This window comes from Aedes albopictus, chromosome 3 (genome assembly GCF_035046485.1).
Source record: "Aedes albopictus strain Foshan chromosome 3, AalbF5, whole genome shotgun sequence".
NCBI lineage: Eukaryota > Metazoa > Arthropoda > Insecta > Diptera > Culicidae > Aedes > Aedes albopictus.
In genome coordinates this window covers 371300774-371424213 of record NC_085138.1, presented here as the reverse complement: position 1 = coordinate 371424213, position 123440 = coordinate 371300774, and the positions used below count along the sequence as shown (strand labels likewise).

The 123440-nt window shown below is 39.3% G+C and overlaps 2 protein-coding genes across 2 annotated transcripts; both read right to left on the bottom strand.

Moving 5' to 3' along the window:
- Positions 1-2810: 2810 nt before the first annotated feature.
- On the bottom strand, positions 2811-69106 carry LOC109397120 (uncharacterized; the record flags this gene model as incomplete). The annotated part of the gene is given in 3 exon segments (XM_062855593.1): positions 2811-3154; positions 42881-44948; positions 69069-69106. Coding segments are annotated over 2 exon segments (1066 nt in total), but the record flags the coding sequence as incomplete, so codon positions are not given.
- A 4180-nt stretch (positions 69107-73286) lies between these two features.
- Positions 73287-73859, bottom strand: LOC134290929 (uncharacterized). The gene has a single exon (XM_062858160.1). The coding sequence runs from the start codon at positions 73857-73859 to the stop codon at positions 73287-73289; it is 573 nt and encodes a 190-aa protein (XP_062714144.1).
- Between the last annotated feature and the right edge of the window lie 49581 nt (positions 73860-123440).

Genomic DNA, 123440 nt, shown 5'->3' with positions numbered 1-123440 from the left:
AGTTTTGTTTTTGAATTATTATTCATAACATAGAAAGTTCAAAATATGTTATTGAAATACTTTTATATTCATTATTATTAAGTTGTTATTGAAACCAACAAAACATGTTATCAAATTGGTCTTTCAGAAACATTTTTTTGTTATGATTTTTGTTATTTTGCCGCTTATGACAGACAAGTTAATAACATAATATATTATGTTAATAACATAAAAATAACTGTCTCCATTGCTCAGTTATTTTGCCAAAATAACGCATTTTATTATGGAGTTGTTATTTCCTTCTGCTCGGGCCAAAAGAAGGCATACCAGCATAGCCGACTCACGTAACGCCACTCAAGCATGGTTTTGCAGCCTGAAGAGAACCGGATTTGAAAGTTTTTAGAGTGTTGCCATTACCAGATTTCTGGAGATTGACCATACATTCCAGAAGAAACGCATCATGTGTAGGAACTCTAGAAGGAACTTCTTGAAAGACATCTTTGAAAAACTTCTTGATGTAAATTGGAGGATCCCTTGAAAAAAGATCAAAAGGAATTCTTGAAACTTGAAAAACTCATAGAGGGATTGTTCGAGGGATTGTTGCATTGCTAAAAATAAAGTGTGGTGAAATTTTAAGAAGAAACTACACTTTACAAATTACTAAAAATTCGAATAAGGACTCTTGGAGGATATACCCAGAAAATCTGGAGAAGTTTATAACACGATTCTTAAGGCGAAACTGGAAGCATTTCCTCACTTTTTGGTTTTTGATTTTTTATTAAATAACGAAGCAATATTTTCAAAATCGGTTTTCGTGCACATGTTGAGTATGGATCAAGGTATCTTCTGAATTTTTTTTGTAGTGGAAAATGTTTTTCGTTTTTGCAGAAACCATTTTTGAACAAAATTCCACAAAAAACTGGTTTCTGCAAAAATGGAAAACCTTTTCAACCTCAAAAAAAATCAGAAGATACCTTGATCCATACTCCACATGTGCACGAAAACCGATTTTGAAAATATTGCTTCGTTATTTAATAAAAAATCAAAAACCGAAAAAATGAGAAAATGCTTCCAGTTTCGCCTTAAAGGCTATATGCACCAGAAATTAGTTCATTACCAATTTGAACTATGAAATTGGATGGTTCATAGAAATTAAACCCCAAAGAACCGAGGCTGTACACGCGTGGTTGTAGAGCAAGACAATGCTTAGCATGTTTGGTTTGGAAATGTCCTTGACTTCCTTGATCATAGAGTATTTTTCAGCCAATAAGAAGGGGAGGAATTTGAATCGAAAATTCGAACTACGGTAACACATGACAAAGTACCAAACTCCACACTTTATTACATAACTCCATGACCTTTCCTGATGTGTGTAGTGAACCGTAGTCCAAAAGCACAAGCAATAGCAGCAGCTGCTACTGCTGCTGCTCCTGCTATATTGACAGCAAGACAGACAACGGCGAACAACGGACGCGTTAACGAACAACAACAGCAATTAAGGATATTGGCAGTAGTACGACGTACGACGGCATCGGCAGCGTCATCCGATACCCGAAGCCCACCATCGCACCCGCCAACAACGAACGGAACGGCAACCTGACGACAACAATCGAAGCAATAAACTATAGCCAAAGAAATTGAAACGTTCCGAAGCGAATTGGATTTTTTTCTCTTCAGTTCTGTTCATTCAACCTGCTTCTTACGCCACCCGAAAGACCCCACGTATTCACACATGACATGGACGCGACTCCATCCGCGCCCGTCAGCCATCGTCGTCGGAACCATCGACGACGTCGACGACGGTGTGGCCTCAACGATGGCGGCGACAGCGACATCAGGTTGAATGATGCGAGGGTCGTGTGACGAATAACAATGACGGGGGCGAAAGTGTTGAGTTTTTTTTTTCGTTTTGGTTTGGTTGGCTTCGGTGGGAGCTTTGGATCAAAAGTGAAATTGATTAATTCTGGTGAATGTCGAGTTTTTTTCGGGCATGGCGCCTAAAATTCTCATTTTTCATGCACACGTGCCAGGCTGGCGATATTGGAAAACTGTTCATCTAGGTGGTTGATATTTGATTAGCTTTTTTTGTATATATATGAACATACCAGAAAAAAACACTGCTATGCAGGGACGTTCATTAAAAATCACATTACGTCAAATATTAATTACCTCTGCATTAATGGTATCACAAACATGGTGGCTGATATCTAATAACTCAATTTGTACTGAAAGTCATAGCTTCGCAAAATGATAACAAATGCAAAACTTAGACATAACATGGAATGAGCTCACCAATCTGTTCGAACATGGTACATACACAATATTAGCAAGTACACAAGAAATCGATTTTGATCCACACCACTATTCAGGAATGATTTCTTTGGTAGAGGTGTTTTGTCGTTAATTTTGTGTAGGATGTTTGACCAGATTGGTGAGCTCATTCCACGTTATTTTCATCCTGCTCAAAACAAAGAATTGAAGCACTGTTTCTATTCTGTAGATTTTTATGTGATTTGTAAGTTAAGGCCAAAAAGAGGTATGAAACAGTGATGTACATGGCATCTTTTGTTTCAAACGGGATGAACATGGACAGGATTGCAAATCCATAGTGATATTTAGGTATCTTGATGTGCATTAAGATTCAAATTTTAGCCCGGCAATCAAGAATTCAACTCAGCAGCGGGAAATTTCCTTTGATCTTTATCCGCGATATGGAACTACACTTTGTACTCCCACACTATAACCCAACTTATAGTCATACTAAAAGATCATTCCCGAAAGCTTTCGCCCAAATCGGGACGCTTTCAGTTCACAGTAGCTACTCTACTCACCATGTGGATACGGCGTCGAGTTGGAGTGCCGATGCCGGTCGTGTCCGTGATGCCGATTCGGATTCGGATACGTCGGGTTGCTGTTGCTCTTGAGGATCTCCGCATTCGGTGCGGACGTGGGCAGCACATGGTCCCGCTCCAGATCCAGTTCGTAGTTCCGATGGTTGGCACTGATCTGCTGCTGGTTGTAGTGTGGATCTCGGCCCAGACCAGGGCCGATGCCGCCTCCCACGCCGACCGGCCCGAATCCCTCACTTCCCAGCAGTCCACCGGCTCCACTTCCGCTGCCACCGCCGCCACCGATTCCGCCTAAGCCGAGCGGGTCCTTGTCCTTTTCTCGGTACCTGAGGGGAAAGAGAGAGGAAAAATACGAACATTGTTAGTATTTTATTACCTGCCAAACAGATGTTACGGCTCGTTATGAATATTGCGGGACTCCGGTTGAAGAAGGACGGGAGCAAAGAGTGAGCGAATAGCTTTGTTGGCGTGACCCGAGCAGGAGGATGTACTGAATAGTACTATGAAATAATACTGCCAAATATGTTAAATTTCATTATTCGACGCAACGAATATTTGGCCGGAGATTCGATCACATACTCGATCGATTTTGTTCTTAAAAACTACATAAAATAAGTACATAGGGTTTTTATCTGATTTCCGTTTGGCTAAGCACCGATCAATAATGATCGATTTTATTCGTGCATCTCGCCTGATGACCAATCTAGTTTCAATCACTATTTTATAAATTAGCTCCCATATCCTTAACGTTGAACAATTCGTCATTGAAATCATCGTCATCATCAAACATTTAAAAGCAGTTTTTTCGTTCAAATCAATCATTTTTTCACATGACGAATAGAATACAGTGAATACATTTACAGCGAAAAAAACTGCTTTTCTATTTCCGAAAAATGATGACGGATGTTTGAGTCTTAAGGACAAGGTATTTGGAGTACATTGCTCAAAATTTCTAGAGCACCGTATTTTAGAACCGTTGAACGGATTTGGATTAAAATGCATCACGCTGTTGACAACCACTGAACAATTAGCGTGATGCATTTTCATCCAAATCCGTTCAACGGTTCTAAAATACGGTGCTCTAGAAATTTTGAGCAATGTACTCCAAATGCCTTGTCCTAAAATAACAAGATTGAATAATTCAAGTTCTGTACCCGTCTCGTCCACGTCGATTTCGGGCTAAGCTGATTCCATTTCCGTCACAGCACACTTTCTACGTGACACTATGGTACATAGGATGGCCAAAGATTATTATTAGATCATAGGTGTTTATTCGGGAAGTCGAATTCTTCGCAATCCAAACCGAATCATGTTTTCAAAGAACGATTGACCAGAAAGCTTTAAGACTGAAATGGATGAAAGCTACAGAATAACGATCAAAATATTTCGATTAAGTCTGACCACTCAATCAAAATTCATGAGAATCTATCTGTTCTACATGTCATCTGACATAAGCCTACCAAGTTATAATCCTCCTCGTGTACACTTCACTAATGACAGTTCCTCTGTTAAATAAGATCTGTCCATGAAACAAGCTATTCATGGAATATCAGATCAACTTCAATGTATATCTATTCCTCGCATTTTTAACGAAAAGTACCGAGATTCTTCACTGATGGATCTCGCATAAATGGATTCACTGGTTTCGGTGTCTTCAATGAAAATTTCACTACCTTCCGCAAACTTCAGGAACCTTGTTCGGTTTATGTTGCTGAGCTGGTAGCAATCACCTTCGCTTTGGGGATGATTTCCAACATGCCCGTAGACCATTTCTTCATCTTTTCGGATAGCCTTAGTTCGATTGAGGCACTCCGGTCGATGAAACCTGTAAAGCATGCATCTTACTCTCTTACAAAAATAAGAGAGCAGATGTGTGCACTGGTCGAAAGATCATACAAGATTACCGGTTATGATGACATCGACCACGTAGTTTGGCAATGCCCGGATAATGACGCCTCCAGAGCACTACTTTTGGATACCCTTGAGGCCCGAGGTAGACAACCTATTGTTCTTGTGAGAGACGTGCTGGGGACCCGCGATGTCACATACATGGGATGTATTTTCGTCTTTCTACGCTCTGCTGGTATAAAAGTTTAATTCGCTTGTGCTTTGTTCTCCAGTTTTTTTTATCTTTGTGTTACCAAGCTGCTCCTGGCCATCCGGAAGACCAAGTCCCACAACAAGTTGGTACCAACACCACAACGCGTCGAATACGCTAGCATGATGCGATTGTTGCAACAATAAGCATTTGTTTTCCGTTACAGATCAGGACATTTTGTCCCATCAATGTTTTTAGTATTAGTTAGCAAATAATTTAGTTTAAAATGTGAGTGTAGAATTAGCATTTAAGTTAAAATACACATTAATAAAAACAAAAAAAAATGTAAAATGTAAAAATATTGTACAAAAAAACATGATTTCGGCTCAGTTATGCCCATGAGGCGCCCGAACCTTCCAAATAATCGAATAAGTAAAAAAATAAATAAGCGTTTGTATATTCACTAAACCCAGTATGTTTAGTCCATCACTTTAAGTAACAGCGTTTGGCTGCTTGAAAAAAATCTTGGAAAAATTCCGAAAGAAATTGTGGTAGAGATCTCTGAAAAGAACCTCTAAAATTCCTAAAATTTCAAGAGAGAGTCTTTTGGCTTGCCATAGAGGAATTGAAACACGTAGAGGAATTATTTGAGGAACTTCTCAAGAAATGCCATAAAAGCTAACGGATAAAAATATAATGAATCTCTTTGAGAAACTTTTGACGACACCCCTTTGAGATTTCTTGGCGAAAAATTTTAGAGAACTCCTAGGTCCTAGCATAAAAAGGTAACTTAAAAATAACTAAATTTGGCCTTCATATCTACATATATATGAACTTCAAGTAGCCCCTTAAAGGTAATCCTTGAAAGTACTTCTTGGGGTACACCTGGGACTCAGAGGGAATATTTGATGATCCTCTGAAAACTATTTCAACATTTCAAAAGGAAATAACTGGGTTTTGGAGAAAAGTACCTCGTAATAAAGCTGCGGACCTTTCTTGATTTTTCCACTACTGGGATTAGATAGCGAGGGAGGGGTGAAATACGATCCATGGAAGCCATTGTTTCCAAAAGCAGTAACTCCTTTGCAAATGTTGGTTCCGAATTACTGAAAGAATTTTTGAAGGGTGCCTGTAGAAATTCCTGGAACTATTGCAGACTTCCTGTTGGAAACATGAGAAAACATTTTTGAGGAGCACCTGGTTAAACTGTAAATGAAACACTTGGAAAACAGGAAGTAATTGTTTTAAAACTTCAATGGTTTTCAACCTTTGACTCCAAGGTATCCTTTCAAACCATCATCCTATTTTTCTGTATTCCCATCTGCATATTTTCAAATTTTGAAAGTTTCTATATTATCCTATCATCATATCTTCTTATTTTCCATTTTTCTTATTGTTCTGCCTATCTTCCTATCACCCTACCTTTTAATTTTCCTACTTTCTAATCGTGTTCCCTTTCTCTCTACTGAATTGCCTTACTCTACATCTCGTGTTCTTTCCATCTTGCTCTGCTCCTATCTGTCCAATTTTTCATCTCCATCTCCTTATCAGCTTCTTTATCTTCTTATCTTACTACTTTTATTTCCAACTATTTTTTTATCACCTTTTCTTCCCACCTTCTTGTGTTCTTATTTTATTATATTCCTGTTTTAGTATAACCTTTTCATCCAATCTTTCTAGCTACCTAGATTCCTATCTGCCAATATTTCTATTCTCATATTTGTTAATTTTTCTATGTACCTTCCAATTTCCCTAGTTACTTATTCTTTTCTGTCCTCTTTTTCCAACTTTCTTTTCTTCCTGCCGTCCTGTTTTCCAAATTCCTCGTCTTCCTAGCTTGTTAGTTTCCTACTTTTCTATCTTCCTACTTATCTTTCTATAGTTATTATTATTTTTAGTATGTTGTTCTTTTCATCTTCCTATCTTCCTACCTTGCTATTTTACGAACTTTCCATCTTCCTGTCGTCCTATCTCTTAATCTACCTTTCCACCATATATTCTTGCCATTCCATTTTAAATTTTCATGTCTTCGTATTATATTTTTTTTTATCTTCTCACTCTCCTATTTTCTATTTTGTTATGTTACTATCTTCCTTTCTTGCTATCTTTATATCTATCTACCTTTATTCCTATTTTGCCATCGTCTGGTTTTTTCACAACGTGTTGTACAAAATACAAAAGTGCGATCGCTCGAGGGTTAAAAATTTTGGTCACGGTTTGCTGGGTAAGTAACTCCAAAGACTTTACTTTGGACGAAGCTTTGCGAACTAAAATGTCAACACATTTTTACTTCATTTCTGAAAAATTGTATTAAAAACCAGCATGTAGAAAATTGCCATGTTTTGTGTAGGTAGAGCCTCGTAGCCGTGCGGTTAGGGTCATCAAGCCTCTTATCGCACCATGCTCTGGGGTGAGGGTTCGATTCCCGCTCCGGGCGATGAAACTTTTCGTGTGAATTGTTTTTTCTCCGTATCCACTGGTGCATGATCCGTGTGTCCGTTGTCTAGTGTTATGTTTCGTTCAGTCTGTACAGCCTCTGGCTGAAGACGCTGTCCGTGTCTTTTGTCTTTTTAAGAAGTTTCTGGTAAAATTCGTGTAGAAATGAGCAAAAATATTGTCGACATAAATGTCAGGTTAAATTTTTATCAAAATTCTTTTGTAAAATCCTGCCAAAATTCAGAAATCGTAATGCCATAAGGAATTAATAGGATATTTTCAGGAAAAGCATTATAAGAAAATAAACTTCCATTTATCACATTTTAGTAAGGGTTTATTACATTTTGATTGAATAGATTCTTTGCGAAATGGGGATTGTATTGTGATACAATCAGACGTAATTCCGGCTGTAAGAAAAAAAAATCAAAATTAAGAAAAACCTTCAAAATTTAGATATTTTGAAAATTTTGCCAAATTATTACCAAGTTTCCACCAAAAAATTGCGAAGCGTTTCCGACACAGGTTTGTTGTAATTATCAAGGACATTAGTTGCCAAGAAATTAGTAGTTCGCAATTTATCCACATAGGTGGCGCCACCATCTAACTTTTGAGTTTTACGTCCTAGAGACTTCGTGTCTTCGACAAAGTTGTTCATTTTGACAAAATACACAACTCTTTCCTAGACGTCGAAATTCCACAGTCTACTGTTAAGGACTTATTGTAAAAAGAAAATCGGGATAAGTACTGTTCCTTTTAATTCCACTAAGAACTCTGGACGAACATTTGAAAAGGGCCTATCTGCTTTTTGTAAACAAACATGTTTCTGTCTCTGTAGGGCCCATCTGCATCCACCCACGCACATCAACACCCTTAACAGATAGCTTGAAGAACACTCTTTCTGATAAGGGTGTTGATGTGCGTGGGTGGATGCAGATGGGCCCTACAGAGACAAAAACATGTTTGTTTACACAAAGCAGATAGGCCCTTTTCAAATGTTCGTCTAGAACTTGCATCCTTTGACAGATACGTATTTCGACCTCAACTGTAAGATCGTCTTCAGTGTGTTGTACATGACTCGAGTCGAGTCGTATCCGTCGAAGGATGCAAGTTCTTAGTGGAATTATAAGGAGCAGTACTTAACCCGATTTTCTTTTTACCTGCAGGTATTCCACTAACAATCCCAGGTTCATCATCATCAGTTATTTGAGCTTATTTTGGTGTTTTTACGAGAAAATATGTGAATTTAAAACATTTTCTGATGCAGTTGAGTCAAATAATAACTTTCGAACAGAAAAATGAAATGGTGTTTGTATGTCACGAATAGGCTCGGGAACGAGCCAACGAATCCACACCATTCTTTCAGTGTTTCATTCGTGCAGCACTCCGAAGGGTTCATACGAAAAATAATTGGGAAAATCGACCGGGAAGGCACCGAAAACGAGAAAGTTTGAAAATCCATTTTTTTTCCAAAGTGCTGCATGCCAAAAAAATACAGTAGGCAGGCTATAGTTCACATTAAAAATTGAGGGGTATTCACTAAGCATATTAAGCGTAAGCCATTATTATCTGTTGAGATGCTTCATGAAATTTCGAATGAAATAGTCAAAGATTGCCTTGGTGATTGCGTCGTTTCATCACTTTAATGACTATACGCTGTTTAGTGAATCCCCTGAATATCTCATATACTATCAAAAATTTTGAGAGATATATAACTGATGTTTTTTGAAATATTTAATCTTTTGTAATAATATTAGAAAAGGTGGTGCCAGCGTCTAACTTTTGACCCTGACACTATAGAGAATTGGATTCTTCGAGAAAGTTGTTTGTTTTGACAAAATAAATAACTCTGTCATAGACGTCGAAATTCCATGGCCAAATACCTCACTTTACTTCGAACGTTTCAAAAGTAAATTGAAAAAAAAAAAACCATCAAGAAAAACTTGTTCCTTTCAATTCCACTACTTGTGCTCAACTTCGAACAGATAGGCCTATTTTATCTGCGACTCACAGGCTTATTCGGCGTCGAAGACATTATCTTGAAAGGATGCAAGCCCATTCTACCAAGATTTCCACTTTTTTTAGTATTTTTTCTACACTGTTTTTTTCAGGAAAATCTTCAAAAAATGACGTAATTCCCCCAATGAGACAGACCGGACTCGATTATCCAGACACTCAAAACGGGACATGCCACAAAAGTTCAGCATATTGGACGCAGTGGCTTAATTTCCCCAACAGGGGGGTGATATTCTTTTAAATATTTTGATGCAGACATTTTCAATCATTAAGTATAATAATACAAACTACACAATGAACAAATCTCGCCTTATAGGGTGACGAAGGGTATTAACGGCAGGTTTGTTCTCTTCGTCATGGAGGGTTTTTGTGGGTCGAATCGCCTGAAATTTAGGCATATAACTCAGCTTGGTTGGAAAGTATTTGAGACCAGCAAGTTTCAAAAAACCCCCATGACGAAGAGAAAAAAAAACTGCCGAAATTTGAAATCGACAAAACCAATTTTAAATCTCGTTGTAGCTCAAAATATACAAGGTTTTCATTTGGAGCTCCTCAAACTCCAGCTGGGATTCTTCCAGATATTTTCCGAAGATTTTTTTTTATAGAAATTGCTTCCAGAAATCTTGTTGGGATTAATTCAGGAATTTATACAGGAATTTTTCCACTGATTCTACCTGCTCCAGTGAAACTTGAGGGATTCCTCCGGGGTTTAATTGTGAAATTTTACTTGAAATTACTACCCAGGATTCCTCTAGGGAATTTTTCCTGGAATTATTCTTGGGATTCTTTTAAAGATTACCAATAATCACTGTATGAGTTCCTCTAGAACTTGCTGTTGATATTCCACCAGAAGTCCTTGGAGGAGTTTCTGCTGTGACAGCTCCTACAGTTCATCCAGTGTTTTTTTTTTCATAAATTTTTGAAGAAACTCTTGCTTGAATTTCTACAGAAATTCTTCAAGGTATTCCTCTCCTTCGGGGATTTGTCCAGAACCTTGTGCAAACATTCCTTCATATTTTTTCCATGGATTCCTCTAGGGGTTTTCTCAAGACATTTTTCTATAAGTCCTCTATGAATTACAGTAAATTCTCTAAAAAGATTCCTCCACTAATTATCGCAGAAAAGTAGTTCTCCCATTTTTTATGTATTCCTGTCTTCTTTGTCTTCTCTGTCTTCTCTGTCTTCTCTAATTTTTCTGTTTTCTCTGTCTTCTCTGTCTTCTCTGTATTCTCTGTCTTCTCTGTCTTCTCTGTCTTCTCTGTCTTCTCTGTCTTCTCTGTCTTCTCTGTCTTCTCTGTCTTCTCTGTCTTCTCTGTCTTCTCTGTCTTCTCTGTCTTCTCTGTCTTCTCTGTCTTCTCTGTCTTCTCTGTCTTCTCTGTCTTCTCTGTCTTCTCTGTCTTCTCTGTCTTCTCTGTCTTCTCTGTCTTCTCTGTCTTCTCTGTCTTCTCTGTCTTCTCTGTCTTCTCTGTCTTCTCTGTCTTCTCTGTCTTCTCTGTCTTCTCTGTCTTCTCTGTCTTCTCTGTCTTCTCTGTCTTCTCTGTCTTCTCTGTCTTCTCTGTCTTCTCTGTCTTCTCTGTCTTCTCTGTCTTCTCTGTCTTCTCTGTCTTCTCTGTCTTCTCTGTCTTCTCTGTCTTCTCTGTCTTCTCTGTCTTCTCTGTCTTCTCTGTCTTCTCTGTCTTCTCTGTCTTCTCTGTCTTCTCTGTCTTCTCTGTCTTCTCTGTCTTCTCTGTCTTCTCTGTCTTCTCTGTCTTCTCTGTCTTCTCTGTCTTCTCTGTCTTCTCTGTCTTCTCTGTCTTCTCTGTCTTCTCTGTCTTCTCTGTCTTCTCTGTCTTCTCTGTCTTCTCTGTCTTCTCTGTCTTCTCTGTCTTCTCTGTCTTCTCTGTCTTCTCTGTCTTCTCTGTCTTCTCTGTCTTCTCTGTCTTCTCTGTCTTCTCTGTCTTCTCTGTCTTCTCTGTCTTCTCTGTCTTCTCTGTCTTCTCTGTCTTCTCTGTCTTCTCTGTCTTCTCTGTCTTCTCTGTCTTCTCTGTCTTCTCTGTCTTCTCTGTCTTCTCTGTCTTCTCTGTCTTCTCTGTCTTCTCTGTCTTCTCTGTCTTCTCTGTCTTCTCTGTCTTTTCTGTCTTCTCTGTCTTCTCTGTCTTCTCTGTCTTCTCTGTCTTCTCTGTCTTCTCTGTCTTCTCTGTCTTCTCTGTCTTCTCTGTCTTCTCTGTCTTCTCTGTCTTCTCTGTCTTCTCTGTCTTCTCTGTCTTCTCTGTCTTCTCTGTCTTCTCTGTCTTCTCTGTCTTCTCTGTCTTCTCTGTCTTCTCTGTCTTCTCTGTCTTCTCTGTCTTCTCTGTCTTCTGTGTCTTCTCTGTCTTCTCTGTCTTCTCTGTCTTCTCTGTCTTCTCTGTCTTCTCTGTCTTCTCTGTCTTCTCTGTCTTCTCTGTCTTCTCTGTCTTCTCTGTCTTCTCTGTCTTCTCTGTCTTCTCTGTCTTCTCTGTCTTCTCTGTCTTCTCTGTCTTCTCTGTCTTCTCTGTCTTCTCTGTCTTCTCTGTCTTCTCTGTCTTCTCTGTCTTCTCTGTCTTCTCTGTCTTCTCTGTCTTCTCTGTCTTCTCTGTCTTCTCTGTCTTCTCAGTCTTCTCTGTCTTCTCTGTCTTCTCTGTCTTCTCTGTCTTCTCTGTCTTCTCTGTCTTCTCTGTCTTCTCTGTCTTCTCTGTCTTCTCTGTCTTCTCTGTCTTCTCTGTCTTCTCTGTCTTCTCTGTCTTCTCTGTCTTCTCTGTCTTCTCTGTCTTCTCTGTCTTCTCTGTCTTCTCTGTCTTCTCTGTCTTCTCTGTCTTCTCTGTCTTCTCTGTCTTCTCTGTCTTCTCTGTCTTCTCTGTCTTCTCTGTCTTCTCTGTCTTCTCTGTCTTCTCTGTCTTCTCTGTCTTCTCTGTCTTCTCTGTCTTCTCTGTCTTCTCTGTCTTCTCTGTCTTCTCTGTCTTCTCTGTCTTCTCTGTCTTCTCTGTCTTCTCTGTCTTCTCTGTCTTCTCTGTCTTCTCTGTCTTCTCTGTCTTCTCTGTCTTCTCTGTCTTCTCTGTCTTCTCTGTCTTCTCTGTCTTCTCTGTCTTCTCTGTCTTCTCTGTCTTTCCGTCTTTCCGTCTTTCTGTCTTTCTGTCTTTCTGTCTTTCTGTCTTCCTGTCTTTCTGTATTTCTGTCTTTCTGTCTTTCTGTCTTTCTATCTTTCTGTCTTCCTGTCTTCCTGTTTTTCTGTCTTTCTGTCTTTCTGTCTTTCTGTCTTTCTGTCTTTCTGTCTTTCTGTCTTTCTGTCTTTCTGTCTTTCTGTCTTTCTGTCTTTCTGCCTTTCTGTCTTTCTGTCTTTCTGTCTTTCTGTCTTTCTGTCTTTCTGTTTTTCTGTTTTTCTGTCTTTCTGTCCTTCTGTCTTCTCTGTCTTCTCTGTCTTCTCTGTCTTTCTGTCTTTCTGTCTTTCTGTCTTTCTGTCTTTCTGTCTTTCTGTATTTCTGTCTTACTGTCTTACTGTCTTTCAGTCTTTCTGTCTTTTTGTCTCCCGTCTGCTTGTTTGAGTTCTCCTGACCAAGTTTTTTTCTGTCTTCCTGCTATTCTATATTTATGATTCTTTTTTTTTACTACAGTCTTATCTCGGAATTTCTGTTCCTATGTCTTAATATGTCAATCTGTTTTCCTGTCTGCGAAACACACGTAGTCACAATGCATCTTAAAATAAAAGACTTTTAAACTCAGCTTATTCACTTATTCCCAACAACTTTGAGAAAAAAATTATGTATGAAGTTTATGAAATTTTCGTTATTAATGTCAAAAAAAAAACAGATAAAGTGATCATCTAAAATTAAACAACTGACGAACATTTTAAATAAAAATTTCAGTTGAAAAATACCATCGGTTCAAAAATAGTTACAGCTTCCCACTCGGAAACTCCCGAGAAAGCGAAGGAATTTTATCAGTTTTCTGCTTTTAGATATTCGACAACGTGTCTGCCTGCTGCTGCTGCCACCTTCTCGAGCTTGCTTGCCTGGGCTTCCAGTATAGGTACGACTTGCCCCGGGCAGGACTCGAAGCCGTCGTCGTCATCATACAGTGTATCAAACAATTGTCCGTACAGCAATTTTTTTGTCAAAATATTTGTTCATTCAAATGTTTATAACTTTTTTATACGTCAACCAAAAACGCTGATATTTTAACCAATCATAAACCATGTATTGCAGCACCATTGGTAAAATTTTGAGCGAGAACGAATAAGTTTTCTGAAAGTTATAAAATTTTTAGTCAAACTTTTAGGATTTTTGAAAACATTTTTAAAACATTATATCTCAATATGTAGTCGATGAAACTTTTTCAATCTTTTTTGTGTTACAGCTTATACCTAAGGCTCTCATATGCAGCTTCGTTTGAGGTTTTATATTCACTACAAAAAATATGAAAAATCTGTATATATTCAGAGTATTATTTGGAAATTTATCATATTTTGATCAATAAAAGTGCCAAGTGTTTTCAACATTTTTAAACTCTCTTAATGTAATATTTTTGTACAGGACCTACTAAACAACATATGAAGAGTAGGTCCTATGCATTTTTCGTTCAGTCAATGCACTTTTATTGGTAGAAAACGTTTGGCAGATTATATGTTCAAAATATGGCAATTTTTTGAATACCGTCAACTACATAAGCTAATTTTTCATATTTTTTGTAGTGAATATAAAACCTCAAACGAAGCTGCATATGAAAGCCTTAGGTATAAGCTGTAACACAAAAAATATTGAAAAAGTTTCATCGACTACATATTGAGATATAATGTTTTAAAAATGTTTTCAAAAATGCTAAAAGTTTGACTAAAAATTCTATAACTTTCAGAAAACTTATTCGATCTCGCTCAAAATTTTACCAATGGAGCTGCAATATATGGTTTACGATTGGTCAAAATTCCAGCGTTTTTGACTGACGTATAAAAAAGTTATAAACATTTGATGGAAAAATTATTTTGACAAAAAATTTGCTGTACGGACAATTGTTTGATACACTGTAGCTCGCGGGAGAAAGACCCCGACGAGGGTCAGGGGCACACAGGCACAGGAACAGACACAGAGCAGAGCCGAAAGCCAATAAGCATTCTCTTTCTTCGATGAATTATACTCATTGATGGATTCCGACAAAGGCGAACGAGGGGCCGCTCGGTCGGTCGACCCTGCCCTCCTCGGTCGGCCCGAGTGCTGTCGTCATCGTCGTCGTCTTCAGCGGTTCAGTAGGGGGTGTGTGTTGGCTTTGGCCTGGTATCGATGCACACAGGTACGGAGAGGAAGAAGGAGGTTCGGGGACGAATGGTAAGGAATAAGAAAGCTGTTGTTGACCCGTTTCAACAGAAGATGACGAGGCAGCAAGTCAAATATGTGGGCCTTCGGGTCGGACCCGGGCAGGAACTTTCCTCTGAGGACAGGTGGGTTCATCCGGGAATGGCGCAGAGCAGTTGAACTCATTGAACTCAGCATTTTCTAAAGGAATTGTTTCGGAAACAAACTCGAAAAAAGTTTGTGATTCAGATGAGATGTGATTGTAAATAAACAAGAAAAAATGTTTGTATTCGTGGTTTCAAAATCTATTCAAGTTGAAGAATTCTAAGTCGATTTTTCCAGAAAAAATCGATATTTCTCCTTTTTAACATCTTTAATTTTTAGAATTCTTAGAAAAAAAAACCTAAGGTGATTCCTAGAGATATTTCCAGGAGAATGTTTAAAAGAATTATCAAAGGAATTTCTGGAGAAATTCGTAGAACCGTTCATGGGGAAATCTCAAGATAAATTCCTAGGTGAATTCCTAGAAGATTTCCCAGAGGAATTCTTATAGCAGATCCTGGGAAAATTATTAAGGGAATTTTTAGAGTAATTCTTTGATTTTCAAGAAGTATTTCGAGAAGAATTCTTAGATGGGTTCCTTGAGGAATTCCTGGAAGAATTTCTAGTGAAAATCTTAGAGGAATCCCTAGGGGAATTTCTAGATGAATTTAAGGGAGAATTCCGAAAGGAACTACTAGAGATATTTCCAGGAGTATTCCTAGAGAAACTCCTAAGGGAATATCTTGAGGAACTTCTAGAGAACACCCCTGTGGAATTCCTTGAGCATTTCTTAGGAATTCCTGAAGAAACTCATAGGAAAATTTCAAGAGGAATTCTTTAAAAAAACAGAAGAAATCCGTTGGAAATTTTTAGCACAGAATTCATTAGGAGAATCACAAGGAAACCTTTTACGGAATCCCAAATTTCAAGTTCACCTCAACTATCGTCCAATGTCGATCGATCAAATGCTCCATCGGCCAATCAACCTACGAACCCCTGTCCCTAATGCTATCATCGCCCAACCATTCGCTTTACCTGGATTTCCCAGAGTGTGTTCGAGCTGCCTGCTCTCGTTGTCATCGTTCTCCGTAGTCAGTCAGCAGGAAAGTCAATTGACGGCACGCAAACCCAAAGCTCAGTCGAGCATGATAGAGAAAGACTGCCGCCGATATCTACCGGTCGACCCAACCCGAAGTCCTCTGACCCACCCTCACAAGTCACCATCCTTCGAATTCTTGCTTTCTCAACTGAATCATCATCACTATCAACAGTACGAAGCGACGTACGATGGAAAAGTAAAATGTGCATCATCAATAAAAATTACATTTTTACTAGTTTAGGGGTCCTTTCTTTTTCCCTTTTATTGCGCTTGCTGGCTGACTGCTTTGTACCGATCGGTATCAGAACTCACAATTACGGGGCCCCGGTACACCTAAATAATGTTTTAAAACGTTTATCTGCCGCACACGCACATGGATGGGACCATTCGCAGCAACAGTTGTGCAGATGGTAGATGGTGGTAACATTTCCGAACAAATTGGTTTGTTTGGGATCGTTTAGAAGAGACCGATGGATGAGATAAATGTGTATTTTTTTTCTTTCTTTCCCTGGACAAGGTGATAAAAGATAATTTACGGGGATGCAAAAAAGGTGTTTTTCCTGGGAATTCGTGCGGAAGCTCGTGTCTGGGTTTGATCACTTTATAGATGCTTGAGCTAAGGTTGTACCTAAGTGGCAATTTTAGTATTAGGGGTTATTGATGTTTCCAGAAGGATACATTTGACTTTCTTTCTGGCAAACAGGGAAGACATCTGCAAAGATTTCCATTGCAGTTTGTTGTGAAATGTCATAAATTGTTTGTTGTAGGAGAATGTCACTCATCAGCATTTGAAATGTACTGAAAAGTTCTACAATGGGTTTTCCAAATATAAATAAAGGAAAACATTTATGCATTCAAAAAAGGAAAAAATTTAGCTGTATGTAGCCATTTTCTGTGAAAAAATGTCATTTTTGGGCTCACGATTTCAACAAAAATATTCTGAAGACCCCTCTTGAAACTCTGATCAGGAAAAACTTGAATTTCTCTTTCCTCCGTTTCGCTTTTTTATAGGATGATTATTTATTTTAAAAATTTGAAGGTTATTTTCAAACATGGCAACGTTCCATTACACTCCTATCAAAATCACGTCTGAAAACGTAAATGCTACCCTAAACAAATTGTTTGAATCACAGCCACTCTATAACTCCTATTAACTTCTTATCATTTTCGTGCTTGCCATCATTTGTTCGTTTACCTGTGTCTTGAAAGAGAGTTCTTTAGAAGCCAAACTAAAAACAGTAAAAATCTCTAACATGGCTCCAATAAATATTTGATGAACTATTTGGAGATACCCCTAGAAAGATTGTGACAATTTCTTCTTTTTTTTATAGTAACTTCCAAAGTAATTTCAAACGAAGCCATCAATATGTTAATGCAGAATGATTGAAATGATTGAGCCCGAAGCTTATTAGTTTCTGATAGCATTTTTATCCTCCCCAAGCCACTGCGTCCAATTCTAATAGCATTTTTCAATGACAATAAAATTTAAAAAAAACTTAAAGTTTTTGTCTCGAAAAAGCGGAACCCTAAGAAAGCTTCGTTGGAAAATATAAAAAGATAGGGCTGCTCAAGAACGAAAATAAGATTAATTAAAAAATTAAAATTCATAAGATCACGAATAAAAAAAGATCACTTTTCAATCGATTATCAAAAATTTCAAAATTTTAAAATTTTGATAAGATTAAAACCAAAATTTCGGGTATCGGCTTAAGCCAATGGCCAATTGGCCATTCTGGGAACTGGGAGCATCTGAAACCTTTTCCGAGAAGTACTTCAAAGGACCAAATTGAGGATTTCATGCATATGCAAGGTTGGAACTGGTTCTGGTTTGGAGTGAAGAGTATATTTCTAGAGCACTATGTGCTACTATCATTTGATAGTTCAATTTTTAAATTTTTAAATCAAAATAGGCCAACATTTACTTAAAAACGAAAACATAGCACATTTGCAAAAATTTCAGAAAATAAAATGCAAAAATCTGAAGAATCCCAGGGAAGCTTCCTGGAAGTGTTACTGTAGGTAATTCTTGAGAAAGGTGTTAATACATCGATGATATTTTTGAAAGAGTTTCTAAGAAACTCCTTGAGGCAGAGTTACATAGATATGGGATCAAAAAAATAGTTTGTCAATAATTGTCCGTCGGGTTTTAGTTTTTATTGAGACTCATAACTACTTCCTGAATAAAAGAACTTTTTTTTTTATCAATTTCAATGCTGTTGACGTTGACGAATCTCTTATTATAAATTAGGTGAAAATCTCTACAACAACCGATTAATATATTGGAAGCATAAATTATTCGGATTTTGGAGATACTGTATAAATCCTAAAAAAACGGAAATTCTGGTCATTTTCAATTTTTGAAGATATATCTGCACCTGTATGAATCCATTGATTAACTGCTTTGAGAAAGTCCTGTGGAACTCCTAGATGAATCTCTTGAGAAATTGTTAGAATGATTCTTAGAGTAATGTCACAATAACACATCTGGCAGATTTGTTGATGAAATTCCTGGAGGTATCCTTGAAGGAAATTCAGGAAGAATTTTCGTGAATATACATGGAAGAATGCCCGCACCAACTCTAGAAGTACACTCGTGCTAGAAATCATGAAAAGGTCCGTGGAGGGATTCATGTTAGAATTTCTGGAGGGATCTGCTAGTGACATTCTAACGAGATTTTTCCTGTATAAATCTCTGAAAGGTTTCATAACTCCGGTAGGAATCTCTGCAATAATTTCTGAAGAAACCACTGCACTGGAAGAATTTTCGAAACACAAAATTGGAAGAATTTCTGAAAGAATGCATGGAGAAATTTTTGGATGGAATCCTTGATGGACTTTTTCAATAAACCCATGGAAAACTTCAAACCGTAGAAAATTTTCTGGGCAAATTCTTGGAGTTGGATTTTTGGAATTCTTGGAATATTTTCAAGAATCCATGGAAGAATTTCTAGAAGAGTCGCTGAAAAAAAAACAGAAAATATCTTTGCAAGATATAATTAAAGAATTGCTGGAATTATTCTAAAGGAATCTGTGTATTTTTTTTGAAAAAAAAAATCGCTGCCGGAATTTAAAAAAAAATCTAAGGAGCAATTTTGGAAGGAATCCAAAGGTTGGTTTTAAAAGAACTCTTCGAAAGATTTCTAGAGGTTTTTCCTAATAAAACTCAAAGGCATTTCTTGAAAGAATTTCCGACGAAAACATTGGATGAATATTTCAATTTGCTTAAGACATCCGTAAAATAACTTCTGAAAGAAACTTTGGAAAAAAATCTAAAGAAATCTTCTAAAAAATAAAACTTTAGAATGGTACTTTTTAGTGTAAAGTGTCATTAATAAATAAAAAAAAATACTTTAGAAATTTCGAAAGGATTCTGAATTTCTGATTTTCTAGAGAAATCGATAGATGAATCTTAGACGGAATCCGTGCATTTTTTTTTTCGAGAAATTCCCATAGAAATTTCTGAAAAAAAAATCCATGGAATAATTTCTTATTCAAATCACATGCTGCTGGTCCGGCAGCGGTTACTTCTTCGCAATGTTCATCTGTATCGCCCAGTAGACTTGTGTTGAAGATGGATTGGATAAAATGTTGAAGCTTTTGGATTGTTTCTTCCAAACGCTGTATACGTTGTTGCATGCTCTGTATACCTAACATAGATTGCATGTCCACCGCTTTGGGATTAATCCCCGTTGAGCCCCCACGTTGTAACATGATGGTTGGGTAGTTTTCTCCGGAGACCGTCGTAATAAAGTTCGAAATTCTGTATTCACTTACTCTGATTTAACACCATAGAATTGCACCGAAAGGCGACCGAACAGTAAGCGGTTCAAACCTACACTGATCGTAAAAGAATGATCATTCGGTAAACAACATAAGCCCGATCTACCTAGTGATCGTCACAACATATCAAATCGCATAATGTCAACATAACCGCTTCTAGCTTATGCGAGTTTGTATGCACACTTCAACGAGTTTATTTGTACTTTTATGCGATTTCATCCATACACCAATGCGAGGTAAACTAACACAACAAGAAAAGTACCAAACGAAGTCGTATAATCATCGTAGTACGCAATTATGCGAATTAATTTGACACTGCGAGTTCGCTCGCACGCTATTGCGAATAAGTAAAGTTCATCGCAATAAAACGTCAGAAAATCATCTACTACGATGTACTCATACCACATAAAAGTTGATTTGTATTCTTATATGACTTTACCTGATAAGTTCAAAATATAACATCACAGACAGACCGTCTAGCTCGAACAAAATTTTTCAAATTTTCTATGTAAATTTTCACTAGCGACACCTAGGCAACCGATTGCCACAGTGCAGTCGCGTGCAGTTGACAGTTTGAAAAACGACGTGCTTCCAGCCGCTTACCACCCAATTCACCACCCACCGAAAAATAAAATCAAAACAAACACTGTCAAAATCATTCCTACATTTGCGGTACATTCACAAAGATTTCCCAATGCGAGTAAAGTTCATCCAAATGCAGTTTTATTCAAGCAAATCTATGTAAAATAAAAGTAATAATGTGTAAAATATTTTACAAGAGCCCTGCGCTAATTTGTGCAAAAGATTTTAGACATTAAATAAAAGTCATTTACTCTGCACAAATTATGTGGAAACATTATTAGCGTGCAACACGTGCGGTCTTTTCCCGCCATCCGGCTGAAAGACGACCGTGGTGACAGTTGTTGGTCGCAACGCACATGTGAGGCAGCGATTGAATATGAACGTCGCTAACGCCATCTGTTCGCTAATTCTGGAGCAACATTTGAAAAGGGCATACAAGCATTGGTAAACAATGACTTCACACGTCGCTCCTGAGCCACCCTCAGCTTATTCACAAAAACTAAGACCGTTATCAGATAGAGCAAACATCGATCTTTCGGATAACGGTTTTCATTTACGTGGGCGGGCTGCTGTTATGCCCTACGGAGCGTTTTATAAAAAAGACACAAGACCTCTTGGGCCCTTTTCAAATGTTGCTCCAGAATTGTCACTTGGCAATTTGTGGCGGCCATGTTTTTTACACAAGCTGCTGAGTCAAACTTGAACGTCTGTCTGCGATAACATCATATGCGATGAAAATTGTCAGTCAGACGTACATATATCCCTATGAAATAGTACTTTATACGATGTACAACGTGGTTTCTTATGCGACTCCTGGTTGTCTGGACATAGATCATTTTCTTGAGAAATCCCTGGAAGAATTTCTGAAGGATTCCATGAAAATATTTTCGTTTGCGTTCTAGAAAGGTTTTCTAAAAGAACCCTGTAAGGAGATTTTAATGGTAATATCTTTTAATGGTAATATCTATGGGAATATCTATGTATTGCATCGTTTTATATTAATTTTTACCCATCATTGGGGCTATACCATACCTGTTGATGTAATAATAATAATAATAATAATAATAATAATAATAATAATAATAATAATAATAATAATAATAATAATAATAATAATAATAATAATAATAATAATAATAATAATAATAATAATAATAATAATAACGCACCCAAGCAACACACATGTTATAATAGAGTTACGACAGCGCAAGTTTTGGTTGTATAGATGTTTATTATACGTAATTCTAACATTGTGTTGAAATAACGTAAAAAAAAACTTCTATACAACCAAAACTTGCGCTGTCGTAACTTTTATATAACATGTGTGTTGCTTGGGCATCCAGGTACATTTTTTACTAATATATTTAAGAGCACAAACTTCGTCATCCACAAAACGCACGACGCTTAAAATTCTACTTAATGTTTACAACGAGTGAGCAAGCAATGAGTAGAATTTTCAGTTCAATGTGTTATTTTAGTTACGACGGATCTCTTATGTGTTTACAAGGTTTACCAGGACATTGTGAGATTGTGACCATTGCATTTACTCATATTTGTCCTTGAATTTGACTTATGTCTAAAGACATCCATGGAACTGTTTCAGTAGAAATCCATGGACGATTTTCTGTGAAACCGTTCGATAAATAAATAGATGAATCTCTAGAAGAATTAATGTACAAAAACGTGGAGAATTTTTTGAATTAATCCCAGGTGAAATTTCAGGAATCCATGGAAAACTTTTAAAAGAAACTACATATTGCAGAAATTTCTAAAGAAATGTTTAACCCTTAGGAGATGGGTGAATCACATTAGCCCGGCCGAGAAAACCGACCTTTACAAACCCAAAAAGGCGAAAATACCGTCTCCATAGGGTTAAAGCTGTATCTGAGAAGAAAGAATTTCTTACGGAATTTTTGGAAAATTAAAAAAAAAAAAACCTTGAAATTTTTTATAAGGAAATGTCGGGAGTATTTTTCTAAAAGAGTTCCTAGAGTTATGAAGAAACCACTAATTGATTCCCTGGAAGATTTTTTTTGGAAACTCCTTGCAGACGATCTGCAAGCAACATTCGAAATAAAATTTTGAAAGAATTGAGAATTTCTGAGGAAATCTCCACGGATGGTTTTCTAGGGGAATCCTTGGAAACATTCCTGAAGCAATCTCTAAACCAGTTTCTAAAGTAGATCAAATTTTCGAAGAAATTCAAGAAAAATCTTCTGTAATATATTTTCTGAAAAAAACATCGGGACAAGTTTATGCAGGAATCCTCGAAAAATTATCCGATAGGAACTTTTGGAGGATTTTCTTAAGACTTTTCAAGAGCAATATCGGAAGGAATCTAAAAATGAATTTATTGAAGAGGTTTCGAAGAAATTACGGAAATATTTGAAATTTTCTAAATGAGCTTCTTTAAAGTTTTTTCAAGAAAACTTGAATGCAATATCTAAAGAAATCTATGGAAGATTTTATGAAAAAAATCTTAAAAAGAATTTCTGGATAAATTCTCTGGATTTTTTTATTGGATTTTATTTAGCTATTACTGAGGTAATCTAAGGCATATTCTTTAAAATAATCCTTAGAGAAACTTATGAAGCAATCTCAAGATGGATTTTTAAAGGAATCGCCGGAAAAAATTTCAAAATGAATTCCGAAAGATTTCCTGCAAGAATTTTATCTATTGTACATTAGACTCCTTGGAGATTTATGGAGGAATCTAGATTTATTTCTGACGAAATCTCTGGAAAGGGCCCATATAGCCGAGGCGGTAAACGCACGGGTATTCAGCATGACCATGCTGAGGGTGACGGGTTCGATTCCCGGTCGGTCCAGGATCTTTTCGTAAAGGAAATTTCCTTGACTTCCTTGGGCATAGAGTATCTTCGTGCCTGCCACACGATATACACATGCAAAATGGTCATTGGCAGAGGAAGCTCTCAGTTAATAACTGTGGAAGTGCTCATAGAACACTAAGCTGAGAAGCAGGCTTTGTCCCAGTGAGGACGTAACGCCAAGAAGAGAGAGAGAGAGAGAAATCTCTGGAAAAATTCTCAGAAGCCAATCTGAAGGATTTTTTTAAGCAATACCTTAAGGATTTTCTAATTTTATCCATGCATTCGAAAAAAAAATCTGAAGAAGAATTTTCCAATGAATCTCAGAAAGAATTTCTGAAGCATTCCACGCAAGACTTAAAAAAAGCTTTTGAAGAATTCCCAGTGGAATTCCTGAAGGAATCCTTGGAAAGAATTGTCAAGGAAGGAATCAGGAAGAAATTCCTAAAAAAGCAATGGAAGAATTTTCTGATATAGGTATGAAGAAATTTCCAGAGCTCTGGAGCAAATCTGAAGCGATTTATTTATTCATGAATCCTTGGAAGAATATCTGAAGGAATATCTCAATATTTTCAGAAATTTCTGAAGAAATATTTAGAAAATATTCAGAGAATTTACTCATGTTGAAAAAACGGAAGAAAAAAGGTCCTCACTGATATATGTTGCCCTGTACTGGTATTTACCAGATTTGCTGGTATGTCATATACATACAGAAAAACTGAACTATTGAATGTTTAATTGAAAAAAAAAATGCGTCCTGGTGGGATTCCCGTTTTTGATAAACCGGAACTAATCAACTTAGCCACAGAACAGGTAAAGATTCTGCAGAATAGGCTCTGGGCTCGGGTCCAGTTTGGATTTCTATTCTGCAAAATCATTACCTGTTGTGGCTTAGTTGGTTAAAGCGCCGGTCTAGCGAATACGGAGTCCTGGGTTCGAATCCCACCAGAATGCGATTTTTTTTTCACAAATTCATCTCTCAATTAGTCAATTAGCAACATTCTGTGCCTTCTAACCTCCAGTTTTTCTGTATAAAAATATCCAAAAGTATAGTTATTTTTCGCACGTATGGGAGTGCAAAGTATCGGGAAAAATCATATATGTTTATTTTCTTGCACGTCTTTAGGCGCAAAAAAAAACTCTGATTTTTCCACAATGGGATTTTTCACAGGTATTGTGAAATGTTGGTGCCAAATATTTGTATCTGAAAATCAACCTCAAAAGATAACCGTAACATCAAGTGTTGAAATAATAGACAACCAACTGATACTATTTCCATTTGACAACCAATTGAAACCCTTCTTAATGGAACGGCTCATCACATGCACGAGCTTGCTAAACACGCTAACTAAACCGAAAAATGGGTTTTCTATTTTGAGCGTACCATCAGTAGGCCTATTTTTGCAACCTCCTCCCGCACGAAATTGTGCCGTTTCAACTGAGCAACTAAGCACACACATACATAAAACTCGGCCTTCATTGCCGGATAATCCGATTTCCATCAAGCCGAAATCCTGCTGTGACAGAAGATAAATTCCAACCATCTGATGCAAGCCAGAAAACGAGATCCAAAAATAGTTGTCACAATTTTCCTCTGTTGGTTGGTCCTTATCGTCATCACCACCCAAACCACCGGTATGGTTCGCCCCCCATGGGCGGACGACTTCTCGGATTTAGGCATTTATTTCGATAGGACATTCAAAGCTGGACGAACGAACATCTCTCGAGAGGCAGTTTAAAACTAACAGCCCATTCATCGGTTTTCATACGGAAAAGTTAAACATATCAACTTGTTCTTTATCACACCACCCTCTGACGGACTGTCTGTCTGTTTTGTTTGCCTGTCTGTCCGTCCATTTACCCGACTGAGGGAGAGAGGGCCCACTTTCCCAAACATCAACTTTTCAAACAACTTTTTAAACTCAACAGCTGCTACCGCCGAGCTGCTGCCTTTGCCTCAGAACCATCATCGTCATCACCAACGCCGATCTGATGCTCAAGCCGGAGTCAATATATCGACTTCATCTATGTAAATATCTTGCTCCGACTCCTACACTACTCTTAGCTTGGTTGAGGTGGTGGTGGGGGAAAACCACTTTCCAAGAAGGATCGAATCGGCCGGGGAAAAGGTCTCATCGCATCGTCGTTCCTTACCTTGAGCAAGGTGCCAAACCGGGGCCCGAGCGTCAGCCTCTTCTTCGGCATCAGCGTCATCAATAGCAGGTCGGAGTAGCATGACCGATTAGATAGATTTAATCGTTGATCAATTTCAAAAAATCTTGTTTATTTTGAAACGTATTTGTTTTTATATTTTGGTGAATATTAACACGGAGGGATATTTCATATCCTATCATATTTTTAAATATTTTTTAAATATGATGTCTCCGAGGATTTATTTCCGAATTCCTTTACAAATTGCTTCAACTTTTTTTACGAATTGCTTCTGAAATTTCTCAAGCGGTTTCTTCGGAAATTTAGAGTGCTTGTCACACTTGATAGACCATGGTTATTGGTTGTACCGTATTTGCCAAACGATATTTCTGTACGTATTTCTACTCCATGGCCTTTTGTTGCAATACAGCGGTGTTAAATAAGAGTAAGTGAACCCAGATTTTTCAACTTTTTACCACGGTCTTCAGATTATTTCAGAAAATCTTCCATGTGTTCCTCCAGAAGTATCACAAAGAATTATTTTACGAAATTTGACATGAATTGCTTCACCCATTTTTCCATGATTTCTCACAAATCATTACAGAGATTGTTTAATAAATTTGCCCAGGGATTACTTCAAAAATTCATCTGGATATTTATTCAGGAATTTCTCTAGGCATTCGTTTGGATTCCTTTAGAAAATCTATCAAAAAATTCTTCAGAAATTCTTCTGAAAAATCTTTTTCTGAATATTCGGTCAAAAATTCCCTCTCAGATTCTTTCAAAAAATCTTCCATGGGGCTGTCCATTAATAACGTAAGAGAATTTTAGCGATTTTTCGATACCCCTCCCTCCCTTGTAAGATTTTTTGTATGAGAAGCCAAATTTTTTTGTATGGTACGTAAGATTTTTCAAAACCCCCCTCCCCCCGTAAACCCTTACGTAATTAATGGACAGCCCCCATGGAAGTATTCGGACATTTTCTTCAGTGATTTGTTTAGAATTTGATTGCTTTTTTTTTTTTGAAAATTTGAATTTATATCAGAAAATCTTCCTGGAATCTTCTTAGAAATTCCTTCAGGGACTCTTTAAAAGAAAAATTCAGGAATTTTATGCAAAGATTAATATAGAAACTGCTCTAGGGGTTCTTTCGCAAATTTTTTGAGGGATTCTTTAAGAAAATCTCCCATGGCATCATTGGACTAATAATTTCCTCAAAAATATCACCAGATTTTCCCCTAGAGATTTCTTTACAAAGTTCTCCAAGGATTACTTTGAAAAAACTTCCACTGATTTTTCGATATTTTTTTCATGGACCCTTGCCGAAATCCATCCTAGGATTCATTTAAAAAGATTTTTCACGAGTTCCTGAAAAAATCTCCCAGAGATTCTTAAAGAAATTCCTTGGAAACTCGTAGATTACTGTAAAAAATCATCCACGAAATCCTAAAAAAAAATCAGTCAGATATTCGCCCCAAGATTCACGAATACATTTTGAATCAGAAATTCAGAACTCCTTCAATATTTCTCAGAAGCTTAACTCCAAGGATTGCTTTAGATATTCTACAAGAGGAGGAAATTCTTAAGAAAAGGAAAGAAAAGGAAATTCTTAAGATTTCTTTACATTCCTTCAAGGCATTTCCAAAAATAGCTCCAAGGAATTTTTAAAAAAGTCTTAGAAAATCTTCCAAGAATTCCTTCAGAAATTTTTCTACAAGTTCTTTCGGAGATTCTTATAAGGATTCTTGTGGAACGGCTGGTAGACATTCTTGAAGACATTCCTGCAGAAATTCACAGAGAGATTTCATCAAAAATTCCACCGGTTATGTCTCTATGCATTTTTTCAGAAACTCCTCCAGGATTTCCTCCTAGAGTGCCTCTAGGAATTTCTCTATGGATCCCTCCAGGAGTTAATTAAAAAAATGAATAGGATTTTTATTAGAGTATTGCTCCAGGATTTTTTTTTCTAAAAACATCTCAAGAGTTTTTGTGTGGTACAGTGGCGTTTCGGTTTTATCACTAGTCGTTTTAATCACTACTCGCTCAAATTCACGGTTTTCTATTCGATTATATCACGATTTTCATTTCGTTTTTATCACACTTGTTTTGAAACATTCCGAAACCAATATAACATCAATACAGCATTGTCCAGTTCACCAAAACAGTTAAAATATATAAGCTACAACTTATATATTTTGCAGCTGAACGATTTTGGATAAAAAATTTACATTTATTTCTCGTTTCGCCAAATTCACGGTTTCGTTTATATCACGGTAAAATTTTTTTCGACCGTGATAAAACCGAAAAACCACTGTACATATTCCACCAGAGGTTTGAAGGTGTTTATTCAGGTATTCTTTCTGGAATTTCTTAAGAATATTCTTCTATAGATCATTAAAATACTCCTGTTTTTTACAGAAATTCATTCAGGAATTCATTTAGAATTTTCTACAGATTTTTTTTTAAATTCCTTCTGAAATTTCTTCAGCGATACTTTCGGAAAAATCTTAAGAGACTTCTTCAATATTCCTAGAATTACTTCAGAAATTTCAGCTGGGATTTCTTCAAAAGTGTTCCTTGGATTCTTTCAGAAGTTGTTCCAGTAGTTGCTTCAGAGATTCCTCCATGAATTCATTCATGGGAATATACCAGTGAAGGGGCGCTGAAATCCGGCACCTTGACTTACTAGCTCTGATTTTACCATGACAGCACTGGAAATAATTTATCGCACATTAATCTGCCGAAGCATTACAATTACCTTTTCATGAAATTTGTTACAAATTTTGGAATTCAATCAGCTGAATACACACCAAGGTAGTATAAGGCATCTACCAAAAATATGAGAAATATATTTACAATTCTCGGTAATAAATCTACTAAATCAAATTGGATCTTCAACAAATCATTTCTTTGACTTTTCAGAACTACAACTCTCGTATTTTGTAGAAATTTTCCTAAAAAACCTCCAGTGTTGAAAGCTTTCTTAAACTAAGTATTCACGGTTAATGCCACTTGGAAATTTTACCACAAATTTATTTAGGAATTAAACAACATTATTTTCAAGAATTAAAAAGAACTTTTTTTCCGAAGAGCTGATTTACAAACATTTCAATATTGGGTCCAACAGAATCACAACCATTACATTGAGAAATATACCATTATTTTCGTTAAGAAGTTTCACCATAAAATCCATCAGAAATACTGCGAACTCTCCCAAAAAAAATCAAAGTATTCTTATAAATGAACTAGCAAGTTTTGAAATATCTTACGTGATTATATTTAATTTTTCATTGCGCAATTTGCAATTAGTATAGACTTCATGACGTCAGCATTACCTCCATTGAAATTTTCCCAAGGAATTCCTATAACAACATTCAGCTTCCTGTCTATCTTTTTTCTGGATTTCTCAGCATTTCATCACCTTACGAACTAAACATCTCCTAATTGCCAAACATTTCACCTTTACTCTCGGGACTAGCGTTGCGTAATAACGGAGTAGTTCGTAGATTGCATACTGAAAGTTATCATGTTAAAAACTTTAATACTCTTATTCCAATTACTTATGGGAAACTATTTGGGAAAGAACACCTATACAATCGGAGGTGTAAGTAAAAAAGACTTGAAAACTTCCATTGCCAGCCTTCTCCGCTCTTCACCGTTACGATGATAGAAAAGGATGTGATTATATGCCACCTACTTTTCAAGAGGTCAGCTATTGACCGATGCCCTCATAGGAATCAAGGAATTGGTTTTTTGGGATGGGATGATTTAGGATTCACTAAAAGCGAGTGATGCGACAAGATTTAGATATTACACGCGAAAAAAACCGTTCTGATAAACGTCAACAAAAAAATCTACACCGTGAACTGGAACTATTTCCAGCTGTCAATATGGGTGTTCTAGAGAACGTGACATCTTGTTCACGGTGTACATTTCTTATTATTGTTATGGTTGCTATGCATAGTTCCCGTTGCCGTGACTAAAAGTGCACGTAGTATATCGGAACGGATTTTTTTGCGTGTATGTATGTGTGATTGAGTAGATCATATAGATGTGTTGGTGTAAGTGTGAGTATTTAAGTATATTTTATCACCAACGTTGGGAGTGACGTAGCTAAGAAATTTTATGTCACTCCATGGGTCTTTTCACTTCTTGGATGGGGCACTGACATTTACACTGTGTCCTGGCAGTTTCAAAATAAACTTTGGCTATTGTCACATTTTATTGGCTTCAACGCAATTCAACTATCTTAATATATACAAATTCATATGTTGACAAAATATTTCAAAATATGACGTTTGACAAAAAAATCTCAACAATGCCGCATGTGACATTCATGCGTCCGACGGCAATTTACTTGTAAATAGAAATAAGTTGGGGTTCTGGTTAGGAAATGGCTTGGTATTCACTATAATTAGGAATTATCGAGACACCGCCACAAGCAGCATCATCAGCACCTGTTGCCACCATCACTCGATAAAGTGCATTTGAGGATTGGACCTATTTTGATACTGCTCGTGTACTCAATTATTTTGAAAATAAGCAGTCGGATAAATCATCATTGAAATAAGCCCGATGCGAGGATGAACCAGCCTCGGGCTGAATTTCCACATAACAAAGAGTTAATAATAATCATAATCACGATGATTTCCAGACAGAAAGGAGTCCCGCGATCACAAGTCAAGCATCAACCTAGAGCACGAACACACGGGGTCTTTGGTACATACACTTCCGCGAGAGAAATTCACAATTTCAACAAACTTGCACCTGAAGGCGTTAATTCGGAACTGTTCCCTAACACTATTTGTCCATTAAAGAACCTGCTGGGTGGCGAAGTAACAGTTGCTTATGGATTTGTCCGGCCCAATTTTAACGTGAAATCGAGAAAAAAAAAACGGGTTCCAAATGCAGCCGCTCGCGCGCACAGCCTGCTGCGATTTTCTACGAGTTGCTTACAAAGTTTTTTTTTTGTAAAGCACTGTTTGCAGTTCAAAAGGAATTTCTCAGCCTATCTTGATGCATGGGATATTCCTTGCCTGAATCGCTCAAGAAACCGGTTTTTCTTCGATCGCAGTACGCAGTAGCGAAGAAATGACAGTTCAAATGGCAGTCACCGAAGAAAGTTTCTGCCAGGAATCACTCAAGAAGTTTCTTGAGCGATTCCTTTCGAACTCGAAACTGCGCTTAATTACGAAAAAAAAACCCATCGATTACCACCTTTACTTCTTACACAAACACATTCTGAGAAAACAAGCAAGCGGGCTTCCACGTGCATTAGCTTACAATCTGACTAAGTAGGCGTTTCAGTAGGCCGACAAACCAGGACAGATCGAGATGACTGTCACAAATTTTCAAGATACCGTCCAGTTTGGTTTGGTACTTTGCTTGCAAGTTCTACAAGAAATGACACCATAAATGAACTGCAGGACCTGTCTGAACAAAAAAAGAATAGCCTCCCGGCAGACTCACTTAATTGGCAGTGGAAATGGGTTTAAAACTTGGTTTAAAATAATCATGAAATTGGCCATTCAAACACCAGTGCCATAAAGTACTACTTTTCTGCTGTGGAGCGGGCCTGGTGTGATAGTTAAGTCACCAGACTATCACGCCGAGGACCTGGGATCGAATCCCACTCCCGACAAACTCACAAAAATGTGAGTTCTTCCTTCGGAAGGGAAGTAAAGCGTGGGTCCCTAGATGAGCTAGCCTAGGGCTAAAAATCTCGTTAATACAGATAAAAAAATACTTTTTACAACGTAATTACAAAATACATTTCAACCTTATTTTACGTCCACCCTTTCTAGGTCGAAAATAATTTCTACCGAGAAAACCATCACAAAACTAAACATTTTTATATTTTCAAAACCTCGAGCAGTCGTGTCTTCAGCCACCCTCAGTGACCCCGCGCCCACGCTATGTACCACAAGCGAGCTTATTTCATGGTGCGTGTAGTCAGTACACGACGCGACCGCTCTCCTTTGTCAAAAATATAAAATTGTCTAGTTCAGTCAATACTTGCACGATAGAAATTATTTTCGATCAGCCATGAATGGACGTAAAAAGAGGTTAAAGTGTAGTTATTTATGAAACAAGTTGTAAAATGATGATTTAATCAGCACATGCCGTACATTTATCCAACGAAGCTTGCCGAGTTGAATAAATACGAAGAGTGCTGAAAAAATCGTTTTGCAACATGTTCCATACACATTTTTTGCTACTACAAAAAATACTGCCTAAAATTCTAGGTTGTATACTACTGCATAACGAGTCACAAGTGAGTATCATGGCTGATCAACTTCATTCAACTTGTATTTATTGCTGCTATTGTACTTTTCGGCACTTATGTTTTGGAGAAAAAAGTAGGCTGGTTCATCGTTCTTTTGCTAAGCGAAAAGTCGACGTTTTCACAACGTAATGGCATAACATATATTTTTATTTCTGCAAACTTTTTGAGAAAGTTCAATCAAAATTGCTTAAAAATAAAACTGCTTAGAAGGCTAACGAGCCACCTCAAACAAGCTGCCAAGCCCATAAAGTTCTCTTTTGTCTTAACTTTTGGTTAAGGTAAAACATCAAATAATACAAATATTGCTTCCATAATGACCGAAATGAACTACTACTTATGCTTACAGAAGCACCAATCTTAAACATTCGAGAACAATATGTCTGATTTGGATTACCTTTCTGCCTCTTTCTTAAATGAGCAAAGCCAGAATCAGTACTGAAAACGTCATTTCGACATACATATGTATCTAGATTAAATCATCTACAGCTCATTTCACCTGAACCTGAAAATATTGAATGTATATGAAAAACTTGTGCGGCTAGACCAGTTCTTCAAGAAAGTCACAGTAAACCCGTTCTCACTTTTATATAAAGGGTCTATGATAAATGTCAATTGGAGTTTTTCGAATGTAAACGATGACATTTACCTTAAATATTGAAGATAAAGCGGATTTCCCGTGACATTCTTGTAGAACTGGTCTAGCCGCACAAGTTTTACGTGGGTTTCGGCTTCTCAGTCATGAATTTTGCGTCGACTACTTGGTTATCTTCGCCTACGTTTCGACCCGGGATGGGGCCTTCTTCGGGGCTCGATATTAAGACGACAAGTTAAAATAATTTTTACAAAATATAAAAAGTCGGTAGCTAAAGGGTTGATTAATCTCCACAACGGGCATCGGTCTGTCTTTACCGGAATGTTTATTAGTGAGCCATAACCAAACCCGGTGTAACCAACTAGTGCCAAATCCCTAGAACTCTTTTTTTCGAAAAACAGCTGATTAAAATTAAGATGAAACCGTTGAGACATTCCGGTAAAGACAGACCGAAATCAACCCTTTAGCTACCGACTTTTTATATTTTGTAAAAATTATTTTAACTTGTCGTCTTAATATCGAGCCCTGAAGAAGGCCCCATCCCGGGTCGAAACGTAGGCGAAGATAACCAAGTAGTCGACGCAAAATTCATGACTGAGAAGCCGAAACCTATGTAATACCAAATTCCAGTCGAACTCCCTTCGTTTTGAGATGCTACGTTCGTCATACCAGAGTGTCCAAAATTTGTATACAAACATAGAATTATATTCTTGATGTTTGACATTTGTCCCACATTTTCAGCCCAATTACTCCTCCGTGCCACGGGGTCTGCTCTCCAAAACAGTTTCAACTCTTTCCCCATGTTGTTGCAGCTCAGACGGCAGCCTTGGAAACCCCTTCTACACAGTATTGAGGATAGGCATTACTGAGACGTAAATTCTTAAAATTGTTTAATACGACCCAGTCCCACACCTGATCGCTTGTTTTTGCTTATTTTTTTTCTTCTGTCCCTACATCTGAATCGAGCAAGTTTTGGGTCTATAACGCTAACACGCCGACGACGACGCCGGGCAAAAGATTATTTACATTTGCCAAATGTAAATGTAACGGAGCGCTAGCAGCAACCAGAACTCCCGGTCATCCCGTCCCGACATCTCATCGCTAATAAATTGTGTGTCTCGGCCCTCGAGGCAGACTGTGCTGCGGCAAAACGGTGAACCCTTTTGATGTGCGCTAATTAAGTTTCGAACAAAGGAATTCGGGTGTCCCCGCCTCTTCCCGCGCCGAAGGCAGTGGGAGGGAGCCTTCATTTCTTCCTGATAAATTATTAGCCACGGAATTTTGTATGCTCTTTTTTACGGGAAAAGAAAGTTAAATTGTTTGTTAAACTGAACATGCCGCCGCTGCCGTGCGAGTCCTCGGAGTTTGAGTAAAAAGTTAAATCGTTTCCTCCCGATGCGATGTCAGGAAACACAAGGCCGACGACGTCGTTTGTGTCGTAATAGGAGGGGGATCTATTTATGCACGAATCGTGAACCGCATACCAATTGAAGACGAGTTAATCATACGTGTGCTGCGGTAGGATACTTTGTCAGAGTTTCCAACCGCGGCCCGGAGAGCTGCAATTAGATTCTTCCTACCACCCGAAATGGAAAAAGGTTTACGAATCGTGAATGACGTAGTTGCGGCACCACATATGTACGTAGCAGAAGCAGCATTCACCGTAGCTTCAGATGGTGTGTAATTATACCTAGCTCGATGTGTATAATAAGCTACGTCTATTTCATCGTTTAGGAAGCGGTTATGTCAGTAAAGCTAACGTATTTTGTTTCAGTGGAAACATTATAAACAATCACGAAACGGATGTATATCTTGTGGATCAAAAGAACAACACAAATGTTCAATCATAGAAATCAACCGCACGATATACCATATACTTAACACAATTTCATATTTACTTACTGGGGGGGTCTTGAAGGATATGCAATGTTATTATTCGTTACGAAAGTATCTACTTTTGCCCTTATAGATTTGAAAGACTTGACTGAAGTTCTCGATTTTTTATCTAGAACTTCTTTCCAAGAATATCATGTGGCAAAATAAGAATGAACATGGCACGTATGTACATCTGCCTTTAATCTTAAAATTGTTCCATTCCGGTCGATTACCCAACGACTCCTTAACTGACTCGGACCTAGAAACTATCAGCACTAGGCTAGCATTGACAAAGGTCGTAAAACTTTCCTAGGATCCCATTTCCCGATCCGCGTGTGTTTGTGTGCCTGGGAAATGCAACAACCTCATAGCACCTGCCTTTCTTCCAATCGTTCAGTCCAATCAAGGGTCATTCCATTTGATTGCACTTAATGAAAAATTCAGCCCTCCCTAAATGGATGGAAACTTGGATGCAATGACCTGCACAGTGCATATCAAAGGCCTCGGAAGCAGCAGAAAACAATGCAACCGTAACATATGGAAATGTTCTCGTCAGAATCACGATGCCATTTCCATGATGGAAGTCCATCAGAAGGTAGGGGGAAGAAAGGGAACCCAACCAAAACGAAACAAAGTTTATGATCCCTAAAAATCACACTTCCCGAAATCCCGACCGCCACCACATGCATTCTAGTGCTGCTGAGTGCTGACTGGCTGAAACTGTCCGGAAGTTTATCGTAAATCTACTCGTAAATCATTCCACTACTCGATTGTAATCGGCGCTCGATGCAATCGGCTACTCTGACAGTAATAATGGTGCACGCGTTCCGCTGCCACCCTCCCGTCGCGTCGTTCCGTCACGAAGATGGGATAATACAATAAATTGATGGGCGTAGTCAGGGGGGGAGCCTCGTGACCACCTACAATTTACAATGTTCTGTAAATCAGTGCAGTGTTCTGAATGTTAAATTTATCCTCAATTTTCATCATGTTTTGCGGTATTCGGTCAAAACCTTTTTTAAAATAGTGACAAACATTTTTTGAGATAAGCAGGCTCTGGGACTTCGTCTAACCAAATTTCCCAAATATTCCATGCTTAATTCCCCATACAAGGAAGTACAATCCCTGAATTTCCAACGGTTTTTTTAATAATCTTCCCAGAAGTATGCAAAAAGCTAATTTTGCTGTATCTACATAGATTCTATCAGGCTAAGTGTACCAGTTATGGCTAAAGTACCGCTAATTGGCCATAGTTGATTTTCAACTTTTTTCGATGCAAATCAACATAACAAATTTTGTGAACAAAAAATCACAATCATATAAGATAGTTGCACTAATTTGAACTTTAAAAATGGCTTAAATTATAATAAAAATAAACCATTTTACTTCAAAATTCGACTCTTTTGCACCTTTTATTTGCCATAGCGCACCATTCACAACCAACATTCTCATTCTCATTTAATGTTGTTGGCGGAATTCCAAAAAAGCCTTTAATTTTTCAGAATTCCACTAGAAGTTGTTATGACATTTCAAAGCAAATGTTTCTCGGAATATCCCTGGGATCTCGTACAGAAATATTCACAGATTCCTAATCGTTAATGGCTTCTTCTCTGAAATTGCGTCATAGTTTTTTTCTATGATTTTACCAATGAACACTTCTTGATTTTTTTTTTTCAAATTTTTCACAATTTCTTTCAGAATATCACTAAAAATGTAAATTTTTAAAGAAATTCCGATTTTTGAGAAAAGAGTTTCACGAAAAAAAACTCTGCTTACGGTTTCAACAGCAAACAGCAATGAAGTTTCTCCCATAGATTCGTCTAAGGAATCCCTATTGTGAAACTCTGTCTAAGGAATCCCTATTGTGAAACCCTACTATGAAACTCTGCTTTCAAAATTTGAAAAACTCCTGCAATTATATTCTAAAAAGTCGAAGCAAGTATGGAACACTGAAGGAGATCTTACAGTAGTTGAGGTCGAAATATGTATCTGCCATAGGATGCAAAGTTTGCATTGCAAACACATAGTTGAAATTCAGCGGAACAGTATTTAACTTGATTTTCTTGTAATTACAGGTATTCTACTAACACACCCAGGATCATCATCTTGAAAATATTCTCATAAAACTATAACAGGGAATCATCATTTTTTACCCTTCTTACACCCATAAGAAGGGTATAAATACCGCTTGGAAAACCGACTTTCGATCCGAGGCCCGCAGGGCCGAGTCACATATACCAATCAACTCAGCTCGACGAATTGAGCAAATGTCTGTATGTGCGTTTGTGTATGTATGTATGTATGTATGTGTGTGTGTGTGTGTGTGTGTGTGTGTGTGTGTGTGTGTGTGTGTGTGTGTGTGTGTGTGTGTGTGTGTGTGTGTGTGTGTGTGTGTGTGTGTGTGTGTGTGTGTGTGTGTGTATGTTACAAAAAAATTTCACTCACGGTTCTCAGCCGTATGTCGACCGATTTGAGTTCTTTTGGAAGCAAATGAAAGCTACTACATCCTAGTAGAACGCTATTGAATTTTATTTTGATTGGACGTTCGGTTACCGAGATATCTTTCAAAGAGTGCTAGGGAGTACTACCGAAAATTTGAATCAACCGTTAAAAAAATGATCGATGGGAAGCGAGCGGTGTGTGACGGCTGTTTCTCTGTGCCATAACCATGGGTCCCAAGTACTTTGGATCTAATTTAGTGAACTGATAAAGAATATTTGACAAATTGTATCTCGATGATTTTCTTACCCATGTATTAATAGATTGGCAGTTAACAAGAGATACAATATTCCAGAATATGTAAGCTATTGTTTAACCTTCCTTTTGTATCACATCGGAAACAGCTCGCTGACGTAGTGTATGGTTTGGGTCAAAAATGACCCCAATGCCAAAAGAAGGTTAAACATTCCAACAAGATTCTAGGAGATTCTGGCTGGCATTTCAGGTAGTTGAGCCCATGGTCGATGATTCTATTATGGAAAGCAATCAACTTGATGCCAAATCTACAATATTTTCTAGAATGACCAAAAATCACAATCATACATACGAATAATACAACAATAATTTTAATAAGTGTAAGAAGGGTTCTGTTCACCATAGGATTAATTCAGGTTTTTTTCAGAAATGCGCCTAAAAATTCTTGAAGATATTTCTGCACAGAGGGGTCCAATTTGTCCGCTTATTGGTAATAATAAATAGTAGCTACTAGAGGAACTCGCCAAATGGTGAAGGTTAATAGTGGAATTGTTGTTTTCATTTGTTCTCCGTGTATAATTTCATGGAAGTGGAAAAATACCCAGTAAATTCTAGATCCTGCACACTTAATTTGGAATACCGTGTTCGGTAATTTTTTGACGAAAATAGAACATCTGTATACAGCTATAGAGCGATTCCAAGCAAATTTTTTAATTCATGATTTTCTATTGAACTGAAACTTTGCACAGTTTTTCAGTTCCATCTAAATCGCCATTTTCCGATATCAAATTTTTATTTTGCATCACGACTAACTTTTCAAAAGGGTGTATGTGAAAATGGTTAAAAAATATTCAAAAATCTGCACAGCCAAAATGGTTCGTTCGATTGCTATGAATTTTTCAGCACAGTTAGATAACTACATGGTGATTCCTAAGAAAATATACACTGTGAAAAAAAAGATTTTCTAACATTGAAAAATATCATTTTTGTCACAAAAACTCAAATATCTCAAAACCCTATCTTTTTACCAACGTAATTTTTCTAGGGACAACGGTCCATTGTATTAGCAATCTACCATAAAAATTTGGTGATGGTAAACTTATAAACAAAAAAGTTATAACATTTCAAACATTTCACAATTTTCACATTTGGTAAATATTTTTTTCTGTGTAAATTATTTCGGTCAAAAATCGCAGTTTGATGCTGATTTTATTGTTCAGCAAAGTTAGATAACTAAATAATGATTCCTAAGAAAATATACACTGTGAAAAAAAAAATATTTTTTAACACTAAAAAATATCATTTTTGTCACAAAAACTCAAATATCTCAAAACCCTATCTTTTTACCAACGTAATTTTTTAGGGAAAACGGTCCATTGTATTAGCAATCTACCATAAAAATTTGGTGATGATAAACTAATAAACAAAAAAGTTATGACAATTCAAACATTTCACATTTAGTAATATTTTTTTTAGTGTAAATTATTTCGGCCGCAAATCGCAGTTTGATGCTGATTTTATTGTTAATGGCCTTGCGTGAGTAAAACGAGCTGTTTTTATTATGTATTATGTATATCATATGTACAGTAATGTTCCGATTTCATCACGCCCTCCGCGCATTAGTCGTTTATTCATTAATTTGCTGTTACATTTGAGGACAAGTGTTTTCCCTCTTCTTCAAGATGAATGTTGAAAGCGTGTTTTGCAACGTTAAACATATTGAAATGGGTATAGATGTTGAAGTATATTTCAAAGCATTTTTGAAAAGGGGCGTGATTAAATTGTCTAAACAGATGTCGCTGATGGTACGGTGGCATGACTCTCTGCACTTAGCACTTCTGGCAATTTCCTAGTTGTTGTCGTTTTCGAATTTCCTGCGCCATGCTTTACCGATGATATACAGATGGCTCGTTTGTCAAAGTCTAGACGGCAGGACGTGCAAATCGTAAATTTGTATTCAATTTGGGCATAACCAGTCTCTTTCAGTTCATCTATGGTGCTTTCGGTGAGATTTCGTAACTCTTTTGAACATTTTTTTTTTCATCAAACGGTCTACAAGAGAGCGTTGAGTTGAAGACCTTTGAGAGAGCGACTGCTCATGTTGTTCGTTAGGTTATAATAAACAAAATCACTTATTAGTTTTAACTGACTAGTTTGGTGTTGTTTGCTTGGCTGAAGAAAAAATTTACTATACAATTTTTAATATCCATAGCGGTAGTATTTTTTTGCTTTTTCGTGAGCATTGTCATGGTATGTATACAGACAAACAAACGTAACACTGACGAAATTTTCATTGACCACGCCTTTAACGATCATTTTGAATCTTGGTTGTGGCTTTCATAACCAGAAGAGTGCCCATCGTTTTTCTTTGCGTTTGAAGTTTCACACTAGCGCCTTCTGATGACGATATTGCACAACGCAGTGTTTCGTGAAACATTTCCACCAGGTGGTGGTAGTGTGAACTGGGCGATGGATTTTCAGGAAAATTGTTCTAGGCATTTCGTCTGTTTGTCTGTGGTATGTACCTCTCATGCATTTGTTGTTGTTGAAGTTACTCGCATTCTTCCGATCATAAAGTCTGTTCTCTAAGAGGTATTTTTTTTGCAGGTCAACTAGACGTATACGCGTATATATAAAAGTTTTATTATGCAGCTTTCGTCTTAAAAATAAGTTTAATTCCATTTTTCTTATGATCAATAGCTTTTCAACACTATCAAGGGATTTTTTCACCAGTCACGTACAATAAAAAGTATGACACTCTCAATATTTTTGATCACAACACTGAATCGCGTCTAAGTTTCAAATAGATACTATCGTAATTATGAATTATCAAACAAAAATATCATGAAACCAACTTGTTTAATTCAGGTGGTATAATTCTCGAAATAATTTACACAGAAAAAAAATATTTTTTTGTTACTAAATGTAAAAATTGTGAAATGTTTGAAATGTCATAACTTTTATGTTTATCAGTTTACCATCACCAAAATTTTATGGTAGATAGCTGATATAATGGGCCATTTTCCCTAAAAAATTGACGTTGGTAAAAAGATAGGGTTTTGAGATATTTGAGTTTTTGTGACAAAGATCATATTTTTTTAAAGTAAAAAAAGAATTTTTTTACAGTGTATATTTTCTAAGGAATCATCATTTAGTTATCTAACTTTGCTGAAAAATTCATAACAATCGAACAATCCGTTTTTGCTGTACAGCTTTTAGAATATTTTTGAACTATTTTCGCATACACCCTTTTGAAAAGTTAGTCGTGAGTGAATATGAAGGTTTGATATCGAAAAATGGCGATTTAGATGAAATTGAAAAACTGTGCAAAGTTTCAGATATTTTTGAAATGGTCGCTCAGGATCGACTGACATGACTCCGTGGAATTCCTCTATACTGCATTGTTTACCTTTTGCACCAGGTTTTGACAGTTGGTGTACTGAGCGTCAGTATAATCGCTTACCGAAGCTACCGAAATAATTCTGCTGTTCTAATTCGGTCAAAAAAGTGCTGAACAGGCAATTCACGATTGAATGTGTGTCATTACATATACTTTACATTGTGTTTGGTTCCCTTTAAAATCCAGTTTCTAAGAGAAAAAAGAACATTTGTATCGGATGCCTCTATCCCAAATATTAAACGCATCCTTGTGCTGGCTTATCTAGATGTTGACCGATTCTCGCTAGTTGTTGAACGATTCATTCGAAATTTTAAATTTTAAATGATCTGTTGCAAATTTATCAGATTGTCATTTTTAAGTCCCGTGGGAGTTTCAGAAAGGTTTCAGAGGAAATCTCAGGGGTCCCGGGGGTTCATTAGGGCTTCTAAGGGGGTTTCAAGACCGTTTCAAGGGATTTTGTTTTAGAACTCCTTAAGGTAATTGTTCATAGAACTCTTCTAGAGATTGCTTATAATTGCTCCAGAAGTTCTTTTGGCAATCTTTGAGAAGTTTTTCCTATTAGATTTCTTCTAGGATTTAATCAAGCATATTTCTGTGTCATTTCATGACCGTGTGACTTTTTTTGAGCCTTTAGTAGCTCGCGCTGGAGAGCGCTTGTTCGATTCCAGCCGCAGCTACCAGGGAAAGTGTTTGGACTAGCGTGCCACTGAGCGTTGCATTTTGGTCCATTGTCTAGTGTCGTAAATCCTTCTTTTCCTCCAAGCTTTTGCAATTGAAATCGTCCAGGTAATTGCTTAGAATTAGACAATCTTTTGGCATTCCTCAAGACGCTTCATCTGAGGTTTTCGAAGAGGTCCCTATTGAAATCCCTTCAGGAATTCTCACGGAAAATCTACGAGTTCCTCCAGGGATTTCACATGTCTTTGGCATTTCCATGAAAAGTTTAAACAAACAGGAATTTGATCATGAGTTTTTTCTGAGATTCCTACGGGAATTCCTTCACGGACTCCTTTGGAAGTTTCTTTTAGGATACCTTTAGCGATTCTAATGGTATTTTTCTATGTAATGGGGGTTCTCTCTGAAACTCTTCCAAGAATGTTTCTGGGATTCCATCCTGACACCTAAGATTTATCCAGGAGCTTCTCCAGGTATTTATTTAGAAGTTTCTTCTGGGATCGAATGTCTGTTTTTGAATTCCTCCTGGGATTTTTTCAGGAATTTCACCATGAGTTCCAATTCATTGAATAATTTATTATGAATTTTTCTCAAGAGGAAATTCCTCCAGGAATTCCTTCTGACATTCACCCATATGCTCCATTTGAAATTCCTCCAGGAGTCCTTCCGGGATTTACTTTTGGGAACCTCCCTTGAGTTTCAATTAGAAATTTTCTTGGAGCTTCTTCTGGGAATCTTCCCGTTATTTTATACTGAGAATCCTCTAGAAATTCCTGAAGAAATCCCTAGGCCGGATTTTTGCGTTACATCACAGATGAAATTATCAAAAAAAAAATCCTTAGAAAGAACCCATAATGGAATTTGCAGGAAGTCATTCGTGGGAGAAACCCAAGACGGACTTTTTAAAAATCCCCAGAAGTAGTTTTTCGGAAGAATCTACTAAACTAAACACAGATGGAGTTTCCAGAAGGAATTCCGTGAGGATTTCCTGATGAAATTCTTGAGAAATTATCAGAAGAATTTCTAGTTTAGTCTAATTTTGTCTACATATACACAGCCATTTCTTGGAAACATTCCTGGAAACTGATAGAATCGACTAATTCCATCATTTTCCTTGTTGTTATTAATGCTTGCAGCACATCAGAGGTGTATTACAAGCATTAAAGTGGCCAGGCCTACTGTGCCCCAGCCCTAAAAGCCCCTATTGCCTAGGCTTATGCGCCTTTATTCACTCAGAAATCATCAGACGATCTTCTCGGAAGATTCTCCAGATGGAATGCTTGAAGAAATTCCCAGAAGAACTTCATAGAAATCCCCAGGAGTAGTTTCTGAAGGAGCTCCCGGAAGTAGTTTTGAAGCAGAAATCCCTAAAGGAATACACAGATGTCACTCCTGAAATAATCCACAGATGAAGTTACTGGAGGAAACCCCAGAAGAGCTTCAAGGATGAATCTCCAGAAGGAATTTCTGGAGAAATCCCCAAAGGATTAGTGGAATTTGAGTAGAAATATTTAGTATGAATTTCTAAAGAAATCTCCAAAAGAAAATTCTTGAGTATTCCGTTGCAGGAATTCCTAAAGGAATCACCAAAAATCCATAATTCCTGGAGCCAAGGATGTTTTAAACCACCTGGCACCAGTTTCACTCATTATCAATGTCTTATTTCAGAAGCTTCATATCTTCATTACTTCATAACTTTCACATTTACGGCTAGAGAGCGCAAGCCGAAAAATGAATACCGAACCAAGTTTTCATGCATAAGCACACTCTGTTCGGTGCAATATTCTTGAAGAACGTAAATGAGATGATTAACATAATTAAAAAAAATATATATAGAAATTTCTTGAGCGGTAGAGGCATAAAAAATGCTAGTTAATTTTAAGTGTTTTAGTAACCGTTCACATAAAAAAAACTGTTTGAAATTTGTAGAATCTGTTGGATTCTTTGTGGCACTAGTTAGTTATTTTTATAGACACTCTATTATATTTTATTCAACTAAATCTTTTGACGGATTTTCATTGTACACTTCAGCATGAAATGATAATGTGAATTCTGAAGAGAATCCGGGATTAACTTCAGACGATCTATGTAAGAGTAAACATTCCACTCGGTAAGAAATTCAGCAGAAATTTTGTATTAGTTTTATTTTATCTGAGGGTGCTCGCCCCCTGATTAGAAAACCTACCTACACCCTTGAATTCATATACATCAAATTGATTAGAACAGGAAATGAAATAGCCGGCCACCGACCGTCTCGTGCCGGTGAGGCCAGGGGCCACACTTACCTAAACGTCGTCAGCAGGGGCGTCGAAACGGTCGTCAGACTGGGCACGTACACGTTGTCCGGTATGCTTCGCTTGGTCGTTGTCGTTGAGCCGTACGCGACGCGGCTAAACACCGCCGCTATGCTTTTCTCCAGGTTGAGACTGCCGAACCCGTCCCCGCCGCCGAAAACTTGAACTGGTCCTCCGGCCGGCCCGGTACCGTCTCCGTTGGGGTCCAGCAGGACCCCGCCTATCCGGGTTGGGTGGAGCAGTACTAGGAGCAGGGTGGTTGTTAGAAGTAATGCTAGGGAGGTGGTTGATCGCCGGATGTTGAAGGATCGATGGAATGGCGAGGGGCTTCTCACTCGGACCTTCTTGACTGTGTCCGGTCGGCGTTGTCTCCGCCGGCCAGATTTGCGGGTACGGCTACTGGGGTTGGGGTGACTACTACTACTGGGGGTTCGGCAGCTGGGCAGCATGTCGTTGTGGTTGCAGTGGACGCCGCAGGAGCAATCCAGCAGGTTCGGCCGTAACCGTAGACAGCTGTCGTCGATATCACTAGGGATCCTACTACTAAGGCTACTGCTGCAGTCATGTTCTTCTGGTTGCGTTGGCGGCTGTGGCTGTTGCCGATTGGTTAATAGACTGTTATGGGTGCTACACCGATCATGGTTGGATTCTACGGCGCGGGTCAACGATAAGGAGATCCTGTATTTCTTGTGCAATGTCCCTTCGGCGAACATGGTGGAACGTGCACGCCTTTGCACGTACGTGCACTTCGGGATTAACTGTGATTAAGATGCGATTAAACTGATGCACTGTTCACACTTTCAGTGCTGATGTTTTTACGAATTCACAGAACTTCCACCTCTCGAGAAGAGGATTATCGATTTTCACCCCCGAAATGATGGAAATTATCCCAAACTAGAACAAAAACGGCCCGAAACACTGTCTAAGCACATCTCGGTCGAGTTTCGTTGAGGATTTTCGTCATTTTTTCACATTCTTCTTGCGCCACTTGGTACTCGAGAGCTCTTCTTGGGATTCTTCGCTGAACACCGCTGTGTTCTCATTTATCACATGTCTGTTTCTTCTAAACTGGCATCTGCATCACCCTACACACAACTACGGTCGTCGTCGTCGTCGGTCAACCCGAGGGCGAGGGGTTCGAGACGCACTCACACACCGGCACACAAACTCTGGATCCAGCGAGCTTAGACGGGCAGACCTGAAGCAGGGTGTTGTACAGAATAATTCCAGGTTTCGAAGAACACACAAAGCATTGGACGGAGGCCGTCGTCGTCGTCTGCTTATGCCTGCCTATGCGAAGAAGCAGAGAAGACTAGAAACACCGCGCGAACCCGAAAGAGGAGGCTCACTCATTCCACTTAATCACCCTCCCTCACACCACTCTCTCCCTGTACGACGACGGGACCGGAACGGAGCTGGCTGGCACAGAAAGAAACATAGACACAAGCACCGCACTCGTCTACTCGACAAAGCATCAGCAGCACCATCCACACAGCCCAGCACTCCGTCTCGTATTCACCGGTTTTCCTTCGGTATATCTATCTGCCTCAGCACAAACACTCGCTCACTTGGGCACAGGCGGAATATTTAATTATTTTCTTCTACCAACTTCTTCTGCAGCAATGCCCGATGCTGATATTCTTCTCCCGATCGAACCCAATTCGATCGCACCCCACGTAACGGGAATCACTCAAAGCCCTTCCCCGAATTCGCACGCGAAAAGTCGACCGGTCGGACCTAAACCCCCCTGTCTTCTTCTCTTCGCTAATTGTATTATCTCCACCCGTTCGGGACACTTCGAGACTCCAGACTCGCGACTTGTGACCCCGTTTCCGTTCTTGTATGACGCACACGCACGACAACCGACAACCGGTTCAGAACTCTGCCCGATGGCAACTGCTGACTGACTGCTTGCGCGACACGGCTCCGTCCGAAGGGGGAATGTCCTTGCGTCGTTGCTGCTCACTCTCCGGCTCTCTCAGTCGAGCCGCGGATATGCGAGGCTGCGTGAGAGGTAAGGATAATTCCTATCCTGTGAGAGCGAGTCCGGGGGAGAGTCCTGCAAGAGAAAAAGAGAACAGGAGGAAAAATATTGACGTTAGTGGAAAGTGGAAAATTAATAAACACACTGCTGCTGCTGCTGCTGCTGCTCGTACGGTGACTTTCCCAGACGTGGTGGGGGGTGGGAGGTTTAGGAAAATAAGGAATGATGGGGGATGAGGGAGGAAGCTGTTTGATGGAATGGCATCGCTCAGTGGAAGCAAATGGAAAAATCAGATTTGAAATTGCATTTTGGTTTCTATGCACCACTGCAAGATGTGCGACTGAAGACGACCTGAGATATTTATATAGGGTAATTTAGTCGATAGTGGAACCACAACTAATATGGAGCCCCTTTCACTTTTCAGTCCGGATTGGTGAAATCACAGGGGTCCACTATTGTTACCGATTTTACATAGTAAGAGAATACGATTTACTCAATATTGGCCCCCTATAATCCAATAATGGACGCCAGTGGGTATGTACATGATGTCCGGTTCTCAGAAAATCCAAAATGTAATTGTTGTTCTCCATCTTGAGAGTTGAGCCATACTTTATGGTTTTAAAACCTTAAACTACATTAAAAGGCCATCATTTAAAATTGTTGGTGGCTATTTTGAGAGTCGCTCCGCCATCTAGGATTTTCTCGCAACTATGATTAAACTCGTGACATCTTTTTCATACCAATGTACCCATATTACACAGTTTTGAAACCTAGTATAAACCGCCATTTTGAACTTCGGTTCGCTATCTTTAATTAGTGTCTACCATCTTGGATTTTTTTATCACTATTTTCAGATTCCAGACATCTCACGATACCAAATACATACAGAAATATCGTCTGGTTGATATAACTTTTTTGATAGTTCGCCTAAGCTTCGATGATATTCTTGGTATAATTATTTCAAATGGTTGTTTCACAACGATTTTATGATTATAGTAAGCATATTTTTTAATTGAATCAACAATTTTGAATACCAACCATAATAAAATTAAACCAAGCATATATGTCATAAATTTGGCTGCTATCTACTCAGCCATAAGGATTCATCATGGCGGCGTCAATTGAAAGTATCGACAACAATGTTCTCCAAGGCTCGCTCCAAGGAAAAAGTTGTGCTAATTGTGTAAACGTTTCTCTAATATGGAATTTTAGTGCAATATGTATATTTTATAATGTGAATTAGAATATGCCTGCAATGTAGAAACGATAGGTGAGATAAAGTTAGTTTTAATTTTTCATTCCCAAAATAAATTCAAGCTTTGCCCCAATTTGTTTTCGAATACCTATCGCCGCGCTTCCCAAACTCGGTTTTCGCGGCGCCCCAACGCGTCACAGGCTCGCTTTTTCAGCTCGTTTTAGCGAGCCTGCAAGAGACTGGTGCGCCGCGAAAACAGAGTTTGGGAAGCGCGGACCTATCGGATCCAAGCACATCTAGAAGAAAATTTACGATTGTGCGATATTTGCCAGAAAACCGTTCGCCAGAAAACCATTCGCCAGAATGACAAACGCCAGAAAACCATTTGCCAGAAAGTACCATTTGCCAGAATACTATTTGCCCGAAAGTACCATTTGCCAGAATGTACCAATCCCCAGAATTTAATATTAAATATTAAGTTATGGGGATTGGTACATTCAGGCAAATGGTACTTTCGGGCAAATAGAAATTTTCTCCGTTTTCTAAGAATTAATTGAAACTAAAGATGTGATTGTAAGAATTTGGTGGATATAATTCAGTCCATTTACAAAAAAAATGTCATAAGTTTCAATCGTTTACAATAATTCAATATTTGCACTGCTAGGATGATCTCTTGGTTTGTTCCGAGAAAGGACGACTAGGGCTAGAACAACGAAAACAACAGGAAATGATTCACCGGTAGTTCTTGAGCAAAGAGAAAATCGATGAAGAGAAATCGATCATAGCAGATACGCCTGTATGATACTAAGCGCGAGACTTCGATGTAACTAGGCTATAAGTGCATATGTCCACAAATATCTGGTATGGTCAAAATACTGCTGACCGAAGTCCATTAGGCCGAATGTTCAATAGGTAGAATGGTGATCACGAATCGCAATTCAGTGATTATGGAACAGGAATTGGAACGGTTTCTTAAATTTGTTCGGTTTTCCAATAATTAGCTGATACTTATACAATATTAATATTGCCTTATTGTTTTAGTGCAATCAACAATTTTTGCCAAAAACTAGTCTTACGATGAAACTAGAAAGAACAGCCTATATTCAAAAGAAGGCAAAATTCACTAGTTGAACATCAACGGTTTCGGTGCAAAAAACTATTTTTCTACAATGAAACTATTCTCTCTAGTTCAAATAGTGAAATTTTCCTTCTTCTGAACACAAGCTGTTCTTTCTAGTTTCATCTAGTCTAGTTTTTGGCATAAATTGCTGATTATGTTAGAATCGTAAAGCAATATTGATATTGCGGAAAAAAATAGTTGAATTATTGAAAAAAAATAACAGATCTTAAACCCGTATATTGTTTCTATATTTAAAAGAAGGAAAGATTCATGGGTAAAATTCAGTAGCTCTAACTTCAACAATTGTTTTGACAGCATAAAAGAAGAAAACGGAAAAAAAATATGGCCATTCGGCAAAATAACTTTTTGACTCAATGACATTCGACCCAATGGCCTTCAGCCGAATGCCCTTACACCATTGATAGTAAGATTCTATAACAGTAGCCGGAGCGCCATTAGATAAGCCCAAATATGTTAAGCTCACATGTTACAATCACCGTGATAAGGGAATATATTGGTTAGAAATGGCGCACATAAACTAAGAAGTTCATCTAGAAAGAACAGCAGATGATTAAAAGAAGGAATAAACTGCTAGAAATATTAGAATCAATTTCCTCAAGAACAAGCTTTTTAGGCCATATATTCGGCCTAATGGTACATTCAAGCTTGTGATATTGGGGGTACTGGCTTTCGGGCAGTGACAGTCAGGCTAATGGTATAGGTAAAACCGTCACTTAAGTTATTATTTCTGTGTATTTTACTTGTTGCTTCTATAAGGTTTTTGTGTATGGTATTCGATTGACTTCAGTGTGTGATCAACAATTCCGGGTAATTTTGCTGTTTGGCACCAAAATTATTATTTAAAGTGATCATGTTATTTTTATTGTCAAAAATAAGCTTTAAAATTACTTTCAATTGAAAGAAGGGAATCTTTGAAAAATGTTAGTTAAGCCAAAAATTCCATATCAGTAAAAGCTGGAAAGAACATCCTACGTGTTGAAGAAAGGAAAATCCTTCTATTGATCAAATTCCATCAAAATAATATTTGATCAATTGGATCCACATCCTGATCAACTTGTCCACAAAACAAATTTGTGGAAATGTTCTAGCTGTTGTTCGCAATAAAATATTAAATAACGTAAGAGATTTAATGTATTGTAAAGTTTGAAAGGTTTGAGTTCACATCAATTTATTGTTTCAGAGTGATTTGCCCTTCTTTAAACTATAGGCTTTTCTTCAAAAGTTACTCTAAAATTATTTAATGTTTGCTCTTACATCAGTTCCAATAATTTATTTAACTTTCGCATATAAATCTGAACAAAATTAAAATTTTACATTTTTACAATCGTTATTGTGGGCCAATCGGTCCAAAACAAATAAAAAACACGATTTATTTTTTCAATAAGAATGCTTTAAATTATCATTAGATTGCGACCACTTCTGGATTGAGAACTTCGGAAAATTTCTGGGAAATGGTACTTTCTGGAGAATGGTACATTCTGGCAAATGGTTTTCTGGGAAATGGTTCTTTCTGGCAAACGGTTTTCTGGGAAATGGTATTTTCTGGCAAATGTCATTCTGGCCAGTGGAATTCTGGCGAATGGTTTTCTGGCAAATATCGCACAATCAAAATTTACTATTGTCTTAAGAAATGGCTGAGATGCATATTTCGATAAGAAAAAGTGAGAAAAGTGGCCTTTGCAACGGAGAAATGGCATTTTTGACGAAGTCATTCTTTCAACAACAATCTCCCATTTTCCTGCTATGTTGTTGAAGTGAGTGTAAGCTTCCGTTAAATAGACTTATTAGAACATATTGCACACACATACTACTATTATTGAAACGTTTATGCAAAAATTTGAAGATTTTCAATATTTTTTCAATGAAATAGCAGCGATTTTCTATGTATGCTTGAAGTACCTTAAATCAATTATCCGGTATAGCTAGTTCAAGCTTTAAGTTAAGGGTCAAGTTAAACATAAACATGCTTGAATCTACCATGACAATAAGTGAACTGTCAAACCATCAACCATAAATATTGTTGATGTAAGCATTTTATGATTGAATCAGGCCCCTGGCATCAATGAAATATATCGTAGCCAACATGTAACTGCCTTATACATACTCATATTCGTGCAAATTGAAACGAGCGTGTAATCAACAAACGCAGCTTTTGTTTGATGTTGTGAGCCAAACACGAAATCACATTCACAATGCGTGTTTGTTGGGTTGCTTTATTCAACTAATCGCATGCTCCTCTTACCGTACATTAATATTAGAGCGAGTTTGAAGTGTTTTGTGATCATAACAGGTGGAAAAAATGATTCCAAAAACTGATCAACAAACCAAAATAAACGTTAAACAAAAAATTGTTGATGTTTTCGCATTTGACAGTGGGCGCTATTTATTAGTGCCTAGGACATCCTGTCTACCATGAATCCAATGCATTGATATAGGCCGTGTCAGGGGCCTGGATTGAATCAACCATACTTCTTGTTCTAAAGAGATCATCAATTCTGCTTAATTCAAGCTTCCATTATTCTTCGACCTATTATATTATGCACAATACAATCTCAAAATAGGATTATATAAAAGTCAGTGCACAAATATGCTTGTTTGGGACCGCAATATGATTGACTTGGCTTTTTTCTCCGTGTACACACTTAATTTGGAACACCGTGTTCGGTAACTATTTGACGAAAATAGAACAACTAAATACAGCTATACTGCAGCATTGTTTACCTTTTGCACCCGGTTTCGACAGTTGGTGTAATGAGCCTCAGTAAAATCGATTACACAGCGCAACATTTTTTTGTCTCAAGCGCAAACTTATGTGTCTCTGACAGATTTTGGACCGCTGAATCCGAATCTGGGCTTAGATTTGCTCCAGCACGTCACAATTTTGAGCTATACCTCAATTTTTAGGGCAAAATATGCGATTTTGAGCTTTTTTGACTGCAAGCCATTAAGCATGGAAATATTTATTTTAGGCAATCAAAAGGTAAAGTGGTCAATTAACATCTAAATTAACGACTCATGCACAATATTTCGTTTTACCAAATCAAATTTGATTGATTTAAGCACTTTACCTAGGGTATAACTTTTTTCCCAGTGATCCAACGTCACTTTGCGGTCTTCGACAAAGTTCTTTGGCATATAGTCACCTACAATAATACAAAAGGATTTGATTATTGAAGGCTTACAGTCCCACCTAGCGGCAAAATTCGAAAACTTCAAATTTATGCATACATTTGGTCAAGTTTTCCCATACAAACTTCAAGCGTTTTGAGCGCCTTCGGGGGGGGGGGGCTTCGATGTGAGTGAACTTTTTCTGTGCACAGACATACAAACATACACACATACAGACACCATCTCAATTTTTCGTACTGAGATGATTGATATAGGGTGACCAAGGGTATTATCGGCAGGTTTGTTCTCTTCGTCATGGGGGGTTTTTGTGGGCCAAATTGCCTAAAATTTGGGCATTTATTTCAGCTTGGTTGGGGAGGATTTGAGGCCAACTTTTAGATCAACAGGTTTCAAAAACCCTCCATGACGAAGAGAACAAAACTTCCGAAAATACGTAAGCTACCCTATGTGACTTTAACCTACGAGCCTTCTATCAAAATTTTGTTAAGATAATAAGTGAACATCCTTTCAGTACACTATGGAGTAGGAGTAAGACAAACAGTAGTAAACTTGACTTAATAGGGAATGTGTTCCATCAGTAATCTCACGCTCCCATATTCATCCTATTCGAAAACAAGCGATTACGGCACCGATTGATTCCGTTCTTTTTGTTTTTATGCGTGCTCACTCCTAACAAAAAATACAAAAATAAGAAACAAAACAAACAACGCTTCAACCCTTTGTTTTTCGTAGGATGAAAATGGGAGCCACATGCTTAATAAGGGAACCAGTACCCTACTACTTGTGAAACATGTTCATATGAAAACATAAAAACGAGTTTACTAAACTACACATTATGAGTACACCAAAAAACAAAGATTTCCGTATGAACACAAGTATTAATTAATAGTTAATAAATACAAGTTTTAATAAGTTAGCCTAAGGGATTTGCATCTGCTGGTGCAGTAATGTTGGAATTCCGATGAAAATCCTAAGCAAATTTGGAAATAACGACGAAATATTAACGATTTCCGATACCGATATAACCCTGGAGACAACTTGTTATCTCAAGAATCCCTTCAGCGATTAGCAGATTTGATTGGGGATTTGCTTGGAAATCGATTCAAAATTTGTTCCAAAAATCCTCTGAAGATTTCTTCCGAATTTCTATTCAGGATTCTTCCTAAAACTCATGGCTGGATATCTTCAAGGATTTCTACCGCGAATTCTTACTGAATTCTTCCCGCAATTTCTCCCGGAGTTCTCCCTTGGATTTATCTAGGGATGCTTTCTGGAGGTTCGTCGGAGGTTTTTTTCAGGGTTTCTCCAGAAAACTCCCTAAATTTGAGTTTTTCCGGATTTGCTGTCGGAATTCCTTTTGGAGCTACTCAAAGTAGCTACTGTGATTTTCAACAGAGTTTTTTATAGGATTCCAGCTAGAGTTTTTCACGGGAATTCTGCTAGATAATTTTCGGGATTTCTTCCAGTACGTGGGGAACCAACGTTCAAGTTAAAACTCACTATAATGAAGTGACTTAAAAAAGATTTCTGAGTGGCCCTCCGGTACAGTTTCTCACGAGAAGTCTTCTATACTTCTGTAGAAGTTCATCCAAGGATTTTCTCAAAGAACTATTCGGGTTAGAACTTGGAGTTGATCGCTGCATTTCTCCCGTAATTCTTCCGAAAATTTCTGTCAAAGTTTACACCCGAAATTTCCCTTATATTTCCACCTGAGATCACTCCAAGAAGTTTTTCCAAGATGCGGGTTTTTGGAATTTAGTCCAAAATTCCTCTTGTTATATCTCCAAAAGTTCTTCTAGGAGTTCATCGCGAGATTCCATGCTAAATTTCTTACAAGGAATTCCACGGGCTATCTTAGGAGGTACTTTGAAAAAATCTCTTGAAAAATCTTGGCACGAACTCCTGGAGTGTATATTAGAAAAACCTAATAAAAACCCACAGGAAACCCGCGAAGACCACATTATCAAGAAGACTTGCAGCACTGCTGAAAAAAAAAAACGGGAGTCAATGCTAGCAGCGCCACCCCGGATGAAGGTGGCACTATTCATGACAGTGTGTGTACATTTTCATACTCGCACCAATACACTCTTACACATTTACACAAAGGTACCACCTTAGCTCACCAGACAGCGGTGTCGTCTTTGACGCTTGCCGTTAGTATGGGAAAATAACAGAGTTGCATGTCTTCTTGATAAAGTAGTCTTCGAAACCCGGGTCAATTTTCGGTAGGGATATTAGAATAACCAGCCACAGAAATCCAATGTCACGACTATTCGTGTGACTAACATCTAGTTTTCCTCGCCCTTACAGCGTCAGTAGCGGTACTTTAAGTGTCAAATAAAATTTGTTTACCAAAACAAAAGGTCCTCTACAAGATGGGCACTTAAACATAATCAATTATTACAACTAAAGTTATTAAAATAATTAAATAGGAAAACTGAGTACAGCGCCATTGGCGTTCTAGTGTATTTCTATTGTAGGGATTCTGGGAAAAACATTATTTGTAATCTTGTACCGACTTTTCGAACCCTCTAAGCAGAATACCCACTTCGAATGGATGTAATAAGTTTTGTACCTTTTCATTCCGCCCTAATTGCTTATCCTTTGACAGATACGCGTATTTCGACTACCACTTGTAATCTTCCTCAGTGTCAGTTATCCAAAATTGATTACACTCTTTCGAAGATTATTTGAAATCCTAGAAAAGTTTCTTAGAGAAACCTGAAGAGTATGACAGCAATAAACCTTAAAAAACATATCGCGGGAAGAACTCCATGAGTAATATCAACTATAATTCCTGTTGAAATCTAAAAAACAACTCAGTATAAAACCTCAGAAAAAGTATTGGGAGTCTAGGATACCAGTTGAATATGTCGGGCTTAAGGCAAAACGAACAATATTTTCAAAATCGATTTCCATACACAGTTAGAAGAAAGTTCAAGGTACCATCTTAGTTTGTTCTGGTCCAAAATGTTTGCCAGTTTTCCTGAAAACAATTTTTACTAAACTCCGTTTGAAATTTGTTTCTGGAAAACTGAAAAACATTTTGGACCAGAGAAACTCATTAGAAACCTTGATCCTTCCTCTTACTATACATATATGGAAAACAAGATGGAAACCAATTTCGAAAATATTGCTCCATTATGATAAAAATAAAAAAAACATAGAAAAAAAAACAAAAAATAATGAAAAATAAAAAACAAAAAGTAACGTGAAATTACGCTTGTCGATTCTCTACGTGATCCAACTGGGATCCCGCTGACGTGCTGAGTAACGTTAGTCCACTTGTTACTTCCAAAACAATCGTAAGCTGGAATCAGCTGAAGTTTCGAACATTCATTTGTTTGTCCCTCAGAGCATAATCAACAGTTCTTTCTTCGTAAGGTGGATTGGATTATAGCCTGCAGAAACGGCTAACAACATTACAAAAGCTGTAACCGTGGTACATCTGAAGGAGTTGTTTTTTTTTAGAAAAAAAGTAAAAAAGTAAAAAAGTAAAAAAGTAAAAAGTAGAACGCTAAATTTATTGAAAATAATTTTAAAAAAGTTGTGAGCCAATAGTTATTAATTTGTAAATGATGGAATACTGTGACTGATTTCTGGAAAAGGCATATTTTACGAATAGATTTCCGATAAAAAGTTTCAGAACGTTAAACAAAGTAAAGAATTTCTGGCATCACTTTTGGAATTTATGTAAAACCTCCAGCAAAATTATTCTCAATCTGCGGATTTTGAAGAATTTTTGAAGAGTTCACTATAAAATTTGATAGAATAATCCTTAAAAATCCCACAAAGAATTGCAAAGACAGTTTTAAATCATAAACTGTTTAATATGGACAACGTTTATAAAAAATCTCTTTTTTATACTTTTTTATCAGATTCATAGGGATAGTGGAAATTCCTGTGAGTGATTGGGTCACTTACAAACTCATTCACTCAATCACTCACTGATACACTCATTTACCAAAAACTTTGGAATTGCCTATCCAAATCCTGCAAGCGGTTGATTGAGCTTAAATTTTAAGAGGGTCATGTCAACTTACACTTGAATCCGGCAGTGTTTCTTTTTTAAGAATTTCCAATTTTGGACTATTACGCAGAATCGTTACATGTTCTGTGGTATAGTTGGTTAAAGCGCCACTCTAGCGAATAAGGAGTCGTGTGTTCGAATCCCACCAGAACGTGTTTTTTTTTTACTAACTTCAACTCTCAATTTGTCAATAAGCAACATGGAGCGGATCTGGTGTGATGGTTAGAACACTTGACTATCACGCTGAGGACCTGGGATCGAATCCCACTCCTGACAAACTCACAAAATGTGAGTTCTTCCTTCGGAAGGGAAGTAAAGCGTGGGTCCCGAGATGAACTAGCCTAGGGCTAAAAATCTCGTTAATACAGATAAAAAAGAGCAACATTTCGTGCACGTTTTAACAGTATTTAAGTTTCCCATCAAACCATGGGTCACTCTATTTTGTAGCAAAGTCCAGTTGTCCAAGCAAATAAGAGCAGCACACAACAGGTAATGCCATTTATTACAAACCGTACCGGTCTTCTATACAAAATGCAGCTGAGAGCTCGTGGGTTTCACTTCTGGTTCTCGTCGAAGAAGCACTTTAGCTTTTTAGGCATCGGCTGACAAATGTAAAAAGCCAAACGGCCGTCCATCAATCATCAGGTGTAAAAACATTGGCAGCGATGAGTGAATCCAACTGTGCGACGAACCCATTCAACGAATGTTTGTCTTTCACCGTACGCCAGCTTAACCATCGCTCGCCAGAGTCAAATTAATTTCTGATGATGATCGAAACCATAAGTACAAATTTATTACGCGCGCCGATTGAGTCGACCAATTGAAACGATACCCATCGAAGAGCACACCATTCACAGGCGGTAAACGAGCGTTTCATACCTACTCTTGGCGAGCGAGGTGTCTCAGCGTAACACACCGCGCACCTGGCAATAGCGTCTGACGAGGATTATTCTGATTATGTATGCAGATTTGGCACAATTATACGCGTGAATGATGGGGGCTTTCGATTTTTCAATGAGCCTTTCTGTCGAACAATTAAACTTGGTTCATCTGGTGATGGTGAGGTAGGTACCAAGGCCTTTTCTCATTTGGTGTTTCAATTGAAATTTGTTATAGACAACGGAAAACAGCGAGATTTTTTCAAGGAACGAACGCAACAAAGCAACTTCCGTGTACCTATGTAAACAATTAGATTTTTGGAGATTGGCCATCGCTTGATAGGAAGCCGTTTTGTAGTTGTTTCTGAAACTTATCAAACATAAATGGAAGGCATTGCGCGGAGTATCAAGGCAACATCCATTGATTACGAACACTAAAAAGGACAGCCCTTGTATGTAAACCCTCCCTCCTGATGTTGTTTTGTATTGAAATTCATTTTATTTTTGTGTGCCGTAACGCTCGAATGAACTGAATATTTGGAGAAAATTTTCAAACGAACTCCAACAGAAATACCAAGCAAAATTGCTTGAGACAGTTTGTGGAAACAGCATTCCTCTAGTTCATTAGAGGTTCAAGATACACGTGTTTGAACCTTTAGCCACTAGACGCCATCTAGGGGATAAATCATGAACCATTTACTCAATTATCAGACGGTTCTTAGCTTGGTGTACAATTTTGCCGAGGACGGTGTCCTTCTATCTCATCAGAATTTTGAAATACAGAGCATTGAATCAGCGGAAAAGTTTTGGTTACCAATTCCAGATTTATTCTATTTGGAATCACTTTACTTAGACAATCAGGAGTCGCAGTATATCGTATAAAGTACTATTTTAAGTAACTATCGCATATATGTACGGCGAAGGGACAATTTTCAACGCATATGATGTTATTTTTTTGAAATTATTGCGATGTATCTGGTAAAGTCGTATAAGAATACAAATCAATTTTTATAAGGTATGATTACATCGTACTACACGATATTCTGATGTTTTATTACGATGAATTTAACTTATTCGCATAGGCGTGCGAGCGAACTCTCGAAGTGTCAAATAAATTCGCATAATCATGCTACGATGAATTCATTTTGTACTTTTCTTATTTTATATTTATTTGTGTACAAATTGAATCGTATTAATGCAAAAATAGACTCGTTAAAGTAAGGTTCACCGGGGCAAGTTGAAACGGGTGGGGCAAGATGAAACACGAAGTTTTGAAATAGATTTCAATACAATTTGAAAATTTTTCTTTCGCCAAGAGATTGTTTGAATCAAAAAATGTGTGTTATGGCATTCAAGCAGTTGACCATCATTGGATAACATCATGTTAACCGGCTGTTTCATCTTGCCCCACCCGTTTCAACTTGCCCCGGTGTACCTTATGCATATAAACTCGCATAAGCTAGAATCGTTTATGGTGACATAATGCGATTTGATATGTTATAACAATGAAAGATGCAGTGCCAAAAAGTTACAAGAAAGTAAACAGCCATCATTATGACTACAAAATCATTATTATTGTTTTGTGGCCTTCACAGAAAATAATATTCATGTAAAATTCAGCGAAAAATCATGCACATAAAGGGAATGCCAGATTTAGTGCATATTTACATGAGATATCATGTAAAATTACGTTACAATCGTGTAAATTTCCGCTAATAGTCACGTAACCGATTGGAGTCCATGATGGTTTACGCGATGGTTGGCGGAAATTTACACGATGGTAATGTAACTTTACATTATATCTCATGTAAAAGTACACTAACTCTAGCATTCCCTTTATGTGCATGATTTCTCGCTGAATTTTAATTACATATTTTTTTCTGTGTTGTTATTCAACAATTGGCAGCGCGATCCAGATATTTTTTAACTTCATGATAGTCTACTAAGAATGTCATGATAATTAATTAGCTTGTTAAGTAGTGTTTGGCAATAAATGCAATAAATGTGAAGTGTGGTTCGATAATCCAAAGGTCATTAGTTAGGCGACAAGAATTTTTTTTAATTCGCTTAAGGTACTATATTACGTCGCAATAGTGCATATTGTACGTCACATAAGACAACGTTCCAAGTCATAAAGCGTAATATTGTCCTTCCAATGCACGTATATCGCCTCCACTTAGTACGCATACGATACTGTCGCTGCATCTTAAGCGACGAAACTTTTCCACATAAAAGTACGTATAACACGGACATCAACTTTATTATACGTACAAATTGGTTGTCTGGAAATTGAACACTACACACTAATGCTCTAAAACATGTCTATCCAAATATCTTTTTTTTTTCGTTTTGCTCGCCATCCCTCCGACTACGACTGTTGTGGTGACACCTCACTCTGACGGACGACAAGACACACGGTTGTCGTGTTTCGCGTGATCGATATATTAACGGCAATTAATTGCTTTTCGGCCAGCGGCGACTCGCGCGAGCTATTAGGTGCTACATGGGCGAGAGAGAGCTACGGGAATTCATAACGACCGGGGCGGAGTTCCTAAACGGTTGACAGCCGACAGGCGTGTGTGCGTGTGATTATATTCAATTATGTCACCGCATTCTACTGAAATGTCCGGTCCAAATACCATGACCTGCCTGCCTTCGTTCGACGACGACCTTCCTTCTGCTCCTCTGGTTCTTCAATGTCGAAGAGTCTATAGCGCACTTGAACGAACAAACACTCACACGCCGCGTACTAATTGAACAAAAGTAGTTTGTGCGTTGATCTGCGATGTTGGGGCCGCCATCTACCGGATGGTTGTCATTCCCGAAGGGGTATAATTTGTGCAATCATCACTACTGCCAGGCCAACCCCACTGCCACCGGTGCCGAATACCGACCGAACGGTGAGGGCCGCCGTCTCCACTCGAGTACCGGGCTAAGAGCAATCATCGCTAATGTGGTCAATATCAGATCAGAAGGTTTCTTTTTCCGAAAGTAATTTGAGACAATTTATCAATTATTTCGAGAGTTTAATGGCCTGTAACGAGAGAACAATGCTCTTGAATGTCGAACCCAATTCATACTGTGTGGTATTTGACATCGATGAATAACTGAATGCTGAAATTGTGGAAATGTTGGATGTAAATACATATTGATCCAACATCTCTAAAGTGGACAGAATCTAGCTATAGTTGACAAATCATCAGGTCCACTTGTTTTACACAAAGAGCCATTATCAATACGAAAACAAATACTTCAGTGTATAAATGCTGCGGCAAGATCTGATGATGCAATCGCTCGCCTTCAGCAAACCTGCCAAATTAAGGAGATTGGTTGTGGCACAGGTTCACTTCTGTCGTGGATTGCCATTTTATAAGGGAAAAAAGATTGCCTATTTATAGGCGCAAGGTGATAGCTTCATTATACAGTGCTGTGAAGTTGGAATAACAATGAACGAGGCACTGCCAATTTTACGTTACGCGACAGATATAGATTTCAGCCTAGTCTAACAAGCCCCAATTTCGTATCCACAAAAACCATAACTTCTTTCATTTAATCAAGTTATCGGAAAGTGCATCAGCCCACAACCACCCATTAGTCCCATTAGTAGGGCTCGCAGCAAATATTCTACGAATTTCCGATAAAATTCACCAACGCACCGTAACACTGCACTCGTCCTCATAGCACAGGCTAGCATTGACTGACTCACTCCCACGGATCCAACCAGTCAGTGGTACCCATAAAATCCAGACAGAAGAGGAAAAAATCCCACATTCTTCTCATCAAATCACACCACATCACTGACTGACTCACCATGGACGGACGGACGGACGGACGGCCCAACGGACGGACCCCGTTGTTGTCCGCGTCTATCACACCAACCGACAACACGTCCATCATCGAGTCAATCGATCGAAAGTGATGCGCGTTCAGCGATAATTAAATTGCCGATTTTAATAGTTTGAGGCTTCCCTCCCTCGCCTGAACACGACGCCCGATACCCCCTCCACTACTGGTTGTCCCATGAATTCCCATGAAATTGAAGACCCAAATATAGCAACAGATTGAAATGGATTCCGCGAAAACCAGAACTGATCAATCCGGGTTGAACCTTGCAATCAGCACGGGGAAAAGGGGATTTTGTCCTGGGAAGGCACGTGAAGGACTGTGTGGGCCACATATTTTTATATGAGACGAATGGGACGTCCATAAATTACACACTATTTCTGGGAAAACATGCTGGAATATACCTGCAAGCCCCTCCCAAAATACCCCTGGGAACTCCTGGAGAAATTCTTGTGGAAATTTCTTGCAGAAATCCCCGTGAAAAGTCCTGGAGGATTTTCCGGAGTAATTCCTTAAGGAATTCCAGGAAAAAAAATCCTAGATGAATCCCGGGTAGATTCCTTGAAGAATTCCTGGAGAAATTTCATGAAGAATTTGCTGAGAAAATCCTGGAGTAATTCCAGGGAAATTCCTGGAGGAATTCCCGAAAGATTCTGGAAGGAATTCCCGGGAAATTCCTAGAGGAATTCCTGGAAAACTCCTAGAGGAATTCCCGGAAAATTCCAGAAAAATTCCCAGGGAAATTTCTGGAGGATTTCCCAAGTAAAATTCTGTAAGAATTCCCGTGGAAATTTCTGGAGGATTTCCTGAGGAAAATTTTGGGGAATTCCCAGAGAGATTCATTGTGGAGTTGCCGGGGAAATTCCTGGAGAAATTCCCGAGAAAATTACTGATGGAATTCCCGGTGTTTTTCTTAAGAACTCCCCTTGGAAATTCCTGGAGGAAATTGAAGAATTCCCTGGAAAATCCTTAAGGAATTTCTGGAGAAATTCCTGAAGGAATTGCAGAGGAAATTCCTGAAGAAAATTCAAGCAGAAATTCCAGAGAAAATACCTAGAAGGATTCCCGAGAAAATTCCTGGAGGAATTCCCGGGAAAATTTTTCAAGGCTTTCTCGGAGAAATTCCTGGAGGAAATCCCATGGAAATTCTTGAAGGATTTCCCAGGGAATTTTCCCTTCAAGGAATCCCCAGAAAGATTAAACAACGAGTTGCCTCGTTCTTGGAGTTCTTGGAGCAATTCCTGGGGAAATTCCTGATGGAATTCCCGAAGATTTTTTTGAGGAATCCCCGTGGAAATTACTTGAAATTTCCGGGGAAACTCATTGAGAAATTCCCGAGAAAACTCCTGGAGGAATTCCTGCAGAAATTCCTTGTAGAATTCCTGGAGGAGTTCCTGGATAAATTCCTAAAGAGATTCCCGAGGAAATTGCTGGAAGAATTCCCGAGAATATTCCTGGAAGAATTCCAGAGGAAATTGCTGGAGGCATTCTCGGAGAAATTCCTGGAGGAATTCTAGAGGAAATTCCTGGAAGAATTCCCGAAAAAAATCCTGAAGAAATTCTCGTGAATATTTCTTGAGGAATTTCCGAGGAAATTCCTGCGGGAATTCCCGAGAAAATTCCTGGAGGAATTCCCGAGAAAATTCGTGGAGGAATGCCTTAGGAAATTCCTGGAGGAATTCCTTAGGAAATTTCTGGAGGAATTCCTAGGGAAATTCCTGGAGGAATTCCTTAGGAAAATTCCTGGAGGCATTCCTTACGAAATTGCTGGAGAAATTCCTTAGGAAATTCCTGGAGGAATTCGTTAGGACATTCCTGGATGAATTCCTGAGGAAATTCCAGGACGAATTCAGGAATTTTCGAGAAAATTCCTGAAGGAATACCTGGAGAAATTCCTTGAGGAATTTGTGGAGGAGTTTCAGGATAAATTTCCTGAAGGAGTTCCCGAGAAAATTTCTGGAAGAATTCCCGAGGATATTCCTGGAAGCATTCCCGAGGAAATTGCTGGAGATATTCTCGAGGAAATTCCTGGAGGCATTCTCGAGGAAATTCCTGCCTTAGGAAATTCCTGGAGGAATTCCTTGGGAAATTCCTGGAGGAATTCCTGAAGAAATTTCTGATGGAATTCTTGTGAAAATTCCTGGAGGAGTTCCCGAGTTATTTCCGAGGACATTACTGGGGGAATTCCCGAGAAAATTCCTGGATGAATTTCCGAGGAAATTCCTGGAGGAATTCCTAAGGAAATTCCTGGCGGAATTCCTAAGGAAATTCCTGGCGGAATTCCTTATGAAATTCCTGGAGGAATTCCTTAGGAAATTGCTGCAGGAATTCCTTAGGAAATTCCTAGAGGAATTTCTTAGGGCATTTCTGGAGAAATTCCTTAGGAAATTCCTGGATGAATTCCTTAGGAAATTTCTGGAGGAATTCCCGAAGACATTCCTGGAGATATTCCTGAGGAAATTCTTGGACGAATTCCCGAAGAAAGTCCTGGAGGAATTCCTGGGAAATTGCTGAAGGAATTCTTGAGGAAATGCCTGTTGGGATTTCGGAGGAAATTTCCGGAGGAACTCGCGAGGAAATTCCTGGAGGAATTCCCGAAGAAATTCCTAGAGGAATTCCCGTGGAAATTCCTGGAGAAATTCCTGGAGAAATTCCTGGAGAAATTCCTGGAGGAAATGCCTAGAGGCATTCCCGAGAAAACTCCTGGAGGAATTCCCGAGGAAATTCCTGGCCGAATTCCCGAGGGAATTCTCGGAGGAATTCCCGAGGAAAGTCCTGGAGGAGTTCCTGGGAAATTGCTGGAGGAATTCTCGAGAAAATGGAATTCTGGAACAAATACCTGGAGGAACTTGCGAGGAAGTTCATGGAGGAACTTGCAAGGAAATTCATGGAGGAATTCCTGAGGAAATTCCTGGAGAAATTCCCGAGAAAATTCCTGGAGGAATTCCTGAGAAAATTCCTGAAGGAATTCCCGAGGAACATCCTGGAGGAATTCCCGAGGAACATCCTGGAGGAATTCCCGAGGACATTCCTGGAGGAATTCCCGAGGAAATTCCTGGAGGAATTCCCGAGGAAATTCCTGGAGGAATTCCCGAGGAAATTCCTGAATGAAATCACGAGGACATTCCTGGAGGAATTCCCGAGGACATTCCTGGAGGAATTCCCGAGGACATTCCTGGAGGAATTCCCGAGGACATTCCTGGAGGAATTCCCGAGGAAATTCCTGGAGGAATTCCCGAGGACATTCCTGGAGGAATTCTCGAGCACATTCCTGGAGGAATTCTCGAGGACATTCCTGGAGGAATTCCCGAGGACATTCCTGGAGGAATTCCCGAGGACATTCCTGGAGGAATTCCCGAGGAAATTCCTGGAGGAATTCCCGAGGACATTCCTGGAGGAATTTCCGAGGACATTCCTGGAGGAATTCCCGAGGAAATTCCTGGAGGAATTCCCGAGGAAATTCCTGGAGGAATTCCCGAGGAAATTCCTGGAGGAATTCCCGAGGAAATTCCTAGAGGAATTTCCGAGGAAACTCCTAGAGGAATTCCCGAGGAAATTCCTGGAGGAATTCCCGAGGACATTCCTAGAGGAATTCCCGAGGACATTCCTAGAGGAATTCCCGAGGACATTCCTAGAGGAATTCCCGAGGACATTCCTAGAGGAATTCCCGAGGACATTCCTAGAGGAATTCCCGAGGACATTCCTAGAGGAATTCCCGAGGAAATTCCTGGAGGAATTCCTAGAGGAATTCCCGAGGACATTCCTAGAGGAATTCCCGAGGACATTCCTAGAGGAATTCCCGAGGACATTCCTAGAGGAATTCCCGAGGACATTCCTAGAGGAATTCCCGAGGACATTCCTAGAGGAATTCCCGAGGACATTCCTGGAGGAATTCCCGAGGAAATTCCTGGAGGAATTCCGGAGGAAATTCCTGGAGGAATTCCCGAGGAAATTCCTGGAGGAATTCCCGAGGAAATTCCTGGAGGAATTCCCGAGGAAATTCCTGGAGGAATTCCCGAGGAAATTCCTGGAGGAATTCCCGAGGAAATTGCTGGAGGAATCCTCGGCGAAATTCCTGGAAGAATTCCTGGGGAAATTCCTGCAGGAATTCCCGGGGATATTTCTTGATAAATTTTAGGGGATATTCTTTGAGGAATTCTTAGGAAAATTCCGGGTGGAATTCCCGAGGAAATTTCTGGCGAAATTCTCGGGGAAATTGCTGCAGGAATTTCCGAGGAATTCCTCCAAGAATTTCCCCGGGACTTCCTCCAAGAGTTTCCTCGGAAATTTCTCTAAGAATTTCCCCAGAAATTCTTCCAAGAATTCCCATAACAATTCCTCTCGGAAATGCCCTGGGAACTCCTCTCGGAATTTCTCTGCGAATACTTCTCGCAATTTCCCTGGAATATCCACTTGGAGTATCCCTGAGAATTCCTCTCGTAATATCCCTAATAATTCCTCTCGGAATTTCCCTGGGAATTCAGCTCAATCTTTCCCAGGGAATTCTCCCAGGAATTTTCTCGATAATTTTGAAATTTGCCCATGGTATTTTCCAGAAATTTCAAAATAAATTGCTCTAGGGGTTTTCTCCGAAATTTCTCAAGTAATTCTCCTATAAATGCCGCTAGAAATTACCTCCACGTAGTTTTCTGGGAATACCTCTAGGAGTTTTCCATAAAATACCTTCAGGGATTTTTTTAGGAAATTTCTCCATGATTTTCAGCAAGAGTTCTTCCTGTAGTGTTCCTGAGGATTTTTGTCAAAAATTTCGTCGGAAATTTCTGTAAAACTTTCAGCGTGAATTTCTGCAGGATTTTCTTGCAAATTTGTCAAAGGATTTCCCAAGATTCTTCTCGAAAAATGTCTTCAAGATTTGTTTCCAGAAACATTCCGTTTCATTTTTTTTTTAAATTCAGGAATTACCCAGGAAGTTTCAAAATGGATTTGGTAAGGAATAATCCCGGGAATTCCTCCACAAATTTCCACAGGTTACCTTTCCGAAAATTTTCGAAGAATCACTTTAGAAAATATATCTGAATTTCTTCAAAAAAAAATCACCTGAAATTTCTGCAAGAATTCCCGGATGTCACCAGGCGTTTTTCTTCTTCTGAGTTTTTTGAGAATTTATTCAGAAATTCTGGGAAATATTCTTGAAACATCTCCATGAACTTTTCTGCGAACTTTTCAAAGCATTTCTGGAAAAAATAATTAAAAAAAAAAACAGGTGAGTTGTTGATTTTTAGATTTTAAATCGTAGAGAATTTTTCCAGAAATGCTCGTGGGAATTCCTTGGCACATCTCCATGAGTTTTCCAGGACACTTTGTTTTAAGAGTTCATCCGGAAATTTGTCAAGAAAATGGCATTGAGAATTTCTCCAGAAATGCTCGTGATAATTTCATCAATATGTTTCATGTATGCCTCCAGAAAAAGCTCTTCGAGTTTCTTATAAAATTCCGATAGGAATTAATCCTAGGAATACGCCAGAAAGTTGCACCGAGGGTTAACCTAGGAATTGTCCCAGGTATCCCACTGGAGTTTATTTTATTATTATCCTGTTCATTCCCATAAGAATTTCATTGCAGATTTCTTCATAAGTTTCAGTGAAGATTACCCTTGAAATTTTCATAGAGATTCATCCAGCAGTTCCCCTGAAGATTCCTCTAAAAAATCTAGCGTTCCGTTCAGCCTTTAATTTTGGAGACTTCTCCAAGAATTTTCATGGCCACTCTTTCAAATATTTCTTTGAAAATTGATACAAGTACTCATTGCATTTTACCAAGATTTTTTCGAAGAATTTTCCAAGAAATTTCTTTAGGTATTCTTCCGGAGATTCTTCAGTAGAAGCTTTCATGGTTATTTTGAAAATTCTTCCAAAAATTCCAAAATGAGTTTTTCTTTATGAATTTTCATATTTTTTTTCTTATTTTTTTTCTAGAGATTTTTCCAGGAGTTCCGTTATTGACCAAAGCTAGACTTGCAACAAACAGTAACAGTTCAACCAAAGTCAGCGACAGCATTTCCCGAGGTCAACACCGGCAATCCTGTGCGTAGGTGTTTCCCGGATCCAACAGTTCCAGCAGCGGTGGAACATAAATCCAACCAACAACCGAAATCCCTGAAACTGGATTCGGTTCACCCCGGCGCCGGTAATTGTATGATTCACTTTCCCGGTACCGTACTTGTTGTTGGTTGGTCACGGCCGGGCCCATTCCCACTAATGATGGCTTCTGATTGGTTTAATGGTAATGATGATGACAACGGCGATGGATGAAGCCGATGATAATGGTGAGCCTCCGCACACTCTGTTTTGTAAATATATCTTTTTGTCCGAAAGAGAGCAGAGGGATCTCCCGGCCCTGCAGGCTTGTAATTAGTGGACACGTGTACATAGCCTGAAGCTCTGGTTCGGCGTTGGTTCGAGGAACAATCGCTGTTTTCTGCTGATTACGCGGTGTGAGTATAGGTTCTATTTTTCAGGAAAAGTGAACCACTAATACGGGTTCACAGGAATCAAATGTTCAATGTTTTTGCATTCGATTCTAGGCGCAAATGCAATATAATTGGCTCATCAATTTATTGATTGTATGATTTTATATCACATGGAACAACTGAAGTGGAGTAGGTAGGTTATTTTAAACGTGTATTGGTGAGCTCGTTCCAGTTATTTCAATTAATGTACACCTATTAGTTTCTTTTAATGATACTTGCAGAATGCACACTAATATTCCTTTCGTATACTAATCCGGTAGCAAGAACTGAAGTGACGTCGTCATCGATTCGATCTTCCATAGATTGTTCCAATAAATGTATATATAATGTATAATGAGATTATGTAAATCAAGAAAAAGTTTTTAGTTACGAAGTTGCCACTATATACCTTTTCAATGTTATTATAGTTCTCATTTAGCAGCTGAAGCGATTGTTAAGAAGGCAAGAACAACGCCCTTCTTTCTAATATTCTACAAATCATTTCTGAGTAACATTTTCAACCGGATCAGTTGAACTCATAAAATAATTACCGCCCATCAAAGCTGCAGTCATCCCGCCGTTGACTCTGTCATCAAAGTCATCTCAATTTTAGCTCTCAAAATAGAACCACATAAAGATGTCAACGGTTTCCTTCAACAACGGCGGCAACAACTACTTCGAGCAACAATGTATCATTCATTGAAGCAAAACACGCACCACATCATGTACCCAACCCACCCAGTGAGTGCAGTGCCTGCTGCTGCATAACCGATTTTTATGGAGTTTGCGGTGGAGACATTGTAAGATTTCAGTAAATGGCACGAGACGGCTGTATTGGGCGGAAGCCGTGCAGCTATGGCAATTTGTGCATCTTTTGTTTTTCGAAATAGCTTGGAAACCGCTTGGAACATTGTGTGAAGATGAACCTTTCCCAGCTAGGGCTGTTCACAACTAGAGGGATGCCCGTTCAGTTAGTTGTTGTAAGAACTCTGTATGAGTTGTTCACTGAAAATATCCACCACATTCCAATTGACTAATTGATGAAATCGATAACCATCAAAAATTGATACAACAACACTACTATTCAGCATCCCTAGCCAATAACTTCGGGAGGAGCGAAGAACAACTTATTCAAGTGTGGCGACCGACAGCAGCCGCCAACCTCCGTTAAAGTTTGCCAACTTTCCTCCAAGTTTTGTGCTGTACATATGTATGTACATACATAAATAAATAGGTCAACCAAAGAAGAACGATGCACATACACACTAACTAGGACAGGAAAAGCCAAATCCACTGCACACAACATAGTTGGTTGCGAGCAAGCGTGACCGACGATGTTGATGTTACTTTGCTACTGATACATATTCGCTGTTGGTTGCATCAAGACAGAGCGAGAGATTCGCGAGATTACGATACAGAACGGATCCAGATGTCACACCGGATGACGGACGACTGACTGCACATATAGAGATGATATGGTTTCTGATTTTCCAGACTCGAACTTGATCAGTTCCCGAAATATCTTATTGTTTGAAACCCGGACTCATGGCAAGCCAAGGCAAAAAAAATTATCGGAACTTGGGCAGCATTTCAAAAATCAACTAGTTTTATGAAGCGTTATAAAACCTAAACGGTTCTTTTTTAGTTTTATGATGATATTCTATATAAGGGCCCGTATAGCTACAGCTATGCGTGGGAATACAGCACGGCCTTGCTGGGGATGACGAGTTCGATTCCCGGTCGGTACAGGAACTTTTCGTATAAAAATCCTTGACTTCCTTGGGCATAGAGTATCTTCGTGCATGCTACATAATATACATGCAAAATGGTATTTGGTAGAATAAGCTCAGTTTAATCACTGTGGAAGTGCTCACAAAACACGAAGATGTGAAGCAGGCTTTGTCCCAGAGGGCACGTTACGCCAAAAGAATAAGAAGATGATTGTAAATACCTCCCCCAAGTAACATTTTGAGGACCAGTAAGTCGTGTAAAGGTTTTGAGAACCGCTATAAAACCAAATACCTTTTATTTCAGTTTTATGGTGGTTCTAAGAGCCATTTCTGTTCTATTTGACTAATAACTGTTACTTAGGCTACGACTCTATTTGAATTAAAAATGTTTGCTTGGGAGGAGCATCTGAAAAAATCGGAAAAAAAACTTCGATAAAAATGATGAAAATGCTTTGCAGATACTGAGATGAACGTTTGCATAAACTTTTAGATACATGGTGTTTTTGTGCAAATTTCTTCTTAGTTGTGGACCTTTTTCCTCATCATAATGAAATTAGGGTGGTCCCTCTAATTTAGCTGTTTCAAACATCTGCTTTTTATAAATTATATAGGTACACGTTTTCAAAATGTTTACAATGTTGTAGAAAAACTTATTAAAAAAAGACACGGACACGTTTAGTACTTCCAGTGAACTATTCGGTTCTTTGAAGGAAGCACGACACTAGACAACGGACTAGCATGCAACGCCCAGTGGCACAGCCGAAAACTTTTCCTGACAGCTGCGGCGGGAATCGAACCCGCACTCCTAGCACGATGCGACTAAATGCTTGGTGACACAAGCCGCACGACCACGAAGCCACAAGTTTACCGAAGAAACCATTTTTATATCTCTTAAAATTCCTAACTTATGGTTTTTTAATGAGATATTAGGGAGCTCTTTAAGAAATTTCAACGCGCATTTTTTTCATATTCTTCGAAAAAAAAATACATTTGTTTTTTCAAATAGTCATATTTCAAAAAGGAGCAAACAGATGTTCAATCTCACGGTTGCATTGAAAAGTTCGTACGCTGCTTTATACGTGTGCCTTCTGTATTTGAAGCTTTTTTTGTCTGTATTAACGAGATTTTTAACCCTTGGCTAGTTCATCTCGGGACCCACGCTTTACTTTCTTTCCGAAGGAAGAACCCACATTTTGTGAGTATGTCGGGAGTAGGATTTGATCCCAGGTCCTCGGCGTGATAGTCTTGTGTTCTAACCACCACACCAGGTCCGCTCCTCTTGAATCTTTTTATTGAATTCTGAAAATACGTTTTTTTTATTATAAAAAAGCAGTTGTAACTCTTAAAATCGAGTATGACGTCTTCAACAGAATTGAGGGGCCGAGATGCAAAGGCGCCCAAGTGATCATTTTGTCGATTTTGAGCTGAGCAAATCAAAAAAAATTCAGGCTTCAAGCTTTCAGGAACCTTTTAAATATTATTTAACGATGTTTAAAAAAATTGCAATAAATTGGAGAAAATTGTATCGATTTGGAAACTTCATATATTTTGTATGGAATGAAAAATTGGTGAAAAACTTTAAACATCGTTAACTCGATAATGGGTTTTTGTCACTCACACCCCTTTTCTTCTAACCCCTTCAATTATAAAGTTTTATATGCTCCACGATCGTCATAATCAATATTAAGATTCAAAACGTGATTGAAATGTGTACTTTATCTGCTATGAGAATTATAACAAGTCTTATAAAAGGGGGAGATATACAGATTACTTTACTTACTATTCCAATAGAAAGGCTTTCATTACCTGAAATTAAAAAAGAAAAGAAAAAATATTTAAAAAAAGGAGATTTTCGGTTTAGAACTATGTGTACAAAAATGCAGTGGCATACGTGGGAACGCGTATAATTCTAAAAAAAGACCACTTTGGGTCACCTTTAGTTAGTTCTTCCAATTTCCATCTATAAGGAAGGGTAATAAGACAAAAAAAATGAATAAATTTAGACTAGCTTTTTTAATCGATTTTCAAAAATATTGAACGAGATTTTGGAAAGTCAAACACATAAAAACGCAATATCAAGACGGAATTGACCGAGGAAATCAAAGTTGTGGCCCCTGTTTCACTCTATATCGTTCTTTAACATCAAACTTCTATCTCTTATCGTTTTCTTGAAATTTCGATTTAAACATCGCATTTCAGATCATAAATTTGCAACTGTCAAGGTAAGTTTTTTTTTGCGCACTGTGCCGCACATTTAAATCGAAATTGCAAGAAAACGATAAGAGATACAAGTTTGCTGTCAAAGAACGAATTGTAGAGTGGAACAGGGGCCACAAATTTGCCTAAGAAAGAATTTTAATTTATTACGCATGTATCAAAGATAATTGACAAAAACAAATTAAAACACACTATTTTGAGCTATTTTGCTCTAGAAAACTTAATTGTTTAACCAAACAAATCGATTCAAAGATGTCATTTGAAAGAAAATTCAATGACTGGCCAAAACTTTCTTGATAATGCGATTGATTCAAAATTCCACCACTAGGCGGCACTAGACAACAATCACATTTCATGTAACTTAGGAACAGTGCTAAAAATGTCATTTCGACATATCTAAATTTAACCATATCAAGCTCATTTTAGAAGCTCATCCAGAGTATGTGGTATATGAAAAACTTGTGCGGTTAGAGCAGATCTACAAGAAAGTCATGGAAGAACCACTCTTTTTTGGATATTTAAGGTAAACGTCACGGATTTCAAAAAATGCCTATTGATATTCACCATAAATATCATTGACATTTTTCGTGGGTAGTCCGTGATATTTGTCTTAAATATTCGAAAAAGATCGGGTATTGCGAGACTTTCTTGTAGAACTCGTCTAACCGCACAACTTTTTTATACACCATATTCTCAGGTTGAGCTTTTAAAATGAGCTGGATGTGGTTTAATCTCGATATGTCGAAATGACATTTTCAGCACTGCTCAGGATCCAAATATTCAGGAAGATGGCGTCTTTGGCAAAGCTGTCATTCCGGTACGGGCTTTCCGTGAGGTCATAGCTATCTAAAAACTTATATCAGTACAGTCTAAGGTGATCAGAGCGGCCCAACCAAATATTCTCTCGATAGAGTGAACAGCTTTCGATGACGGAGAACAACCCAAGCAAGTTATTCTGGCATAACTGTAGTTCCTGTACAATAGAAGGCGGCCAATTTTGTCTAATCTAATCTAATCTAATGCAAACGCAGCCAGTACGAGAAAGCATCCTGGAAAATAATTAGGTAAGATATAACGAATTTTAATCGATCGTAGAATTGACACGAATCGATTGCCGACCAGCTCAAAACAAAAGCGGATCAAAAGCCCAAAACACAAAACCACAAATACTAAACATTGTCTGGCATATATTTTCTCCTACGTACATATTATTCTAGCCTGTTTTCCCTACTGCGCCTCCTAGTACAAATGCGCATCGCTTTACAATAAATGCATAATGGGTTTTTACTCACGGGCCCGTTTGTTTACTTAATCCTCTACTGCAACTGCATGTCGCTCTCTCGGCTTGCCGCACCGTCGCTCGCATGCATCGCCACTCGCCGTCTGCCGCGTCACTCACCACCATGCAACACCACGGCTGAAGTTGAAGCTGTATTCGGCGCTCACTCACACCACTATTCCTCCGTATCGACCTGGCTCATGGTCATCACACGACCCACAATCTCGCGAATGCACTCTCACGTCTCAGCAACCACTGCCGGCGTCGTGTTTTTCTCCGTCCCCACACGACGACGGTTAATTTCTCGAACACCGCGCTGTATCGTGGATCCCGGCGACACTACACACCTCACTCTCGTGATGCACTACCGAACCGACGCCTGCAAACAAAGCCCTGAGGCAGAAAACACATTACTCTTGGTCGTACATAGCGGGCGCGTCCACGACTTACCTCCTACAGTAGGAAGGCTTCGTTCGTTGTGTGTGTGTGGATCTGCATATACACGATTGCTGGGGCGTACACGATTCTCGCTCTTGCCGCGACTGCTTGGTGTCAATATGGGGTGCCAGTGAGTTCCCGTGTAGGGTGATCGTTCTATCCTGGACCTGTTTGGAAGTCGGAACTGATCGTGAGAACTTTCACGTGATGCAAATTTAGCTTAATGGAATTACCTCGCCTTCGTTCTTTCCTATGTCGATCGGAAACGTGCAATTGTTGGAGCTTCCCGGTAATGCTGAGATTCGAGCACTGGAGAAAGAAATCGTTTTGATAAAGCAAGTCTACTTCGGATCGACATCGCACTCACGTGTTAGACAGGTTTTCTGCCCTCGAAGATCTGTTATCGTTACTGTAGGTTGGCCCGCCCTAGCCTCGGCGTCTAGCCTCGATACACCACCGTGCCGATGATGGTACCGCGGACAGCGTGGACGTGCGTCCTGTCTGTAGGTTTCGTCTGAGGACTAGAGATCTGCGAAAAAACGTAATATTGTGGTGACCAGGTGATGCCTATGGTTTCTCCATCTTTTCAACGGATTCTCTCCGATTACCCAGCGAAGCCCGTCCCTCGTCGAGCACGTTGTTGAACGGTCTTGATCGGTCGGAAGGGATCTGCGGAAGTTTTCAGGGTTCGTGTTATGCGCAATTCTGCTGCGAATCATGTTCAACTTACGAATCTTGCCGAATGGGTTTTCAGCGTCTCACCACTTGTAAAACGGGCTTTCTGCTGTTTCGGACACTATGTGACCGCCTACGACGAGGACCTATAGATGTTCTGATGCCAGCGGAAATAGTGTCTGATTGGTGTATGTGTGGCAACGGCGAAGGTACGTGCCAGCGATTTGCAGGCAAATTTTCTTTCTTTTCTCATGTTCAAGCTAGACCATGTATTCCCTTGTGGCGCATTTTAATTATCAATATACATGTTTATTGAGTTTTCTAGATTTCGGGTATAAATTCATGAATTTAGACTTCATATTCCTAGGCTAAATACTTAAACGTAACACACACTGTCGCAACGAAAAAATTTTTCATGAGGCAATAAAAGTTGGCTCATGAAAAATTTAAGCTACTTTCCATAAGAAGTCGGTCGGAGACGCAAAGATCAAGTAGTTTAAGAGTTTGGGTAGATCCCATAGTATGTCATAAGCATAACGCAAGCCTCTTGCCTGCCAGATTCACTTACATCTAATTATCGTACTTATCGTCTAATTTCCAATGGTAACACCAGCGAGTCCTGGTAAATGTGGCTTGATCGCACGCCATTTCAAATGGCCAGAAGTCTCCGATAAAGTTCTTGAATCCAGCTGCTTTAATTCTGTACTGTGTTGCGACTAACATTCAATTTACTCTTAATCCCTTAAAGGCTAAAAGGGCTAAGATAAGTGTATTCTACTATGCACGAGTGTCTACTATTAGCTGTACATATTTACACTTTGAAATTTTGGATTTTGTAGTTGTGAATGATCACGGGAAAGGAGGATTTAGTTTCCTGTATCGACAAGAGCCCATGTAGAGAGGTTTTACCGCGCCTCGGGTCGCGTTACTTTTGGGTAGTACCCGGGAAGAATTTCTTGCCGAACCCCTACATTTCAACTACTAATTTAAGTTTGGGATTTGTTGTGCCGTTTTGAACTGTCATATGGACCCATCGACTAAATTGTTGCCGCCTTCAGATCAGTGATTTCTCTGCTTCATCTGTTTCCTCAGTGACGCTCTTGGCGTTTGCTGATTAGGTAGGATGCCGGTGAAAACCTAGCGAAGTCGTTGTTTAAGCATCCCGTTGGTGTTGGTGGAGGTGCTTCATCAAGACGGCGAGGTAGGAATCTAACTGTTGTTGTTCATCACGTCTGACTACTTGGTGTCCCCTTTCCGGTGTTTTCAAGGCCTGCGGCTCTTTGTTGACAGGTGTTACCCATGGACATAGCTGTAGAACAGAGGTTCTAGTATGCGAACCTCTCGTTGGTGAGCGACTACTTCTCTGGGACTGAAGTAGAGCTTCTGAGCTTAGTTGGCCTTTATGTCTTTGGCGTGATACTGGCCACGTTTTCCTGTGACGATGTCTTCAAGAGTATACAAATTACTTCCACGTATCTCCCTCACAATTGCCGGGATGAATTTTGGGTCTAACTTCCGGTTGACATGGTCCACTTTCGATGATAGTGTGAAGCTTCTGCGCCAGACAACATCTCCTATTTGGAACGATACGGCTCTTGTTCGCAAGTCATATCGCTGCTTTGTCCTCTCGTGATTTAGGCGAATCTGCTGCACCACAAACTCCTGGATGCGACGAATCGTTGAGAGCCGGATGTCCTGTGCTACGTTAGGGTCATCTGGAGTGTTCAGGTTTTGTTGGGTGTACAAATCTGTATGGAGAATCAACTCACGGCCAAAATTAGCTACGTGAGGACTGACACCTGTTGAATCATGTTTGGCACTGTTAATTGCTGCTACTATTGCCGGAAGCTGTTCATCCCAAGCACGATGATCCTCGTTAAGCAGTGCTCGTACGCATGTAATCAATACTCTGTTGACTCTTTCGCAATTGTTGACCATCGGGCAGTAAAAAGCTGTCCTCATGTGTTCGATTCTGTGCTTTAACAACAAGGATTTAAATGCGACCGACAGGAATTGTTTGCCATTGTCAGAAAGAATGATTCGTGGGCGCGAGAATTTGAGAAATACTTCTTCTTCCAGGAATCGTACCATTTCCACTGCGTTGGCCGACTTCATGGGGTTCACTACCACATACTTTGTAACCCAATCCACGACGACCAGTAGAACTGTGTTGCCTTTCCGAGAACGAGTGAAGGGCACTAGCGTGCGCAGGGTTCTTGCTTAGGGGGGGCACTATAATAATGGTGCAATATATGTATGACCATGGTGCAAAATAGAATGGTGGTGTTACACGCAATATGAATTACCAAGTAGGGGCTTCAACATGTTGTGGTGCCAACATCACCAAGCACTTCATATTGGAATTCTAGAGAAGGCTTCGGATGGTAATGATTTCAAGGCAATACGAAACTTAAATATGAAGTCATTATCTCGACTCTTATAAAATTTTATAAATGTATCAAATACAATGGAGAATATCTAGAAAATTATCAATTAAGGACTGTTCATTAAAGAAAGTGGACACCTGTTTTTCAATAGAAAATATTTATTTTCGAACAAATTCATAAGTTTATTTTTTATATAAGACAATCAAAATACATGTGGCCGAATTCACGTGAGTTTGAACATTTACTTCGCATTTCTGAAGAACGTTCGGACTTTCCTCTTAATACCTCCCATTAGATTCTGCACAACTTTCTCCGTAACCTTTCGTTGTGCCGCAGACCCAATTCTCTTCCATCTTTTATGAGATGCAGCTTAATTATTGTCCAGTATCTTTTCACAGGACGCAGTTCAGGGAAGTTTGGTGGATTTTGCCATTTTTCGACAAAATCGACTTTTTTCGTATTGAACTTCTCTAGTGTATAAGAAGCGTAATAAGCAGATGCCAGATCCGGCTAAAACAATGGAGGATCCGTATGTTTTCGATAGATGGGTAGAAGTCGTTTTTTGATGCATTCTTTTATGTTATTTTTATCGTTGATTGTTCCTGTTGTGAAATACGAAGATAAGTTTAAGCCGCATGAGCAATTGGCTTGCCACACCAAAAACTTTTTCCTTTTTTTTTGGTTCTGATGTACCCTACATCATCTAGCACATCTGTCCCCTGCTCAGCGTTGAAAAATTGCGGTCCCGGAAGTGTACCAGTATGCCAATTCTCGAAACGACAATTTTTTGGAACACCATTTGTGCAGAATTTATCTGCTAGTCACTAAGCTAATCCAACCCATCGCTCAAAATTTCTCACTTTTTTCCGTTTTCTTTGAATGTGTTGCCGAAGTGAGCAATGTTTTTACACACTGAGCAAAAATTCACATTTTTTGTTTAGTTTTAACTCTAAACTATTGGTAAATAGATGTCCACTTTCTTTAATGAACAGTCCTTATAGAAAACAAAATATCTGGAGCTCGATTTGAATAGGTCGTATGTACATTTGTCGATATAAAATTCAATCAGTTTATTTTAGTTATTGTAGCATTAGGGAAGATATTTTGGAGACTTTTAATGATGGAACGGAAAGCCTGTTTTGTGATGATTCTGCTGTATGTATCAACTTTGTTCAATTTCAACGGTTTTTGCTATAATAAGCGAATCCAACTGATCGAATTTTTAATCGACAAAAGCACATACGACCTTTTCAAATCGAGCTCCAGATATTGTCTTTGTGGAAGAATTTTGATCCTAGACAATTAATGATGCTAGGAGAATGTCAGAACTCCTAGATAGAACATTTTGATCGGAATCCTTATTGCAATCTACAGAGATTCCTCCAGGATTTCTCCAAAGATTCGTGCATCAGTTCCTCCAGGAATTCCCTCAAAAAATCTTCCAATAATTCCTTCAGGAATTCCGCCTGAAATTTCTTCTAGGAAAAATCCACTAGAAATGTCTGCCCCCAATATTTCCTCCAGGGATTCCTCTAGGAGTTGCCCCACGGAATCCCCCAGAAAATCTTAAAGGAATTTCTGAAGAATATCTTCCTGGAATTCCTTGCGAAATTCCTCCAGGAGTTCCTTCAGAAAATTATCCAGGAAATTCTCAACGAATTTCTTCAGGAATTCCTTCAGGGATTCATCCATGAATCATTTCAAAAAATCCTTCTTAAATTCCTAAACAAATTCCTCCAGAAATTTCTCGAAAAATAACGCCAGAAATTCCCACAGGAATTCCTAAAAAAATCCCCCAAGAATTGCTCATGAAATTCCTCCAGGGATTTCTCCAGAAAATCCTCTAGGAATTTCAGCCAGAATTTCTTCAGAGAATCCTAAAAGAATGTCTCCCGGAACTCTTTCAAAAATTTCGCGAGGAATCTCTACAGGCAATCCTCCACAGATTCCTCCAGTAGTTTCTTCAGGATTTTTTCCAGGATTTTTTTCAGAAATTCTTTCAGGGATTCAATAATCAATTTATTCTGAAATTCCTCCAGATATTCCTTTAGAAATTCCTCGAGGGGTTCCTTCAGACATTTCTTTAGAAATTCCTCCAATATGCAACCAGTGATTTCTTTCAGGAATCCGTCCACGGATTCCTGCAGAAAATCCTAAAGGAATGTCTTCCAAAACTCTTTCAGGAATACCTCCAAGCAAACCTCTAAGAATTTCTTTAGGATTTTTCCCAAAAATTTCCTAAGGAATTTCTCCAGGGATTCATTACTGAATTTCTTCAGAAATTCCTCAGAAACTTCTTCCAGAAATTCCTCCAGGAATTCCTTCAGAAATTCCTCGAGGAGTTCATTCAGACATTACTCCAGGAAGCCTCATATGTTTCTCCAGAAATTCTTCAAATAAATCCCCCAGGAATTCCTCCAGTAAATACTCCTAAAATTCCTCCAGAGATCCCTCCTGACATTTTTCTAGGAAAACTTCTGAATGTCTGTCTGTCAGAATTCTCCCAATATTTCCTCCACGGATGCGTCCATAACATGCTAAAGGAATTTCTCACGGAATTCTTTCCAGGTATTCCTCAAGAAATTTCTCCAAGAATTTTTCCATGAATTCCTTCAGGGAATTCTCAAACAATTTCATCAGAAATTCCTTCATGGATTTCTTCAGAAATTCCACAAAAAATCCTCCAGAAATTCCACCAGGAATTCTTTCAGAAATTTGTCGAGGAAGAACTCCTGAAATTCCTCCAGCAGTTCCTCCAGGCATTCCTCCAGAAAATCCTCTAGGAATTTCTGCCTGAGTTCCCCAAGAATGTCTCCCGGAACCCTTCCAAGAATTCCTCGAGGAATTCCGCAAGGAAGTTGTCCAGGAAATCCTCCACGGATTCCTTCAGGAATTTCTTCAGATTTTTTTCCAGCAATTTATCCTAGAATTCCTGAAGGAATTCATTCATAAATTTCTTCAGAAATTCCTCAAAAAATTCAACCAGGTATTCGTTCAGAATTTGCCCGAGTAGATCCTTCAGACATTCCTCCAGAAATTCCTCCGAGATGCCTCCAGATATTTCTCCCAGATATTCATCCATGGACTCCACCAGAAAATCCTAAAGTAATTTCACCCGAAACTCTTCCAGGAATTCCGGGAGTTCCTCGAATGATTCCGCGAGAAATTCCACCAGGGAATCCTCCACGGAATCCCCTAGAAATTTCCCCAGGATTTTTTTCCTGAAATTTCTTCAGGAATTCCTCCAGGGATGCAATAATTAACATCTTCAGACATTCCTCCAGATATTCCTTCAGAAATTCCTCGAGAAGTTCCTTCAGACATTCCTCCATTAATTTTCCAGGAAGCCTCATATATTTCACCAGAAATTCCTCAAATAATTCCTCTGGTAAATACTCCAATAATTCCTCCAGAGATTCCTCCTGAAATTTTCGGTTAGAAGTGACTATCAGAATTCCTACAATATTTCATCTAGGGATCCTCCAAGAATTGATCCTCGCATTCCTCCAGATAATCGTAAATGAAACGGAACTCTTCCAGGAATTCCTCCTAGAATTCCTCGAAAAATTCCCCCATGGATTCCTCCAGGAAATTCTCAAGGCATTTCTTCAGGAATTCCTCCGAGGATTCATTCATGAATTTCTTCAGAAATTCCGCAAAAATTCCTCCGCAAAAATTCTTTCAGAAATTTCTTAAGGAAGAGCGCCAGAAATTCTACCAGGAACTCCTCCATGAATTCCTCTAAAAAATCCTCTGGGAATTTTCACCAGAACTACAGGTATTTCTCCTTGCATTCCTCAAATAATTCTCAAGAATTTTTTCTAGGAGTTTCTCAAGGAGTTCCTGCAGGGATTCGTTAAAAAATTTCTTCATAAATTCTTAAAAAAAATCCTGCAGAAATTCCTCCATAAATTCCTTCACAAATTTCTCGAGGAGTTATTTCAGAAATTTCTCCATGGAGCCTCATATATTTCTCCAGAATTTCCCCAAATAATTCCTCCAGTAAATACTACAGAAATTTCTTCAGAATTACCTCCAGAAATTCCTCCAGAATTACCCCCAGGAATTCCTCCAGAGATTCCTCATGAAATTTCTTCGAGAAAAAATCCTTGAGGAATGTCTGCCAGAGTTTCTTCAATATTTCCTCCCGGGATTCTTCAACGAATTGCTCTACAAATTCCTCCAGAAAATCCTAAAGGAATTTCTCCCGGAACTCTTCCAGGAATTCCTCTTGGAATTTCTCGAGCAATTCTTCCATGGATTCCTTCAGGACATTCTACAGGAAATTCTCAAGGACTTCTTCAGGGATTCATTCCTTCAACGATTTATTCATGAATTTCCTCAAAAATTCATCCAGAAATACCTCCAGGAATTACTCCAGAAAATCCTCTAGGAATTTCTGTCAGAATTCCTCCAGAGAAACTTAAAGGAATGTTTCCCAGAACCCTTCCAAGAATTCCTTCAGGGATACCTCCATGGATTCCTCCAGGAATTTCTCCAGGTTTTTTTTAGGAATTCCTTCAGAAATTCCTCCCTCCATGGATTCCACCGGAAATTTCTCAAGGCATTCATCCAGGGATTTTTTCCAGGAAATCCTTTACAGAATCCTCCACATAATCCTAAATCAATTTCTCCTAGAACTCTTCTAGGAATTCCTCCAGGGATACTTCCATGGAATCCTCATAAAATACCTCCAGGGATTACTGCCGGAATTGCTACAGAAAGTTCTCTAAGAATGTCTGCCAGCATTCCTCCAATACTGTCTCCAGCGATTCTTCCAGAAATTCCTCGACTAATTCCTCCAGAAAATCCTAAAATATTTTTTTCCGGATCTTTTCCGGGAATTTCTTTAGGAATTCCTCCAGAAATTTCTTCATGGATCCCTCCGATATTTCTTCGGGAATTCATCCATGAGTTTCTTCAGAAATTTCTCAAAAAAAAATCCTTTATTAACCTTTCAGGACGCGCGCCATCAAGCAACCGAAACTCCACCGCGCTCACGCTGTATACGACGAGCGAGGTTTTTTGGTAGTGTTGTACTTTTTACAACAGCGCGCGTCCTGAAGGGTTAATTCATCGAGGACATTCCTCCAGGTAGTTTTAAATATTTGTCCAGAAATTCCTTAAAGAAGTCATCCAGAAATTTCTCTAGTTATTCCTCTAAGAATTCATAAATGAATTCTTCCAAAAAAATCTGGAGGAATTTATCCAGAAATACCTCCCAGAATGCAAACATGGATTCTCCCAGAAATTTCTCCAGAGATTCCTGAAGAAAACCATCCAGGAATTTCTCCAGGAATTCCTCCAGGAATGTTTCGCAAAAAATACCTCAAAGAATTCTTTCGGGAATTCTTCCAGAAATTCCTCCATTCATTCCTTCAAAAATTTCTTCAGTAATTCCATCTTGAATTTCTACAGGGATTCCTCTAGGAATTTCTGCAAGGATACCTTAAGGAATTCCTGCTCGGATTTCTCCAGAAAATCCTGAAGAAATTTGTCCCGGAACTCTTCCTGGAATTCCTCGTGACATTTTTCCAGGGATTTCTACAGAATTTTTTTCAGGATTTTTTTTCTGGATTTTTTCCAGGAATCTCCTGGAACAACTATAAAAATTTCTCTAGTTTTTGCTACAGAAAATTCTCTAAAAAAATCTTCATGGATACCCCCAAGAATTCCTCTAGGTATTCCTCCAAAAGTCCATCCACGGATTTCTCCAGAAAAAAACTTCTCCCGAAACTGTTCCAGAAATTTTTCAAAGAATTCCTCCAAGAAATCTTCCAGATTTTTTTCCAGGAATTACTTCATTTTTTCAGGAATTTCTCCAGAAAAATCTTTAAGGTTTCCAATTTTATTTCTAGGAATTTTCCAAGGATTCTTCAGGAATCCCTCCTAGGATTACAGCAAGGATTTTTCCCGGATTTTTCCCGGATCTTTTCTGGGAATTTCTCTAGGAATCGCTTTTGGGATTTCTCCATGGATTCCTCCAGGAATTTTGTCGGGAATTCATCCAGGAGTCCATCCATGAGTTTCTTCAGAAATTACTCAAAAAAAAATCCTTCACAAATTCCTCGAGGAGTTCCTCTAGACATTCCTCCGGGAAGCCTTAAATATTTGTCCAGAAATTTCTTAAAGAATTTATCCAGGAATTTCCAAAAAATTCTTCAGGATTTTATCCAGAAATACCTCCCGGAATTCAAACATGGATTCCTGCAGGAATTTCCCCAGAGATTTCTCAAGAAAGTCATCCAGGAGTTTCTCCAGGAATGTTTCGCAAAAAAATCCTCAAAAAATTCTTTCGGAAATTCCTCCAGGAACTCCTCCATTATTCCTGCAAAAATTCCTTCGTTAATTCCATCTTGAATACCTTCGGGAATTTCTACAGAGATTCCTCCAGGAATTTTTGCAAGGACTCCTAAATGAATTCCTGCTCGGATTTCTCCAGAAAATCCTGAAGAAATTTCTCCCGGAACTATTCCAGGAATTCCTCGAGAAATTTATCCAGGGATTTCAACAGACATTTTTTCAGTTTTTTTTCTGGAATTTTCCAAGGAATCTCTCCAGAAATTTCTCCTGGGACAATTATAAAAATTTCTCTATTAATTGCTCCAGAAAATCATCTTAAAAATTCTTCATGGATTCCTCCAAGAATTCCTCTAGGTATTCCTACAAGAATTTATCCACGGTTTTCTCCAGATTTCGCCAGGAATTTCTCCAGGAATTCCTCCAGGGATTCATCAATGATTTTTTTTTAGATATTCCTCAAAAATCCCTCTAGGAATTCTCTTGCACGAGGAGTTTCTTTAATCATTCCTTCAGGAAGCCGCAAATATTTTTCCAGAAATTTTTCAAAGAATTCCTTCAGGAAATCCTCCAGAAATTCTTCCAGGAATTCCTACATTTTTTTAGGAATTTCTCCAGAAAAACCTCTATGGATTCTTCCAGAAGTTTCTCTAATAATTCTCCGGGGATTCATCCTTGAATTGCTTTACGGATTCATTCAGGAATTCCTCCTAGGATTACAGCAGGGATTTCTCTAGGAATTTTTCCAAAGCTTTCTTTAGGATTTTCTCTATGAATGTCTCCAGGGATTCCTCCAAGTATTCCTCCTGAAAATCCTCCAGAAATTCTTCCAATGATTCTTGAAAGCATGCCTCCAGAAATTCCTCCAAGACCTCCTGGAATTCTTCTAGAAACTCCTCCAAATGTCCCTCCAGAAATTTCCACAGGGATTCCTGCAGAAATTCCTCCGGACATTCTTCCAGAAGTTCCTCTAGGAATTCTTACAAGGAAACCTCCAGGCATTCTCCCAAGGATTCCTTCAGGAATGCCTTCAGAGAATCCTCCAGAAATTCTTCCAGGAATTTCTCCAGGGTTTCTTCCAGGAATGCCTCTAGAGTTTACTTTAGGGGTTCGTTAATGAGCCCCTGCTGGAACTCTTCATGAAATTTGTCCAGGAGTTTTTCGAAATATTTCTCCACAAATTCCTCCATGAATTCTTTCACGAATTCCTCTACGGATTCCCCCAGGAAATTCTTCAAGGATTCCTTTAGAAATGCCTCCAGGGAATTCCTTCAATAATTTTTCCAGCAATTCCTTTAGTAGTTCCTCCTAAAAATTATACAGGAATTTCTCTAGACTCCTCTTCCAGTTTTTGAGAGCTACGTTCAAGAATTTTTTCAAGCACTTCTTTGGTAATGCCTTCAGGGATTCCTTCAGAAAGTCCTTAAAGGATTCCTCCTGAAATTTCTCCAGGGATATCTCCTGGAACGCCTTCACGGATTACTACAGATATACGCCACGATTACGCATTGAAAGCTTTCAGTAATGCATAAAATTTAACGATAGTGCATTATTTCGCAATTAGACACATGTTTGATTCAAAGATGGTGCGTGATATGGTGCCTGGATGATTCTGTGAACATCATGGTGGTGCATGGAATGAATGATGTATGTATGGTGCATTAGCTATGATTCTGTTATACTCGTCATGTTTCATATTAAGGTGCACATGCAATTCGTGCAAAGGTGCAGGAAACTCAATGTGGCACAGAAATCAACATGTTCCAGGTACGTGGAATACTATTTTGTATGCGAAATGCCAAAATGGTGCATCAAATTCAAATGCAAACCACATCATAATGGTGCATAAGATACCTAGATGGTATAATGAATGCCAAAATGGTGCATGAAAAGCTTTGAAGAAGGCGTATGATGCTAGTGTGCTGCATTAGTTGTCGCCGTTATTCAAAGATTATCAACATGTAGCATGGTTAGGTGCACGAATTGCAAAAATGGTGCATAGAATACAAAATAAAAGTATTTTATGTGATGCTCACAACATGGTGCATCAGATGCCTAGATGATATAATAAACGCTGAAATGGTGCTTGGAAAGCTTTGATGGTGCATGAAATTTAACGATGTTGCATATCAGTATGATGCATTTGATATCTAGTAGATTAAAAGATCGTGCATGAGATCAGCATAATGCGTGGATACCTAGTTCATTCTGTGGACGCTTTGAAGAAGGTACATGATGTTAGTGTGCTGTATTAGTTGTCACCGTTATTCAGCGACACTCGACATTGTGTATGGCTAGGTGTACGAATTGCAAAAATGGTGCTTGGAATTCAATATGGTGCTGAAGTCACCATGGTTCACGTACATGAATTATAGTTTTGGAATACGAAATGCCAAAATGGTGCATGTTATTCGAATATGGTGCTGACATCACTGATTAGTTAAAATATGGTGGGTGAGATTAGCCTAAAAATGATTCTGAGAACATCATGGGTGTGCATGAGATACTAAGAAATAGTAAGTATCAGGGGTGCATTTGTTGCCACCATGATTCAGTGATTCTCAACATTGGGTGATTAGATCCAAAATGCAAGAATTGCAAAAATGATGCATAGAGTTTAATGTGGTGCGGAAGTCAACATGGATCAGGTACATGGAATACAATTTGGTGTACGATATGGCAAAATGGAGCTTATGAAATTCAAATGTGAATTAAATGCTTAGACGACGCGTGAGATGGTGCTTAGATATTTATGTGATCATCATGGTGGTGCATGGAATGCAAAGGAGCTATATGATGTTTGTATGGTGCATTAGTTTTACCATGATTCAGTTATACTCAACAAATTCCATATGTAGGTGCAGGAATTGAAAAAATGGTACAGGAAACTCAATACGGCACAGAAATCAACATAGACCAGGAACAATAAAATGCTATTTTGTATGCGAAATGCCAAAATGGTGCATGGGATTCACTTGTAAACCACATCATAATGGTGCATAAGATGCCTAGATGATATAGTGAATGCCAAAATGGTGGTTGGAAAGCTTTGAAGAAGGCGCATGATGCTAGATGATGCATAAGTTGTCACCGTTTTTCAAAGCTTATCAATATGGTTAGGTGCACGAATTGCAAAAATGGAGCATAGCACACAAAAAAATGTATTTTATGTGATGCTCACGGCATTACGGTGCTTTAGATGCCTAGATGATATGATAAACGCTGAAATGGTGCTTGAAGAGCTGTGATGGTGCATGAAGTTTCATGATGGTGCATATCAGTATGAGGTATTAGATACCTTATTGATAATAAGACATTTCATGCGATCATCATAATACGTGGATACCTAGATCATTCTGTGGACATCATGATGGTGTATTGAAAGCTTTGAAGAAGGTGCATAATGTTAGTGTGCTGTATTAGTCGTCACTGTTATTCAGTGATACTCGTTATTTTGTATGGCTAGGTGCACGAATGGCAAAAATGGTGCTTAGAATTCAATGTGGTGCTGAAGTCACCATGGTTCACCTACATGGAATACAGTTTTGGAATATGAAATGCCAAAATGGTGCAAGTTATTCGAATATGGTGCTGACATCACTGATTAGTTAGAAGATGGTGCGTGAGTTTAGCCTAGATGATTCTGATGATTCTGAGAACATCATGGTTGTGCATGAGATACTAAGAAATTGTATGTGTCAATGGTGCACCATGGCTCAGTGATTCTCAACATTGCGCAAGAATTGCAAAAATGGTGCATATATTTTTTTATAGAAGGGGGGGCAAGTGCCCCCCCTTGCCACCCCCTGTGCACGCTAGTGGTGAAGGGACCCACAAAATCGATGGATATTAGTTCCCATGGTATTCGAGCCGGCTTTGGTCCTCCCATGTTTGGCATCATCGTCGAGTTCGGTGCCTTGCTCGCCTTACAAATTCCGCAGTTCCTCACATAATCGGAAACGTCCTGCATCATTTTTGGCCAGTAGAAGTAGGTTTGAAGCTTTTGCCATGTTTTGTGGAATCCCAGGTGCGCGGCGGATTCAGTATCGTGGAACCTTCTTATGCACTCTATCCTTTCTTCCATCGGGACGACTTTCTTCCATTTGTGTACCGCAATACCAGTTTCGTCCTTGCTGCTGCAGTTCTTATAAAGTTCGTCGTTGATGAGGCGAAAATCAGGGAATTTGGCCTCATTTTCCTTCGCCCTTTCTACTATTTTCTCATACCAGGGATCTTTGGAGCTACCCAGCGAAAAGACCATGGTTGATACGATGCGGGATAGGGCGTCTGGAACGGTGTTGAAGGCTCCTTTTCTGTATTTTATGTCAAAGTCGAATGAATTTAAGCGTAAGAGCCATCTGCTCATGAGGGCTGTTGGGTTTTTCATAGTCTTCAGATAACTTAGCGCTGCGTGGTCACAGAAGACAGTGAACTTAGTTCCTTCTATGTACCCTCTAAATTTCTCGATTGCTCTTATTACCGCTAAGCATTCCCTCTCTGTCACGGAGTATTTTCGTTCGGACGGCGACAACTTTTGGGAGAAATAACTTATCGGATGCTCTTCACCCTCTACCTCCTGCGTCAGTACAGCACCGATGGCTACGTCACTTGCATCACATGCTATGCTGAAAGGCCTCGCATAATCCGGCATCGTGAGAACTGGAGCAGATACTAAAGCGGATTTCAGTTTTAAGAAGGCTTCTTCTGCTTTTGCGGTCCACCTATATTTCTCCTTCGTTTTCGTTAGTTCTGTTAAAGGTGCAGCTAGCCTGGAAAAGTCAGCAATGAAACGCCTATACCAATTGCAAAGGCCCAAGAACCTCTGAACCTCCTTCCTTGACGTTGGTGCTGGAAACTTGACGATACATTCGATTTTTTCTGGATCCACATTCCACCCTTGCTCGTTGAGAACATATCCCAGGTATTTCATTTCTGCTCTGCAAAATTTTGACTTCTCTGGAGAGATGGTTAGATTAGCTTGCTTCAAGCGCCGAGCCACTTCCTTAAGCAGCGCAATGTGTTCTTCAAAGGTCCGTGTACAGATGATGATGTCATCCAGATAGCAAAATACCTGTGGTTCCAAATCCACGAATAAGTGGTTCATGAGGCGTGCTAAGGCTTGGCTTGCAGTGCAGAGTCCAAATGGAACCACTTTAAACTGAAAGTGGCCCCGTTGGGGTATTGTGAACGCTGTTAGTGGTCGTGAGGACTTGTCGAGAGGCAGTTGCCAAAATGCATCCTTCAAGTCGATTGAAGAAATGTACGAACAGCCACTGAGGTTGTTGATAATAGCTGCAATTTGTGGTATGGGGTAGCCTTCGTTAATGCTGATGGAGTTTAAGTATCTGGCATCCAGACAAACTCGGTATTTGCCCGTTTTTTTCTTCACAGCTACTAGCGGGTTATTCCACGGGGAGAACATGGCTTCTTCTATAACGTCCAATTCCAGCATCCTATCCACTTCACGGTTTACCTCGTCTAATATGTACTTGGACATCGTGTAATAGCGCTGCTTTTTTGGTTCAGCATTCCCAACGTCGATCCGATGTGAGTAGAGGTCTGTTCTCCCGAGTTTTCCTTTTTCTAGATTTCGGGTATAAATTCATGAATTTAGACTTCATATTCCTAGGCTAAATACTTAAACGTAACAAAGATTACGCCCAATTATTTTTCTTGTCATTATTGACGATTGCAGCATATCAAAAATATGACACAATCGTCAAAGCGGCCAGGCCTACTGCGTTGAATTTACCGCAGAGATGATTCTTTGAAATGCCTGGACAAAAGGTTTTGCCGTGAATGGCTTCGTCGAAACAATTCTCGAATCCACAGGGGTGGAAGGATGCGTGGACATACCGTACCAAACGCTCCTGTAGTTTTTAGGTTATAATTTAGGTTCAAATATAATTGGAAATGATATTCAAAAGTTTTATATTAGAAAGATCTCACCCATTTGTGCAACGTTTGCAATCCTTTGCCGTGCTGCTGGATCTGCTGACGGTATCTTCCGAGCGGTTTCTTGAACACTATTAATGACTATTAATGACTTCCAGAACTAGCATTCAACACAACATCTGTGTAACCTCGAAACGCTTTTTCCGGATGCCCTGCTTGAAGCAAAACGAATCCGCTCCATGCAATTGGCACTTGATTTGCATTGAACGGCAATCGCGATAGCTAACTACACAATAAAACACACTAGGTATACTTTGAAGGGACACTTCGAACAAAGGAGTTCCGGAAATAAGTTGTTGAAATCCGGATGGTAGAGCTCCAGCCGAAAATCGCGAAATTATGAAAAAAAAAACAAAACATGTCACAAGGCACAAATAAACCCAATTTCTTCTTAGATTTCAATTCATCGTTAATCACTCACATAAAACAATAGTTTCGAAATCGTTTCAGATAACATTTGTATCTTTTTTAACTTCAATTACTTTTTATTCTTCCGGATTTTCACGAAAACAAGCAGAGAAAAATTCTGCTGTCACGAAAACACGTCCACTGGCGAGCAAAGCGTACTACGATCCCTTCCAATAGAAGGCGGCCAATTTTTTGGCCACAAATTGGGATTTGTGTGCTCTTCTCGATACAAATCATATAAAAAGAGAAATCTCTGTATGCAAGCCAAAGCTGTCTGGACCAACATCCTGCCTTGGGTCAAATAATTTCGGAATAAACTTTTTTTTTTGGTTTTACAGGGTTGAGCAAAAATATTTCAAACGCTACTACTAGGAAAGTTTTTGGTGACCCAAGCTTTGAAAAAAAAACTTATTGCGAAGAAACTATCTTATTAAATTTCTGACCTTATTTCCCATAGAATTTCCAGAACAATTTATAAAACATCTTTGGCGGAAATAAACAAAAAAAAAATATGCCGAAGAAAAAAAAAATGCTTGCAAAACAATTTAAACTTGCTCACTTTTTGTTACGATTTCTCCCAATTTTTTTGCAATTTACTCAATGAAATTATGGATTTCGTCACGAATTTGCCAGATTCGTCACATTCTTAAAAAAAGTAAAAGACTCTAGGAAACTCAACCATATTCTCCTAAAGGAATTTGAAGCGAAACTCTTCAATCCGCCTAAATTATAATTTCGTTTTGAATGAATCGTAAGTATGCTATGCAAAATGAGAATTCCACAAAAATCTTCTGAATTCAAACAGAAATTTCTATTTACAGCACTTAAAAAAAACAATTGCCGGCAGACACAAACACAAATATTCCTGGAAATCTACTCAAAACTCTGTGAAGAATTCTTCAAAATACGTTCATGATTATCGGCAGAATTTCAGCAGAAACTTTTTGACTCTCCTTTCTTTTGATTTTTTCAGATCTTCCAGGTTTCTTGGCATTCCAATAAAATATTGTAAAATTGTACAAGAAATGAAAAAAAAAATATTTACATATTTCAAAAACAGTTCTTGACGTTTTTTATTTTTCTGTTTCTATGTTTTGTATAAAGGAGCGGAACCATTGTCACGAGGTCACATATGCTCCTGGGCTTCGCGGATGATATCGACATCATCGGGATCGACCGTCCGGGCCGTGGAAGAGGCGTTCATACCTTTTGAAAGGGAGACTGCGAGGATTGGACTAACGATCAACAACTACATGATTGCTGGTGGTCAACGTCGGTCTGGCCGTGGTAGTGGTGACGAAGTGGTGCTAGGTGGTGAAAAGTTTGATGTTGTGGACGAATTTGTTTATCTTGGTACTCTCGTAACGTGCGATAATGATGTTCCCCGCGAGGTGGAAAGACGGATTGCAGCTACGAATCGGGCCTTTTTCGGTCTGCGAAACCAGCTGAAGTCCCGTAGGCTGCAAACGAAGACAAAACTCGCGTTGTAGAAGGCTCTGATTCTGCCGGTCGCTTTATACGGCCATGAATCGTGGACGTTGAAAGAAGCTGATCGGAGATCCATTACTCGGCGGTAAACCGGAGGACGGCATCGGGGCGGCGTCGCATGAATCACGAATTGTACCAAGTATTTATGTAAAGAGATGGATACAGTGAAGCGAACAAAACACGGCAGGCTGCGGTGGGCTGGTCACGTAGCTCATATGCCGGAGGAACGACAAGCTGAAATCATATTCAGCAGAGAACCAGGAAGGGGCCGTCGACTTCGTGGTAGGCCGCGCACACGTGGGCTTTTTACAGTTGAAGAGGACCTAAGGACTCTAAGCGTTCAGGGCGACTGGAAGCGATTGGCCCAGGACCGAAACCAGTAGTGGAGGCGAATGCTTCATTCGGCGTAGCCTAACCGCTACGAGTAGTAGCCCATCAAGTATCAAGTAATATAGAAGACACAAGTAAGAGGGACGGGAGGTGGATTGCACCCAGGACCATCTCCATACGAATCAAAAAGCCACAAGACCGCCAAATCCGTTCTTTTTTTTTTAATCAGCTGACAACAGTCGTAAGAAAGGTTGACGTTTTCAATGGTATTTATACTTCGAATACGACCTCCGTATCTTCGACCACTCCAAGCTATGAAACCTAGCCATAATGACCGACAACCTCCCACAGAAAGTGAGTTGAGAAATTTGACACTTAACAAACCCGCCCTTTGTCGCCTGCCTGCCTGCCTGCCTTATCCTGTCCCCATATCGTTTGCAATTCTTACCCCAGCAGAACCCGTAAAACGTACACGATCATAAATTGTTCCCACTTGAACGCAAACCCAAACAATGAACTAATTTGTCTGAAATGGGGTTTTCTTCTAGTTTTATAGCACCATCATTATTGCGCTGCCCCTTCTGTCGTCCAATCCAATCGTCGCCGTTTCGTTGCCTCCTTCACATTTGCGGTTGTCCTCATCATCGTCGTCGCCAGCGCGCCGTAATCTTTGCTGCTTTGCTGTCGTTTTGTTGTGATTGCTCTTCGGAGTTTTTTAACGACCAAGAACAAAATTGCATTACTCACAGGCTTAACGGGGCAGCCAACCACCAACCAAGCAAGCGCCCAAAGCAAACAAATCCGAGAAAGAATTCCGTGTTCTCAGCACTCTGTGGCTTGGTTACTTGGTCTTGGTACTGTACACCGCTGCTGTAGCTGCTGGCGACATTCTGATTCGTCACGGTCATATTCAGTCACAATAAACCCGTCCGGTCCGGACCGACCGGGGATTGTGTCGAGTTGAGCACGCTCAAGAACGGCGACGACGACGACGACGTTCCTCGCCTCCATTCCACCACAAGCCATATAATAACGGAATAAATCAATGAAACGTTTTGTACGTTCGGAACGGAATCGGAGACGGGGATCCTGAGGTCCATGCCCAAGCCAGAGCAGTTGTTGGAAGGCATCTCAGTCCCTACAACGTTTGGAGACTGCGCGAGTTAAGCCGCTTCTCTTGACGAGTCGCGCAAGTTGCATGATCTCGTAACGAATGGGATTACGACGGCTCCGTGTGACAGCAATTTATTGAGCGAGCTTTGTCGTTTCAACTCTGGACCCTTGAATGCTTGAATGCTCGAACATTGTTGATGTTCGAGGGCTCTGTTTGTGGGGGCTTTGTGGTGTAAATGAGACGATGTTGTTTTGGCGTTATTGAGAGTGTAAGGTTTTCATACAACTCTCAGCAACATCCTCCTTGGCAAATCCTTTTCCAATTGCAAATGAAGATATGTCCAGTCCATGTGTCTATCTGTGCTTCTTCTTCTTCTTCTTTATGGCTCGACGTTCGCATTGGAATTTGGCCTGCCTCTCTTCAACTTAGTTTTCTAAGAGCACTTCCACAGTTATTAATTGAAGGCCTGCCATTGCATGAATTTGTACATTGTGTGGCAAGTACAATGGTACACTATGCCCAGGGAGTCGAGAAAATTTTCCCGACTGGAACGGGAATCGAACCTGCCGTCTCCGGATTCGTGATCCAAAGCCTTAACCACTAGGCTAACTGGAGACCCTATCTATCTGTGCTTGTGTCATATTAATATTACAGATGCGAATTAGATGAATCCAAGATGTTAAGAAAATCGATCTCTATGATGACATGGGTTGGTGAGCTCGTTCTATGCCATACACTATTATTTGTTTAGAAACCAGCGAGATGACAGTTCGCTAATTTATAATTTAAACATCAATTATTCTTACCTTCTTTTCTTGATCACCTGATCACCTTCTTATATCTGATATTTTGATCATATATGAATATGAAAGCATAGTTTACAGCTCTAATAGGAGATAATTGAACCAACTATAGGAGCAGAAATTCATACATCCAATCATATTGATCCATTAGGCGATATTCAAAAGTTCACATAAGCACACGGCTCCTACCGACTAAAGTCAGCTAAAAATTAATGAAGCCTTTTCTAGCCAAATTGCAATCAAGACCGTGGACTCAATTTCCCCCAAACACCCGACCACCAGTAAAAACTCGTTACCAACTTTCCATTTTCATTAACTCACCTTACCGAAATGCCCAAGCGATGCACTTCTCTCCTAACCTGCGACAGATAGGCCCATCATCATCATCATCGTGGTAGGACCCATTCGCGCGACGAACCCCTTACTTACGTAAAAAAAAAACAGCCAAATTAGCACGTTACGACCAAAAACCATTTTCTCGATCGCACTAATCCCACCGCCGCCGCCACTCGTTCGTTCGTTTGTGCGCCTCTAATCAATGTATTATTGCCCGGTAATTGCATACGAACGAGCGAACGACTCGTGGAGCTTAAATGCTCCAGCTGGGTGTACCACCGCACATGACCCAACCAACTGGCAACAACTCACTTACTCGCACTCGGTAGAAATAGGTATAGATAACGCAGCCTCACCATAGCGTCATCGCCGGTCCGTACCTACTACTGGTCTCGGGGGGCTATAGAGGCCCCGAGTTAGTCATGGTCGTTCCTAATGTTGGAAAGTTGGGTTAGGAGATGCCCACCAAAGACGAGGATGAAGGCGCAGGTACCGTAGAATGATGAGATTTCGGGAAGCGGTCAGATTGCCCTAAACAAATCACTCAGGGGTGAGGGAAATGAAGATTTCAGCAGAATAATCATTTTTGTTATGTTTACCATCGGGTACGTGGAACGGAAGCGACGGAACCAATGGTTCGACGAAGAGTGCAGAACGGTTTTGGAGGAGAAGAACGCAGCGAGGGCGGTAATGCTGCAGCAAGGGACTCGACAGAACGTGGAACGTTATAAACAGAAGCGGAACCAGCAGACCCGCCTCTTTCGGGAGAAAAAGCGCCGCCTGGAAGAAGCGGAGTGTGAAGAAATGACTGTGCCGTTCCCAAGAAACACGGAAGTTCTATCAGAAGCTCAACGCATCCCGCAACGGCTTCGTGCCGCGAGCCGAAATATGCAGGGATAAGGACGGATGCCTCTTGACGGACGGACGTGAGGTGATTGAAAGGTGAAAGCAGCACTTCGATCAGTACCTGAATGGCGTGGAGAACGTAGGGACGGGAGACCACGGCAACGGAGGAAACGACGACGCCAGTGCAGCGGAGGACGGAAATGAACCAACTCCCACGCTGAGGGAAGTTAACGATGCCATTCACCAGCTCAACAAAGCAGCTGGTTAGGATGGTATCGCAGCTGATCTCATCAGGATGGGCCCAGAAAAGTTGACCACCTGTCTGCATCGGCTGATAGTCAGGATCTGGGAAACCTAACAGCTACAGGAGGAGTGGAAGGAAGGCGTAATCTGCCCCATTCACAAGAAAGGCGACCATTTAGAATGTGAGAACTTCAGAGCGATCACTATTTTGAATGCTGCCTACAAAGTGCTATCCCAAATTATCTTCCGTCGTCTGTCACCTAAAACGAATGAGTTCGTGGGAAGTTATCAAGCTGGCTTCATCGACGGCCGGTCGACAACGGACCAGATCTTTACCGTACGGCAAATCCTCCAGAAATGCCGTGAATACCAGGTCCCAACGCATCACCTGTTCATCGACTTCAAAGCGGCATACGACAGTATCGACCGCGCAGAGCTATGGAGAATCATGGACGAAAACGGCTTTCCTGGGAAGCTGACTAGACTGATTAAAGCAACGATGGACGGTGTGCAAAACTGCGTAAGGGTTTCGAGTGAACTATCTAGTTCATTCGAATCTAGCCGGGGACTGCGACAAGGTGATGGACTCTCATGCCTACTCTTCAACATCGCTCTGGAAGGTGTGATGCGACGAGCCGGGCTCAACAGCCGGGGAACGATTTTCACAAAATCCGGTCAATTTGTGTGCTTTGCGGACGACATGGACATTATCGCTAGAACATTTGGAACGGTGGCAGAGCTGTACACCCGCCTGAAACGCAAAGCAGCAAAGGTCGGACTGGTGGTGAATGCCTCAAAAACAAAGTACATGCTGGTAGGCGGAACCGAACACGACCGGATCCGTCTGGGTAGTAATGTTACGATAAACGGGGATACTTTCGAGGTGGTAGAGGAATTCGTCTACCTCGGATCCTTACTGACGGCTGACAACAACGTAAGCCGTGAAATTCGGAGGTGCATCATCAGCGAAAGTCGTGCCTACTATGGGCTCCAGAAGAAACTGCGGTCGACAAAGATTCACCCACGCACCAAATGCACCATGTACAAAACGCTAATAAGACCGGTGGTCCTCTACGGACACGAGACTTGGACCATGCTCGAGGAGGACCTACAAGCACTCGGAGTTTTCGAGCGACGCGTGCTAAGAACGATCTTCGGCGGTCTGCAGGAGAACGGTGTGTGGCGGAGAAGGATGAACCATGAGCTCGCTGCACTTCACGGCGAACCCAGCATCCAGAAGATGACCAAAGCCGGAAGGATACGGTGGGCAGGGCATGTTGCAAGAATGCCGGACAACAACCCTGCAAAGCTGGTGTTTGCAACTGATCCGGTTGGCACAAGATGGCGTGGAGCGCAGAGAGCACGATGGGCGGACCAGGTGGAGCGTGACCTGGCGAGCATTGGGTGCGACCGAGGATGGAGAGCGGCATCCACAAACCGAGTATTGTGGCGTACTATTGTTGATTATGTCTTGTCTTAATGATGTTGAACAAATAAATGTATATATGTATGTATGTTTACCTGATGGGCAATACAAAATCGTGGGTTCAAATCCCACCGGAAGCAACTGACATTGATTTCTACAAAATTTTCAATCAATTTTTCAGAATACGTTCAACTCCACCGTCGAAGTTTTAAAGTCGTTTTTTATTATAGTGAACAACTGGGATCTGGGACCATTTGGGCAGGGGGACCTATTTTGGGAACTTGCTGCTATAGCTCAATCAATTTTTAACCGATTGACTTGATTTATGAGACACGATCAGATACGTACAGTATCTAGCCATGTTCAAGAATTCAAGGCAATCGGCTTTAAATTGACTGACTTATTGCAGCAAGTGCCCAAAATAGATCCCCCTGCCCAAATGGTCCTAGATCTTACTTTAAAATTTTCAAGATTCACTCCGTAGCTACCACGAATTATGACATTACTATCTTCTAGAGACTTTACCTAGAAATTCGTCTCAGCTGTCCAAAGTGGTGGCGGAAAATTCTCCAGAACCAATTGTTAATAAAAAAATCTGAAGAAGACGTTTTCACGAGTTTTGTTAGGAATTATTCAAAAAAAAAAAACACCGCAACATGGTGCTGATTCATCAGAAAAGCATCAGAATATTGTCACAACTTCCTACCTAAATTGTTATAACAACGGTGAACGATTGGAAATATTTGTTTTGGAGAAAACGGCCATATTTTCAAGTTTTAGCCAAAAAATAGGACCCCGTGCCCTAATGGTCCCACGCTTTGTTGTTGAACTCTTGAATGGAAATGGAATTTCCAAAACGATGTTGTCACAGGAGAGCATAGACTGTTATTATTATTAAAAAACTTTTTATTATTGGTAAATTCCGCCAGAATTCATCCCCGAACAAAATTAGTGACTGCTTTAAATAATTTGTGGCTAAAAATTTGTAAAACTGTGGCAGGAAATTCTTAAAAACTTTTAAGAAATTTAAGAAAACTTTGTTGCTCTGAGCTGTTGTTTCTGGTAAGAATAGTTAATATAAGTTTTTTTAATGCTCGGGCTGAGAATCTCTATGATAAGAAATAATAAAAGTAATGTTACTCTTTTTAGAGTTTTCCTGACAAACCAAAGTTATTTATTTTTAGAAAAATATGGAGCAAAATCTTGAAAAAATTCTGACAAAATGTTATTAGAATTGTTTAAACATTGTCCTTTTATAGTTTGCTGGATTTTAAGCCAAGGGCTGAAAGACTCTCTAATAAAGACAAATCAATCAATCAATTTGCTGGATTTTTTTTTATATAAATTTGAGTGAAATTTCTAAAAAAAAACTCTAATTGATCCACCTAGTGGTGATGGCGCCTTTATCGTGCCTTCGAAAACCAATTTCAACAAAACTCAAGTAACATGTTGATGAATATAGCACTTTTATAGGTTTAACAAAAAATCATTTCATGGAACCATTAATTTTATCGTTTATCTGTTTTTTGATGTTTAAGAGTTAAAAAGCCGCAAATTTGAATTTTGAGCTGCCGTTTTGGATTTAAGTTCGCCAACATTCTGGTCGCCGTTTATGGACTTCAGACTTTTCCTCATACTAGGAATCCCCAATTGCATGGTTTTAGAGCCCAAAACTCCAATAAACAGCCGCCATCTTCGATATTGGACCACCATCTTGATTATTCAGTTTGCTTTTTTTGGACACAGGAAATCCTCCCTGTACCAAATATGCTCATATTGAATAATTTATTAGCCAAAAACACCATTGAAAAGCCGTCATCTTTGATTCAAAACCGCCATCTTGTATATTCTTGTCGCCAGTTTTGGAATCTAGACTTTTTCGCCATACCAAAAATAATCATATTGCATTGTTTTAAAGCCTAAAGCTCCATTAAACAGTCGTCATCTTGAAGTTTGATATTTTGGTCGTCATTTTTGGACTCCAGACATCTTTCCCATATCAAATATACCATGATGCATAGTTCTAGAGCCTACAACTCCATTAAATAATCTCCATCTTAAATTTGAAGTAGCCATCTCTGATTTTAGACCGCCATCTTGGATATTTTGGTTGCCATTTTTGGACTCCGGACATCTTCCCAATACAAAATATACCCATATTGCACGGTTGTAGGGCCTAAAACTTCATTAAACAGCCACCATCTTGAATTTGGAGCCGCCATCTTGTATTTTAGGGCGCCATCTTGGATATTCTGGTCGCCATTTTTGGACTACGGACATCTTCCACATACCAAATACACCCATATTGCATGGTTTTGGAGCCCAAAACTCGATTAAACAGTCGCCATCTTGAATTTGGAGCCGCCATCTGGGATTTTAGGCCGCCATCTTGTATATACTGGTCACCATTTTTGGACTCCGGACATCTTCCGTATACCAAATATACCCATATTTCATTGGTTTAGAGCCTAAAACGCCATTAAACAGCCGCCATCTTGAATATGAAGCCGCCGTATTGGATTTTAGTCCGCCATCTTGGAAATTCTGGTCGCCATTTTAGGAGTGCAGACTTCTTCCCCTTTTCTAATGAGTGTAATCAGTTTTGTACCTTTTGATTCCGCCTCAATTGGGTATTCTGCATAGGAGGTTCGAGGGTTGTTGATATCCGCACAAAATTCGTCAACCATGTTAAAGGTTACAAAAATCACCGAAGTTTGATGTGTCGTATGATGGGGCTTGGTTCAGTTTTATATACGGCCAGTTCTACCGGTGCTGGTCCGGATCACTGTAATGGCCATAACTCCGGAACGCCTTGACCGATCCGAACCATTTTTAATAGCAAATAATGCGGTAATTCCGGTTCGATTCGAGCTATAATCCGAAAAATCGGCCAATGGAAAGTGCCTTAAAAGTGAGTGAACTTATTTTGCGCACATACATACATACATACACACATACAGACATCATCTCAAATCATCGAACTCAGTCGATTGGTATATGTAACTTGATCCGCTGAGCCTTTTTTCGAAAAATCGTTTTTTGAGTGAACATATAGCCTTTCCAATGCACTTAGTGTACGATAAAGGCAAAAAAAACGAAACATATATTTAAGGAAGTTCTGCAACAGCTCTAAACATGTTTTCCGATGCTTGATAAATTTTCTCTAAAGTTGCAAATGCTGAGAAAACGAGTATCGACTTATTTTTTATTACTTAGTGAGTATTTGTTTGCAATTTATTTCTATGTAGGAACTTCGTCCACAGAGCTTCCAAATAACTACAATTGGGGTATTTAGAAAGGTTCTGAGTAATCCTATTGTAGAATTTTGGAAATTTGTGAAGGTAAATCTGTTTATCTTTGCAAGTCTGAGCTTATAAAGTTAAGTTCTGAAACAGTTGGTTCAAGCACCCAGTCTAGCGAATTGAGTTCAAGTTTCACCAGAGGTTCATGGATTTCTTTGCAGCTTTATTGTTTAACTTTTTAAATTGTCAAGAGATTTGTGCTCTACGTTTGCGACGAAAAAGATTTTGTTCAGGAAAACTATTACAGATTTTTGTTTTTACAAAAAAAAATCTGGATATAGAGGAATTTATGGTTCTCAGATATGACCTTCAAACTTTTCATACCAGATTAAATACGACGAAGAGAACGACGAACGAAGAGAAATAAAAATTGCTAAAAATGAGCATGAGCATGAGCATGAGCATGATTGACCGCCCGCGGTTGCTCCTCTGTTATTGCAAGGACAACTGCATTTACACAAAGAACCAACAGATGATGCTTGGGATTGACTTTCTCTTCATTGTGTAAATGCTGCAATCCCAATACTTTTCAATAAGCAATACCAGCGCCGGCCGCGTCCGAATGCAGGTCAATTGAGGATAGGGAAGGAAATGATGACGTGATTCTCGCTTAGGCCAATAACCGAGGAATTCTCTGCGTTACTACGAGAAATCACTAGGAGTTTGGACAGGGGAAATGGAGATGTGTTGAGGATTTTGACGTTGTAAACAAATGTAATGTTTTGATTCGCGATTAATAATGCGCTCGCGAAGAAATACCCTTCTAAACCTTGGACGACGAACGCGATCTATTGTGCCTCAAAACTCACCCTACGTAAGTTATTCATTCGCAACTAAGGAGAACACAATGCTAAACACCGACGCATCTGTAGTTTGCGTTTCCGCGCGAGACAATGCTGAACGCGATCGATTGACAAGTATTAACAAAATAACACGGGATAAATAAATCAGAAAGATCTTACCGCATGGTTCGCCGTCTATCTTTTACCGACCCTCTCTTTTATCCAGAAATTCATGCAACGTTTATTTGAGTCAAAACATTTATTCATTTGGGCTAAAATATTACAAATGTCGACACCGAAGATGACGAACCATTCATATTTTTGTGTACATGCAAAAAATGAAAGAAAAATATTTATTACCAACTAAATGTGCATTTGGAACTAGCGCCGACACATGACGTGACGAACTTTTCAATATTTGTTAGATAAATACACAAAACCCAGTGCAGAATTTTATACATCCTATAGCATTAATTATTGTGATAAAATGGAACGAGCTCACCAATAAGCATACTTCGAAGTGTCCAGTGCGTATGTGCTGCAGCATCTTCCACAAACTGGCCTCGAAATCACACTGAACCGCTACAACAACACACGGGTACGACGATGTGCACATTCAAATTGTCGACGACGACGCGGCCGATCCGAATGAAAAAAGCGGCACTTCCACTTTGCCTCCAAAAAACACTTAACCGCCCCGTACGAAGACGAGCACGCTCGCAGGACGACGACGCGATGCAACGACGAACCAAGACAGACTGAAATGTCATCCGCTGCTGGCATCACACTACGGACTCGCACGAAAACTAGTTTTTTTATCTCTAAAAGCACACACAGGACGACGACGCGATGCAACTACGAACCAAGACAAACTGAAATGTCATCCGCTGCTGGCATCACGCGACCGACTCGCACGAAAACTAGTTTTTTTTTCCTCTAAAAGCACGCACACAGGACGACGACGCGATGCAACGACGAACCAAAACAGACTGAAATGTCATCCGCTGCTGGCATCACACTGAAATAAAAATTGCTAAAAATACCCAAAAACACCTTGTTGTTTGAAATTATACAAACATTAAAAAAAAAAATATGAAAAGAAATTTATTGATTGAGTTCACGGGAAATTCTAGTAAAATTTCAGCCAAAATTCCCATCACGAAGTTCTGCATTGTAAATTCCTTCAGAAACAATCCCCCAAGATTTTCATCCAAAAAATCGTACAAAAATTATTTCATGGAGTTCCATTTCTCTAGTAGTTTAATCGAAAAGTGATTTAGAATTTGAAATAAACCACGTAAATTTCTCCAGAATTGCATTCAAGAATAACCTGCTAAAAACTGTTCAAACTACACGGATTCACAGGAAAATATATAAGAATCGCTCCCGAGAAATCATGCAGAAATCGGTGTAATAATCTCATGAAACTTCACCGAAGGTCCACCTATTTTTTTTGTGAGCCTTTTCACATATTCCTTGACGTGACTTTCCTGAGATATTCTGATCAATTCTTCCAAATTCTCACACAGGAATGAGAAATGTCAAGGAATTCGTGAACAAAATTTCATGATTTTTTTTTATTTTTTTTTTATTATTTTTATTCAGGGATTTTAATCCCAGAGCGCATTTTTTTTTTGTCTAAAACCTTGCAACTGATGATGTTGAAGTAAAGTCTAGGATAGGCTGAAAAACTTTGCCGAAGACCGCGAAGTGATCCGACATTTGTGAAACAAGTTGAACGCTTGGTAAATTAGACCAAAAATTTAGTGTTATTCCTTTTCAAGTTAAATGTTAAGCACCATCAGAAGATATGAAGGCTATAACTTTGGTCACAAGGGTCGGATCGCTTTGCGATCTTCGTCAAAGTTTTTGGGCACGTCCAAGGCTATATTTCAACACCATCGATTACATGATTTAAGAAAAATGTAAATCTGCTATGAGAAAAATTGCGAAAAAGAAAAAAATTCTCCAAAGAGATGAACCAATTAAACCAATGAACTAATTTTTTAGTAATGTTTTTCTGAAATTCTTTTGGTCAAATCGAGAGAAATGCTGCCCATTCTACCATTTCTACCAGTATAAACTCTTAAAATTTTTACATCTTTTAACAATGGTTGGATTTTTTTTTACACCATTCTTTCAAAACAATCGTTACCAGTGCACAGTGAATTAAAAAAAAATTGAAAAAAAAACTTATAACACGTATACATGCAAAGCCACCCTTGTGCAAAAACTCCAAAAACAATAGACGGTGGACACTACGATGCTTGAAAAAAACCCTGTAAAAAAAAGCTGTTTAAAAATTCTAGAAGGAAATTTATTAAAATTTATCTAGACCACTGCTCAAAAGCTCACATTCGATTAGCTGCAGATGGTACACCAGAACTTTGAGGTAGGTCGGGAGTGCACAAATCACGTTTTTTTTAGATAAATGGTATTACCTAAATAGATTTCAAAGTATCAGAATAAGTCGGTTCAGGCGGTACGTTCTCCATCGGATGGGAGTCTTGTGCTTTCCAGGAATTTCAGGCGGTTTCAGTGATCTTCTAGGAGGTGGGTTAGGATGAGTTTTGGAGCGATTTCAAAGTGTTTCGAGTGATTTCAGAGGCTTTCAAGGGGCTCAGAGACTATCAGCAGTGTTTCAAAAGGGTTTCTAGTAGGTTTCAAGAGGATTTTCATAAGGGAGTTAGTGGCGTTGACGAGAACTTTGAAGAATTGCAAAAGGGTTTCAATGCGTTTCAGTGATTTTCAAGGGGCTTCAGTAGAGCTAGAGTCTGTGGGGTCTCGATCGGTCGTTTGCGTTTCAAGTTATTCCAAAGCGTTCCAAGAGATTTTAGAGGCTTTAGGGTATGGCATTTTTAGGCATTTCAGTGGATTTCAGGAGACTTCATTTCGCACCAGTGGATTTGATTAGAGTTTAATGAGATCTTAGGGGGGTTTCAATGCATTTTGGGGCGTTTCAGTGGATTTGAGGGGATTTCAGGAAAATTCAAAAGGTTTCAGAGAGTTTCAAGGAGCTGCAAGGGGCGTCGACAAAGTTTAAGGAAATTTTCGAGGATATCAGGGTGTTTTCTGAGGCGTTTTGATAGGTTTCAGAGGGAACTCTGTGGGTTTCAGATGGGTTTCAAAAAGTTCCATGGCGTATTATGGAGTTTCTGGAGGTTTCTGGCGACTTTTGGGGAGAAATTAAAAAAAAAAAACTAAAAGTATGAGCCTATGTGAGTACGAACCTTAGACGCCTTCGTGATAAAGTGGGAGATAACTTGTTTCAATTTTAGAATAGATTATCTATACTCAAGGGAGTTCTTGAAGACCCCAAACAAACAGTCGTTGAGATCACTGCTGGAGAATTTCCAAGAATTTAAATCAGAATGAAAAACGTATCGACGAGTGAAGAATGGCAAAACTCTCGTCGGGAAACATGATAACATTTTGAGCAAACTTCGAATTTCATCTTTTAGAAATTTTAAAGAAGTGCACCACGAAGCAGTTTATTCCCAAAAAGTGCACCGCGGTGAAAATGGTCTGAAAGTCCCTAGCGGCTTTCCGATGGTGAGCTCATTATTTATGGTTCTTGATTTATCCGCTAGGTGACACCAACTGCGTTGTAAGTGTTTTTACCCTTTGTGCCTCATGAATAAATGCACGCAGAAGAATATCTTCTTAAGCATTGTAATGTTCAGTAAAGTGAAGATTTGTGCTGAAAACATGTCTGAAGACGGTAGTCATACTAAAAAATGCACCATTCAATATATAATCTTATAACATAATTTTAGGCCAAAAGCTTGATAGTGGCATATAACAAAATTTTGAAGTAAACCAGCAAAACCCCAAAATTGGTTTGCAAACATATATAAGTACTGTCAGAAATTGAGGACGAAATTGAGTATACTTCATGTGTATTGCACTATGTTATGATACACAAGTAGTACCAGCCCAGACAACTATGACTCGCATAAGGATACACGCACTACAAAGTACTTTTTGAAATTACTATCGCATACATGTACGGCGAAACGACAATTTGCATCGTATATGATGTTATTGCGGTGTGTCTGCTGAAGTCTTTTGAAAATAAAAGTCATCTCATATAATGTATGACTACAACGCAGAAATAGAATGTCCTTTTATGTTATGTTGAGGTGGACATACCTTACTCAAAAAAGCGTGCGAGCGAACTCATAAAGTGCGATGATTATACGACTTCATGTGGTACTTTATCTCATTGCACAATGGGAAAAAATAGGTATAAAACGCGAATAAATTCAATAGCTCTGCTCGGAGTGGATGGAATTAAATGAATTTTTGACACAAACTGCATAAATCTCTACAGTTTCAGATAAGGAGGGTGTCATTCGCCGCACGATGCTGGAAATCAGTGTATCGGGCCCATTTTACCCCACTCTCTCTCTTTTTCACCTTTTTCGAAAAATCCTGGTGTGTAAAATAAATGATTTATTTAATTCGTGCTTGTGTAAAAACTTCCGCAGTATCTAATGGAGCTGGTTTGACTCACCGCACGGCCTCAAAAATGGAAATATCCTCAAATAACCCCGATGTCCCCTACTTCTTTAAAATTGCACGTGCATCTCCGCCCGGAGTGGAACGCAATTGATAAGAGCAGGACCAACCTTATGTCAAATTGCCAATACTATGGAAGTTTTACACAAATACGAGTTAAATAAGTAATTTATTTTGCACGCCAGTCGGGAATAGCTGAGGATTTCCTCAAAAAGGAGTGTAAGAGAGAGAGCGGGGTAAAACGAGCCCAGTACACTGATTTCCAGCTTCGTGCGGTGAATGACACCCTCGTTATCTGAATCTGTAGAGATTTTTGCAGTTTGTGTCAAAAATTTATTCAAATCCATCCACACCGAGCAGAGATATTGAATTTATTCGCGTTTCATGCCTTTTTTTTCCACTGTGCATTGTGACAGTTTAACTCGCATAAGTGTATGAATGAAATCGCATCAATGTAAAGACAAACTCTTTAAAGTGTGCATACGAACTCTTATAAGCGTGAATCGTTTATGATGACGTAATGCGATTTCATTTGTGCCAACAAAACAAGAAATGAAGTTTGACTGCGAGATAAGTGCCAAATAGCTACGAGAAAGTGAACAGCTATCATTATTGTGGCTTTTTTTGTCAACCTTTTGCTTTCTTCTTCTTCTTCTTCTTCTTTATGGCTCGACGACCTCACTGGGATTTGGCCTGCCTCGCTTTTAGTGTTCTTTGAGCACTTCCACAGTTATTAATTAAAGGGCTTTCTTTGCTTGCCATTTGCATGAATTTGTATATTGTGAGGCAAGTACAACTATACACTATGTCCAGGGAGTCGAGAAAATTTTCCCGGCCGGAACGGGAATCGAACCCGCCGTCGCCGGATTGGCGATCCATAGCCCTAACCACTAGGCTAACTGAAGGTTAACACTATATCTTGGAATTTCACAACTATTTTTTTTTTATAAATTTGCCTCTCACTTCAGCAAGAGTTCCTACGTTAATACCAGACCTTGGAATAACTTCAAGAAATCCACTAGAATTTTTTTAGAAAAATTCACGGGAAATTCCAGTAATTCTAATTTTAATCATAAAGCTCTGGAGTACATGTCTCTTAAAAAATAAAAAATGAACTCAGAAATAAAGTGATTTTAAATATCTCAAGAAACATCTCCAAGAAGTGATCAAGGACTCCAGTATCCCACGTAAAACTTCTCAAGAATTCCATTACAAAACGCTACACGGATTTGTAGTATCTAGAGTAAGCAAATCAAATTAAATCCAATATAACGCACATCTGAGTGCATTATTTTTAGCATAAAAGATGAATACTTTGAGGTTTTTCGGTGCTTGACAGCTAGAGCAAGGATTTTGCAGTTTTGTGAACGTTGTTCTGCCGAACGGATTAAAATAGTGTTTCGGTTGATGGAAAATCAGCCGTTTCAATGCATTTAAATGAATTTCAGGGATGTTTAAAGGATTTCAGGAAACTTTCGAGAGCTTCAATAGAGTCTATTAAGGGAAGTATATGGGGATCTCATGGGAGGTTTTCTGAGGAGTTTGTAAGCGTATCGAAACATTATGGTGAACTTAAAGGGATTTTTGGGAATTTCTGAAGGTTTTAGGGGGTTCAGGGAGCTTCAGGAGTCTTCTAAAGGGTTTCAATGTGGATCAGTGTCTTTCAGAAAGTTGGCGAGGACTTTTAGCGAGAAATATATAAGTATGATCCTATGTGAGTACATACCTTATTCGTTATGCACCAAGAGATAACTAGTTAAAATTGCAGATTCGATGATCCATACTCAAGTACTCAAGGGAGTTTCCAAAGACCCAAGGGAGTTTGTGGATACATTAGCAAATTTTAAGAAAGTTCTTAGAGAAATTTAAAAGAAAATATTTAAACGGATGGTCTTGAGTGTTTCTGGCAATTTTGCGATTTTTTGTGAATGTTATGATGAAGTTCTCGTCAAAAAAAAAATGAGAAGGGGTTTTAAGAGATTGGAAGGGGTTCTGAACAGATTTCTATAAACATTACTGTGGATAGTTCTTTTGAAACTCGTAGATAAATTTCAGAAATGAATACTTGTCCACTTTTTAATAGATTATTAGGTGCTATCCGTAGAATTACTGCTGCAATAATCTAGGTTTTATCTAAAACTTCTGGAGAAAACTCTGCCAAAAATGAAAAAAAAAATCTTTTTTTTTTGTATTTTTTTTAATTAATGCCTCTTAAAGAATTTGTTTAAAAATTCCACGAATACTTATTGAAAGATTCTTTTTTGATATATAATTGCAAAGCAGAGTTGAACAAAAAACAGAAAACGTGCGGGTTAATTAAATAAAACAGCAGAATTCCTTCAGAAAATTATGACAGAATTGCATAGCTGTTTTCCCGGCGTATCTATTTAAACATTTTGAAGAATTACAGAAAATAATAATGCTTATTTTGAACATCTAATGATCAAAGTCTCAGAAGAAATTCTGAAGGAATTCTTAACTTCTTTGACTTTTTTGAAATGTTGTTGATGATTTCAGGCATCAATTCTGATTCATTGTCGGTAGCGACTGAGGAATCTGAAAATCTGGAAACGTAGGGTAAAAGGGTATAATGCGCCCCACAGGGGCAAAACGCCCCTCTTCATTTTCCAGCGATTCAAGCGCTTCTCGCATGCGTGATCGATTAGAAATCTCAAATATTGAAGAATTATTGCTATCCATTGGTGGATTGGTACAGAAAAGCAATAAAAATAACAAAAAGTCTGAAATCGAGGCTTTTGGCGTAATATTTTACCTCTTATGAGCTGTCTTCATTGTAAACGAAGCTAGTTCTGTTCGCTTGGGTTACTTTGAAACTTTTATGCAGTTAAACATTTGTTAAAAGACCTTCCTAGGATAAGCATGTGGTGGAATTATCCCCTGGGACAGTTTTACTACGGGGCTGGACGTTTTTCTTTTGATGGGGCGTATTGGCCCGTTTGTTTTGAAAAGGCAAATTTTGGAACGTTTTCGAAAAACGTTCCAAAGCTTCCATAGCCACCTCTCGTAAGACAAAGTTCGCATGCAACACTTCACTAACTTTAGTAACAACGATTTGCAGTGAACAATAGATGGAATAAGGCGCCAGTTTCAGATATATTGCCATTCCTGCTTAGGGGGGGCATATTATACCTGTTTACCCTACCGGTTGGGCAATCTCTGGTGCAATCAAACCATTGTATTGTATATTCTCCTTCAATAGAACATTCGATAGATTAAATATCTTATTCTGAGAATTATAAGTTTTAATAGTATTCATATCCACGTTCAAAGTAATTTCTTGAGCATGTTATTTTCTTTTTTTCAGTTATATACAAGAGAAAATATGATGGTTCAGTTGCCCAACCGAAAAATTGTCTGGTTTTTGGATTTATACCAAAAAAACAAGTTCAGAGTAGGTTTTCACATTTTTTGAAATTTTTTGTTTTGAGAAATTTTGCAGTGAAAATACATAAAAAGTACTGGCGATATTTTTTAAAACAACTCTTGACGAAAATGACGCACAATTTGTTGTTAGATTACCTGAAGAATTGTGAAGAAATGCTGGAATGAGTTATCTCAAAGATTTAATACATTTTAAAAAGTTTCGTAATTAAGCACATCAGAGATGAACCAGCCGCCGGCTGAAAATCTCTTTAATAAAGATAAATAATAATAATAATTATGCACATTATTGGACTTTTACCAACAACAATTTTTAAAAATATATACTTTCAAGGACTTCTCCAAAAAAATATTTTAAAGGTAATGTTAGAAATTAAACCAAGAATTAACCCATAATGCAGGAAATAATTCACCACACATTTTTGCCCGACGCGTAAAGTCCACAAGCAATATTCCATGAGTTGCGCCATAATTTTCCAAGAAATTTATTCAAAAATCAAGGAAATCCGTCGATAACACCTTTCAAGACCTTCAGGATTCTTACCGAAACTTTTTATGAAAACTCTGCCATTAGTTACTCCAAGTATTTTGCAAATATTTTCCGAATACTAAATGTTACTAGCTGACTAAATCATCATTCGGTAAAAACATTTAAAAAAATCACAAATACAAAGAAACAAAAAAAAATTAGAAAAAGTAGAGAATAGAGACTTTTAAGCTAAAAAGTGACTTAAGTTGAAACATCCTGAAAATAGGAACTTTATAGTAAATCGCTACCAGGCCTGTGATAATAAACTGATTGATTTGGGATCTAGAATTACCAGCAGATTGAGGGATTTTCGATGTTGAACTTTTTTTTTTTTTTTTTATCTGTATTAACGAGATTTTTAGCCCTAGGCTAGTTCATCTCGGGGCCCACGCTTTACTTCCCTTCCGAAGGAAGAACCCACATTTTTGTGAGTTTGTCGGGAGTGGGATTCGATCCTAGGTCCTCGGCGTGATAGTCAAGTGTTCTAACCATCACACCAGATCCGCTCCCATGTTGAACTGATTGATTGTGGCGGTGTAGTGATTCCTAAAACTATTGAACTTCTAAACTTTTTACTAATACACCAATACAGCATTATTTTGAAATGGATTGGTTGTTTATCAAAGTAATACAGTGTCCATTATGCGAAATTGATTACTATTCAGGTAGTACCAAACTACATAACTTATTTTTGTGTCCAATCCCAAACTTACCCCACGAACCGGTACCCGCAAGAGGCTCACTTTCCCCGCTGCCATTCATCAGAAGAAGTTAAGGGTTAGCAATTTGCAAAGCAGTAAAACTTTGGCGGAGGATAATGACACACATCACCGACCGACGACTTTGTGCTTGGTGAATGGTGATGGACCACGTTTGGTTAGGTACTTGGACCTGGACACCCAGAGGCCAACAACAGGTGAGATATGGTTATGCAGCTAAAATGAGATGTTTATTACCACCAGCGCGCTTGTTGCGTCGTCGTTTGGTGTAGTTAGTCACATCATTGCCGAATGGGTTAGTTGTTAAGTTGGTTACATTTCACTGCTGGCTGCTGTGCTTAGGATTTAAAACACTTGAACTGGGGGTCGTCACCGAATGAGGTCCGGTTAATGGGGGAACGGTTGTCGACAAAAATTTGCATAATTGCTCCCCGAAATTATGCAATCGAACGCAAATTATGATTATTCATGTTGGTTGCCGCGCGCGCACCGCCGTGAATCAGAGCAGAAGACCGCGGTTCGGTGCGTGGCGTGGTAGACGCGGCAAGCAAAGGACGCACCAATCGATTCAGTGGACAAATAAAACCGGTCATCCATCGAGTGGAGCGGAAATTACTTACCCGCCGAACGGTCAGCGGCTCTTGCAAATAGGTCGCCACGAAATGGGCGCCAATGATGAAAAATATTTCCAATAAATATTTATGGCGATGATTTTAATTCGAACGAGCGAGATGACCAAATTACACTCTTTTTAAATGAGTGTGTGTGTGTAGAGTGGGAGGGATGGTCATCGCTAATGATTACTTCAGTTTAACAACTACGACTTCGTTTGAGAGTTCGACACTGTTTTGATTAAGTAAAAAGGTATCAATTTGTCAAGAAGAATTTGCAACATTAGTACACAGATATAAGTCTAAAAAGTATAACAAGATTCACAGAAGCTATTCTATTCCAAAATAAAAAAAAGAAAACTGAACTTCTCAAACCTTAAATATTGTAAGCTTATGATGCAATCCACTATACTGACTGCTGCACTGCATCATCACCGGCTATTTGCCCATCCCCTTACCGTTCGACCTCGGCTGTCCATTTTCAGACGCGCTCAGGATTTTTTCCCACGCTCCACCCACATCCGCGAGTTTCATACACCGCCGTGCAACGCAGTAGTGCACAAACCGGGCGGTGCGGTGGCGTACTTTCAATCGAATCGATCTCGCACAGGGGATATTGCCGAACAACTAACCGGTGCACTGTGCAGTCAGTCGGTGGTGTAGTAATTAGTTCTGTTCCAAAAAGCGACGACGACATCCTCTGAAACTGAGTGTTCAACTTCGTATGAGTCGTGGTGGGTGAGGGAGTATTGGACCAGATGCTCGCGGGACGACAATCCTTGATTGTAGACCACTCAGTGCCGTCGCGTTTGACTGCGGTCAGTCGAAAAATATTAATCGGAATCCGAGTGCATTTTAATGGGTTGGTTGGTAGTACAGAGTATAGAGAGGCGGGTGGAAGTGCCAACGCATTCTGATTGGGATGCTTTGCATACCAGTTCTTCGTTTGAGTACAGTTGATTGCGCCACTACTGGCACCGTTCTCTGCATGGATTTCGTCATGCGTGATAGTTACAATCGAATCATGGTTCATACATGCAATTAAGGTGATCATGTGGAGTGCGAAGAATGAGGGTAGTTGCTGAGATTATGAGTGTATTCAATTAGTATTAGTTTTTCACAGACAGTATTGCATATTGAAAAAGCGCCGTCTAGAAGAAGCGGAGTACGAGGAAATGGAACTGCTATGGCGTTCCCATGAAACACGGAAGTTCTACGAAACGCATCCCGTAACGGCTTCGTGCCGCGAACCGAAATATGCAGGAATGAGGACGAAGGCCCCTTGACGGACGGACGTGAGGTGATCAAAAGGTGGAAGCAGCACTTCGACGAGCACCTGAATGGCGTAGAAGACGTAGGCACGAGAGACCACGACAACGGAGGGAACGCGACTACACCCATGCAGCAGAGGACGGAAATGAGTCGCTCAGGGAAGTTAAATATTGCATCCACCAGCTCAAAACCAACAAAGCAGCTGGTACAGATGGTATTGCAGCTAAACTCACCATTTTTAATGCTGCCTACAGAGTACTATCCCAGATCATCTTTCATCTTCTGTCACGATCCAACGAATGAGTATGTGGCAAGTTATCAAGCCGGCTTCATCGACGGCCGGTCGACAACGGACCAGACCTTCACCGTACGGCAAAACCCCCAGAAATGCCGTGAATACCAGGTCCCATCGCATCACCTGTTCATCGACTGCAAATCGGCATGCGACAGTATCGAATGCACAGAACTATGGAGAATCGTGGACGAAAACGGCTTTCCTGGAAAGCTGACTAGACTGATTAAAGCAACGATGGACGGTGTGCAAAACTGCCTAAGGGTTTCGGGTGAACTATCCAGTTCATTCGAATCTCGCCGGGGACTGCGACAAGGTGACGGACTCTCATGCCTACTCTTCAACATCGCCCTGGAAGGTGTGATGTGACGAGCCGGGCTCAACAACCAGGATCCGGGCACTTTGTGTGCTCTGCGGACGACATGGACATTATCGCCAGAACATTTGGGACGGTGACAGTGCTGTACAACCGCCTGAAACACGAAACAGCAAAGGTAGGACTGGTGGTGAATGCCTCAAATACAAGTACATGTTGGTAGCCGGAACCAAACATGACCGGATCCGTCTACTATCCAGACGATAGACGGGGATACCTTCGAGGTGGTGGAAGAATTCGTCTACCTCGAAACCTTACTGGCGGCTGACAATAATGATATTCCACCATCTATTCCTTAAAAAATCAGTTCCTACAGGAATTCTTTAAGAGGTTGAAAAGGAGTTCCTCTAGTGATTCGTTCACAAGTTTCATCAAAGATTCCTTTAGTTATATTTTCAGCAATTCCCCAACAGATTCTTGCAGGAAGTTCTCCTAAGGCTCCTCCGGGTATTCATCCCGAAATTCCTCTTCAAATTTTTTACACGAATAATTTTTGAAATTTTTGTTGGCCAGGATTTCTCTGTATTATTCTCTGTATATTCTTCCAGGGTTCTTTCAAGCTCCTCCTCCGCGGACCCAGCAAACCAAAGATCACATAAGGATGTTAATTTCAAATTGTTTTGATATACAGCTCAAGTTGAAATTATAAAAAAATGCAATAACTGGTCATCTGCAATCATTTACGAAGCCAGCAATTTCATCCGATCATGTTTTACGTCTTGCATAACTTCAACTTCAAATGGACAATAATGTAATTTCAAAATAGCATTCTTATACAATCTGTTCTGTAGTAGTTGCGATCATATTGTAATCTATGGTGTTTGATTGTTTATAAGTTCATTTTTGTAAATCCGAAATTATACAGAGGAAATATGGTTGCGGTGGCAGTGGAAAGTGAATAGTTTGATGCTTGAAAAGATTTTAAACTGAATTCGAAGAGAATTCAGGTGATATACTCCGTTTCCCTATCTACCTGGGTATCCATTACGTCAACGCTGAACCACGCCCGTGCTGGTCGTATCAAATTCCTCGTATTTTTGGTAAGGATTTTTCTTATCCCGGACGATCGTAAGCATTAGCTTTTCCATCACTTCCCGGTTTTGTGTTTATATATTTTTCGACTTTATCACCCGCACTAAGTGTTCACAAACCAGTCCGTAAAATACTTATATTAGCTAAAATTCTGCACTTTACAACATCAAATGAGCGGCTCAGTGGTAGAGTATCTGGATACAAAGCTGTTGGTAGAAATATCAAGACTCGCAAATCGATTTGTTTACGTTTTTCATTTTATTGTTTGTAAAACGGAAATCATATTGGTATCCAAACACAGTTATAACTGAAGTTATATATTGCGACAATTCAATTCATCTACAGTTGTATATGACAGAATGATTTTCGTGAAATATACGTATATGGCCTCCAGATTTGTACGAATAGAGCAAATCTGTGCATTTTAAACAATCTCCCTTAATCGAGTAAGGGCTCACTTAGCAGAGTTGTAATAAAGTTATGTGAACCAATTTGTTGGCTGGGGATTCTCTCAGTCATTTCTTCAGAAATTCCTCAAGAAAATTCTCAAGAGATTCTTCTAGAAGCTGCTAAAGGCAGTATAGAGACCTTTCTTTAGGGATTGTAACAAATACATTGGAACCTTACGAATGCTCATTTTATTTTCCGTATCGCCCACCCCCCCCACCCCCCCCCCCCCCCGTCTGGGAACTAGATACGAACAATAAAACGGAACATTACACATGCACAAAACCACAAACATGCAACACATAACATAAATTGTGCTCAGTCATCCATATGGATAACGAAGTCCGAATTCAGGATGACGAGGTTTCATTATTGTTCTTGGTCCATCAGTCAATCCTGTGATCGTTTTTTTTTTCTGGCGGATTGCCTTTTGTTTGCAGCGTTACTTGCTTACATAGCTTGTGTTTGGCCTAGGAAATTTTAATCCTAAGGGGGCATCTTGATTTGGGCAACAGCACAAGACCGTCTACAGTTTGATGTCCATGCTAGGGGACGATTTGCGCGTCTTGTACTTGATCGTTGCCCGAAACGTTCTGAGCACTACAAATGCTAATTAAATACTAGGGGCAGATTCACAAACCAGAGTATAACGTATAGCACAAACACAAACAGGATTCTTTCAGATTTTTTTCAGGGGATCCACCAGGAATGGCAGATAATTTCATTGGCCTTTACCGGCTATACCAGTAGACTGGTATGACTGAAATAGAAGAAAAAGTTTGACAAAATGATAAATTGAGAGATACATTTGTGAACAAAAATACCACTTGTTTTGCTAGGATTCGAACCCACGACTCCGTATCGCTAGTCTAGTGTTTAAATGAACTAAGTCACAGAACAATTACGATTCTGTGGAATACAAAGTAAAACTGAATTCAAAGCACTACCCTAACCGGGTCCGTCTTTCACAACTTTATCTATTTCGGCTGAGATGTCAATCTCCCGCACTCTCGCGGTTGCGTCTTCGAAATGATGAGTGCGAGCGAATTGTTTATGCGATGAGATTTGATGTCTTACTTGATTACTGATTAATGATTTTATTTGATGCCAGGAAATCGCTTCAGAGATTATTTTGGAATTTCAGAAATCATTCCAGGATATATTTCTTGATGTTTCTCTCGGAATATCTCACGAAATTCTACTTGAAACTACTGTAAAAGATTTTTCAGGCAGTTTTGCTTCAGAGACTGCTCCTAAAAATCAAGTTTCTTATTTTTTGTGTTTCCTTTAAGATTTTTTCTAGATTTGTTTTAAACTACTGCTGCTAAATTACCTCTTAAAAATTCCTCTAGGGATTACTTCAGATATTACTTTAGGGGTTAACTAGTACCTAGTACGAAGTACCTTTCAAACAATTTTAAAGAAATTCTTTCAAAAACTCTTTCAGAAATATCTCCAGGAGTTCTTCCAGGGTTTGCTCCGAGCTTTAATTCAGAAATTCCTCAAGGGTCTTCTTTGGAATTCCCTTTTTCTTCAGGGATTTTCTCAGAAACTCTTCCTGAAATTTTTCTTTTATTTCCTGCAAAAGTTTTTCACATAAATCTATTAGGAATTCCTCCAGAGCCATTCCAAGGAGTTGCTCCAGGTGTGTCTCAGGAATTCCTCCAGGAACTTTTCCTACGATTACTTCAAAATTTGCTTCAGAGAAGTATGTTCAGGAATTACTTCAAGAAGTTTTCAAAAATTTCTTCTAGGAATCTTCACATCTCCACGGATTCCTGTAGAAACTCCTTCAGGTAACCCTTGAAAAATAACTCCAGTATTCCACGGATTCCTGTAGAAACTCCTTCAGGTAACCCTTGAAAAATAACTCCAGCATTTTTTTGTGATTTTTTTAAGTACTTTAGTAAAAATCCGTTGAGGAATATTTGAAAGAATTCCTGAAGGAATTTTTAAAGGGATCCCAGCAGATATTTCTGAAGGAACCGCAGGAATTTTCTTAAGTAACTCCTGACGAAACTTTCTGAGGAACTCCTGCAAGAACCCTTAGAGTAATCTCCGAAAGGATCGCTAACATTTTTTTGAAAATTCTGAAAAAAAAAATCCATGGAAAGGATACATCTTGCTTACATTTATGAAGATATCTTTAAACTACTGAAGGAGTCTCAGGAGATATTTCTGAAGGAGTTGCTGAGGCAGTTACAGTAGGAGGAGCGAACCTGGTGGTTAGAACACAAGACTATCACGCCGAGGACCTGGGATCGAATCCCACTCCCGACATACTCACAAAATGTGGGTTCTTCCTTCGGAAGGGAAGTAAAGCGTGGGTCCCGAGATGAACTAGCCTAGGGTTAAGAATCTCGTTAATACAGACAAAAAAAAGTTTCAGTAGGAATCCCAGAGGAATTTCAAAAAGAAGCCTTGGAGAATTTTTTGAATAAATTTCTATTTAATTCCTATAAAAATCCCTGGAGATATTCTTAAAGTATCCTTGGAGAAATATCTGAATGAATCCCAGGGAAATGCCTGAAGAAGTTCTAGATGGAGTTGCTATTTATTTATTTATTTTTAACTTTTAATTTTGTAAGAGGGAAAAGCCCATTGGAGTGATTTTCAAGATAAAGTTGCTAAATAAATTCATGGAGGATTTTCTGAAAGAATTCCCGGAGGAATTCGTGAACGTATTTTTAAAATAATCCCTAGAGAAATACTTGAACGACTAGAAAAATCTGATGATTTTTTTTTCTGTATCTATATAAATAAAAATGGAATGGTGTTTGTATGTCACGAATAGGCTCGGGAACGGGTTAACAGATCGGCATGATTATTTCACTGTTGCATTCCGCCAGAGCTCCGACGTGTTCGTACGAAAAAATAATTAGAAAAAGTGACCGGGAAGGCAAGAAAATCGGGAATATCTGAAATTTGAGGGGCATTTCTTCATGGAACGGATGTCAAAAAACAGAGTAGGCAGGCAGGACGACGATTGCCGGGACTGTTAGTAATTTTATAAAAATGGACTATATAAAGAATCCGAAAAAAATCTTAATAGTTTCCTTTGAAGAGATACTGGAGAAATTTCTGGTAAAATACACAAAAGAATACCCCTAGGAGCTCCTGATGGAGTTTTGAATTTTCGCGAAAATCTTCGAAGGAATATCTACTGGAATCACAAAAAAATCACGAAAGCACTTCAGGAGGAATTTCTGGAGATATTCCATGACGAAATTAATTGAGTAGTCTCTGAAAAAGTTATTGAAGGAACCCAAAGAGAAATTCATGAAAGAATCCTTGAACTAGTTTGTAAAAGGAATTCGTGGAGTTATTTATAAAAAAAGGAATATTCATAAGATGGATAACTTTTGTGTGACCTAATTTATGTACCTTCCAAGAAATCAGTGTATCTTTTTTGAAGGTTCTCTATATAAATTCCTAAGAAATTTTAGGAACGAACTTATAACAAAAAAATGTTTCTAAAGATTTAAGATTTTTTAAAGAAATCTTGGAGGAATTTCTGAAAACATTCCGAACTTTAGATTTAAAAAAAAGGATCGCTGCAAGAATGTCTGGAATTCGTGAATAGTTTTCTGAAAGAATACCTGGAGAAATTTATGAAATAATCCACGAAGAAATGTTTTAAGCATTGAAGGGTTTCTAGAATTATTGTTAATGAAGTTTCTGGACGTCGGAGGTTTCTCTTGCGTGGAATTTCTAAAGGGAAGTCTGGATGTGTTTTTGAAGAAATTCATAAACAATTTTTTTAAAGAAGAACTGTTAGTCAAGGAAAGACGTTTGTCATTAAACTGCAATATGCTCAACTGCTTCGCAAATCACAGGCAAGTGCGTGCACGCTTCGCTTGTTCGCGAATAAAGAAGTGAACTGTTGTTCAAGAATAGGTTTGGTTTTGCAGCTGTGTCTGCTCAGCTGCAGAGTTTACAAATTTCCAATCCTACTTTTGTAGTATGCTCCGTTGCTAATAAGATGCTAATCTCAGATTGTATTTCATATTATGGAACAAAAACGTATCATTTTGTATGCTAAATTTTTGTGTTTCTGCTGCAAAAATCGAAATAACTATCTTGAATATCAAATACATCGAGGCATCGAGGAGAACGAAAAGGAAGATAGGAAAAATAACATCAATATAGGTAGGGCCGGATCAAATGGGGGGCAGTGCCCCGGACCCCCACATTTTAGGGGCCCCACAAAAACCTTTTTTGGTTGCTAATATTAGCTTGATTTTTCATATTGCTCAAGTAGTGTTCGAAAATAAAGAAAAAAGTTTTTGTTCATCTCTCCGAGAGGCCTCCACATCCACTCGGGCCCCGGGCCCCCACAATCCTTAATCTGGGCCTGAATATAGGGTAGGGACTAGTAGGAATATTTCGCCGCCAACCCCAACCTCTGAAACATATTTTCGAATGATTGAGACTCTGACATTTTTTTACCCAAAAAGTGTCAGAATATTAAAAAAAATGTTATTTCTTCCAAATAGCTCTATAAGAATTCTATTAACTAGTCTTAGATCTGAGGATATTTGTAAATTGCGTTAAACTGGAATGCACTTTCTTCAGCGCTTTCAATGTTTGAAAAGTGATGCATTTTTTCCCGAACGAAGCAAATTGTGTTCCTTCAAACACTACTGTTTGGCAGGATTTCCTAGCTGTAGAACAAGCACTATACAGCTACCACACTCGGTTTTAAGAAATCAATCACTTGTCACGGGGGCTGCCTTTATTGCACTCTATTCCAACTCCGGGAGATTTCCCGGAGGATTTGCAAACTTGAACAAATCGAATAGGAGTCCCCAATAACAAAACAGCTGCTATTATACAGTACATTTCGTAATACTGGCAAATCCATAAACCTGCAGCACTTTGAAGGCCGTTATACGTTACCATTACAGCTAGAAACTGGAATAAAGAAACTGTTGGTTTACCAACACGGCTTGTTGGATGTAAACATCACTTTCAAAACAAGCATTAAGCGGGATATATAGCTACTATACAAATACTTTACAGCTATCCATCTCTATGCTGTAAAACTATTTGGGTTGCTTTTATTGAACTTTAATCCAGCTCCGGAAGATTTGCCGGAAGATGTGCAAATCAAATAAGAGTCCCAACCAATAAAACAACTGCTTTTATACAGTACATTTTGTAATGTTGCCAAATACATACAATAGCAGCGCTTCGTAGATGTTTAAAAAACATTAGTAATGTAAACAATATTGCGTTTGACGTTTCACAAACTTTTGCAGCAAAATAAAGTTGGGTAAGCTTTCTTGTGGCACAGTTATAAAGCCTTGCCAGGAGTAAAACAAAACGGGCTGTTTGATATGCTTTTGATACATAGCAGTGTGGCAGCGAGGACATCATCGGAACTAGTGGATACGGAGATCGGGAGTTCGATTCCAAGTAGCGGCGAATACTTTAATTATTCAATTTTAATAGCGATAGTTCCAGTTCTACATGCATTGCGTCACGCCGTAACCTAATTATATTTAATCGAATAATTTGGGGATGCCGTAAATCTATTATTTAACAACTGTGAAAAGGCTGAAAATGCGTCTTATCAAGATGTTATTCAGTTAGTGGTTAGATAGGAGCCGAGAAAAGAGCTCTAACTTAGTGGCATAGAAGCTGCTCGCACAGCATATACATGTGGATTAAGTTCGCCAGATTCATTGGTATAGGGCTTGCATAGAAGCTTCCGTCCATATGTACAACACAGGAACTCAGCATCAAGCCGTATTGAGGATGCTTTATTGACTTTTACATTCACAATAAATGTTAGTTGGGAAGTTATTGTCTTGGATGTGCTGAAAAACTTTGTCGAAGATCGCAAAGCGATCCGACACTTGTGAAAAAAGTTATAGCGTACAGATTGTCCAATGATACTTGACATTTACATGTAAAAGAATAACATTATCAATAATAAATTTTTAGTCTGTATTACCAAGCGAATAACTTTTTTCACAACATCCCATACAAATTTCAATCACAATGCGGAATACGGGGATACAACTAATCGTTTCAAAATTTTTAACAGTTATTATAGACGCTCAAATAAATCACGAAAGGTTTGTTTCAAGAAATCGACCTTGTTGACCCAGTCTAATAAACATACAAGCATGAACTTTTAAGTTTAAATTCTTCAGTAGAACAGATGACAGTGTTGCCAACACTTCATCCGCTAGTGTTACCTACACCAAGTGCCACACAGTTCTCCTTGGCTGCATTAGCTTACTTTTTGGGTGCAACATTAGTGGTGCCTCACTCTTGAAATAGTCTTCATTAGGCCCTTGTTCGACGGCACATTGCGTCCCTCACTGGTGGAATTCACAGAAAAAAAGGCCTTCGCAAAGTGGTGCTGTATTGTGAGCACTAACATACAACCCGCCAACGAACAACGGAAAACCGAGACAGGAAGGTTGACACGAATGTTGCCGGGTGGTTGGCATTATTGGTTCCGTGCACTAGGGCCTCCAAGAAACAAGAGTGATGTTGTAAGTAGCACATCATTATCTTTGGAGCAGCGCGGACGGAAGGGCGACGACCACGACCGAATACGGTGCGGATGAAGCAATGATTGCTTGCCTTGCTGCCTGCTAACGCTTGATTTACACAAGAAGGTGGTACCGAGCCGAAGACAGCCACACGGTCGTCAGGGATAAAGTGCACCACAGTTAACATCTCTCGGTGGAGCATCGAGATTGGGCTTTTGGCTCGGCTCGTCCAGAGAAGCAGATCAATATCGACTTCTTGGTCGTGGATGATGGAAACGAAGACAACGACGACGACGGTGGCGTTGCGGTTACGTTTTTTCTATTTTATTAAAAGCAAGATATGCAGTCGAGCCTCGTAAAAAAAGCTGGTACGGGTTCGATCTATCAAATCAAACGGTTTTGCCGTTCATCACCTTCTAGCATCACCATCACCACCGATCCAAGTGGCCCCGATGGAAAGTAGTTGGGTGTGGAAGTTGAGTGGAAAAGTAAACTCTGCACAATCGAATTGTGTCATGTTCAATCCTGCGGAAGGTGTACGTGCTAAAACACACAAAACGGAAACAAGTGTTTGATGAAAAAATTGAGACTTGAATTACGAAATTAATGCACGTGCTCGGGTGGGACTCGAACCCACGACTCCAGATTCGCTAGACGGGCGCTTCTTTCCTCCAAGCTACGGAGCCTCTTGGCCATACCTCGGTTCCCTGAAGGCACAGAACTGAATTCAAATCCACTAATGTACATGGTTTATTATTTTTCAGAATCCCCCAAATCTCTTTAGGATGGAATTAGATGAAAATCTACACAAATTTCCAAAAGTGTCGACGGATTTTTTCCATGACCCGGATTCCAAGAAAAGTCACAAAAAAAACTTCTAATATTTTTGCCAAAGCTTCAGTGGAATTTTGAAAAAAAAACTGAAGAATTTTTGTCTTGAGCATTCTAATGCAATGAATAACACGTCAAAAACACTAGACTGGACTAGACTAGACTAGACTAGACTAGACTAGACTAGACTAGACTAGACTAGACTAGACTAGACTAGACTAGACTAGACTAGACTAGACTAGACTAGACTAGACTAGACTAGACTAGACTAGACTAGACTAGACTAGACTAGACTAGACTAGACTAGACTAGACTAGACTAGACTAGACTAGACTAGACTAGACTAGACTAGACTAGACTAGACTAGACTAGACTAGACTAGACTAGACTAGACTAGACTAGACTAGACTAGACTAGACTAGACTAGACTAGACTAGACTAGACTAGACTAGACTAGACTAGACTAGACTAGACTAGACTAGACTAGACTAGACTAGACTAGACTAGACTAGACTAGACTAGACTAGACTAGACTAGACTAGACTAGACTAGACTAGACTAGACTAGACTAGACTAGACTAGACTAGACTAGACTAGACTAGACTAGACTAGACTAGACTAGACTAGACTAGACTAGACTAGACTAGACTAGACTAGACTAGACTAGACTAGACTAGACTAGACTAGACTAGACTAGACTAGACTAGACTAGACTAGACTAGACTAGACTAGACTAGACTAGACTAGACTAGACTAGACTAGACTAGACTAGACTAGACTAGACTAGACTAGACTAGACTAGACTAGACTAGACTAGACTAGACTAGACTAGACTAGACTAGACTAGACTAGACTAGACTAGACTAGACTAGACTAGACTAGACTAGACTAGACTAGACTAGACTAGACTAGACTAGACTAGACTAGACTAGACTAGACTAGACTAGACTAGACTAGACTAGACTAGACTAGACTAGACTAGACTAGACTAGACTAGACTAGACTAGACTAGACTAGACTAGACTAGACTAGACTAGACTAGACTAGACTAGACTAGACTAGACTAGACTAGACTAGACTAGACTAGACTAGACTAGACTAGACTAGACTAGACTAGACTAGACTAGACTAGACTAGACTAGACTAGACTAGACTAGACTAGACTAGACTAGACTAGACTAGACTAGACTAGACTAGACTAGACTAGACTAGACTAGACTAGACTAGACTAGACTAGACTAGACTAGACTAGACTAGACTAGACTAGACTAGACTAGACTAGACTAGACTAGACTAGACTAGACTAGACTAGACTAGACTAGACTAGACTAGACTAGACTAGACTAGACTAGACTAGACTAGACTAGACTAGACTAGACTAGACTAGACTAGACTAGACTAGACTAGACTAGACTAGACTAGACTAGACTAGACTAGACTAGACTAGACTAGACTAGACTAGACTAGACTAGACTAGACTAGACTAGACTAGACTAGACTAGACTAGACTAGACTAGACTAGACTAGACTAGACTAGACTAGACTAGACTAGACTAGACTAGACTAGACTAGACTAGACTAGACTAGACTAGACTAGACTAGACTAGACTAGACTAGACTAGACTAGACTAGACTAGACTAGACTAGACTAGACTAGACTAGACTAGACTAGACTAGACTAGACTAGACTAGACTAGACTAGACTAGACTAGACTAGACTAGACTAGACTAGACTAGACTAGACTAGACTAGACTAGACTAGACTAGACTAGACGCAAATATAGTGAAATAACAAGATGGGAAGAAAAAAAGATAAAAGTATCACAGGAAGGAGAAAATGTAGAATAATAGAAAAGGAAGATAAGTATGAAGATAACAATATAAGAAAATAGAAAGAGAAAACCCATGAAGAAGGTAGGATAGGAATGTAGAAAAATAGATAAAATAAAAGATAAGAACATATCAGGATAGGATAGTAATTAAAAGATAAGCGTATACCTTACCTACCTACGATTTAGGAATATAAAAAATGTATGGTAACAATTTAAAAGTGAAGATTGAAAATATTCTTAAGCATTCAAGAACTGTTTCAACAAATGTTTCTCTGTTAAGCAATGATAACCCCTTAATACGGAAAGACGTAATACATCCGTTTGTTTCCGAATCGCGTGTACCACTCTTTTCGTCTTTTCGGTTGAGCCTCCAGCAGACCTAACTTCAAACAACGAGTTCTTTGTTAATACCCCAAGAAGCACCGATCAAAAGACCCCATCATCGTCGTCCTTCAAGAAACTAGGGTAATTTGAACCGCACCCCGAAAATCGAAACAGAAAAAAAAACTATCAATTACAAGCGCAAACTCAGCACCAGCCGTTGATGATGATCTACCGACCGACCGACCGGCCGTGCCTAAGCATTCAACGCTCCCCTAATCTGCCGAGAAATCCCAGCTAAACAGCCTACACAACACCCATCAACCAGCGCGGCCGTGTTTTCGCGAGCACCATCCAACCAAACGTCGCTGTTCGTTGCTAGTTGATTTACTTCCTCTGAGGCCCGGTTTCTCCGCTGTTTCGTCGCTGGGACGACGCAATCGGCGCTCAACTCAACCCGAATCGACGACGTCCGTCCGTTTATTTAAAAAAAAGTTTAGGTCACACCAAACGACCTTTCAGCGTCGCCCTCTTCGTTGTTGGTTTATATTTCATCGCGAGCGACCCTTCGTCACTTGGTTGCGATTGATCGAAATTTATCTACGCCGACCGACCTCGACCGACCTCCTGATGAAATCTGGGACCGAATCGATTTGAGAAATCGTCTTGCCTTACTGGCCTGTCTTCTCTCTGGTTGGGATGACAGTAGGTATTTTCGGGTTTTCGACGACGACGCGAAGCAATGGCAATATTTTAGATTCGGTACAGTGGTTAACAATTTATAAAATTTCTTGAGAAACAATCATGGAGTCAAATGATTTTCATAGAGCCAGATGGCTCCAATTGAATGAGCATGAGCTCCAAAGCTCTAACTCATACAAAAAAAAACAGGCAAATTAACGAAATAGGAATGAATCAGTAACCCATAGACCAACTTCACTGTTCGTTTCCAAATTTCTCTAGTTATTGGAAACACTGATTTATGGTTATAGTTCATGGAATAAAGGCTACAATTTGTGGAGCTGAAATGCTCATCATGGAAAAATGATGCTCTAATTCGAAGATGATCTGATTTAAGAACTTCAGAACATTTTCTCTTTCAGTCAGTGTTACAGAAAAAAACTTACAAAAAGTAAAACTGTCCACATTAGTCGAGCGATAATTCCACAACTAATGGAGCACAACAGCTCTAATTCAAGATTCGTTTTTCCTGCTCTAACCATTTGAGCAGCATACCCCCTAGATTAACGACTACTCCAACTAGTCACAGAGTATTAAATTGGACACATTGTTAAGGCCACCGTGTCTCCACCTAGTCTCCCACACCTCCTCCTACTAGGAGATTCTCCGTATTTGATACAAACCGTTTGACGAAAAACAAAAACACCAACTAATCGAAACGGCAGTACGGTGTGGCGGACGCAACGGACCGGACGGATGGCAGCGGCGCCCCGTCGCCAATCACCAATTTACCCACGGTCCAATCAAGATGTTTTCGTTCGTTGTTAGTGTTTTGTCTTGTCTGCCTGCCCGTCTTGCTGTTTGCTCTGGTTTGAGGAAAAATTTCGAAACTTCCTACTCTGAACGGGCCGCTTCTTGCGCATTCGTTGTCGTTGAAAAGAGCATCCGATTCATCGTTTGAGCTGTTGTGCGCTTCGTACAATCAAGTTGGATGATCATTCATCAACCGACGCGATGCGACGGTGAAACGCGATGAATATCATTCAGTTGGAAGGTGGGAAGGTTACACTGGGGCTCGAAATTGTTTGAGGAAAGTGATGGTCAACTCCCAAATCTCGACTTTAAATTTCAAAATAAATCCCTATTTTATAGCATAAAAATCTACTTCGTCATATGCCTCAATTGCCGACATATCAGACGGAAAATAGACGATAGTTACAGATATTCCGACTTACATTTGCCAATGGTTCATCAGATGGAAGCGAAAAGAAGTAGACTCCCTATAGCACTGGAAATTACGAAATTTCACGTTTCAATTTTACTCAAGTTACGAGCTGAAAATTTATATGAACGTTCGTTTCAATCATCGCTCTGAATCCCGAAAAGATTTCTAAACATACACTTGTAATGCTCAGTAAAGTTCGAAAGGACAATAAAAGCCAACCAGTGATAGTTAGTGATATTACTATTTCTTCAGTAAAATAGCAACACTGTTTAAATAGAATCATATATTGCAGAAGGCTTTAAATAATTTGAATTTATATTACTGAATTTTCCAATAATTCATGTAATAAGTACACCAGACATTTCAGCATAATTTAAGTGAACTATTTCATATAGCACAGCATAGTAGGTTTTGTTTTATAAAATTTGGCAACAATGCTGAACTGAAAAATAAAAATATCAATATGTAACCCACTACAATTTCGATAGTTCACATGGCACGGTATCGTGATCCACTAGCCTCTGCCCAGCAACTCCTATCCCTACCTCCTCGTGGTACCAGCTGGAAACTATGAGCAACCTTAGGGAAGATCGGGTAACCAACCCCGGTGGGAACTTTGGTCATAGGCTGACAGGGAAGGGGGGGGGTGTGCTTCGACAAACCTGAGCGTCTGTTCTGTGAGCAGCGGCTCACAACAGCGTCTGATCCCCATGTTAGGGGCGGCTGATCTACGTCCGAGTGCCAGGGAAGGACTCTAAGCTCAACTGCGCACTATGGTCCTCCGGAAAGTAGGGGGTTGGTGTCAGGCCCTACGAGCCAGCCGTAAAAAAACCATTGTAACGGAAAATCAGCAACAGAATAATACGAACCGAGACCAACGGCAACGACCCCAGCGAACAAAAAGGACTTGCGATTGGAAACTCGGTACGTGGAACTGCCGATCTCTCAACTTCATTGGGAGCACCCGCATACTCGCCGATCTACTGAAGGACCGCGGGTTCGGCATCGTAGCGCTGCAGGAGGTGTGTTGGACAGGATCCATGGTGCGAACGTTTAGAGGTAATCATACTATCTACCAGAGCTGCGGCAACACACGCGAGCTGGGAACAGCTTTCATCGTGATGGGTGATATGCAGAGGCGCGTGATCGGTTGGTGGCCGATCGACGAAAGAATGTGCAGGTTGAGGATCAAGGGCCGATTCTTCAACTTCAGCATAATAAAC

Excerpts from the sequence above, each read along its gene's own strand:
- LOC134290929 (XM_062858160.1), bottom strand. The coding sequence starts at position 73,859 with ATGAGGACAGCTTTTTACTGCCCGATGGTCAACAATTGCGAAAGAGTC.